General features: G+C 45.6%; 1 long non-coding RNA gene across 1 annotated transcript; it reads left to right on the forward strand.

Annotated features, from left to right (window-relative positions):
- The first annotated feature begins 12,416 nt into the window (after nucleotides 1-12,416).
- Nucleotides 12,417-114,083, forward strand: LOC138481691 (uncharacterized). Its single transcript, XR_011274335.1, has 4 exons — nucleotides 12,417-12,476; nucleotides 46,347-46,516; nucleotides 106,765-106,825; nucleotides 113,821-114,083. It is a non-coding gene; the product is annotated as an uncharacterized lncRNA (long non-coding RNA).
- Nucleotides 114,084-144,179: the final 30,096 nt, after the last annotated feature.

The following is a 144,179-nucleotide window of genomic DNA, read 5'->3' on the forward strand; positions in this document are numbered from 1 at the left end:
GCCACAAGCAACGGTTATCACTCATCAAGACAGAAGGGTACGGTCTCCAGCAAGGTTACCAATGCAGGCAAAAGAAAGATCTGCTCAGACCAAGGCAAAACAAAAGACACTGCACCATCGCTTCATAATTAAATGTCGTGATACACCATATAAGTCTTATGATCTAAATCGGTCCAGTATTCTTAACATATGTGCAGAGATTCCAGCTTTATCAGCCATTTCATCATTGGACATTGAGCAAATTGAGTTTATAAACCATACGGATTTGTCTGTTGCACGCTTGTACATTCGATCATCATTGGTAGCTGAGACTCTGTGGCAAGCCAGAATGGTGTTATTCGATTTAGGTTTCAGTCTCACTCAAGAATTATTGCCTGGTCCGGCCACATTACAGGGTCATAGCTCACGTATATTCACCTCAGCTTGTAATATTACCTTACATCAAGACCCACTGGACCAGACAAGGTCTGCATAGCTATGCTCTGGTGTCCTGAATTTGATTTCCTTGAACACACGAGGGCACAACCACCTCAATTCTACAACAGTTGGGGGATTGGTTGATATGGATGTAGTTGCCCTCCAGGAAACCTGGCTCGTACTACCACCAATGTGGGACTCACACACCATTCTGTTTACACCAGCAGAAAAAGGCGTCCTTGGCAGACCCAAAGGTGGGCTCATCATAGCAGTTAAAAAGAATTGTGGCCTGAATTCGACCATTCGTAAGTCTCCCTCTCTATCATTTCAAGTGGTGATACTATTTAATTTTTATCAAAAAATAGCAATTGTTAATGTCTACTGGTGCATTAACACACTGAATTCAGACGTTTTTTTAAGCAATTTGTGGAAATATTGGATGCTTTGGCCCTAGAGAGCGATTTATCGTGTATTTTGATATTGGGCGATCTCAATTTGCACCTCATCTCAGAGGGGAATTCTGCCCCAACAGGAGATGAATTGAAATGGTCTTCCATTATGGCTGAGTGCAATTTTCTGATGTTAAATGGGAATGTGACGGGCGATTGCCCTGCCCAGACCACTTGGCAAAGAGGAGATCAGCATGCCATAATTGATTACATCTATATTAATGCGAAAGCCTTTAATACTGTTCAAAAGTTGGAGGTTATTCATACAAGTGTAAGTGATCACCATAAATTAAAATTGTCACTGCAAATTGGTTATATCCAACTGACACAATGGTTGAACCCAAATGTAACTGATGTTGTTGTGAATAATGGGAGAAACAGATTGTCTTGGAATATAGAGAAATTGAGAATCTTAGATTCTAATCTAAAGACTATGTACCAGAGAGAAGATCTTCTGGTCTATGATTATACAACTGCCATGCAGATGTTTACTCGAGTAGTTACTGGTAGTGGGCTAATTGGGCAACGGCATACCCATGCCTATGATTCGGAAATAGTCCATCGTAAATCTGATTTAAGACAAGAAATTCGGCAATTGCGGAAATCAGAGAAAATTGACATGGCCGAAAAAATTAGATCAGCTAAGCAAAACTATAAAAAATGGCTCAGATTAAGAAGAGCCAAGCTTTACGAACTGAAAGGGAAATCTATGCTTAAACAACTTATCTTGAAATCTACAGCTGGCATATGGGTGTCATGATGCCTACCCCCGGAGCACCAGGCCAGGCCAAGCACCCCCGGGAGCAGGCATCTCGCCCCCGGGTAAAAGCCCAGCAGCCCTTTATAGGGGCTCTTTGGACTCTGTCCTGGCGCCGTTGGCTCCAGGCTCATGTTGGACATCAGTCCTGGCGCCATAGGCGCCAGGCTCATAAGGGGAAGTGTTTGGTGCACTTACCTGAAGCAGACCATGCTGCATACTCACCTGATGCAGACCATGCTGCATGAAGAACCAAGCCAAATGAGGCTTAGGAGGGACTATTTTTCTGAAGGAGCTATTTTGTTACTTGGTTGGGGCTGTGGAAGAATACTCACCTGGAACTTCTTCCAAGGCTATTTAAGCCACACCCGGACAGCCACACGTGCTTCGCGTTGTTCTGCATCCCAGCAGCTGAACGCTCACCGTGTCAGCTCCTGCACCTGGACTCCAGCCACGCCTGCCTCGAACCTGGAACACCTGTAAGGAAAGAAGAGAAGAGAAAGGTGAAAACCAAGAACTTATTCAACCTTCTTACCTGCATCCGGAATCTTCACGCCAGCATTCCTGAAGGAAGACTTCCATTTAAAAGCACCGCGTTGCTCGCTGCAGCGCCGCGCTTCACTCACCTGTTCCCGAGACGCCGCCCGGCTCCATCGCGGCTCTCAGCACAGGTCGCCACATCCCTGCACCTAGGGGAGAGAAGAAGAGACAAAAGGTGAGCAAGGAAACACAAGAGGAAAGCCGAATTTTCAGCCATATTACTTACCGGCTTTTCTTGGTGAACCAATCCACATCTCGGGGCGGCGCCGCATCTTTGGCAGGTACCGCACCCCGGCCCCTATGGGGAAAGGACAAAAGACATTACTGGGGAATTATAAAGACTTTTAGAGGGGTCACCCTCAGCACTAACTCACCACCGGCAATTTAACCCCTTAACGCATCGCCTTCGTTCTGCACCTGAAATAAAGGACAGATCACAGGTTAGGAAAAAACAACATAAAAGGAGGCTCACACTTGAACTTTTGCTTCTTCATACTTACGGCGTATCGCTCAGAAAAGTCAAGTGGATTTGCCAGCGCCATTCTGAAAACCAGTGAAGTAACTGGACGAATGCACGCCCCTGCACCAGAAGCAGGATGGAGAGTTCATCCTTCCAAACCATAAGGTGAGCTTAAACCGGGGGTTTTGGAGGAAGTCAGAGAAGAACAAAGGGGAAAAGGGGGGAGCAAACACACTATTCAGCAGACAGTTAATCCCCTTTCTCATCTGTAGAAGGATATTCCTACGGGCCAGACAAGCAAGATTTGGGGGTCCTGTTCAATCGGTGGTCCGAATTCTGCGCATCACGCTTGAAGAGGCCACAGCAACCCAGACCAGACCAGCGCCTCCGTGGGAGCCAGGTGAGCATTACAATGGGCCCTTCTCAATCAAACATCTGAGACTCCTCAATTTGTAGCCCAGGTAAACTCGATTTCCTCTGAGGCATGGCAGATGTATTTTCATAAACTCTATCTTTCTCCCTTCCCTGACATACGATTAAACCTCCATTCGTTCGCAGCATCCGGAGCATTTACATTTGATATTGACGACATCAAACTTTGTATTAAAAAACTGAGCTCTTCTCGGGCAACAGGTCCAGATGGGTTGCACAATATGATGTTAAAAATGCACGTTGATGAATGGGCGAGTATTCTTTACCGTATCTTTAATCAGGTGCTGAAGGGTGGCATTATCCCCGAGACCTGGAAAAAATCCATCATTCTCCCGATATTTAAAAAAGGCAATCGTGAGAATCCCAGGTCCTACAGGCCAATAGCGCTCTTGGACTGTCCGGGTAAATTATTTGCCCGGCTGCTCTTAAAAAAATGTAATACCTGGTTACAGGATAGTAAATTGAGAGATCCATTTCAAACAGGCTTTTTGCAAGGGGTAGGTACTGGTATAAATATTATTACTTTATCAAGCCTCATTCAGAAAGCCTATCAACAGAAACATCCCTTGTATCTCGCCTTTATTGATTTTCAAATGGCATTTGATGCCGTTCCGAGAGAACAGCTTTATAAGAAATTGGCTGATGCTAACTGTCCATGGCATATTTTGAAATGGATAATCCAATTACACACTAATACTTCAATCCAGGTTAGACTTACCAACAGCGGTTTATTAACCTCCCCAATATCAACCGCCAGAGGCCTAAAACAAGGCTGTTTATTAGCCTCAGCCTTGTTCAACTTCTTTCTTTCTGATATCTATCGAAGTTTTACAACACTGATCTCTGACTCTCCAAAAATCATGGGAGTACAGATACAATGGTTATTGTATGCCGATGACATGGTACTATTGTCACATACCCCAAAAGGGTTGCGACTCTTATTAGTTGCCCTGGATGGTTATACAAAAGTAAATGGCATAACAATCAACATTGCGAAGACAAAGGTCATTCAATTTGGTACCAGGAAACAAAGTCGTGCCCATTTACATTGGCCTCTTCAAAATTGTAAGACTACCAGCACTAATATCTATGTGTACCTGGGTATAATTGTTTCCAACTTGTGTGCCTCTGATCAATATAATCAACAAGGACTCCATAAACTTCAAACGTGCATCTCACAAGCCCGGATCATCAAGGCAAGATACTGTAAATTTTCTCTATTACCAATTCTTACATATTTCAAATTGAAAGTAGTGCCTGTCATTCTCTACGGTGCAGAGACCCGGTTTATCATGTCATACTCTTACTGGGCCATTAGGGAAGGTTGGTTCTGGAGGCAAGTTTTGAACTTGCCAACCTCACAACCACTTCCACTTTTAAGATATGAGCTGGGCTTAATTTCTCTTTACGCAGCTTACAAATGGCACTTGTGTGCCTTGTACCGCAAGTGTCTTATGAACAAAGCCACAACAGGGATAATTAATATCATTTCCATATATCTATTGAGCTCTATGGACGTCTTTCCAAAAACATGGCGCCAAAAAATCCACTCAATTCTAGCAAAAGCCCAGATTGATCCAATCTTGCTAATGGAAAATCCAAACAAAGCAAGATCAAAAATCTGGGAAGGTGACTGAATTTATACACGTCTTGCATGTACCAACTATAAACATTTCAAGGCTTTTCCATTTGAATTAAAGCGTTATAACACAGTGGCTGAATATATGGTGAGGTCCCCTAGTTCCAACCACAGAAATGGCTTTATCAGATTTAGATTAAATCTGTGGCTGACTAATGATGTGATGAATATACGGGGTAATGCTGCTATCCCTCTGCTTTGCCGGTTTTGTAAACAACAAGCAGAAACCCTTATGCACTTGTGTGCAGAATGTGATAAACTGGCATCAGTATGGGGTGTTCATTTCAAGCCTTTATTTAGGGACCAACAGGTTTTGACCCCAAAAGAGCTATGGGTCTTAATATTCCATACTAATAGAAAGGCTGTAAGATATGCAGTTGTCAATTTTTTGCATCAGTTGAAAATACCAATGTATGCAGTGCAAAGAAAATGCTGATCTTTTCAGATGCGTTATAATTTGTGTTGCCAATCACTGCTGAACTTTTTTTTAAATGAGAGATATTTTTTTTCTAGTATTACTATTGTATACAATGTTTTACTTATTTTCAATTGTTCTGTAAATGTGAATTTCTGTAATTTTGTATAAGTTGAAAGGTTGTGAATTTTCTTTCACGACCAAAACAACTATAAATAATTTTTAAAACTCTAATCCATCATCACCTCAATGTTTCAGTGTCAATTAGTATTTTGAAGTTGGCCTTGAGTCTGTACTGTTCTCTGTACTGGGATTTTTTAAGGAGTATGGGTATTGTCTGGCTTTCGTGCATAGGTGTGCTCTTCTCCTGCATCCAACTTCCTTCCATCACGTGACTGGAAACCGCGATTTGAGCCTTTTAATGTATTTGATTTTATTCTCCAATAGACCTCTGACGTCTTTTGTTTTCACTTGACCTTCTTGAACAGGAGCTTTTGTTCTTTCACGTTAATTGTATCCAATGTCAGCCAATTCTAGTAATGATAAGACCTTGGCTTTCTTGGCTCATCCAACTTCGTAGCTGAAATATATTCTGTTTAATTCAATTGCTTTTGTAACTGTGACACTGAATTGAGCCCTTGATCGTTGCTCAACACTGCTATATACGTAGTGGAACATTCATTCTTTATTCAATCCATATGTATCTATGAGATATGTATGTATATGTTGCCACTTGCCGCAATCTATTCACTATAAGCATTTGGCTATCTTCATGATTGCTTTGTTGCTTGCATTTCATTGCATCTGTACACGTTTAAACTAAGTTTCTTCATTATGCTTATGGTCACTTATCCTTGGTACTTCTTTGTTGTTCATAAATCGTTTGCCTCTTTGGTCTGGTTATCTTCTATCTGGAGTCTATTCAGCGTTGAATAACGTCACCATTCATCCTGGTCATTCAGTTTCTTTGTTTTGTCAGGAATCGTATTTAAATGGCCATCATATTGTCTTGGATGTAGGTATGGTTTCCTTAATGGGTACTTCACTTCCAATATTTTCTTATGTAATAGGTATTCTTATGGGTACAGCACAAAGTCATTGCTCTTCTTCCTGCTTTCTTATTGGTGCAGTATATGTCACATAATTTGGTCCATACTTCTCAGGTAATGTAGGCGGGGCAGGTGGAGTTGGGTACTTGGATCCTCCTCTGCAATGATTACTGTATCTGAAAGTTATAATAACCTGTCAAAAATGCAGTTAGTAGAGGTCCAAAGGGAAGCACCTCAACAGGAAAAGAATTTGTGGACACAAAGAGGGTGTTCTTTAAACCCCTCTGAAGCATTGTGGCGTCAAGACAGCACTGGTAAACCGGTGATACCTGTAGCCTTATTAAGGGTGGCGCTGGAACAGGTACACCACCCCGCACACACAGCGAGGGAGAATCTCTCTGCAACTATTGCTAAGGATTGATTTGTACCAAATCTATTAGAGCATGTTGCATTTTATGTAGTGAATTGTCTTGTGTGCCAAAGATTCACATCTGGGCATACACTGCACACAGTTAGGGGAGTTATTCCGAGACCTAATGGCCCTTTTTAGCATTTGCATATCGACTATGTCGACATGATACAAGTATGTTATGGATATAGATACCTGATCGTAGTAGGGTATCCCTTCTCAAGGTGGTTTGAAGCAGGTCCCTGTACACACCCAGATTCCACCTGTGCAGCAAAATTCTTAGTGCAGGAAATATTTCCTGGATGGGGAGTATGTGAAGTAATGAGGTCAGACAATGGCCCACATTTTGTGAATCAAACATATGAACAGATCAGCTTGTTTCTTGGTATAAAGCACAAGTTTTCTTCGGCTTATCATCCACAAGAAAATGGGATCTGTCAGAGACTCAACGGTTCACTTAAAGAAAGAATAGCCAAATTAAAGCTTACCTTGAAGAAAGGGTGGTGTCATTGCCTACCACTGGCATTATATGCTTTAAGGAACCAACCAGGTTCTGACCACCATCTCTCGCCCCACGAGATAGTGATGGGGAGATGAATGAGAACACCCCTAATGCCTCCATCCAGAGTTAGAAGTGATGCTCAGCCAACTGCAGATTTGCTAGGAATGGAAATGCGTAACTATTTGAACTATATGACTTCAAGTATCTCTGTCATTTCAGGACAGCTGCAGCGACAAGGATGTAGGGCAGTACAGAACACAGAAAGAGATGCTTCAACAAGTGAATCTCAAGAATTACTTGTTCCCCAACTTTTCCCCCAGAGATGCAGTCCTAATCCTCAATCATACAAGGAAGAAGTGGGACGAACCCCGCTTTAACGGTCTGTTCATCGTGGAAAACGTCACGCAGTCGGCTGTCAAAGTGCAGGGCAGGCGTGCTTGGACTTTCTTACGTGATATAAAGATCTTTTCTGGAGAAACCCCTCTGCCCACACCCCTCCAGGAAGCAAGTACAAGAATCGGGGTAGAACCACGGCACCTGCAGACAAGATCTATGATGAGGAAGAAGGACGCAGAAGCTGTCAACTAAAGAAAAAGATTTAATTGGACTGTGGCTTGGTTCATAACACTGTTTTAGCCATCTCTCCAAGTGTGAAGGGAAGCTAATGCAAACACTCTGTGCTGTCATTTCAGGGTGAAAGCAGTGGCGCCCCCAGACATGTTTTATAGGGGTGGGCTGTTGAGGCCACTGGAAATCTTGGGTTGGCACACCAAAACAAGCACATAAATGAATTTCAGGAAATCTATTATGCCGATGTAATATATATTACAGTTGAAAACTATGCATATATGAGAGTTAAGGAATTGCATATTGATATAGTTCCATTTATTATTTAACAGTTAACTAATTAATTTATCTGATGCACATAGACTAATACCAGTACGGTTAACAGTTTTAGTTTCACAATCCTGTTTGTGCTATACAAGGAATATGTGATGTGTATATGCATGTTAGGCAATTCATTGTTCTTCAAACAGAATAGTTGTTCGACTTTGACTTGAAAAGACAAATATCAAGCTTTAATTTAAAGGAGCACATTGATTGTAAGGAACAATAGTACATTCGCTAGTTTTCTTTTAAATAGCTTTTTTTGTCGGACTACCACACAAATACCATTTTGACATGATTTTAATCACACCCTGCCATGCCAGAGCCTAACCTCCTAGCCAGAGGCAGTTCAAAAGGCCTGCATTGGGCTGTGGCAGGTTTTGTGTCCACGAGTAGTTCAAACCTTCTCCTCTCCCTCTACTCTTGAGCACCCAGCAGACTTACTATTAGGGGTTGTGGTGGTAGCTCCAGCAACGTATTACTCTTGTGTGAATGACCAACATTAAAAGTAATCAAATGTCCAACAATACACTTTTATTACTAAAACAGCAACCATTTACGCTTACAGTGTTGTGCTTCTAGTGCTCATTAAACACAAGAACACAGAGGATTTCTTCTCACACAAATATAATGCACGAGCATTGAAAACAGTAGTCAAACAATAAGCAGTTCCCGGTAGAAGCCAAAATATACTCCATATGGTTCCTATACTTTTAGTTTAAAAAGAAATAGTTGTAGAATGGTTTTGTTTTAAAATAAAAGTGTAGGAAGAAGGTGAATCTTGCACTTCAGTGCACCTCTCTGAACATTCCCTTAAACAGTAGGCACGTTTGTTTGGGGGTTTGGATTGCGCATGGGGGGGGAGCATGGCAATGGGGTTTGCTGAGAAGTCGGAGCAGGCCAGCAGGGAACATAGTAGTTCCACTACTTCTTTTGGTACACTTCGACCACTGACCGCTAGCATCTGTACTCTATTACGCATCTAAGATAGTTGCAAAAAAGGCCTAGACTGTTGTTAACAACTTTCTTTTTAGATTCGCTGGCCTTTTTTTGGTCACAGTTTCACCATGCGTCACATACTAAGAATTGCAAATCTGTTAGAAAAGAGTAACAGGTTTGATGCTTTCTACCACATCAGGTCTCTCAAGTAAGGGTCCTTAATATTTTTTTAAAAATAACTCCTACAGCCTAGCTGCACAAAATATGGAAAATGCCCTAGTCGTTTACACAGCAGCTACATTTTACATGCACATTCAAGAGGCACCTGACAGCTATAAAATTCAAAGATTACCAACTAACTAAAGTTACAATTCAAATGTGGGAAAAGAAGGCTCTGGCAGTCTGGCTCAGTTGCACATATATCATCATCCAATCAAAGCAACACAAGGTCAGGGTACCACAAAGCGCCCCCCCCCCCCGGGATCTCACAGTATTTCTAGCATTGTGCCTGCATATATATTGTGTGGTATTGATTGTGGATACTGTTAATAAGAAAGTTGTTTGTTGCTTCCCAACTAATCTCTGTGGCATAACAAGTTAATGAATGTGGCTGCTGTCTGAAAGGTTGGGGTTTGAACTCATCCTGCCATGGCAAAATTGTGAGACTATTGTAATGCTTGTCTATGTAATTGTTGCAGTCACACTCCCATTCCCGAAAAACCAGGTCTGCCACCTTTCTTTTCCTAAAAAAACAGAACAGGTTTTTTTATTACAAAAAACTCTCAGGCCAGGCAACAGAGGGCCCTATCCCTGGACAGTCTGGGCAAAACCGGGACATCTGGTCGCCCTAACTTATCATACGTTGGTCCATGCCCACTTTTTAATCTACTATGTTCCCCTCTCATGTTCCCTTTTGACACTTTGATGAAGCCTAAGAGAAGGGAGACAACTGTACAAGCAACCAATTTAACAATGAGTATAATATTGCCAGCGGTGTTAACCACAATCTAGATAAGGGAGGACAATCATGCTATGTTATACGAACTAGGCTGGTTAAATACGTTTGCCATACGTTTGCCAAGAAGAAAGAAATGTACTATAAGAACTTTCAGCATTTAATATGACAATGGGGCTAATTCACAATGAATCGCGTAACTCAAAAGTGCACAAAGCAGGATAAACTTTTAAAGTTTAAGTTGCGTGAGACAGAGGAATGTGCCAGTCACTCAACTAACAAAGGTGCCCTGCACATTACTTTGCCGGCTTGCACCCTCGCAAATGATGCATTGGAGGGCTCTCTTGTAAATATTAGTGTTGGGCTTGTACTAATGTGTGAAAGGATCCTAGAACTCACATAGGCACTGGAAGCACATTTCACTATGACAGGCTCTTAAATACTCTCATATGGTAAAATAATGAAATTAGAAAAAAACATTTCAATCGCTTTTTGTGGGACAGAATTGCAAGTGGCATATCTGGGGTTCATACTGCTGCTGCTGTTATGGTATGAAAAAATACAGATGGTCAAGGATGACCCTCCTAAACATTGCACATCTCCCAACGCCATTTCCAAACAGGTGACATAGTATGCTCTGCTTTTCATACATTTAGCAGCTTATCCTGCTTGCAATTCGGGATATAATTTCTAAGTATGTAAAAATGCCCCCTAATTTGCTCAATTTGGCATAGGCTGGGAAAAGTGTGCACCTTTGATGCTTACCTTGTGATGCCCTTTGTGGGAAATGGGAATCAACACAAAGTAAAGGGATGTGCTACAGCCTTCATACAGCCGCGTGAGTTAGTACAAGTCATGTCACTCTGCCTCTCTATGTCTGATGCTTGATGAATGGAATGCGGTGCCTTGCGGGAGATTAACTCGTTAGTAGCAGTGTGCTAACAATAACTCTCAGGAGCACACATTGTTGAAAGCACTGCAGAAGACATCACCCTTTGTAAGTACATGTGATGATCTCATGCTCGGTTTGACACGCAATACAATGTTGGCACTTACAACACAAACCCCAAAAAATACCGTTGTAAGTACCTTTAAAGGGCAACAGGAAGGGAACATGGCTTTCAGTTTAACTCCACTTCATTTGTTTTTTAGTGGACCCCTCTTGCCTCCCTAATCTGTTAATGTTTTGAGAAAAATGTTTTCCTCACTACCTCCAGGGCAAAACGGTCTAACAAAGCAGAAAAAGGGCACTGCCCCATGGCTTATAAAGTTATAATTGCTTGGGTTTGGGTTTAATTTTTCGAATCCCAGATGTACTGCATACAAAAATTTAAATACTTCTGTGGCATATCTTCATATTTTTATTAATGATACACAACATGCTTTCTAGTAGCGTACTGGTGAGCAAAGGCTATGATAAACCTTGGTGTTGTTGATAACAGTGTTTCCTCAAAACTGAAAAAAGCAAAGAACACAGCGTTTATATTGCAAATGGCAGTCTTCTTTTCGGGAGAAGAATACACATCTCATTAATGCTCCAGACCAGCAGCCTTCTGATTGAGCCTGAAAGCGTTTAGGGGGCGATACAGGGTTGCAGAAATAAATCTACTGAGACCCACGACACACAGACGCACTCTGCTTCTGCTTACCTCAGCCCTGAAATGGAATCTCTCAGCACCGCGACAGCCCCCAGGCCTCCTTTGCAGTGCCAATCCAAACATATTGGCAGCGTGTATAAACGTACTGCGCATGGCACAACCATGCTGCCTGAGCCTGAGGAAGGATGGAAACCCGGAAATAAACACAGCCTGTGAAGCCTGAGCCAATTGCCAAAGCAGAAATGCGCGTCAGGCTGTATTTTTTTCCGGGTCCATTGGTCCTGACTCTCCAGCCCATCACAGGCTTTTTCGCGAGCGGGTTGGCCGATGGGGGGGCAGCATTTTTATAAGGGTGCCAGTGGCCCCCCCCTGGCCACTTCTTGGCAGCGCCCCTGGGTGAGCTGAGCGTGGAGAGCGGTCGCCGGTGGCCTGAGGGGAACAGCAGGCCTGGGAAGCCCTGCCTGGGCCTCCGTGAGTGTTTATTCTTATTGTAAAAATAAGTTTGTTTCTTCGCGCTCCTAGCGCGGTGTTTGGCCTGCTCCTGCTCCCCCTCCCACTTCCTGGTGTTCCTCTCCCTCCCCACCTCCCTGCCCGCCCACCCCCCCCTCTGATTGGCTGTGTGCCTGCCTCCCCTCTGGCCTACTCGACGGCCGTTCCCCCCGCTCGCTTCTTTCTCCAGCTGAGCGTGGAGAGCGGTCGCCGGTGGCCTGAGGGGAACAGCAGGCCTGGGAAGCCCTGCCTGGGCCTCCGTGAGCGTTTATTCTTATTGTAAAAATAAGTTTGTTTCTTCGCGCTCCTAGCGCGGTGTTTGGCCTGCTCCTGCTCCCCCTCCCACTTCCTGGTCTTCCTCTCCCTCCCCGCCTCCCTGCCCGCCCACCCCCCCCTCTGATTGGCTGTGTGCCTGCCTCCCCTCTGGCCTACTCGACGGCCGTTCCCCCCGCTCGCTTCTTTCTCCAGCTGAGCGTGGAGAGCGGTCGCCGGTGGCCTGAGGGGAACAGCAGGCCTGGGAAGCCCTGCCTGGGCCTCCGTGAGTGTTTATTCTTATTGTAAAAATAAGTTTGTTTCTTCGCGCTCCTAGCGCAGTGTTTGGCCTGCTCCTGCTCCCCCTCCCACTTCCTGGTCTTCCTCTCCCTCCCCACCTCCCGGCCCGCCCAAACCACCCCCCCCCCCCTTCCTCTCCCTCTGCCTATAACCTCCCCCCTCCTGGGCAGCCCTCTGCCCGGCAGCCCCCGCGGCTAAGGGCCCCAGGCCAAGGGCGACTCCTACAGTGCGGCTCCCTGTGTGTCTGCAGGTGTCCGCAGGGGACGCCAGGCGCCAGTTCCACCTGTTCTCCGTTCCCCGGCCCACCCCTCCTACGCCTGGTTACATCCGCATGGGGCCTTGCCTCACTGTATTCACAGTTGAGGTAAACTAGGGTGTTTTTCTCCCCTCGCAGGATTCTCAAACTTAGGTGGCCCGGTTACCTAATACGCTTTACTGTTTGCTCTAGTTGTGGTAACTTGTGCTTGCCGCTCACTTCCTGTCTGCGTGCTCTCATTTCGTCTGTCTCCCCCACCCCCCCTCCCCTCCCTTCTACTCCATGGTGCTCTCTGTCTCGCCTATCTTCTCTAACTGCTTCTCCATTGACTATCCTGCTCTCCTCACTAAATCTGGTAGGAAAAAGTTTAAAAAGGACATCCTGGTCTCCAACCCAGGCCTCCCTATCGCTGACACCTACACTAATGCCTGCTCTAAGGAAACTCTCACTGACATCCCCTTTTTCGTGCCTTCGCCTGACCTATGGACCCTTCATATGGTCTCTGTGCTCTCTCCTTTCTCCTCCTCTCCCATTAATGGTTGCAGCCGTTGGGATGTCCTCTTGGCCCCCTTCCGCTCCTCTAAGGCCATCATTAATGTCTACGCTAATGGGACCGTCTTGGTCCAAGGCCCTCAGGCCAACCTTCACCTCTTCGATAGACGCTTCCCACACCTCATCAACTTCCTCTCCTCTCCTGCTGTCCCCCCTCCTCTACCTTGCCTCTACCCTCCCTCCCTGCCCCCTCTCGTGCTCCTTCTTCACCTCCTTCTTCAATACCTCCGCAGGGCGTACCTCTGATCTGTACCCCTCCCCGGAAGTTCTTCAAGGATGGCAGCCTTCTCCACATTGCCACTCTAAACACTCGCTCTGCCATCAAGCACTCCTCCGATATCTGTCACCTTCTTGAGGAACTGGACCTCGACGTCCTTTGTCTCACTGAGACATGGTTCACAGCCAGCTCTGCCACCAGCTTTGACACACTCCTACCTGACGGTTACAAGATCCTCTCCATGCCCAGGCCTAACCGTGCAGGGGGTGGTGTTGCCCTTATCTTCCCTGAGTGGATTCCTGCCACTGTCACTCCTACGCAGACCTACTCCTCTTTTGAATGTCTTGTCTGCTGACTCTCTCTCTCTCCTAGCCATTCCCTTACCGTGGCTACTATCTATCGGCCACCTGGTCAGATTTCCTCCTTCCTCTCTGAGTGGGCTGACCTCTCCTCCTCACTCCTGTCCTCAACCACTCAACTCCTCTTTCTTGGCGACTTCAACATCCACCTTGATGCCTCCAGTCCCCCCACTGGTCTCTTCCGTGACCTCTGCGACTCTCTCTCACTCTCTATTCTCCCGTCTGGGCCTACTCACTCTGCTGGGCACACTCTTGATGCTCTGATCTCTTCTGACCTTCCCCTCTCCGTCCCTCTCTCCACTCCTCTCTCCTGGAGTGATCACTTTCTCCTATCCTCCCACCTCACCCTCCCTACCCCACAGGCAAAGCCTCCCTCTTCACTGCCACCCACCTTCTCGGTCATCCGACCCATGAAGCGTGTGTCAGTTGAGGCTTTCGCTGCTACCTTCTCGCCCCCCCCTGCCCCTTCGGCTGACTCCCACCCTGACACAGCCCTCTCCATGCTCCACTCTGCTATATCTGTTACTCTTGATATCCTTGCCCCCGTCATGAGAATCCGCCTGAAGCCCAAAGCCAAATGTAACTCCTGGTATGACTCGGATCTCGTCACCCTAAAACGCAAGTGCAGGGTTGCCGAGAGGAAATGGCGTGCATCATGTTCATCCTCTGACAAACTGGCCTGCCCCCTGCTCCAAAGGCAGTACCGGCTCTCCGTTCTCACCAAGAAGAGAGCCCTTATCCAAGCCCGCATCTCTGCGGCATCAAACAACTCCGCCGAACTCTTTAAAATCTGCAAGGAGCTGGCCAACCCTGTTGCAGTCTCTACCTCTCCTGTCCCCTCCCAGGCCCTCTGCACTGAACTGGCCTCTCACTTCATCTCAAAAACTCAGGACATCCTGTCCTCGCTCTCCTCCTGTCACCTCCCTCCCTCCCTTCCCGGCTCTTCCTCTGGCCCTTCTGCAGTCACCCCTCCTCCCTCTTTCTCTGCCTTTCCACCTTTCTCTGCTGACGAGGTTTCCAGACAAGTCCGACTATCTCCATCACTCCCTTCCTGGGCAAGCTCCTGGAGAAACTGGCCATCTCCCAGCTTAACCTCCATGCTGAATCTGTTGGTAGTCTTCATGACCATCAATCTGGCTTCAGAGCTGCCAGAAGCACGGAAACTGCTCTCCTGAACATCCGTGAAGACCTGCTCTTGAACCTCGACTCCAACACTCCGTGTGTTCTCATTCTGCTCGATCTCTCCTCTGCCTTTGACACTGTCAACCATGCCATCCTGCTCAACCGTCTCCGGGAAAACCTGGGTATCACTGGTCAGGCTCTGGCGTGGCTGACCTCTTTCCTTTCAAATCGACCCTCCCAAGTCCAACTGGGGTCCTTCCTCTCCGACATCTTTTTCTCCACCTGTGGTGTCCCCCAGGGATCTAATCTCTCTCCCTGGCTGTTCAACCAGTATCTGGCACTCCTTGCCCACCGCATCGCCGCTCTCTGCCCTAATTTCCAGTGCTATGCGGACGATACCCAGCTCATTTTCAGGCTACCCTCAGCCTCCCCCTCTCCTTCCCTCATCTCTGACTGTCTGTCTGCTATCCAAGAATGGTGTGCCGCCAATGACCTCTGCCTTAATGCCAGTAAGACTGAGATTCTACTCATCGGTACTCCCACTCCCTCCTTCCCTGCAGCTCTCTGGCCTGCCTCCCTTGGCCCCCTCCCTGCTCCTACCTGCAAGGCAAAAAACCTTGGGGTCATCTTCGACTCCACACTCTCCTTCTCTCCTCATATTTCTGACGTCGCCAAGAGGTCACACTACCAGCTGCACCTCCTCAGAGGTATTGTTCCCTTCCTCTCCTTCCCCCAGAAGCTCACTGTCTCCCGAGCCCTGGTTCTCTCGAAGCTGGATTACTGTAACAGCCTCTATCTTAATCTGCCTGCCTCCACTCTCCGCCCTCTGCAACTCATCCAGAACAGAACTGCGAGACTTGTCCTTGGCCTCAAGCCCAGGGATCGTATCTCTCCAGGACTGAAATCTCTACACTGGCTCCCAGTGGCTGCGAGGATAAAGTTCAAAACCATCTGCATTGTCCACAAGGCCTTCTGGGGCCTGGGTCCTAAATACCTTCAACTCTCTCTTCCCAAATATCTTCCTTCCCGAGCCCTTCGCTCATCCGCCTCCAACTCCCTCAGGGTCAGCCGCTTCTCGAAGCAACGAGCTGGGGGTAGATCTCTCTCCGCGGCAGGGGCCTCCCTCTGGAACAGCCTTCCTGCCTCCCTGAAACTCGAGGAGAACCATCTCCGGTTCCGGAAGCACCTCAAAACTTTCCTCTTTGCTTCTGCTTTCTCTCTCCCTCTCCCCTGCTGAACAGCTCATATTCTTCACTGAAACTGCACTGATCCTGCAACTGGACCTCTCTAAACGGCCTCGCCCTGGGCCCAGCCACTCTCCACTTGCACTGATGCCCTGGAACCCCTCTGCACTGCGGGACTGTCTCTGTATCCCTACAGCCCCCCCTTCCCCAGCACTTGTTCTGCACTTACCTTGCACTTGCCACCAGCTGGCCCTATTTATTTATTACTTTACGCCACTTACCTTGTACTGCACTTCCCCCCCTCCCCTTCCCCTTGCACTTTTCCCCCTCCCCCACCCCTGCACTTGCGCGATCTGAATGACACCTGGCCTAGTAGGATCGTTGTCTGTCTCCCCTTGTTCCTCCCCTCCCTGCCTCGTCGCGCCTTGAAACACCTGTGTATAGGCGCGTTACAAATACCATATCATATCATATCATATCAAGATCTTTTGTTCTTAAAGCCACAGAGAAGCTTGCTAAAAAACTTTGGACTGAGGCATGCTTAAGCCTTGATAAGAAGTGAAGTATGCCAGATTCTGATCGTGGTTACAGCAATTGGAAGAGGATGCAGTACCCTGATTCATTTCACACTGAGTTCCTGTTTGGATTTGCTATGGTGTTACCAAGTGATGACCTTTCTCGACTGGTTCTTACTTATTTCGAGTTGTTGTGTTGTTATCCTTCGCTGGTGGGGAGAACTACTCGCATTCCAGCTTTTTTGCGAGATCCTAAGAATGGTCAAGTTATAAGAAGATTGCTTACAGTTATTGCTGAACAGACTTTGCAATTGCCTGAGTACAGTGAGGAGAGCACAAATGCTCCTATTGACTGATACAGCTCATAGACCAGTCAGTGTGGTGTTCTTTTTTCTGATTGAGGAATACCCACATCTTGTTGGAAGGCACACTGATGTACTCACCTTCCTAAGGGATCATAGAAACACTGCACACTTTAATGTAATCTTGGAAGGCATTATAATCCAAGTGAGCATATATTCTGAGTGAACTCACAGATCGGTGTGAAACGTTTGCTTCGAGGGACAGATTGAGAGGTTGCTGATAAAGAAAGATTCTTGGTTCATGCTGAAAGAAATTCATCATGTCATCTGGGTTGAAGCAGATTTGAAGCATTGACTGGGAGCCTATGTCATCGAGCTTATTTAGACTTACTGAGGTCCATTTTTCATACTAAGGAGGCATCTATATTTTGACTGGGAAAAGACTGGTTCCAGAAATACAGTAAAAGAATTTGTTCTTATCATCCAGTAAGCAGATAATTGATTGAGGACGAATTTCTGAGTCAAGACAGCAGCTTCCAGAGACAGTTCACAATGCTGATGCATTAAAGTTTGAGTTTTTCCTTCCTCGGGCAGTAAAGATGGGTAGCATGAATAGTAGCATCATCATGCCTAACACAGAGAGACGCTCATGTTGTCCAAGAAGTAGATGCGGTAAAGTGACTTACCTTTGTGTCATTTACACTTGCATTGTGTTTATAATCGTAATGCTTTCACTGACTATATGCACAGCTTTCTACATTGGTGCAAATGGAGCTAAGACTCCTGTGCATGCTCCTGAGCAGAAGGAAAATGTAAACCTGGCAACTACTAGGTGGCCCAGACCCTATATAGTCATTCCTGTCCGAAAGAAAGATGACAAATTGCCTAAACCTGAGATAAGTGCCATTACTAATCATTCACATACAAAAGATGTCTTAGAAACTCATTTTGGATGCCAGAGACAGGCTTGGCAAAACAGGCAAGACAAAGAGTTGTTAGAGAGTGGCCCTGCACCAGTAATACATGCAGAAACACCTGGTCCTGTATTAAATGACCCAAAGATAATTCCCAAAAGACAGTCACACATGAGATTTTGCGAGACATTTTCATGCCCAAATGGTATGTTGAGAGGATGAAACTTTCTGAACTTTCTCCTACTTAGACAACACATGTAGGTGTACCGCCACCACTGATAGATATGCCTATGATTTATCCAGAAAGATGTTATGCTGGTACACTTCATGACATGATTATTGAAGGCCACATGATAAGAATTAGGCCTAAAAGAAGCACCCAGGAAGATAAATATGAATTAAATGTTTACCTGGACAGCACGGCATACTTGGGAAACAACATCTGGTATCAGCATATGAAAGAAGTCAGAAGACGGACCTCAAAGGAGGAATGCTTTGTGTGTGCATTACTGCCTTACAGTATGGGGAAGTCAAAAATCTTCATTGCTATTGAAATAGATATCCAGACAGCTCACTGTCTTTCACACATAGCGCTTTGCAAAACCAGAGGGCAGTTCACGGGCCAAGATGCCTTTCTCAAGTGGGCAACTGAATGGACAGATCCAGACGAAGGTGACTAGATTCAAGATACATAGACAAGAAACAGAGCCCATACGAAGAATCATGTGATCAGATACGAAAAGCCTGGAGTAAAGGGAGCTGGAATCAGATGGGAAGTAAAGAAAAAACTGGAGAGTCCAAGAAAATATGCAGAGGACATTCGAAGATGGAAGAACAGGGGACAGATGCAGATCTGAGAATCAGTATTATCACCAGACGGATGGGAAGAAGGAGTGGTGATCTGCAGAACCTGGGTGGTCATTGGTTGTTACAAATCTGCCATTGACATTGAGCAGGATGGCTGAAAGCCATTATGGCCAGGAATAGGTAAGCTACTAACTTGGGTCGAAGACAGGGGAGGACCCTTGCAGATAGTGCCATTGGAAAGTTCAAAGCTGCGTTTCAGAAATAATGGCACAAGAAAAGTTGGAGAGAATCAGAATTGTGGTCGAATATTTGATGTGCCAGCAATGGTGCAAGGAACAGCAGTAATCATGGATCACTATTGGGCTTGTGGATCCAAGGCATACATGAAGTTACCTAAAGACTGGGGAGGAATATGCACACTGGTGAATGTCCATGTTCCAACATTGGTGATTCCAAAGAGTGATCTGAATCTTGACAGTTTTCCAAAAGCAGATGCTCATCTGAGGAAGAAGAGATCTGTGCAGCTGATAAAGAGGATGAAGAGAGAGAACTATTTCTCAGCCAAATCAATAGAAAATGTTGACTCTATCCCATATGAACATAGACTGTTTAGCCAGACTTCTCCAGTGTTCACATTGATCTTCATGCCAAGAATCCAGGTTGGAGCAAACACCAAGTGGTTACAGATAACCAGGTGGGAATTGCTACAGACAATTAACACTACAATAAAGGGATTCAATGCAATTCGAGAAGAAATGAGAGCCATCAGACTGATGATTCTCCAGAATAGATACGTCTTGGACATGATCACAGATATGGATGGAGGTGTTTGTGCAAAAATTGCAGAGTCATGTTGCACATTTATACCTTCTCATGATGACGAGAATGGAACCTTGACAGAGACCATAGACATGCTGAAGAAACTCCATGGACAGATGATAGACTAACTGGAAGACATTGCTGATGATAGCTGGTTTGGATCACTGTTCTCTTGGATTCTACAATGGATGGCAGACATGTTCAAGTTTCTTGGAGCCCTGATAGTGTTGGTGTTGCTTGGATTCTGTGTGATCAAGATAATAATCTCACAGTGCAATGCTAGAAGAAAGCAAAGAAAGCCATAGGGATGAAGATCATGATCGATGTTCAGCCAGGATGGAAAGCCAGAGACCTGAAAGATGAAGAAATCAGAGACTTTGTGAAGGCCAATATTAATGCACCTGAGGGAACGAAGCTCCTCTTTCCAAAGAACTATAGGAAGTATGTGGGAAATGCATGCTCATGACATGGAAAAAAGATGAGCATGTGAAGTCAGCAGAATGCCTGAAGGGAGTCATAAAGATATGGGACCCAAAGAAGCATTTCTTTACATAAGGATGTCTAGATGTGGAGGAGGATGAGAGAGTGGTCGATGAATTGCGCAGAGGTGGGAGTTTAGAGGGGGGAGTGTAGAGGAGGAGCCAAGTACCCCTACTCCAACCGCCCCACCCATATTACCTGTCTGTTGGAAACCAGAGTATGAGACATACTCGGAGCAATTGAACAGACAAAGAGCATGGTCTCTGTGCAGTGCCAGTAAGTGTACCAACACCTAACAAAATCTGGGAGGGAAGGTACCCATTGAGAAAACCATACCTATATACAAGAAAATATGATGGCCATTTGAATGAGATTCCTGAAGAAGCAGAGCAGATAAATGGCAAAAATTAATGGTGACATCACACAGAATCAAGCTGACGTCTGTAGAAGAGATGCAGAGACCAGAGAATGTAGATATTCTATAAGGCATCAAGAAAGCACCAAGGATAAGTGACTTCTTGGGATCAAGGTGAGGAAGCTTATGCCACAGAAACAGATGAAGATATTAAGCTAGTTTATACGTTCAACAGAAACGCAATCAGACAAAGTATTCTTGAGGCTAGCTTTATAGTAATTAGATTGCGGCACGCGTCAATATATATATATATATATATATATATATATATATATATATATATATATATATATATATATATATATATGCATGTGGATGAGTAAAGGATGTATGTTTCACTACGCATTGTAAGCAGTTCTGGAAATTAGCAAGAATGGCTCATTTCAGTGTGTCACAGTTAAAAAGCAAAGTGAATTACAAAATTAATCTCAGCAGAAGGAGTTAGATGAGCAAAGAAGCTAAGGTCTTATCCATCTGGAGTGAACTGCCATTGGATACAAATCGTGTGAAAGAACAGAAATGCCTTTTCAGAAGGCATGATCAAAACAAAAGATGTCAGAGGACTGTTAGAAAATAATATTTTAATACACTAAAAAACTTGATTCCATGGTCTCCAGTCACATCGAAGAATGAAGTTGGAAGATCGAGGTGGTCACACCTACGCATGAGGGCAGGCTGTGCCCACACTCCTTAAAATTTCTCAGAGCACAGTACAAACTCAAGACCGAGTTCAAAGCCCTAATTGACACTGGACCATTGAAGTGATGATGGATTGATTAGCTAATTGATGGGAAGCTAGTGTTAAGACGAGCTCACCAGCACCTGGATGTTCAGTGTGCAAGCTACTAGATGTAGGTGGAAAAGTACTGACAGGGTTTAGAAGACAACCAATTGTGTGGGACCGCGTAACTAAGGGTCCTATAGTTTGTGTAGCCAATGGGACATTGTGTATTTAGTGACGTTCATATTGGCCATTTTAAGGGGAGGGCTTAGTTGCCCCACTTGATGTTAAGTACCCTATCACTTTCCTTCACTGTTCTATACTGATATGGAACTTACACTTAGATATTCATTTAGAGCCTATCACTTCCTTCAATAGGTTTTTTTAGTTTGCCACGGAGGATGAAGTTGGTAATGACGCAGGTCAACACACCACTGATTTTGTTTTGCTTAATAAAATCTGCATCTCCATCCTTCTTAAGGGTAATTGCTACTCATCAAATGGGCTAGGATATCCAGTTCATCTATTTGTAATATATCTACACCTAACTGGGAGTGATTTGTAAATGTCCTTACTCTGTGTGCTCATTGAGGTCTTTCAGTCACCCTCACCACTCCTGAGACCTAGTCTTGACCACCGCCAATGCTACCTTGATTGTTCTGGCTTGTCCAGAAGGTTACCTTGGTCCAAGAAACTAGGCTGGCCTTCTGACCCCCTGCTCACCAGATCAGATTTCAGAAATCCATCTTAACAAATTGGTGTACAGCGGTGGGATAGGTATCCAGTGTTGCACGCTAGTGAAGGCATTTCAGATTACCCCTACCCAGGACACATAGTGACCTAGTAGTGATAACTGTAAAGGCTATAAACCTATATAGAATTATGGAAACAATTATCAATGTAACCTTAAAAGCTTCTAAATCGGAAACACCTAGAATGATGTGTGTTGAGAGAGGTTTACCTGCTCAAGGTACAAATTCGGAAATGATTCAAAGAATCATGGAATGGCAAGAGTTGCAACCTGATGCCATAACCTCAGATGAGAGTGTAGAAGGTTTTGGAGCTGCTTCCACTGGCAGAACTAGCAGTTCTGTCGCTGCCCTCATCCATGGTGCCCAAGAGGACAGTGAGGATGCAATGTCCAATGTTTCCTCTGCAAGCTCTGATGCTGAGGTCATTCTGGAATTCAGCTTGAATTTCACATGGCTAAGCTGAAGATAGAGCAGGCAGAAAAACAGAAGGACAGGGATCACCAGTTGGAACTGGCCAAGCTTCAAGTTTCCAACGGATCCAAGGGATCTGGACATGGGAATCGGTCCTCCTCTCATCCACAATTTCACAAAGATCTGCTCATTGTGTATGATGAAAAAAAATACATTGTGGACTAACTGAATGAATTTGAGTATTAATGTGAAGTTCGAGAGGTTGTGAATGTTGATGAGATTGCATGATTGCTCAGAAGACTACCCCATTCTGGCTGCAGTGCTATTATGGAGATGTCAAAAGCTGAAAGAGTAGATTTTACAATGTTGAAGCAAACTTTCATCTTAAAGTTTGGGAAGACTCCTGCCCAATACAAGAAGAGGTTTAGAGAGTACACAAAGAAAGAAGATAGTACTTGGGTGTCATATGTGACTGATTCTTTAAAGAACTTGACTGGCTGAGTTGAAGGCTATAAGGACTCCACCTCTGAGGGTATGATATGTCTTGTCATGCTTGAACATATTTTTACATATTGTACCCCTGAGCTTAAGCAGCATTTGGCAGATTCAAGGGAGTTCGATCCTAGGAAGCTGGCCATAGCAGCAGATCTGTGGGTGTCACATAGATTGTCCCATAAGGACAAGACTTATCCTGGTTAGCAGAAGGAGGGGAAAAAGTCCAAAGATAAGGAGGGTGGGGGATCTGATAAAACATCCTCCCAAAAGAGCCACAAAATGAAATGTAAGGGTAAGTCACAAGAGAACACACAGGCTAGTGGAGGTCATCATCATAAACAGAACACTGGTTACAATAAGCCTCCATATGTCCCAAGACACAGTGGATCTTGTGTGCCTTGTGGATCAAGTGTCCATGTGAAGGGGGACCCCAGATATAAGGTCAAAACCTTGGGGGTCCACTCTGTGAATCTGGTCTTCTCCTCCTATGAGGAAGAAGGGATCACATGGGCATCCTTCTCTTCAGACTCCTTCCCCATTGGGATAGAATCTGAAGTAGTTTTAGTTTACCTGGGTTTCTGGGAGCCTAACGTCTCAGAGGCTTATGCTAGGATTCCTGATAATACCAAGCACTATTTTAAAGACATTGTGCTAGTCAATGGAGTTGACACTCCTGCCCTTAGGGCTAGTGGGTGCAGCAGAACTGTAGTGGATTCTACCTTGGTAGGCGCAGAGGAAGATGTCAGAGATCACCTGTTGCCCACTAATTTGGCTGATGGCCCACCTCTCAAGTTCCCAGTTATGCCTGCACATCTTACTAAAAATGGTACAGTAGTTAGGATTCCAGTGAGCATTCAGAGAGATGTCCCAGGAAATGTCCTTCTGGTGAATGCTCTCAGAGCTTTAAGGCTTGTGGGTGACACAGCAGAGCGACCCTGCACAATGTCACAAACCAGGGCTGCATTGGCCAAGTCCAATGTCATGCCTAAGCCAAAGGGGAAACCCAAGGCTAAAAGAGTCAGAAAATGTAAAAGAGGGAAAGAAAATATTGCCCCTAACTCACCTACCACTGAGGTGGAGGCAGTTGGTGAAACACCTGCACCTGATGAGGAAGAGGTGTTGCCTGAAATCCTTGATCCCAATGACCATCCTGAACTACAGAGTTTGTTAGTGGAAGGTGGCCCTCACAGGGTTCAGTTCAGTAAGTGCCAATGTGAGTACCCATCTTTGGAAGGCCTAATGAGACAGGCCTGCTCCCAGCTGGAGGGTGAACCTCCTGGGAAGCATAGGATTTATTGGGAAGGTGGGCTCCTTTACAGTGAGCCTACAGAGTCTACAGAAGGAGACCAAAGGAGGTCGGTGGTACCTCTTGCTGGAAGATCCTTCCTCTTGCAGTTGGCGCATGAAGTCCCCCTTGTTGGTCACATTGGTAACAAGAGAACCAAGCAAAGGTTATCCGTGCACTTCTACTGGCCCAAGATGGGGGTGCAAGTAGAAAGTCACTGCAGGAGTTGTGCCACATGCTAGTTATCTGGGAAAAGTGGTACAACAATCCAAGCCCCATTGGTACCACTCCCAGTTGTGGGGGTACCATTTGAGAGGGTAGGGATTGGCATTGTTGGTCCCCTCCACCCCCAAAAATTGTCAGGCAATAGGTTCATCCTGGTGCTGGTTGACCATGCCACCAGGTATCCTGAGGCCATCGCATTGAAGACTGTGGGCCTCAATCCGAGCTGGGCGGTAAGGTGTTAACGGCACCGGTAATCGTGCCGGTGCCATTAACCTCTTACCGCCCTATTACGAGTATTCTCGCGGGACCCGCAAAGGGCGCTACCAGAGCAGGGAGCTAGCAAAGGGCCCGTTATTAACGGGCCTGTGGTTAGCTCCCTCTCCATTCCCATTAAGCTATATGGGGGCTTGAATGAGAATGGGGATGGGTTCCCTGAATAGGGAAATACAGGGTCCTCCAAGGTTGGAATGGCCCAGTATTTTCCCATTCGGGGAACCGGACCCAGTATGCGGTATGGGGGTAGCCATGGTGCTAATAGTACCATGGCTACATCCAACCTCGGAATGACCCCCTGTGACTGCCAAGTCAGTTGCAAAAGCTTTACTTGACATATTTAGTAGGGTTGTCTTCACTAAATAAATTGTGTCTGATAGGGGCAGCAACTTTCTGTCAAAATATATGCAGGCCATGTGGAAGGAATGTGGTGTCACCTATAAGTTTTCATCCGCAAACCACCCACAAACCAGTAGTCTCATTGAACAGTTTAACAAAACCCTTAAAAGCATGATTGGGGCTCTAGAAGAGCACCAAAGAAGGGAATGGGATCTTCTTTTACCATGCTTACTGTTTGCCTACAGGGAAGTACCTCAGGAGGGTGTTGGCTTCAGCCCCTTCGAGCTTCTGTTTGGTCACCCTATGAGGGGACCCTTTGTAGTAGTCAAAGAGGGATGGGAGATGCCCACTCCCCCTATCACTACCAATGTAGTAGACTATGTGCTAGGGCTCAGAAAGAGCATGGTACTCCTGATAGGTCTGGCTAGTGAGGAACTGAAGGCAGGGCAAGCACTGGTGAAACACTGGTATGACCAGAAAGCTGTCCTCATCAATTTCTCACCAGATCAGCAAATCCTGATCATGAATCCTACAAGGCCTACAGCTTTACAGGACAAATGGTCAGGCCCTCACACAGTGGCGGAGTCACTTGTTGAGGTCAACTATTTAGTGGACCTTGGAAGACTTGGACAAGCTCCAAAAGTGTTCCATGTAAATAGACTGAAGGTTTTCAGCCCAAGTGTTGAAATCGCTGAACTGCTGCTGGCTTCAGATGTTGAGGAGGAGGAGTCAGAACCTCTCCCTGACCTGTTCGAGGGCAGTCCTTCAGATAACTCCATTGAGGGTATCAAAGTGGCCCCTCACCTGACTTCTGATCAACAAGTAAAGGTGTAAAGTTTGCTGAGGCAGTGCCCCCCCCCCCTTGTTGTCACAAGCTCCTAGTTTGACACCTTGGTGAAAACATGACATCCACACTGGAGACAGTGTGTCTACCAAAAGTAGGTGAAACAGGATGTGACACAACGTAAGGTCTTACATTAAGACAGAGGTCAACAAAATGTTGGATCTTGGGGTGATTGAACCCTCTAGTAGTCCTTGGTCCAGCGCAGTGGTTTTGGTTCCAAAGGCAGGCACCTCTGAGTTGAGGTTCTGTGTGGATTACAGGGCTCTGAATGCTGTCACCAAGACAGATGCACACCCCTTGCCTAGAACAGATGAGCTGGTGGATACTTTGGGTGCCTCCAAATACCTCAGCACATTTGACCTCACTACAGGCTATTGGCAAATAGCCCTTGCAGAACATGCCAAGAAGACAGCTTTATCAACACCAGAGGGTCTTTACCAATTTGGGGTAATGCCTTTTGGGTTGAAGAATGCAGCTGTCACTTTACAGAGGATTGTGAATCATGTCCTGAATGGGTTGGATGAATTATGTCTAGCATATCTAGATGATGTAGCAGTCTTCAGTGCCACCTGGCAGGATCATGTGAAGCATCTTAGGATTGTGTTGCAGGCTCTTCTCAAGGCCAACCTGACCATAACAGCCAGTAAGAGCCAGATTGGACAAGGTTCAGTGGTCTACCTTGGGCATGAAGTATGTGGAGGGAGGATACAGCCTCTACCCAGTACAGTACAAGCAGTACAAGACTGGCCTACCCCTACTACACAAACCCCAGTGAGAGCCTTTTTAGGATTCAGTGGGTACTACAGATATTTCATGGCAGACTATGGTACCATAGCTCCCCCTCTGACTGCTCTCACAACAAGAGGTAACTTGGTCTGAAGAGTGTGGGAAGGCCTTCAATGGCTTAAAAGACTCCTTGTACCAGGCCCCTGTTCTCAGGGCCCCTGATTACCAAAGACCTTTTATTGTGCAGACAGATGCCTCTGACACTGGGACATGAGCTATACTATCACAAGTAAATGAGAAGGGTAAGCAACACCCTATTGGCTTCATTAGTCGCCAGCTTAAGGACAGACAGCTCAGATGGTCCACAGTAGAGAAAGAATATTTCTCTGTTGTGTGGACCCTATGGAAGCGGAGGCCCTACATCTATGGGACCCACTTCACTGTGAAAACTGACCATAAACCCTAAAGTGGCTAATGAACATGAAGGGCGAGAATCCAAAGTTGCTCAGGTGGTCCATAAGAATTCAATGCTTTAACTTCACTATTGAGCATATGACAGATGTCCAAAATAGCAATGCTGATGGGTTGTCAAGAATGTTTAACCAACCTGAACATGAGACTCATCCAGGGGTGGATTAATTCCCCCTGCCCTTGGTCTGGGAGGGACGAGTGTTAGGAAAGATTCCCATTTATGTGAAGTATTCCCTCCAGTTGCGTACCCCCAACATTTTGCTGCTGTTTTACACCACGGTCTGACTTTGCCAGTGGAGTATAGCTTTCTGTTGCACTCTGCTGGGCTTTTCACTAACTTTGTTATGGGAACACTGACATGCCCTTAAAGACAGGCAGTACTGGGAGACTTTGTTTCTCTTAGTCCTTATCAATGTTGCAACTTTTACAGTACAGTGTACTTGGGTCTTCCTGTCATTTCTAAAGGCCTTAGACACCCTCAAATGATTTTTTAGGAGAGTTGAAGATGTGCCTTGGACAGGGCTAGTGGCAGCTTATCTTTTCATATATTTTTAACCCTTTCCTGCCAGGTAAACCGCATTTACTGTGTTTGTCACAAATAGGTGGCCTGGCTCCAAAATGGCCATGCCACAAGGTTCTTTGTCCTGTCCTTTGGCCATCTTGCCCCTTCAACTTCCCCAGGTCGATCTGACCCGGGTCAGTCCTTGTTTGGGCATGCATTCTCTTGTAAAACACCAAGCTTTCACAGCCTTCTGCATGCCTTGTGTATGTGCTTCCAGGATGTGGATTGGACTGTCTGGTTCAAATACACATCCTGGGTGGCAGAGAATCTGGTGTGCTGTGAATGCCTGGGACCATCGTGATCCGTGATTGGTCCATGTATGGTGTGCCTGTATGTGAGCAGATCTCCCATTGGGTCCTCTTCGTTTTGGCGCGAAGGCAATTCTGGATAAGAGAAGGTTCCAAACACCCATACCATGTAGATCTTTGGAGTTCTCACTGAACGAAGGATAGGAGCCAAATATCCTGTAACTAAGAAGCTGAGTCAAGGGGCCGCTGGTGACCCACTGGAAGGTTTTGCACCCTGAGCCCCCGTCGTCCCGCTGGACCCCTCTGCATCTGATCGAACTACAAGGTCTGCGAAGACGCTTTGGCCTATCGGATTAGTGGGACCAACTATTCTCGGCACCTTCCTCAAATCCTGCAAATAAGCCTTCTCGGAAGTGTCCCTCGGCCAACCAGTGGGCTGACCGGCTTTGCTCTGATACCGCCGTCGTTTCGAGGAGGCCTTTGAAACTTGGTACATTGCAAGCTCTTTGTTCATGGCACTCTCACACCAAATTTTGTATACTTGGCATTCCCAGGTCTGGAGCAAAGAGGGAGCGCACGAACCTTGCCGCCCAGCCGTGGTGATGAACTTTGCAGGTGCCTTGCACCTGTGCCCCTCTGTGCCCTGAAGCCTGCTACAGTGAAACTGGCCTGATCCATCCAACAGGAGCGGAGAAATCGCCACTGTCTCGTTTGGGAATCAATGCTGTAACTTTGTGGCGGAAAGCTGCAGAGCCGCAGAAGTGCTGCATTTGAACCTGCAACCGAAGTGGACTCGACTGCCGAAGTTTGGTCCAGAGTGCACCAGGGGTAGGTGAGTACTTGCAACCCTTATCTGTGACCTCTAGCGCATCCACCTGTTTTTACGCATGAGAGGCCTCAGAGGGCTCTCTCTTTCCCATAGATAGCCTGAGCTATCGAACCATGCCCAACTCTTAGAACCTGCTCTGCCCCTTTGGGTAGACCCTCTACAAATAGTGGGAACCTATTCTGCATCACCTCACCCACCTTCCTGAGCTGCTACAGACCCTACAAGAGACGCCGGTTTGCCCATCTGCACTACGGCATGCACCAGCATTGGAAGTACATTTGAGCAATAGGCTCCCCTCTTCTTAGGGACTGGACTGCCTTTCAGTTAGGATTGTGAATACTGCAGAACTGCAAGACTATTTGCACTACCTGCTTCCTTCCCTTGTCTAGGTTATGGACCCATTTCGTGAATCAACCCATTAGGCCACTTGGTCTTGTATATGGGCCTCATTACGATCGTGGCGGTCCGGAAATAACGGTGGCGGTAAACCCGCCGCCACCGTTGTTTCCGGACCGCCTGATCCCGACCCCTGCAGGCGGGAGGTGATGTTCCCGCCAGGTCTGACCTGGCGGGTTTAACACCGCCCGCCTGCAGGCGGACGAGGAAACACCGGCAGCATTACAAGATGCTGCCGGTGTTTCCATGATCCCGATTCCCATTGAGTCCCATAGGACTCAATGGGAATGGGGATTTACACCATTCCGCCTCCGTGATTCCCGGAAAACCGGGGTTGTGATGCCCCGGTAATTCCGGGAGTCACGGAGGCGGAATGGTAATACGAGTCCGGCGTTAACCAGGCGGTTTTACCGCCTCGGTTAACGCCGGACTCGTAATGAGGCCCTATATGTATTTTAGTAGGATTGTGTTGGTTTAAAAGTGTTACTGTTAATAACTAATGTGTTGAAACTCAAAGGACTTGAATACATGTATTTGTATTTTTAATATATCTACACCTGACTGGGAGTGATTTGTAAGTGTCCTTTACTCTGTGTGCTCATTGATGTCTTTCAGTCACCTTCACCCCTCCTGTTACCTAATCTTGTCCGCCGCCAATGCTACCTTGATTGGTGAAGGCAAGCGTCCCCAGATAGCACGATCTTCCCCACAATGAGAGACAATAATGGACTCTCCCAGGATGGGAATAAGGCCAAGACAAAGTGCGGGTGAGCTTAAATGGGGGTTTATCAATCAGAATAGGGCATGCAAAGAACTCTGCAAACTCTGAGAGCGCTCTGCCTGACAATAGCAAAGACAGGCGTATATATTTACAAAAAACGTCATAAGAACCTACATGCTATAGGGGGCACAAGTTTGTGGGGATTGGGTGGCGACGACTAGCTATAGGTGCTGCTGCGATGTGGTTTGCTGTGGCTGGAGGACGTCACTGGTTACCCTTGTGGGTTGGGCTGGGCCTGGCAGGTCAGCTGGGCTCATCCGGATGGTGTTGCTGTGCCAACCGTGACCAGCGTCAGAGATGAATGTCTTTCCTGACTTTCTGCCCTAGGGCCACGCACACCGCAGTCATTCAACATTGCAATATTATCTTCCCTGGTAAATCTTCCAATAGGTTATTCTACAGGTTAATGCAACACAGGAGGAATGCACCTAGAGTGGGGTGTGCTGGTGATTCATCAATACATGGTTACCATTGTCCTGTTGACCGGGTATCATAGGTCGCGGGGTTGGGTCTCGGGGCATGGGGCAGGCGGTCCACGTTATTCCGTCTTGTTAGAAGTGATTATGGATGTGTTCCTGTAGTGTTGCCATAATATTGGGTGTTCTAATTTTACAGGGGCCATTAACCTAAAGTGAGCCGGTGGGTCGTGGAGCCTATGAAAGGGCGCCTTTGGATATGTGTTTTAAGGCCGGGGTTTACTGCTGGGTTGTAAATAATTCAGGTGGCAGGTTGTGGCCTTGGGTACCGCGGGGGGAGAATGTGAATGCTTGAAGCGGCTCCAGCCGAGTTGGGGGAGGTGGAGCAGCGCGGCACAGGCCTCTGCGTTTTCGTCTGGCAGGCTTCACTGGGAGGAAGGGAGAATGGCCTTGCATGTGCTCACAAAGGTATTTTCCTCGTGTGTTGCAGATTTTAGGTGGACGAGACATAAACATTCATACAATATACAATACTTATTGAGTCTTTCTAAAGCTCACGTTTTGACATTGCTAGTGCCATTCATATGGCCAATTTGAGCACATTACTTTTACACTAAGTTTTTAACAACTACAGCATTTTGTTATATGCTTATACATGCGTGGTAAGTGAGGTAGTAGTAAGGTTGGTGGAGCACGCAGGAACAACCCGCCAATGAAACTGACGGCAGTGGCACATAGTGGGCTTAGACACACATATGGTGCATTTTCGTACACCCCTTACATGAGCCCTCAATATGGTTACATTTGTCTTCCTTTGCACTCTAGAAGCATTAGTTCAGTTTTGGCGCGGGACCGTGGGGTGCAGTCTTCTCGATAACAAACATAACATGAAAAACCCCCCGGGACGCTTTTGCCATTTGCGCATAGCTACAGGGATGTGGGTGCTTCATCCCTAATGTCATATGAGCACCCATTCTGCCATTTTTATACATTTTACAGGTTTTTTAGTCAGAGAGGTTGTGGAGAGAACGCTTCCATCACAGGTGGTTTGCTCATTAGTATTTGGGGACTCTGCTTTTGTCAGGGGACCTTTGTACAGTTCATTTCCACCCAGGCCCTGCTGGCCGGGTCATGCTGGAAAACAGCGATACACTGCGGAAGGTGAAATGTTACAGTGTTGGTGTCTAACACTAGCTCATGTCCGTCTGTTCGTGGGAACGGGTTCTCAGCGGATCTGCCAGAGAGCTGTGGCCACAGGGATAATTGAAACTCTCCAAGGGTGGGGGCCGCGCTGCGGTGCACAGGGCTCAAACCATCTATATTAGACAAAATGGTTTCCAAGGCCTAGCTAAATTCAGCAGGTTTGGTCAATGTCGACAGCCAGTGGCCCATCCACCACCTGGGCCCTGGTGGCAGGAGGGGCCCCTGACAAGCCATGGACCTCACCGTGGGAGAGGATGCAGGGGAGGGGGGTCTCTTGGACCAATCCTCCCCTACATTTCCCCCCGTTCGTTACTTAAGTAACAAATTCTTTAAATCCTCCAATCTCCTGCACTCTTCCGCGTCAATTATTGCGTCATCCCATGCAGGTGTGCCTTTTATGGGCATCCATGCTCTGCACACCCCTCGCAGGCTCTCACCTCTCCTAGCATATTCATCTGGGGTGCAGGTCAGGTATATACATCCGCTCTCCCCTTCCAAGTCCACCCACACCTCCTCGTACCATTCCAGTATACGGGGCTCTTTAATGGTAGTATGCCACAATTTATCTACTATGTCTTTGTCGTGGTACCTGGGCACTATCTGGTATCTTGGCGTGTCATCTGTTCCTGTTTGTACCTGTACTTCCTGCATAGTTTGTATTGTACCACGGGCGTTGCCCATTGTCACCATCATCATTGCACCATTCGGCACTGCGTTAGCACAACATCGAAGACCCACCTGGCACAGGCAAAAAATAAAAAGGAGGAACACTACAGCCGGCATCGAAAATTTCACAGTCATTCCCAGCCACGATGGAACCCAGGAGAAGATATTGTCGAACCACGTGCTTTCTTCTGCTCCACCTTCCATTCTCATTCTTTCTCCTAGGTTATGTACTGCTTCGATCACATGGGACAGGGAGCCGTTGTCTGCATCTTCGGAAGGTACGAAAGTGCAGCAGGCACTTCCAATTTTTCGGCAAACAACTCCGTCCATCGCTGTCAACAGGTCCAAGACATACCTGTTTTGCATGGACATTAGCCGTAGTGCTCGCAGTTCCACTTTAATTACGTTAAACCCTTCTTCAGTATCATTTGCCAGCTGGATCAGCTCCCAACATGTGATTTGGAGCCACTTTGCATTTGCTCGCGCCTGGATGCTTGGGATGAATGAGACGAAGAACGTTTCTGCAGAGCTGAATAATCGATATCTATCCGGGATCTGTGCCAGCAGTTCCGATGATGCTTTTGATATGTAGTTCGATGATCATTTGTTTTGGGACAGCACCCCTTCCTTGTTCCCGGAAGACAGGACATATACTTGTGACTCTGCAGTTGGCTGGGCCGCACTCTGTTGGGTGTTTCCTCGCGTCTTCTTGCTCCCATCAATGTGGCTTTCCGGGATTACCATTAGTGTGGAGTGCAGGGTGGCCAATGAACAGCTGCCACCCCAGGATTGTGGGAGGTGTAGGTATGCCTGGTTGCCACATATCCAATAGGTGTCCATTAGGGCCGCTGTCCCTTTTCATATATCCGGGATGGTGAGGGTCTTGTTACAGTTCTTGTTTGCCCCCATGGTGGTTCTCCCGTCTCCCTTGAAACACAGTTCATAATTTATTTCCTTCTGCAGCTTGAAGGGTTTTTCAATGGCCGTTACCCAAGTCCATTTTGAGATGTGTTCCTTCCATACTGGTGTGCATGATTCTTCTATCCATTGCAGTTTCTCTGGTGCCACACCCCTCAGTGCTTCAGCCTTTCACATTATGTCTTCGTCCTTCCACTTGCTGTCTGAAAAAAGTGTCCCTTGTATTATAAAAAATGGCTCCTCCAGACATACCACTCCTACTGCCTTTGGATAACAGGTTTTCTCGTTCTGCAGCATTCTAAAAGTTACCTCATGTGCCTGGAAGGTGTTCTTAATTCTGCACAACGTGAGATGAAGGAGACACTGGGCATCGACAATAGGCAACTCTTTGGGTAACAATACTTTGGGTGTACCTGAAGCATGGGGAATGAGGGAGCAGACATAACAGCTCTCATTTGTTGTTTGCTTAGCTGTTGCACTCATGTCCGCATACCATTTATTTGTCTGGTGGGGGTGTCGTGGGTCTTCCATTTTGTCTAATCCTAACCCATAATACTCATCATACTTCCTTCTCCCCGCCTCCCTTTTCCGTCTGTTATTTCTTTTTCTAAGGTATTTCCCAGCTTCATGGGCGATGGATAGTGTGGGCCCCCCGCTTTCTCCCTCTCACCCCCTTTGCCCAATCATCATATAATATTTCATATCTCGCTGTCATTTCTTCATTTTCTTTCTTCATGCTATCTAACAGTGTGTTTTTTGTTACGGGAGCGGGCCGGCTGGTGGGGGTGTTATATAACCAGGATATAGCAGAGGGGTTACGATCATTTAGACTGCGGGCATTGTAATTAGATACTTTTGGCGGGGAAGTTGTGCTGTTTTGCATTTTTCCCTGCAGACCTTCTTTTTGCGAGATAGCAACATTGGATGGTGTCGTGTAATATCCCCATATCAGTTTAGTTCCATCCCATACCAAAAAATTACCTTCTTTAGTATTTACAATTGCTGTTTCATTTGTCACATTAGTCCCGTTAATCCCTCCCCCCTCGTTCATCTCTATAGAGATGAACGCTATGAACCAATATGTAACCAGGCCAAACATAATTGTAAAGAATAATGTAATGCAATCAGACAACCTACACTCATACGAATATCTACATCTCTCAGCTAAAAATTCTCTATATCTAATAAATCTATCCGTTGCAGGCTGCCCGTTAGTTGCCATGGTAGTTCCTGTTTGAGATATAAAAGTGCATTAAGTGCATGCATGTAAACATTTTTGTTGGCACCACCAGTGCCAAGATATCATGGAAGGGGAATAGGATTGGGTAGGGGAGGGGGGTTGGGATGTACAGAGAAGGGAGCATACAACATACGTATTCTTCACATTATTATTTACACATAAATCCATCATTTCTTTTTTCAATCCTTCAACTTTATCGATAACCTGTAATGTAATGTTTCTCGTTAACAATTTTCTCTGTCAGGTACACTTCTTCCACTCACATGTTCACATTCACTCGCCATTTTCATTAGTGTTGTTTGCTGTTGTCTTTGCCTCCTCATCCACCTCTTCCTGCACACTATTATATGCCTTTCGCACATCCGTCAAATGTATCCAATACTTGAGCCCCTTAACTTTTACAGCCGTAGGGGTGCAAAATACCACTTCATATGGTCCGTGGAACCGTGGCGCATTCCACCGGCGCACAAAGCTCCAGACATAAATGAACTCTCCCGGCATCAGTTGTACCGGTGTTTCAGGCTCCGTAAGGGACTCCGTTGTGTTCCCTTCTTCCCTTGTGAATGGTGGTGAGAGCTGTTTTGATATTGCTCGTGCTGCCCTAGTTAGCTTTTTCAGGTATTCTGTGAACTCATCTCCCAATATTGCGGCGCTTCTGTGTGCGTCTGAGTGTTGGCACACTGGGGAGTGCGCTGTGTGCATTCGTCTCCCTGTCACGATTTCGTGCGGGGACAAATGGTGGTCCTTGCTTGGCTTATTCCTCAGCTCAAACAGCGCAAGGGGCAAACAGTAAATCCAGTTTTTCTTTAATGAGAAGCACAATTTGGACAATCTCCCTTTTAACAGTCCGTTCATCTTTTCTACCATGCCATTACTTTGAGGATGATAAATCGAGCACAATTTATCTTTTATTCCCAATAATGTTGTCACTTCTTTGAAGAGCTTGTTCACGAAGTGAGTGCCGTTGTCTGAGCGAATTACGTCGCAAATTCCCCAGCGCGGGAATACTTCCCTTACTAGGAACTTTGCAGCGCTTTTAGCATCAGGTCATGCACATGGGCCTGCTTCCACCCATCTCGAGAATGGGCATACAACCACAATCATGTAGCGTGCCCCATTACACCTTTCCCCCATATCCGCGTAGTCTATGTGCAATTCCTTGAAGGGTCCTACTGGTTTTGGAATTGTTCCCCTGAGTGTATGTAACGTCATTCCAGAGTTGTATATCTGGCACGTTGTGCACTCCATTGTCAATCTTGATACGTGCTCTTGGAGACAGGGCACGAACCAGTCTTCTTGTATCTCTGCTGCAATGTGCTGTTTGGTGTTGTGTGCTGGAAAGTGTAATTGTTGAAACGCTATTTCTAATAGCGTTACTGGCATTACCACTTTTCCTGAGTTATTTTGCCGCCATAGCAAGTCTGTTGCTGATTGGCTGCACCCTCGTTTTACCCACATCATTTTTTCATCACCACTTGCTCCTTCCTGCAGCTCTAGTATTTGTGATATGGGAATCGCATTGTATCCTCCTGGGAGCTCTTCGTTTGTCTTGTGCTGTAGCATGTACTCACCTGTTTCATGTTTCTCGAATTATGAGGCTTCCTTGGCAGCAGCGTCCGCTGCCGCGTTCCCCAAAGACACAACGTCTGTGTTGGATGTATGTGCTTGGCACTTCACTATTGCTACCACTGTTGGACATTTTAGGGCCTCAATCAATTCCTTCAGTAACTCTGCATGTTGCACTGGGGTCCCATCTGCTCTCCGAAACCCCCTCCGCCCCCATCTTGCCAGACCTCCATGTACTGTTGTCGTCATGTAAGCTGAATCTGTGTATATTGTTACTGCACAACCTTTAGCTGCATGTAATGCTTCTATTAGGGCAATGAGTTCCGCTTCCTGTGCTGAGAAATGTGATGGAAGGCGATATTGCACTAGTGTCTCATACTCACCTTCTTCTAATCTCACCACTGCCAATCCTACATGTTTCTCTCCCGTGTCCATGTCAATCGATGCTGACCCATCCACAAAGTACACCTCCCCCTCGCTCAGGGCATTCTCGCACACCTCTGTGTCCTCCCCTCTTTCCCCTGTGTAAGTCGCACAATCGTGTTCCTGCATGTCCTCCAGTGTGCATGCTTCTGTAATGAATGTTGCTCGATTCACTGTCCTGCATCGTACCACATGGATATTAGCGCTGGACAATATTATTTCATAGGCAATTGCTCGCTGTGTGGTCAGTGTACTCTTTGATCTCTCAAGTATTGCAAATAATGAGTGTTCCACAAACAATGTGACAGGGCATCCCATTACTATTGTGGCGCTTTTCTCAATTGCGAACGCGGCGGCAGCGAGTGATTGCTCGCACGCGAAATGTCCTTGCATCACCGCATCCAAGGTGCCACTATAGTAAGCCAATGGTTTGTGTCCTAGGGAAGCCTTTTGTGTCAGTACAGCTGTCATGAGTGTCCCCTTGCAATGTGAGAACAGGTAAAATTCGCGTTCATAATCAGGATTGGCGAGTACTGGAGCACTCGAAATCAACTCTTTTAGTGACTTGAATGAGTCACTCATCTCGTCTGACCATTCTATTTTCCTGTTTTCTTGTTGTGCCTCCTTGAGTGCTTGCAGTAATGGTCTGGTGTAGGCTGCATAATCTAATATCCATGCTTTACAATAGTTACATATTCCCAAGAATTTCTGCATCTCCTTCACTGTTGTGGGTTCTCTTACTGATCTTATTGCTTCTACCCTATCAGGGATTATTCTTTTTCCGTCTTTTGATATCAGCTGTCCCAAGTACAGGACCTCTTTCTGACAGTATTGTAGCTTTTCCTTGTCCACTTTGTACCCCTTATTTGCCAGCAGTGACAGGAGTGTTATTGAGTCTTTTCTGCATGTTTCTTCATTTTGTGCGCAGACGAGCAAATCGTCTACGTACTGAATGATAGTGCTTTCAACTGATAAATTACCCAGGTCTTCGTGTAGTATGCGGTTGAATATGCTTGGGCTCTCACAGTATCCCTGTGGTAATCTGCAATGTTCATGTCTCTTTCCCCCCAATGTAAATGCTGTCAGGTATCTGCTTTCTTCTGCCAAGGGGATGGAGAAGAATGCGTTTTTCAAATCGACCACTGTGAAATGTGATGCCATTTTTGGGATACTGCATAATATTGAAGCAGGGTTCGGGACCAAAGGGAACTCTTTCTGTATGACGTCATTTATGGGGCGTAAATCCTGGATCATCCTCCAAGCCCCTCCCTTTGCTTTTTTGATCAGGTAGATACATGTGTTACATGGGGAGTTTGAAGGCACTATTATCCCCTGTGCTAGCAATGCAGTTATTGTCTCTTTTATCCTTTCCTCAGCTTCACGGGACAATGGATATTGTTTCACTCTGGGTAGAATTGCCCCTTGTTTGAGCTTTATTACCACTGGCGTCACTCCAAGCAACAACCCCACATCGTAGGGGCCTGCTGTCCACAAATTGTCTGGCACCAGTCGCATGTCATCATCAAAAAATGACGGTGGTGTTCCCACCACTGCCATCAACTGGACGGGAATTTGTCTAGCTCAATCAAAATGTCACAGGGCATTGCTATTTCCATTATTATTTCGCCATCACTTTCTGAATCGGAAAAGAGATCCTCATCAGATAAATCTCGCAGGGCAATGTTGGCATTGATGCACAGGACTGTGCGCCATTCACACCCGTCTATGTCCATCCCAATCACAGCGATCCTTTTCGCTGATACCTGTACAGCATGCAAGTCTAATGATACCACTGATCCTGATGCTATGTCTGGGTGCACTATTGGGCGGAAGATGAATTCCGCGGGTATTCTCCACTCCAGCTTTTTTAGCTCAGGCACTACTCGGGCCAGTGTTTTTAAACCTTCAATGAACATTCTTTCGTCCACTGGCAGGCCACGTATTTCCGAAGTAGTTGTTTGAGCCTGTACTACCAGCATTACACGTAATGGGCATATTCCTGGTGTTGAACACACTATTCCTCTTTCTGTGAATGATATTGTCATGTTAAGCTTGCTAAGAAGGTCCCTCCCTAGTAAGTTTATTGGCGATTGGTCGTAATACAGTAAGGGTGTTTTTACAGTTTTACCCCCCACTGCCAAATCCAAAGCTTCTGTATAAGGAACTTCAATTACAGCCCCAGAGAACCCCTGCGTCTTTAACTTCCGGTTAGATAACGGAAACCGGCCCTCCCTAATGCATGATTTCTCCACTCCCGAATCCACCATGAATATGAACTGCTTGTCTCCTATCTGCGCCCCTACCAATAGTTCCTCTGCTGCATCGTAGGTGGTAGATAGGACAGGACACGCAAGTGTTCTCTGTGGGTTGTCCTATGCGGGGTGTCTCATTGCCCCTCCTTGATTGAACACACTCCCTGAGACTACTGATACACCACTATAGGGGGCTGGTGCTGGCACTCCATTTGCTGTTGTCGCGAAAGGGTTGCCTGGGGTGTATTGCATAGTGTCATTGTTCTGTGGGTGATTCTGTGTTCTGTATTGGTGTCCCCGCCATTGCTCGGGGTACCCCTGCCCTGGGTCCCTTTGTTGTTGTCCCATTGGGAGACCATGTGGGCTCCCCGGATGAGGATGGCCATAGTGTTCTACCTCTGGAAACCCGTTGTTTGGTCTACTCCTGCACTCTCTGGAAAAGTGCCCCCACCTCCCGCAGTTCCAACAACTTCCTTGCGCACCTCTGGGACCCTGCCATCCGTTTCCTCCCATTCACTTATACCCTTGTCCACCCCCTCTTCGACCCCTGTACCCACCTCGTCCCCCTCGAGGGGCCCACTCTTGCCACTGCGGACCTCCACTCTGCTCCTGCTCGTTCCACTGTCGCTGCCCTGCTCCTGCCCAATTCGTTGCCATCCTCCCTTGTATTGCTACCAGCCCCTCCTCCTCCTCATCTCCCTCCCTGCTGTGTGGGAGCGCGGCTACTGCTGCGGCGACCTTCACCAGCTTTGTTTGTACTAGTTTCGCTTTGTCTGCCAATCTTCTCTGTGCCACCTCCTTTTCCCTCTCTTTTATTCGTTTGCAGTGGTGAACTATTATGCTCTGAATTTCGGGCCATCCTTTTGCTTCAATACCTGCTATTTTGTCAAGTGCTTTTTGCACCTCTTTTGGGAGCCCCCTCTTTATCATGAAATAGAATAATGATGTTGATTGATAGCAGGGCGTGCCCGTTTCTGCTCTCCACATCTCTTGGACCCGAAAAATGTAATCCATAGCATCTTCCCCGTCATTCATTGTACATTGCATTACTGACTGCAAATCTGGGGTATCTGGAAACGTTTCCCGCAAGGCATCCCACACCCTGGCACGTACTGTGTTAAAAGAGGCACCATCATGGCCGCAATCTAACGTTACTCCCGGGAAGCCAGCTTTTACCCATACTCTGTCAGCCTGATCCCCAACTGCTGATACTAGCAAACTCTTCACGTCGCCTATTGCTAGAGGTACCCCGGCTGTGTGTTTCTCAAAGGCATATATCCACTTGCTTGCCCCTCCTGATAGCGGGGGCAATAACTTTAACAAATTGGCCTTATCCATCTGAGCCCCGGGTATGTAAAATCGGCCTCCATCCTCCCCGGTGTATTAGTGGGAGTTGTAACTTCCCTTTTGTCGTTGTATCTGTACTCACCTTCATTCCTGATTTTCCTAATGATGCCATTTTTCCCAACCTGTTCCTTAATCGCCCTGTCCACTCATCATCCATCGTTCTCATTGAGAATGCACCATCCAACCCCTCGCTTCCCCCTCCCATTGCCATACTTAGCCTTTCACCTTCTTCTAAATCATCCCCTATATCACACAGTAGCTCCTCTCTGCCTCCTGTGGTCCTTACCTCATCATCAGTACACCCCTCTCTTCCCTCTAGTTCAATTATTCGTGTCGGTTCTTCCTGTATCCTAAACAGTATCTCTCCTTTTTTCCACCCTTCTTCAAATGTTCTTTTCTCACTCTGCGCTCTTGATGCAGGCTCTGATCTAGTGGTATTGATTGCAGTCCGCTCACATATGCTTTTTATTCTCGAGAGCTCGTCTTTGGCTATAGAGAGCCTGGATTCTAGGTCTCCTGTTAACTTCTCTATGTCCACCCTTGGTGTACTTACCTGCTCTCGCTCCCTATGACTCTCATATGGTGGGGGTGCTGTTGGCCCTTGAGTGGTAGTTATCGTTGGGGGTACATAAATTGGGTCACTATACCCCTCTGCGGGCACTGGCTTATTTAGTATTGGGTACAACCTAGTTACCTCTACCTTGTCATCCTTTGGTATCATTAGTGGATTGTCAGTGGTAGATGGTAAATCAGTATCTAATTCCCTTGTCTTAGGCGGGGGTATTTCTTCAAACAGTCTCCATAGGTCTAATATTTCTCTTCTATTGTGTAGCTGCTTCCCCTTGTATTTCAAACAAATGCACGTAGCTACCATATCTAGGACACTCTTGTCAAACGATCCCCATTCGGGCCATATCTGAGGTAATCCTTCCCCCTTCAACTCTGTGATCCACTGGTCATGATATTTCTTAATCCGTTCTGCGTACCCAGGTAGACTCTTACAAATATGTGATAAGGGTGTTTCTGCTCCCATACTTCGTACTTGCCCGATACTGATGTATCTCTATATGTATATATCTGTATCTCGATATAAATGTATCACCATAGGAGTTCACGTATTTATATCTTACTGAACGTGGGGACCTGCGTGTTTTCCCGCCACCTGCACAGTATGATAATGGCTGCCCACAGCCTCTATTCCATACACTTTAGGGGGCACGTACAAGAGCAAACCATCAATAATTTCGACAATTTTACCCAACAAATCAAAGAAATAAACACTCACTTCACCACATTACTCTCTTCTTTGTGATAATTCTTCTGGTCACACTTACCATGACCATATCATAATTATGCATTTCTGACCACCTTTACACACTCATTATAACAAATATGTTCTGACACATACGATGCTTACACACCCATAAGCAGCACTCTTATTCACAGCCCAGTTTGTCCTCCGTTTCCTCCCTCGCCAGCTGTCCCTTTCCGTCTTATTTTGATATATATTTATATATATATTTGTTTCCTAGTTTTGGAGCAGAATTATCTCTCTGCTTAGATTATATTTTTGCTTGTGCTAACCCACTTTATTTTCCCGTGAACCCAAAGAGAAGAATAGAAAGAATAGCCGTCACTAATGTATTCTCCGTGTCTTCCTTTACCAGACACCTTTACCTCTTTTTCCACTTCTTCACATATTCCCAGTACTAGTCAAGATAGCACTATGCGGCGCCGCCTTCCACCCCCTCGCGGAGCTAGGTTCCCGTCTCTTTATCTCTGTTCACCTCTTAATCCTAATGGCCATATGCGAAGAAAAAGTAAAGGAAGTTTAGAGTGGTCCTTAGTAGACCCAAGTGCCCCCTTTCAACCAGCCTCGATCCCTGTCCTATATTTCCTCCCCTACTCCCTTTATGGTCGCTCGCACTTAATACTCACGTGCCCGTCTTGAACCGAGAGTCTCCGAAACTGGGTCCGTCCAGGCAGTGTTGCCGTACGCTCAACGGTCAGCCCCGGCTCCGGCGAGCGGTACTCAAAGGGGATTTTTCAACCGGGATCCCGTACCCTCTCTCTGTTGAGTGCGCACTTCTGAGCGTACCGGTCGCCGTTGGCGGGCAGACTTCCGGAGCCGGCGCACCGTGCGTATCCCTTTTCGACCAGAGATTTTCGTGCCAAAGGGGACGGTAGGGATATATTTACGTTAGGAAAAAATAAAAATCACGCTTTCGGGGTCACCACTGAAGGCAAGCGTCCCCAGATAGCACGATCTTCCCCACAATGAGAGACAATAATGGACTCTCCCAGGATGGGAATAAGGCCAGGACAAAGTGCGGGTGAGCTTAAATGGGAGTTTATCAATCAGAATAGGGCATGCAAAGAACTCTGCAAACTCCGAGAGCGCTCTGCCTGACAATAGCAAAGACAGGTGTATATATTTACAAAAAACGTCATAAGAACCTACATGCTATAGGGGGCACAAGTTTGTGGGGATTGGGTGGCGACGACTAGCTATAGGTGCTGCTGCGATGTGGTTTGCTGTGGCTGGAGGACGTCACTGGTTACCCTCGTGGGTTGGGCTGGGCCTGGCAGGTCAGCTGGGCTCATCCGGATGGTGTTGTTGTGCCAACCGTGACCAGCGTCAGAGATGAATGTCTTTCCTGACTTTCTGCCCTAGGGCCACGCACACCGCAGTCATTCAACATTGCAATATTATCTTCCCTGGTAAATCTTCCAATAGGTTATTCTACAGGTTAATGCAACACAGGAGGAATGCACCTAGAGTGGGGTGTGCTGGTGATTCATCAATACATGGTTACCATTGTCCTGTTGACCGGGAATCATAGGTTGTGGGGTTGGGTCTCGGGCCATGGGACAGGCGGTCCACTTTATCCCGTCTTGTTAGAAGTGATTATGGATGTGTTCCTGTAGTGTTGCCATAATATTGGGTATTCTAATTTTACAGGGGCCATTAACCTAAAGTGAGCCGGTGGGTCGTGGAGCCTATGAAAGGGCGCATTTGGATCTGTGTTTTAAGGCCAGGGTTTACTGCTGGGTTGTAAATAATTCAGGTGGCAGGTTGTGGCCTTGGGTACTGCGGGGGGAGAATGTGAATGCTTGAAGTGGCTCCTGCCGAGTTGGGGGAGGTGGAGCAGCGTGGCACAGGCCTCTGCCTTTTCGTCTGGCAGGCTTCACTGGGAGGAAGGGAGAATGGCCTTGTATGTGCTCACAAAGGTATTTTCCTCGTGTGTTGCAGATTTTAGGTGGACGAGACATAAACATTCATATAACATACAATACTTATTGAGTCTTTCCAAAGCTCACGTTTTGACATTGCTAGTGCCATCCATATGGCCAATTTGAGCACATTACTTGTACACTACGTTTTTAACAACTACAGCATTTTGTTATATGCTTATACATGCGTGGTAAGTGAGGTAGTAGTAAGGTTGGTGGAGCACGCAGGAACAACCCGCCAATGAGACTGACGGCAGTGGCACATAGTGGGCTTAGACACACATATGGTGCATTTTCGTGCACCCTTTACATGAGCCCTCAATATGGTTACATTTGTCTTCCTTTGCACTCTAGCAGCATTAGTTCAGTTTTGGCGCGGGACCGTGGGGTGCAGTCTTCTCGATAACACACATAACATGAAAACCCCCCCCGGGACGCTTTTGCCATTTGCGCATAGCTACAGGGATGTGGGTGCTTCATCCCTAATGTCATATGAGCACCCATTCTGCCATTTTTATACATTTTACAGGTTTTTTAGTCAGAGTGGTTGTGGAGAGAACGCTTCCATCACAGGTGGTTTGCTCATTAGTATTTGGGGACTCTGCTTTTGTCAGGTGACCTTTGTACAGTTAATTTCCACCCAGGCCCTGCTGGCCGGGTCATGCTGGAAAACAACGATACACTGTGTAAGCTGAAATGTTACAGTGTTGGTGTCTAACACTATCTCATGTCCGTCTGTTCGTGGGAACGGGTTCTCAGCGGATCTGCCAGAGAGCTGTGGCCACAGGGATAATTGAAACTCTCCAAGGGTGGGGGCCGCGCTGCGGTGCACAGGGCTCAAACCATCTATATTAGACAAAATGGTTTCCAAGGCCTAGCTAAATTCAGCAGGTTTGGTCAATGTCGACAGCCAGTGGCCCATCCACCACCTGGGCCCTGGTGGCAGCAGGGGACCCTGACGAGCCATGGACCTCACCGGGGAAGAGGATGCAGGGGAGGGGGGTCTCTTGGACCAATCCTCCCCTACATTTGTCTGGCTTGTCCAGAAGGTTAGCCTGTTCCAGGAAACTAGGCTGGCCTTCTGAACCTCTGCCCACCAGGTCAGAGTTTAGAAATCCATCTTAACACTTATTAACATTCACGCCGTAATCATTCTCTAGCCTACGTAGTTCCCGTTTGGTCTGTGCTAGTTCCAATTTAATGGCCCTGAGCATTTCAGACTTGGTTGAGATAAGAATACCCTGCAGCCAGGCCTTAAAGGTTTCCCATACTAGAGTATAACTGTAGCTTGTGTTCTCATTAATCTCAAAAACCCTACTATTTTTTTGTGTAGGCTCTCAACTAATGTGTTGTCTAAAAGGATGTTTTGTGACATGGAACAGAGCGGGAGGGGTGGATCAGTAAGTTCCAAGGATATCACCACCGGGGAGTGGTCTGATAGTGTACGAGGTAGGATTTTGCTCCCGCACCCGTGTGACGCCGACGTTGACGAGATTAGCCAATAATCCATATGTAATGCAGCATCATGGGATGTTGAATAGTATGTGTATTTGCTCGGGTGTTCTTCCCTCCAAATATCTATCAGACCTAGTTGCTTCATCACTTGTTTAATCATTTTGGCCGCAGCTGTAGGGGCACATTGTGGTGGTTGTCCGTTTTTTAGGTAAATCTAGGATTGTGTTGAAGTCCACTCCCCATATGATGGGGACTTCTGCCATCTTTGTTATATTCTGGCCATAAAATCCCAGGTCATCTGTGTTTGGTCAATATGTGTTTACTAACATGACCTTTTTGCCTGCCATTTCCCCCCTTATTATGATGTGGCACCCCTCTGGGTCTGTTATTATCGCTTCCCATTGAAAACCTAAAGAGTGGTGTATTAAGATGGGTACCCCTCTAGCCTGTGAGGAGTATATTGTGTAGAACCACTGTCAGACGCATTTAGGCACAAATCCCTCGTGTATTGGTCCACGCTTGTGCGTTTCTTGTAGCATTACTATTCTAGGAGAATGACGGTCTAGATAAACCGTAATATTTCGGGATTTAATCTGGTTGTTTAAGCCCCAGTTATTCCATGGGAACAGATATATCTTTTCACCTGGCATACATTTGTGGGTCTCTACAATTTGTATGCATCAGTATTAAATAAACATTTTGCATATGATACATTCCACATTCAACAATCCTCCCGACACTGTCTGCTTTTAACTTCCCATTCAGCTCCCACTAATTTAAGTTCACTCTGAAATTCCCCAACCATAACCCTCCCTCACAATCCCACCATGAGCCCCTCCCCATCCCTCACCATCTTCCCCAACTCGATGATGTGATCCTTGAGCACCCTTGGAACTTTCCCGGGGATCGCCGTGAGCAGTCAAATATTGTTCAAATAAAATCTCATGGGGGATTCTTATTCAGTTGCCCACCTTGTTGTGATCAGCTTCAGCATCTGGGCCTTGGTTTTGGTTGTACCCCTTTGCAGGGTGCGGCAGGGGGATCATTGCTTCAATGTAGCCACAGCTGTTAAAGGGTTTACAAAGAAGTGTGCCCTGCCTCCATGTTGTATGCACAGCTTCGCAGGGAACATGAGGGCATATGCGACATGTCTGGCCCTCAGCAGCTTCTTCACTGGGTTGTTAGATCACCTAAGGATTTGTATTCCAACTGCAAAGTCTGGGTAGGTATAGATATTGCTTAATTCGAATCTTAGTGTCCCTCTTTCTCTGGATAATTTCAGGATGATATCCCTGTCTCTGTAACTGTTTAATCATGCTATGACCGTGCGCAGAGGTGCTCCTTGTCTTGGCAATGGGGCGAGAGTGTGGTGAGTATGTTCAACCAAGAAGTGTCTTGAGAATTTGGCTGTTCCAAACATTAGTATTCCCAAGGTATGGATGTTGTTTTGTCTCGAGCGCGACTCGAGGTCATCGCACTCGCCGAGTATTTTTGCAATCTCGGTCCCAGCTAAGCTATGTCTCGGTCGCGCCGTCTCACCGCGTCCTCCGTCTCGCCTATTCTGGTTTCAGCTTCATTAATACGGGCCGTCTCCTTTTCTAGTTTGGACTTGAGTGACCCAATCGTTGCCACAATGTCATATAGCTTAACATTAATGGACATGAAGCCGCTTTGCTTGGCCTCCATCAATTGGTCTTTGTGTGCCGCCCCAGAGATGTTGTTCAAGCTCTCTCTTTGCATCTGGGCTACAGGTTGCGAAGTCGCTGGCTGGGTATTGGTGAATGAATCCATTAAGCCTTTCTTCTTCCCCTCACCTTTGGGCATTATGTCTTACAGGTTCTGGGTCCCCTCGGCTGCTTCGTGGATCATGAGGTGTTGGCTAGCAGAGCTGATGGAACTATTACATATCTGACCCCTGTGTTATCGTCTCGTGTCTCTGACTCCGATGGATACAAGCTGGATTTGCCTGCAGTGATGCCTGGATATGTCCAACTCAGTCTATTTGGGTGAGTATGGGTTGTGATCCTTTAATGCCTCCTGAGATTATTGAATAAAGGATCTATGTTTCTGAATATCACTGTGTTGATAACATTTCTGGTGATCCGAAGGGTGTTATAGTCATCCCAGGGTACGTGATTACCTCAGTACCTGAGCAAGAGGCTTCAGACTCCACGTTTATTCCCTTGGTGAAATTGTGCTACAGGAGCCAGACATCTATTTTCTAGCACGTAGGGGAGATTTGCGAGCAGCTGACCATGGATAACAATGGCGGTGTTGTGGTCCGTGAGGCTACACATGCCGCATGGTCCGGGCGTGCTCATATTTTGTATCCCCAACGGGCAGCTCTCAGATAGCAGGCTGAGGGGTCGTAACAGGGCTCATGCTCTTCAAGCGGCCGTATTGTAAGGAGGCTCGCCAAGTTGTTGGGTCTAGTGAGACCCCCCGCTGTGTCCTTTGTACGTGGATCTAGTGGTCATAAGCTAGGTTTAGGGTGGCGGTGCCCAAGGGTATCATTCTTAGTTCATCCAGATGGTTCCGGTCTTGTGATCCTTCATTTCCCACTGGGCTTGCGGCACACAGGATCCATGCATATATATATGTCTATTTTATCAATGTCAATGCTGTTGAGCTGCAGGGCATTTGATTAGCAGCCGAGTGAGAGGTTCCCACGATAAATGTCAGCAGTCTCAGAATCTGCTTATATTACTCTGGAGCGGCATCATTCGAGCACGATATGCCTCCTCCACTGAGCAGGATAGTGATGCACTCCAGCAGCAGTGCAGTCTGTGGTGCTGCACCCCTGTGTAGTGTATAATTGCTCTCAGTGTTGCAGAAGGAGGTAAGCAGTCAGCAGGGAGGGGAGTCACAGCCACGGGCGAGCACCTTCGGTGACCTCAGCTGCAGGGAGGGAAGAAGCCACGAAGGTGAGAATTCCTCCCACCGTGCTTCGCCTGTGAGCTATCCCCTGTGAGCTATCCCCCTCACCTACCCCCACCGGGGCGATTGTGTGTCCCTCAGGATACCACGGGATGGCTGCGGTGTGGCTGTTCATGCAGCGCCTGTAGGGGCTTCTTGGATTTAGTCTGCGGAACTGTGAGCGATGAGGTGCTTGTGCCACGGATCCTCCCCCAGCAGGCCCACAGTGCCGCGGCACAGGGTTCCTTCCTCACTCGTCTTCATGGTAGTGTGCATCAGCATCAGTCCATCCGCAGTGCCGCAGTATCTGTAGGCAGCTGGTTCCCTCCTTCCACCTCCGGAGGCTGAAATGAATTCATAACTCAGACTTTGAGGGGGGTGTCTGTACTCCTGCTCTCTATATGATAGAGGAGAGGCACAGATGACCCCAGCCAAGAATCTCTATTTGGTAAAACGTGGGCGAGCAATCAAGGCCTAGCTCTCAGGAGGTGATGCGGGCTGGTTCTTAAGTACAGTGTAGTCCCCAAGCACCCACAAATGAATGTCCACACACTGGCCCTCATTACGACCCTGGCGGAAATCGAAAAACGATGGCGGAAATGCAATACCGCCATCGAATAGCGCTCGGTGCGATTATGACCCGTCACCGTAAAGTACGATGCCATTAGCGACACTGTAGTGAACGCCAACGCTAACTGCACCAAGTACGCGCACGCGCGCCATGCCAAACCGTAATTACCACCATGGCGCAACGGTACGCGAATTCTGACCCTAGCGGACATGTACCTAACGCCATCAAGCATGGCGCAAAGTACCATTCCGCCATGGTGAGAAGTACGGCATCGCGAATCAAACGTAAACGGCCCTACTGAGTGCCTGTACACCACTCCCTGGCCACATTGCACAACTCCTCGTAGGTGCAATGAAGTCACACAATGCAACCAGTGCAATGTACAAGTCACCCATGCATGGCAACGAACAAATGAATCCAGGGGCTCCAAGTGCCTTGTGAGTGGGCATCCATATTTGCCATGGCACCATTGCCGCACTGATGCAGCACAGGCATGTGAAGGTTCAAGTACAGCAACATGAGCAGAAAAATGAGACAAACAAAAACAGGCCCCCCCATCGACTGACACCAGTGTAAGGCAACATTCAAAGCAGTATCCTGAGTGAGACTGCACCAGCCCTGTACTCCTGCCAGTAAACAAACCAACCATCAGCATAAGCATGTACCACACAAGTTGGCAGAGTGACAGAGCAGCCAGGCTCATCTCAAGAGGGGCCAATGGGAGCTGCAGGGCACAGATGGCACGAATACAGAAGCTATTCCAATGGACATGACCTCAGTCTCCCTCCAAGAAACGCACGCAAACACAGGCACCTGTGACCAGCCATAGTCTGATAATCACATCATTCCACCAATCCACCTGGCTGACCGGCATCTGTTACACAAAAGCTAATCCCCCGCCCCTGAGCATGACATCATTAAAACAGTCATAATGGCAGGCCCCATCCCTGACCTTACTGGGCTTCGTAGGCAAACGCGGCCAGTACAGTACCACGCAACTATACTCAGAAGCCGGAACCCAATGCAGATCTCCTCACAATACACCGCTCCACAAATAGGAATATGCTACATTACTTGCAAAGAATAACGCTACACGGTTAATATCAGAATAGAAATTTAATGCACCACAAAATCACCAAGCCCATACAGCCATTAGGTCATGAACTCCAAAATACATTTCAGTATTGTGGGCTGCATCCGCAATAAATGACCAGCTTCTGCTTGTGTGACGCCCTGTTCCTCCATGGTACACAGGGGCTACATTCACGTTCAAAAAGGCAACATGGAAGCGCCTAGAACCGCAGGGCCGTCCCATTAGGTAGGCACTAGTCCAGCTGAAAGGTCGAAATGTTGCTCCTAGCCACTAGTACTGCGTAAGGGCATGTGGCCCATTGGCGATCGTCCCATAAGATCGTAATGGTGCTCCACTGATTAACTCGAAGCAGCAGGTGTCGGGAGTAAAAGCCATCTGCAGGAGTGGCATACAGATGGCAGCGGCAAAAGGGGAGGAGATACCTGTCACCCAAATGAAATGAAAAAGAATAGTATGGCCATCAGAACTTGATTTGTATTACTCACTTCAATGATCACACTAAATCTACAGCCATATGCATGCTAGCCCACTCAAAAGGATTATTCCCACCCAAAAATCACTTGCGAATCACAACTACAAAAATCGAGGTGAAAACACTATTACAAACGAGTGTTTGTGTGCATGCGTCTGTTAAGACAGAATCCATTAGATGGGATTAGTAACGTGCATAGACACAAGTGTTTGAAGGCGCGTCGAGACAGGGAGGGTTCAACAAGGGCAGAAAGACGATGGTCCCACTATGGCAGCTCTGCATCACATAGCGCAGGGGAGGTGGATAGATTCCAAAAAGCCCTGTACATGGCAAACTCTCCATCAAATCATCTGTCCATGCATCCATACATCATTCCCTCATCCCGGTATGAAAACGCCTGATTATTTACTCACATAACATGTGAAATTTCCATTGAGTCTGTGCGTAATGCAGTCTGCAAAATCCACTGTGCTCCAGCCCGGAATTCCAGTGTTGTGAAGTAACATGTATTTGGGAACGTCCGGCCTTATCGTCCACTACGCTATTGCGCATCCCATACTATTCATATCAATCATAGCATTCTCGCCATGGCCCCTGTCCGAAGGACATTAAACAATAGAACCTCATATCTGCAGTCAGACCTGTGGGCGTCTCCTCGCCGCTAGCTGAAAACCGAAAGCGCTGTCCTTCGAATTCCTCATTTGCAACATCACGTCGAAAAGGCATCTGTGACCGCTTGAAATCACAAATTCATCCATGTAGTGCGGCAGTGTGTGAAAATGGCAACTGGCTTCACTCACAAATGGGACGCCCCGCCCGTCGGTGAACCTCGGTACAGTGCTGCATGAGGGTCCACCGTTAATCGAGTACTACATTCCACTGACCCTTCACAAGTTTGTTCGCGACTGCAAAGATAGTATGTGAAGCAATGGGACCATAGCAGAATGAACATATGAACCAATATCTCACTGCCATCGGGATGAAATACATGATTGTAATGGCAAGATGCCATGCGTCGAATTGCAGCGTTGTGTGCGGGACGTGCTCGCCCAAAGGGGATTGCAGCTTGCACAGGTGGAATGAATCACCACAGGTGGAGGCAATACAGCTTGAAAACACATAAATTGCACACCCAACCCCCTCCCACAACCACACCCACTCCAAAATGCTACCGGCAGGACTAGCGATGTTGGCCCTGGGGGACCTGATAGCACTGCAAGTACTCCAACTTCAAGAAGAAGACGAACACCAACTACTACAACAACCGGCCGCACAGAGGAGACGCAGGAGGAGGAGGAGGGCAAGGTAGGGCCAGCAAGGCCCGCCAGCACAGCCACTACCACCACGCAGGCAGCCCGCAATCCCACGCCTCCGAGCACATCCGTTCAACCTCACGGATGAGCAGATCCACACCCTCTACCGTTTGGACCGGGACACCATAACCGCCATTGTGGACATGACACAGGCTGACCTTGTCTGCATGATAGATAGCCCAACCGCCATCCCACCCCTACTGAAGGTGGTGTCTGTACTCCACTTCCTGGCCACAGGCACCTACCAGCACACAGTCGGACAGTTGCATGGCATTTCACAGCCAGTGTTCTCACGGACACTATTGCAAGTGCTCGATGCCCTCCTGAAGCACGCAGACGACTACATCTCTCTACCACGCTCGGAGCAGGAAATTACGAACACAAAAGTGGGATTCCATGCACTTGGCGGCATACCGGGTTGCATTGGTGCCATCGACTGCACCCATGTGGAACTGGTCGTCCCACATGCCATGGAGGCCCAGTACCGCAACCGAAAACAATTTCATTCTCTTAATGTACAAATGGTGTGTGACTCCAACAGGATCATTACACATTGTTGTGCCCGATTTCCTGGATCAACCCGTTATTCTATGGTCTTGAGGAACTCTACAATACCACGCTACATGGAGCGACACGCAGGGAACAGATCCTGGCTACTCGGTGAGTCTCATTTCATGCATGATAATGTGGGGTATGTGATGCGGCAATGACCTGGCAGGAAGGGGGGGGGTGCGTACGTAGCAATGTCATTCCACAAACATCCTTTATTGTCCACATACAGGTGATGCCGGGTATCCACTGAAGAGATGGCTCCTTACACCACTCCGGAACCCACAGAACCAGCATGAGGAGGACTACAACCATGCCCACTCACGTACCCGTGTAGTCATAGAACAGGCATTCGGCCTACTGAAGACTCGTTTCCGCTGCCTCAGCAGGTCTGGCGGGGCACTCCTGTACCGCCATGAGAAGGTAGCAAAGATGGTCATGGCATGTGTCATGCTACACAACATGTGCGTACGTAGAAATGTGCCCATGCCCCCTGACGCAGAACTGCAAGCACCTGAAGATCATGATGAGGGTGGGGATGTGGCAGCACCTCAAGGAGTCTGCGAGGCACAGGAGGGCCGTGACATTCGTCAGATTCTCATTGATTCATGCTTCTAGCACTCACGCCTGGTGGCTGATACATGGACACGGGACTTGTGGCACTGTGTGTGTCTGGAACATGCACAATATGGACTGTACGCCTATAAAGGCCTCGTACACAAAGATCAATGTCCACACATCTCATTGGATGATCGTGCATTGTTTATAGCATATGTGAAATTATGTTACACACCCCATCGACCCGCCACCCAAGTGAGCCCAACACACCCCCTCCACCCTCCTACCTCCCCCCCGAACACCAGTGTCCGAAGATGCTCATTGTCAGTGGGCAGACGCTATTGCAAGCCCCCTCTCCGGGTATCAGGGGCACCCCTGCCTGTGGAGCGCAGGTTCCTCCCAGATCGACGTTGGGGGCTGCCCTGGACGGAACTTGCAACGGATGATGTCTCTGCCTGCTCACGTCCATGCATGTCCCTAAGGGTTTGTGAGAGCTCAGTGAGCACACGGCGCACAGCGGCAAGTTCAGCACATACGTCTTTGGACGTCGCATGCAGTTCCCCCCTCAGGCTCTCGGTGCTTCTCTCCATTTGTACTCTCAGGCTCTCGGTGCTTCTCTCCATTTGTACTCTCAGGCTCTCGGTGCTTCTCTCCATTTCTGCCCTAAGTGTCTCAGTTGATGTTTCTATGGCTGCCTTAGTACCCCCACATTCATCAGCATGGTCCTTGAGGAGCGTGGCCAGTTGCTGCTGTTGCACGATCACCTGGTCGAGGGACTGTTGCCTCTGCTGTGCCATGGCCATTTGCGGTGGTGTCACAGAGGGGCTGGTCACCTCATGTTGCCTTGCCACAGGGCTTGTGGGGGATGGCCAGTCGTCGTCTTGTGGGTGCCCCTGCGTGGTATCCTCATGGTGTACGGGATGGAACAAACAGGGGGATTGAGACAGGTCATGGATGGATCTTACTTCGACATCCCCGTTTTCTGTGTCGGAGCATGCTGCCATTAATGCAGTGTCACCTATGGTGCTGCTGCCACCAGAAGCAGTGCCTTCTGTGGCATCCATTGGGGGGACCTGTGGTGGTGCTGTTGTGGGCATGCTGGCTGCTGGGGTGCCTGTTGAAGTTCCCTCCTGTGTGCTGCCACTTGATTTGTGCTGCTGCCGTGTCTTGATGCGTGCAGCTGAGGTGGAGGGTCTTTGGCCGTTGGTCTTGGCCCTCTTTGCAGGTGTGCTGGTAGGGGTGTCCTGGAGCTCGTCGTTTGAATCGGACCCTGTGGTGGAGTAAAGGAGGGCGAGCGTTATTAATGGGTCTGTTGAAATTGGAATGGCAATGTATCACATGCATTGGGGTGGTACCTGAGGGTGATTTGGGTCGGGGCCTTGGAGGTGGTTTCATTTTTGTGTGGATTGAGGATGCAGTTGTTTTGCAGCCTGCAGTTAGGGTGTGCCTGCTGCACGTGTGAGGGTGTTTTTAGGATTTTTAATTATTTATGTATTTAATGTGAGTTTTAAAGTGCGCTATCAGGCCAATGTATGTGGACGTTCTCCTGGACATGTGTTACTGTTGCACTATGTGGACACATGGTACTTCACATGATTGGACATTGTGGATTTAGCATTGTTTTATTTGGCCCACCTACCGGATTCTTCGGATGTCTGCACTCCTTTCTCCATCCCTCCGACTCCCTCTATACTCTCCATTCCAATGGTGGAGGCACAGATTTCTTCCCAGGGGGTCAACTTGATGGGTGATTCCGATCCTCCCCCGGTAGCTGTGGCAATGTTACGGTTGGCGGATAGTATGCTCCGTACGCGTATCCGCAGGTCGTCCCATCGCTTTCTGCATTGCTGTGGGTTGCGGGGTGCGGTCCCCACCGCACTTACCCACTGTGCCACCAGGGCCCATATGGCCTTCTTGTTCGCAAGTGCCGTCCTGGTCATTTGCGTCGAGAAGACGACGGCAGCATTCTCCTGGAGGGTCTCTGTGAGCACGGTGAGTTCCTCACGGGAGAAGTGGACCTGCCGCTTGCGGTCGCACGCTTTTTTCGCTACTTTTCCCATTTTTATTGCTTTCACTAGGGTGGATGACGGGTTGGGATGTGTCTCAGGGTAGTATTTTTAATGGTTGTGTGGGAATTCTGATTTTATAGGTGTACGGCGTGCTGTTTCCCGTTCCGGGACCATGTTTTTACTTCCGTTTCCGTATATTTACGGTCACCGTACTTTCCGATTGCCGCTCATTACGGTGACCGCTTAGATGGGTGGCGGAATTGCACCTAGGGCGCCGTACGACGGCGGTGAGGGGCGTTTTGGGGACATTTCCGCCATCGCGGACTTTGCACTTCCGCCATGGCGTAGTGCTCGTGCCCGATGGGTCGGAATTAGCCGCACTTTGCTCCATCGTGCAATGGCGGAAACGCTATTTACGCTATGGCGGTCAGGTCAATCACTTTCCGCCAGGGTCGTAATGAGGGCCACTGTGTTAGTGAAAACACAGTGTTTATATAAATAAGGTTCAAGGTTATATACACAATATAGCTCACTTTGTGCTCAGTTAATCTACAATGGCAAATATATACACGTTTTACGTGATACCACAGTTACTATGAAATTTCATTAAAGTGCGTCAACTGTACTTAGTTTAAATGTCACACAAATCAAGTAATAAAGTGAACCAACAATAGACATAGGAGGAAAGCAGTTGGTTAGAACAATTGGCAGAATACTGAGGGGGTAATTCATAGAATTTGGCACACAAGTGGCGTACGAGGCTGGCGCACAGAGTGCGCGTGCTGCAGTCTGTGCCAGCCGCGTGCTCCAAAACCCATTTAGGCGCACAGCGTATTCATGGAATCACACATCCATAACCAGCCATGGCGCAGAGTGGCGCAGTGACCCTGCAGCAGCACCAGTTATGCCCCCAACCCCGCCCCATGCGCCAAAGAAATTGCACAAATCCAGTACCAGGCGCAAAGGCCAGTGGACCAGCATACAGCCCCCCAACCATGAAAACGCATGCAAAATTCCCAGCGCACGCCCCAGAATACACGTACACCGCTCGCGCTAGGCCAATAGCGTGTAAAACTCCCTGCGCACGTCCCAGAATACACGTAACCCACTCGCGCTAAGCCAATAGCGTGTAAAACTCCACGCGCACCCCTCGGAATACACATCCCTTGCTCTCGCAAGGCCAATAGCGTGTAAAACTACACACGCTCCCCTCAGAATACACGTACCATGCTTGCGGAAAAAGCCACCCCTGTGGTGTGGGCTGCCTGTGGGGCCTGGGGAGGGTGGATGGGCTGCCTGTGGGGCATGGGGAGGGTGGATGGGCTGCTTTTGGGGCATGGGGAGGGTGGATGGGCTGCCTGTGGGGCATGGGGAGGGTTGATGGGCAGACTGGGCAAATTTCGGGGGTGCGCGGGAAGTGTCACACGCGATAGGCCCTGTGTGAGCAGGGTACATGTATTTGGGGGGTACGCGGGGCGTTTCACACGCGATAGGCCTTGCGCGAGCAGGGTACGTGTATTTGTGGGATACGTGGGGTGTTTCACACGCGATAGGACTAGCGCGAGCAGGGTACGTGTATTTGGGGGGTACGCTGGGAGTTTCACACACGATAGGCCTAGCGCAAGCAGAGTATGTGTATTTGGAGGGTACGCAGGGAGTTTCAAACGCAATAGCCCTTGTGCGAGCAGTGTATGTGTATTTGGGGGGTACGCTGGGAGTTTCACACGCAATAGGCCTTGTGCGAGCAGGGTACATGTATTTGTGGTGTACGCGGGGAGTTTCACACGCGATAGGCCTAGCGCGAGCAGGGTACGTGTATTTGTGGTGTACGCATGGAGTTTCACAAGCGATAGGCCTAGCGCGAGCAGGGTACGTGTATTAAGGGTGTACGCGGGGAGGTTCACACACGATAGGCCTAGCGAGAGCAGGGTACGTGTATTCCTGGGGTGCCCCAACACAAATTGGCAGTGTGTGTCCTCCCAGGTGAGCCCTCTCCCCCCTCCCCAGGGCCTGCAGGCAGCCCACAACAAAGGGAACTACCCTGCACCCCTGGCCATGCCCCGCAGGCAGCCCATCCACCCTGGCCATGCCCCCCAGCCAGCCCACATGTCACCATGCACAAGTGAGCATGGACACATGTCCCCCTGCACCCCCACCCACCCAGCAGTGACGGACACCTGCCAGCAGGCCCCGAATCATGTCCCCCCCACCCACTCACCCATCCAGCAGTGACGGGCACCTGTCAGCAGGCCCCCGACTCATGTCCCCCCAACCCACTCACGCACCCAGCAGTGACGGGCACCTGCCAGCAGGCCCGGACTCATGTCCCCCCACCCACTCACCCACCTAGCAGTGACAGGCACCTGCCAGCAGGCCCCGACTCATGTCCCCCCCACCCACTCACCCACCCAGCAGTGACAGGCACCTGCAAGCAGGCCCCGACTCATGTCCCCCCACATGGGCGTTGGACATGGGGGGGAAAGGGGGACAAATCCCCCCCACAATTTTAAGTGGGGGGGATGTAATTCCCCCCCAGAATATGTGTTTGGTGTGTCATGCAGGGATCTGTTTTTGAAGTGGGGGGAGGGGATGCTTATTATGTAAGCTGCCCTCTCCCCCCTGCCCCCCAAAGCATGGGTGCAATACCCCAGGGAAGGGGGGCAAACAAAAAAAAAAGATTTTTTGGGTGGGTGCAGGTGAGAGCACTAGCCACCCGAGATTTTTGCAAGGGGGGTAGCCCTCTCCCCCCAGCCTAACAGCCTAAGAGGATGGGGGCACCTTATGTAGCCCTCCCTGGCAGAAGATTTCTGCCCCTTGGAAGGGGTACATGAGATGCCGTCCATCCATTTGGGGTGGGGAGCCACTGCAAATATTGGCAGACCCACACCTCCCAAGCCTGGGGCAGTACGTTTTGACCCCCCGGGGGCAGATGGCCACCCACATGTGCTCATCTGCCCCTAGGGAAGGGCAAAACAAAAAGTTATATATTATAACTTGTTTTGGGTAGGGGCGGGGGGCCCACTAGACCACCAGGATTTTTTGTATTTGAAAGGTGGGGTGGACCTCCCCCACATTCTCAGTGGATGGGGGCACCTTATGTAGCCTTCCCTGGGGGCAGATTTCTGCCTCTAGGAAGGGATACATGAGTTGCCCCCATCCATTTGGGGTGGGGGGAGGCCTCTGCAAATATTGGCAGAGCCACCGCCCAAGCTTGGGGCAGTACCTTTTGCCCCCCAGGGGGCAGATGGCTACACACATATGCCCATCTGCCCCTAGGAAAGGGGCAAAAATAAAACAAATTATAACTTGTTTTGGGTGGGTGTAGGGGGCCACTGAACCACCATGGTTGTTTTTAGTGAAAAGGGAGGTGGCCCTCTCCCCCTCACCCCAAATGGATGGGGGGCATCTCATGTAGCCCTCCCTAGGGGCAGATTGCTAGCACAATCTGCCCCTAGGAAAGAGGCAAAACAACAACAACAAAAAAAATGATAACTTGTTTTGGGTGGGTGTGAGGGTCACTAACCCACCATGGATGTTTTTAGTGGAAAGAGGGGTGCCCACGGGTGTCTTCTTTTTGGAAATGCATGGGGTTCTCTGTTTTCCTTGGTGGCTTCGACACCCTAGACCCAAATCTGTAGGTTGTCCACATGAGCAAAATCTGCTTTGCCGAAAGGCTTGGGGTTATCAGTGGGTTAGCCATTCTCTTTGCGCCGAGGTAGGTGCATCCACACATGTGAGGTACCGTTTTCGTTGGGACACCTGTGGGAACGCAGGAAGGTAGGACATCTGTTGTTGGTGGCGTGTTTCGGTGGGTGGGCAGAGGGAAATGTCTCTGAAATTTGGTGGCAAAAAACACAATTTCACTCTGGCCACCCTCTGAAACACGCTGACAACAACACATGTCCTACAATCCTGTGTCCCGATGAAAACGGTAACTCAGATGTGTGGGTAAACCTACGTGGGTGCAAAGGGAAAAGGCTAAACCACTGGTAACCCCAAGCCTTTCGGCAGAGCAGATTTTGCTCATGTGGACAACATACAGATTTGGGCCTAGGGTGTCGAAGCCACAAAGGAAAATAGGGAACCCCATGCATTTCCAAAATGAGGATACCCGTGGGAATCCACGGAGGTCTGACTTGCGCAAATCGCCCCAGAATGTATTACCCACAATCCCCGGTAAAGTCTGAAATTTGGTGACAAAAACACACAATTTTCAGACATTTCCCTCTGGTCACCCACCGAAACATGTCCTCCTTCCCGCGTTCCCACAGATGTCCCGACGTAAACGGTACCCCACATGTGTGGTCGCACCTACCTGGGCACAAAGGGAAAAGGCTAAACCACTTGTAACCCCCAAAGGGTTTGGGTGGACAACCTACAGATTTGGGCCTAGGGTGTCGAAGCCACAAAGTAAAACAGGGTACCCCATGCATTTCCATAAAGAAGACACCAGTGGGAATCCACAGAGGTCTGATGTGCGCGAATCGCACAAGTCTGACCTCTGTGGATTTCCACGGGTGTCTTCTTTTTAGAAATGCATGGGGTTTCATCCCTGCTAATGACGCAGACAATGGAACACTTACTGAATCAGTATCACAACTCGCCCTGATGCACTCCAAAATGGTGGAAGAAAGTAAAGGAGTGGAGAAGGATCGCAGCTGGTTTTCATTCCTATGGATATGGATGCCTTCTTGGTTGTCAGACGGGCTGAAGCTAATAGTAGGATGCATACTACTGGTGACAGCTGTGTTGATCGTAATAAAGTTCTGGAAAACTAGAAAAGCTCGTACAACGAACAAAATGATGGAGATGGTCGGCATGCACGTCCGACTGCCAGCTGAAGATGACAAGCACACAGACATAATAATAAAGGAACGTGAGAGAATGCACAAGCAAATATTGGACACTCACATAGTCCCACCATCTGTGAAGGTGGAGAACCCAAGGAACCCGAGGAGCTATGTTGGAAGATGGGTCTATTGCAAACCAGGCGGCGGCTGTGTTTATGTGTATTGGTTATTTGAAGATCATGTCAACCACTATGGACACCTGGCTGGAATAACGAAAGTATGGAGAGTGAAAGGAGATAAAGGAAGGGATGATTTTGTGGTCGACAAGTCGACCAGAGGGAAGACTGAAGTAGGAGAATGGGATAGCACCCTCCCCCCAATCTCATCCAGACCATGGCCTAGGGGATCACGACCCAGACATCCCCCACGAGAGGAGTTCATTTACCTACCAGATGACAAAATACCCTGGTTCAGAAACCTAAACATAAGAGGAGTGTGTCCACCAGTGCGACAGGCTCAAGCCGATGCCTGCAACATGGACCAACTCGACTAGAACAACAGCCATAAGTATTCACATCATTAGAGATGCCACGACAACATAGCCAACAGACAAGAACACACGTACCACCATGCACACTGGTCACTAATACACCAACCTACGTGAAGAACATACTCAGTGCTATGACGTAGGGGACTGACACACCCACTGACGTGCATTGTTGTTATTTTTACATAGGCCTTCTACAGCTCCGCAGAAACGCAAGACTCATGAAGAGCTCGTGTACATGCTTGCTGACGCTTTTCCACGCCACCCAACTCCAGGATGACACCACCATGTACATCTAGTGCTGCCTGTGACACTCTGTCGCCCCGTGACCTCCATACTATGGATTATGTACCGCCACCCTTGAACTAGGCCGAGAGCAAGAGTCCCAGACAGGGGCCTCGCCAGGAAAATCCTCTCAGCGGCAAAAGTACAAGTGCTGACCATGCAGAACGAGCCTCCAACGAGAGCTCACAGCCAAGGCCACAATGTTGCAGCTTGCATAACGCGAGCCCAGCGCCAAGGTTACACCTGCAAGTGCCAAGCCCTCAGAGACGAAATACAAAAACTAATGCTCATAATTCTGCTCCAGCTACGGTCTCTCCACACGTGACCAGGCCGAACTGACAAGGTGCCAAGCCCACGAGACAGACAGTCACCAGTTCCCACATTTGGGACACAGGTTGCAACAACGAAGCGGCAGGATGGACACCTACAGCGATGGGAAAGACCCGCTCACAAGCCCATGAGCAGACCTGTCCATTGTCCGCACAAACACATAGTTGCACATTGTTGCTAAGGACAGGTACACCGCGATCTGGGAACAACGATGGTCCCAGGCTTGGGGGCTCGTGGGAGAACCAATCAGAATACAGGGGGCTTATTACTGATGCCAGTACTCTTAGCCAATCACCAAGGGTCCACCTGTAACAATTCTAAAGTAACAACTGTTACGGACAGACCAAGTGTACCACTTGACCTGTCCTTCTCCACTAACATTTCCTCCCATAGGGGACATATACTAACCCTACCACTCGGGGACCCAATCTAGAGTGCCGATAGGTTTTACAACGACTTTTCCCAGGTGACACGAATAGCGTGTCATACTGCTGTAAAAAGGGTCTGCGAGCCCCACTTACAGTGAGAGTCTCATCGGATGCATACAAGCTGAGACCCATCCCTGCCGTTATAATAAACAGCAGTACCCACCTTGCTTCTTGTGTGTGTCTCATACTCCTTTTGGGGACATAGGAGGAGTTGGGGCCTCCCCAGCCCGGAGGCCGCGGATGGCTCTGCCGGCCCCGGGAGAACTACCCCGACAGTCTGCCCACCCTCAAAGGGTACGTACAACCAAAAGTAATAGGCCCCTCCCCCCATCATGGCTGTAGGGGCCAGGCTCCATACCAGGGCAAGAATGCCCAACAATCATCCATGCCCACGAGTAGGGTACCCCTCGTGCTCCAGGAACCCTGTTGAGCAAACTATGTGCTTTCCAGGTGATACTAACGTTATTTAAAGCCAGAAGTCTAAAAGGTAATCGCTTAGTTGCAGCTGGAAATTATCTCCTGGCGTGATCAAAATGTCTTAACCAAGTGTGACATCATCCCCTTCATTTATAAGCAATATTTTATTTTTATTTTTATTTATTTTTATTTTATTTATTTTATTTGTTACACGCCCAGACGCTCGGGTGTCACGGCGTGGTTATAAGACAGCTTAGCAATTAGTAAAATTCAACATTACAATAGTTACATTACATGGTACAGAATACAAAATATTCACAGCAATATACAATGGACAGGGTCCTATCTTTAGGTGCTAATATTGGTTGAATAACCAGGTTTTTAACTGTTTCTTAAAGACCGTGAAGGAGGATGCTTTTTTGATAGTAATGGGTAGGGTGTTCCAGTGTTTGGGGCCTAAAGTGGTGAAGCTGCTACCCCCTGCTTTTGTGGTTTTGAATCAAGGGGGGTGCAGGAGGAATTTGTCATTGGATTCAAGTAATCTCTTGTCAGTTTTGGGATGCAGAGTATTATTGAGGTGGATAGGTCCTTTTTTGGTAAGGGATTTGTGGGTGATGCATAATGTTTTGAAGATAATTCTGGCTTTGATGGGGAGCCAGTGTGTGTGTTCTCTCGTTTTTTCATCCACTGAATTACTGTTAGAAACAAAGGCAAGAGTTGTGTCTCTTGTGTAGCATTAGGAAGGCAGTTGCCAGCCTCTGGCATAATATGTCATGTTCTTCCAATGTTGGCTAGCTGTTGCCCTCTTATGGCCAGGTAAAACCATCATGGCAGTGACTGGCAAATGCCTTTCCCCTGCAGACAGAAAAGCGGAAATAAGAGGCCAATTCAAGACACGGAACAAATAGAAGTTAAGACAGACTGCAGCTGCCATTGCTGTGTTAGGGAGAATATGTTGAGTGTTCAAGCAAGGCAGTATGTATTAAGCAAGCAAGCAGTGAGACAGGGAGAGACAAAGAAAGGCCGGAGGGGCTCTTTGAATAATGTAACAGGGCAGAGGACCCATGCACTGCCATCCTAGTAACATATGGGAGAATCAAATAGATCAGGCTTTGCAGCAAATGTTAAACGAGAAAGGAACAGAGTCCAGCTCTGCATTCAGAATAACAAAGGCAAAGAAAGGCTAGGCTCTGAAGCCAGCATGAGATGGAATAAGAGGGACCAGACTCATTGTGACAGGCTGGCCGGGCCCTCACAGCCACCCCCTTGGGTCCACATACACCCCACATACTAGGCATCCCCCGGGTCCAACACATCCGATGGCAGACCTGGGGAGTGCTTAAAAGGGGGTGGGCTTGCGATCGCTCATCCTCCTTGTCTGCTGTACCCCCCCGGAGGACAGTCAAAGCAGCAACATCACACACCTGGTCCCTCTACTCCCAAAACAGGGCTTAATCAGAGGAACAAACAAGATTTCCTCTTTCTTTGAAACTCCCATCTATTCATTCCAAGAGACACAAACGTCTCCTTGCCCCACACAAAAAAAGTAGCAACTTGCAGTTGGAAGAAAAGGCTTAAACTCCTTTATTTGGCAGGAGTCCACTTACTGGAGATCTGCCTCTTAATGAGCTGGCGTCCTAGCTGTGGTCCACTGGAAGTAATTATAATTTCCTCTCTCTTACCATGAGCTCATAGTCAGATGAAAAATCCAGAAATGCAACATACAAAGACATGTTCTTTGCTGCTGCATCCTTTCATTTTCTTCTGTTTTCTTTTCTTCTTTTCTCTTGTTTTATACAGTGTTATTTGTAATTTAATACGTACTGCTATTTTAATTCTAATTTTGTGAAAAGTCGAGTTCTTTGACTAAAACACAATAAATAAATAAAGCAAAGACCCAAAGATGTCCCCTGTCTCCCCCAGATTTTATGTGTCTCGCCCCTGCCCCCCACCCACTCACCCACCCAGCAGTGACGGGCACCTGCCAGCAGGCCCCGACTCATGTCCCCCCCACCCACTCTCCCACCCAGCAGTGACAGGCACCGGCCAGCAGGCCCGACTCATGTCTCCCCACCCACTCACCCACCCAGCAGTGATGGGCACATGCCAGCAGGCCCTGACTCATGTCCCCCCACCCACTCACCTACCCAGCAGTGACGGGCACCTGCCAGCAGGCCCCGGCTCATGTCCCCCCCAGCCACTCAGCCACCCAGCAGTGACGGGCACCTGCCAGCAGGCCCCGACTCATGTCCCCCCACCCAGCAATGACGGGCACCTGCCAGCACGCCCCTGACTCATGTCCCCCCACAACACGTCATCATGATCCTCAATCATGGCCCTCATGACCAGCCAAATCCCACCGCACACCACCCCTGCCCAAAGAACCAACCAAGTATTACATACACCCCGCATTGAAATGGCCATTACATGAAACAACCCAAATGGCATGTATGTACATCAACACATGTCCGTCTCACACACACACAATGGGTGCCAATGAATTTGAAAACCAACATCATGACATGCATGAAACCAATGAGAGAATACCACACATTGAAGTATGAAACAAAAATGTATTCAACACAAAATGTCGTGAATCAAATGAAAACACACAATAATGGAAATAAGAAATAAAATGCTGCATGTTCCAAAATGAGAAAAAATATGAAATCAAAATCCAAAAAAATCCAAATGAAAATGTGTCCAAAGTCTTGGTCCAACAAAGCAAATCTAAAGGGAAAGAAATAAGTAAAATCCATTGCTCCATGGTGAAAAATAATAAAATAATGATGATAAATCCACTGTTCAACTATATACAAATTACAAATCCAGGGTCCATGAGCCCAACGATATAAATGAAACCTACCAAAAAACCTACGAATAAATAACTATATACAAAAATGTGGGGCATAGTGCATGCGCCCCAAATTATAGAAAAAAGAAAGGAAACTTAACACTAATGATCTATATACAATGGCGGTGGGCAAGTCCAACGGCTCACTTGTTGATGTTCCGGGCCAGGGCATCATCGAACTCCTGTTCAATGTCCTGGAGGCGGGCCTGTTCACTGGCCCCGAGGTCTTGCAGGGATAACGCCATGTTCACCTCCAAATCCCTGCAAATTCCCTCGAGGCACTCAGCCCGCCTCTGCGCCCTGCGAATGGAGTTCTCCGCCCTGGCCATAGTGAGCCGTGCCTCTTCCACCCGCCGCCGCTCCGCATCTATGGCCTGACCCAACCGCTGCCACACGGAAGACACTACCAATCCAGGGTCCTCCTGCCCTCTGGCCGATGCCTGCCCCTTTGATGTTGATGTCCCCGAGCCATCATTGCTCCCACCTTGAGCCTGCTGCTGCCGTGCATGTCCCCTGCTTTGTGATGCCTGCATGTCCTCCTCCTGCTGGGGTCCAGTTGTTGTGGTGGCCACCCCTGCTGGACCTCCGACTCCTGACTGTGGCAGGGATGTCTCCTCCACCAGCCTGGCCGCTGGGTCAGGGCCAGCTCCACAGGGTGCCGGGTGACACTTGGGCAGGAAGATGGCACGGAGGATGACTGGCGCATAGGGGGTTCAGTTGAGGAGGGGGTTGGTAGAAGCTCCAGCACCCGGAGGAACCCATCATCGGTGATCCCTCCTAGCCGGTCGACGCGGTCTTCAAGGCATTCCAAATGACGTACATTGTCCTCACGAGAACCCTGCACCCCGAATGTCACGAACACGCAACGTTACCCCAGCCAGGACAGGCTGAACACGGACCCGGATTGCCACATCTGCAGGGAGAGGAAGGCCAGTTGTTGTGCGGCTATCCCCTCCCTGAAAATGGGTCTGGACGAAGGCATCCCTGCTGGCGCTGGATGATGCAGTCACAGGATCGGGGACAGGATTACACACAGGCACCTCCGCGGTGGCCTGTGCTGCCTCCTGTCCCTGCCCCTGGACTGCACCACTGGCACCAGTGAAATCCTTCCCTCCAGGCCCCGTGCGTGTGACTTCCACGGCCTCTTCCTCAACCAAACCCCCCACCAACCTGGATGACTCATGCCATCTTCCTGCGTAGGCCCCGGTGGGTTCTCAGCTGACCCTTCTGCTGCCGAGGAGTCCACCTCTGACCTCCGCCTCTTGGACCTACCCCCAGCAGCTGCGGCCATGGACGCGGCACCAGACTCCTCACTCCCCGAAGAGATGTCAACCTGGGAGGGGAGCTGGGCCTTGCATCTCCGGCTGGCGGTGGGATCCCTGCCGCTGTGCTCCACAGCACCGTCTCCGTCCTCTTCATCTGTTGACGCTGCAGACAGGGAGAGACAAAACACAGGCATCAGGGCAATGTACAATGGTCTGATACACACATGACAGTTGCAGATGAGTGGCAGTCGCAAACTTCAGACATGGCATCACACACCCTACCACACATGTCATTTCAACTCACACACATGAGCAAAACAACAGGAATGTTGCACCAGGCAGCTCCATCCATACACAAACAATAGCATGAGTAGCCGAAGGTGAGCCTGACGTCACATGCAACACGGGGAGTGCAGAACACATGCACACACACCACCAGACATACAGTCACCTGTACATCTCCACCACCTGTCGCAGTGATAACATCGCCATCCATTTCACATCTGGCAATCAGCCACCTACATGTCAGTGTCACATGCATCCATGGTGTATCACAGTTGCACGCTTGGCATATACACACATGCACATGTACGTAGTGCAGATACATGCAGGTGGAACCAGCATCCATGTGTGACACCACAACCATGCCACAGTACATACACAGAAATTCAAAAATGTGTGCACCCAGACCTGCATTTGGCCAGCATGCTTACCAACACATAGACCATCGATGTGTCTCACACATGAGAGGACTGACATGTGGCAGGCTCACGTCCCTGTACATACACATCCATACATGGCCCTACAAAGACATATGTGCAACCTGCACACTCCTGCCACACCTCAACATGCACAGCGTCCAATCACTATGCATGTACACTTACCGCTCAACTCCAGACGGGTCTGCCTCTCAAGGATCTGGACATGGAGGGCTGGATGTATACGTTCCAGGATGCTCATCTGGTTGTTGGTTAGGCGGACCCGGCACCCCTCAGCATCCGTTGCCTTCAAGAGGTGCCAGGCCTTGTTGAGGGCCCTGGACCTGCAGTCCTCCCAGCGCTTCCGGACATGTTTGATGTCGCGGACTGCCACCTCCTCCACATTGATGGCAGCCACGATGTCCATCCAGATCCTCTTCCGTCCTTCATAGTCGGTGCACAAACTTCCAAAGAGGGCATCATACTGCCCCAGGACTTGCTCCACCAGGATACCAACTTCATTGACACTGAAGCTGGTAGCTCTATGCCTCCCTGCTGGGGGGTTGCCACTGGTGCCAGATGGTGTTGTGTCCGACATGGCAACCCTCGAGGCAGGTGTGGGTGGGCAACTGGGTCCTGGGGCTGGGCTGTGGAGCAATGGTATCCCAGTTGGGAGTCTTCTGTTCCAGCAGGGGTGGTCACAGCAACTCGACCCCTGCAGATGGCTGACGTGCAGGCACCAAAGAGCAGGGCAGGTGTTTTGCAGGCAGGCAGGCAGCAGCAGACGGCAGGTGGGAGCATGCTGGGGGCTCTGGGGGGCAGGAAAATGGCCTTCTGGGCAGGATCGTGGTCTTCCGTGTGTTGTCGCGTGGCCAGCTTGATACAGAGTGATTAAGCACGTGAAAAAAGTGCATGTCAGCATGTTATTCGAGGAAAGGCCCGTAGCGCGTAAGCGCATCTGTGACGTTACGTGTGTGGGCGTTTCCCTCGTGATGGGTGCATAGTGATTCAGCACGTGACAAAACAGCACATCCACGTGATAATGCGTGTAATCCGAGGAAAGGGCCTAAGTGTGTAAGTGACGTGACGCGCGTGTGTGTTTCCCTCAGCACGGGTTAAAGGTGAGCGGGTCCAGCAGTTCGGTGTACGTGCCTTTCATGGAGACCGACGTGTGTGTTGCTACTTTGTGTCGTTTCGCGCACCATCACTACTTCACAGCGGATCAAGGGCGTATCTCTTCTTTTGGTGGGGGTATTGGCTATGCATGTTTTTCATTATTACACTAGTCTGACGGTGAGTCATGCACACTATTTTTCCCACTGCAGGTGCCCCTGTGTATCGCGTACCCGTTTTCAAGGTCATAGTAGCCTGCATGTCCCACGCATACCTGTTTTTCATGTCCCTGGGTGCCACCACATACTGCGGGAGGTTAATTCCACACACGTGGGCTACCGGGGTGCGTACATGGTTTTACTGCAGTTTTGGGGTGCCTGAGCGTTGCCTGACCCGTCACTTCATCCCCGGGGGTCACATACAGCCTTGCAGGTGCAGGGGTGCTTATAACATCTTGTATCCCACCCCCTTCACCCCAATTGCCCAGGACAATTGCCCATTGGCACTTCTCCATCTGTGCCGGCACTACTCCATCTGTGCTATGGTTGGGAGGCCACCAAAGGTGAGGGGCGCCTCAGCTGGGCATACTCCTCATGGCGGGCGTGGCCAGGGACGTGGCTGGAGTGACCAGGGAGTAGGGGGACTCCAGGGTGTCCAGGGTGGCTGCAGAGGGGGAAGAGGCAGGGGTGCGCCAGCTCGGGACGATGTTGTTCGTCATGTTTGTGCAGTCCTGCCACTACCCCCTGCGGCTCCGGGAGATACAGTTCTTGCATCTGGCACTGGCACCCGTGTGACCTGGCAGTCCGTTTCATCGACTGCCACGGGCTCAAGGGTAGTGGTAGCTGTAGGTGCAGCTGTGGACACCACCATCCAGGCTCAGGGTCTGCCAGCACAAGCTGCGTTGGCACTTGAAGAGTCCATGGAGGATTTCCAGCAGGTCAGGAGGAACACCGTAGGCGCACGCAGGACTGTCCTGACCGAGACACGTGTCCCTGGGGCAGTGATATCATCTGCTGCCCCGACCAGCCAGGTGTTGGCAAGTGCAGGGGCAGATGTAGCCAACAACACCCCAGTTGTGAGTCTACCAACCAGGACAGTCACCGTCAATGACCCTGGCACAGTGGATGTTGCTGCGGTCCATTCCAAGGCACCCAGCAGCCACTGACGCAAGTCAGGCCTTCGGTCGTAATTCCACCTGCCACTCCCTTGATTCAATCCACCGATGCCACTGGCCATACTGATCAGGGCTGCAATCGCCAGCCAGGGTACGCACCACTATCCAAGAGGAGGAAGGTTGCATCTGCAGCACAGGCTGGTACCCCAGACACAGCCACAGCCTCCTGCATGTCAAGGAAGAAGCCTTTCTGTGCGCAGGAACCGGACTCCCTTGTGGAATATGTGCAGGGCCATTGACGTGACATGCTAGTGGGGCCGAATCGTCAAACTACGGCTGTCCATAGGAATATCCACTGGAAGCATGACGCGGATAATGTGAGTGCATTCGGCCATGAGGTGCGCACAGGTGCCGAGTGCAAGAAGTGTTGGGATGACCTCAAACGCAGCGCTAAGGCCAAGCCTGCCTCAAATTACAGCATGACTCTGGTGACTGGCGGTGGGCCACCACCAGAGGAGGATGACCTCACTCTGCACGAGTCACTCATTGCGGAGCTCATACCAGCAGAATCAGTCGAAGGAGTGGGAGAGATGCAGGACTTTGATGCCCCGTCCAGTGAGTGTTGTTGCGTGTATGTCCAGCCCATGTGTGGTTTAGCTGTGTGATGTGTTGTGCTTGACTGCCACTACATGCTATGTGTACATGGTTCACATGTGCTAGTCATGCAATGCTTCACTGATGTGTGCTTGCTGTGCAGGATGGTGGACATGTGGAGCAGAAGGGGACTGTCCTCATCACCACACTTGGACCCTACTCACATGCTAGTCACCCAGATGCCCCTCCGGTCCATGTTCCAGCTCACTGGCCCTTCTGCATGTAGCCAGGGGTGTCTTTCCTCTCAGCACTGGGACTATGTCATTGCATGACTGACGTGCATGTGTCCTCTACCTGCATGCGGGTACTCCACGTAGGCATGCCCTCTTGCCCCTCCTCTTCCCAACCTCCAATTACACCATTGCACTGGTGTGCATCATTTTGTCGTACTGCATTGGCCTGTTCAAGCCTCCTGTGTACATGCTAACTTCCACCAGCCAACCTGCCAGACACATGCATTGGGGTACATCCTCTGCCCTTCATGCAGGGTGTCTCACTTGGACTGTGCTGATGGCAGATGCTCCGCAGGGATATGAGTGCCCATTCATGATCCATGTGCATTCCATGCATGCCCCTATGTGTCCTTGACTGGATGATGATTGTAGTACATGTCCAGGATGATCAACATTTCATGGCATTTCTTCAGCCATCCCATGCCCACTCTGGCCCGGTCCTGCATCACACACATGTTTAGGGTGTCACAGTCTGTGTGGGGAACAGTCCTCCCCCAGTTTCATGCCCACTGACTCTGTCCAACTGGTTTAGTGGCTTTTGCACACATGGGTGTACTACTGAGGGTTCGTCATGTGTCCTGCTTACTGTCCCATCATCATCTGCTGTGTTGTCAGTTGACTCAGATGATGCCATTGATGCTAGTCAACACTGTCTGCCAATATACAGGCCTCTGGTCACCATTTTGCTACCATGCAAGGCATCCCTGCATTTTCACTAAGGGGTGGGTGGGGTTTTGCTTGTAGCCATGCAACCCATTGCATGCACATTGCACGTGGTGCCTGAACCTGCCCATGCACTGCCTTCACGTGTTTTGATACACATCATGAAGTACTTGTTCATGTAGATAGTGAGTAACGTACACATGTTCTGCACTGCATCAACCCACTTCTGAGCCGTGTACCACCGTTCTACATGCCTACTCACTGATGCAATGTCAAATGACCAGGCATGCATGGCAGGTTCTCTTTTGTGTGTGACATGTCTGCTTCATGTGTTGGCTGTCTGTGTGATGTCCATGTGTGTGTGTGTTATGTGCTTCTAACATGTGTACTAATGTTTTTTTCTCTCCACTTTCCAGATGATGACGCAATGGAGCCAGAGAATGGTGTTGTCATGCCAGGCACAGGGTTATTATCACAACTGCAACCCGGCAAAAGTGGGGGTCGTGGGGTGGTAGACCATGAGAACCCACATGTGCTACAGACCATCTTGTCTTTGGCTGGCAATGAGTCCAGCCCAGATGACCACTCTGACGGCCATGTCGAGTTGGATGTGCATCAGGTCCATACGTCAGGGGTGAGTGATTCTGATGTGGACACTCCTCTTTCTGCGACACCTGCACTGAGGGGCCAGACAGTGGTGGGACCTCTGCCTGTGGTGGATCGGGATGCAGGGTCACACTCCACACCAGTCGCTGATGTGCCTGGCGCATCACGTAGACGGGGGCATGTAGTCATGCAGCCGCGGGCAGTGCCAATCCAACGAGGACGCCCGGTCCTTGGGTCCCGCAGGTGTCAAGCCCAGCAACGTCGTGGCCGCGCGCCACCGAGGTATACTGAGTGGGAGCAAGACATGACTGCCAATTCATAACAGCAGGGGGCAGCACTTGATAACATTGCTGTGAGCATGGAACGTGTGGCCCAATCTGTGTTCCCCCCTGCTAGGCAGGTGCTTCTCCAGCGGCAGGCGGCGCAGTCCACGGCCCACTCCCTCAGGCTGGGCATGGCGGCCTCAGACAGGGCACGCCAGGCTGAAATGTTGTCTCTGCATCAAGCAATTGCTGCTCATGCAGAGGCACACATGGAGGCCCTGAGGGCGGAGTATGAGTCCCTCAGATCCACTCTGGGTGCCCTCTTGATGTCCCAGACGGTGCGGTCAGAGGAGAGGTTTGCGCAGCTTGAGCGTACCATCTCGGTTGAGCTTTGTGTTTGCCGGGAGGTGCATCAGTTGTCCAGCTAGACGCAGGAAGAACTCTGCGTTACCCGTGTTACCTTGCAAGAGGAAGCATGTGTATCATGGGAGGTTCTGCATGCAGACCTGTGTGTCATTGCCGTACAGAACCAGGCTTACCCATCCGGCAGACTTGCTGCCGATGAGGGGGAAGCTGCGCCTAGATGTGGTCAGGCTCCTGGCCCATGTCCTCCTTTTCAGGATGAGGCAGACTCGGACAACGAGATATCTCCCACACAGGTCGGGCTGTGCAGGCGTTGAGCCCATGGAGGTTTTTTTTTTTGTCTCAACATCATCGCATGTGGGTGTTGAGGTGCACCCTGTACCTCCCCCTTCCTGGGTGCCTCCTCCCTCGGGTCGTATGTGGCCATTTTGATTTTTGCTTTTAGTTTAGTTAGTTAATATTAACTATTTGATAGTTATTTTAATTAGGTTATGTAGGTTTTTCATAGTTAGTTTCATTAGTTAATAATGTAATATTGTTTGTCTATTGTGCATTCATGTGATGGTGTGGTGCTGTGAGGCTTTTCAAAGTTCCACTGTCTGTTCCAGCTGGGCCCTTCAAGCTTGTCTTGTGTATGTGTTTGCAGCTTGGGGTCCTGACTCACATAGGCCACTCCTGCTTCCCTTATCCATGGGCTCGCTAGGATGGTTTGGTGTTACAAAATTGTACACAAGCGCTTTGGACTTTCTTAATAACTGTGGTCTGTCTGCTGCTGTACTACTTGTGTTAACACCCCTAGTGGGGATTGGTTGCGTTTTATCCAACCCATGTCTGTAATCAATTTGGGTGAGTATGTGATTGATGTCTCCATTAATTGATGTGGATTGTGATGTATGTTATTTTCTTGCCTGTATATGTGCTTGATGCACTTCATGCTGTAGACAGTAGCCTGCACCCTTGGCTTGTCAAAGTGACACTGATGGTGGGAGGAGTTTGGATGTAGGTCTGCAACCTGGCCCAGTGACAACCAGCATGTAGACACACACACAGGGAACTCTCCAGCCTTATTAATTTATTTAATGCCCTTTCTGCAGGAAGATGAGCCTCCAGACTACCTTTGCCAGCAGACACAGGGACGACTAATCCAGAAAATTGGCCACGTTCGGTGGTGCAGACTTGTGGATGTGTGCGCAAGCAGAAGCACAGGGCTTGTGCTCAGACGTCCGACAGAAGCAGACGTGTTTCCAGGAGCTCCAGGCAAGGTGAGCAACACAAGGGCCCACACCGCAGACAACCTTCCACCAGGCAACTTGCACATGGATGCTAAGTAGCACGAGTGCTGGGGAGCTTTGCCAGGCATTGTTGGAGAAGCACACAGTACAGCTGACATGCTCTGAGGGCCAAATGCCAAGTGGCTTTACAATTGTCAGGGGCACACTCAGGGGCCATCAAACAAATCCTCGAGTACCCCCTGCTCCATTGAAGCAGTGTTATTAGGGTAGTAGCGTTCCTAGGCAGAAACTGAATCAGCGCACAGGGACACCCAGTGAGGCTCAGACTCGTGGTCAGTGCATGTCATTTGAATGTGCAAATTGCCATGTGCAATACCTATTAAAAACCGTGGCTGCCAGAACACAACTTGGACTGAAGTTGCACCTTGCTATACGCGTCAAGCAGCTCACCCAGGGACGATTGTATCATGTATGATTCTTGATGCATTGGTCTTCAATTTCCTGTGCGGCCACATGCGCCTGCCTTACTGCATTGACAGTGTATGAACCATCAGTGGGCCAAGCTAACGTATGGGTTCAAAGCAGCAGACAGGGGTGTTTGTTTGTGGAGAAGTCACTTACTTTGGGGGATGGATGGTGTTGTGTGTGTGTGTTGTAAACACACATTCAGATTAGTAACTCACGCTCTCTTTGCAGCATTGAAGTGCTCCTGTTACCGGACCTGAGAGTGTGCAGGCAGGAGGCCAGCACTCACCCCAGAGATAAGTCTCTCTGGTTTTCATTTGACTCAGTTGGTACAATGTGCATGATGAACATGTTTTCTCTAATTGAGTATGTGTTTTTGTGAATAGTTGTATTTTGCCAACTTTCCCTTGCAAATCCACATCCCCTCTCCTGCCCCACTTTCCGGTTATCCTGAATACCAATGCCCGTCCATGCAACATATCCCTGACCCTCCTTCCCCGCCGGGGTCTCAGAGGCCTGTGTAAGTTTGATCTTGCAGGCGCCCAGACCACAGAGGGGGTGGTTGGTTCGTGCCACTCCTGAGCCTGGACACCAGAGCTGTGACACTACCCATCAGTTGTTGCATCCTCATTGTGTTTACCGTAAATGCTACCCATCCTGTTGGACCATTGTTCAACTGTGCTACCTTGGTTGTTCTATCATTGTGCTTGTACATGTGTATTGACATTTCCTGCTACTTCAAGTCATCTACTGGAGACTCTTCCAGGGTTTTTTGGTGCCTACAGCCTTTTTCCCTGGTTTGTGGGTTTGCCTACTTGGAGTTCTCTGTGATTTGGTATTTTTACCAGTCAAGGGGGCCTCTAAGGGGGCTGGACCCTATTTACACACAAGGTGGAACATGGAGACCAAGGGTATGGGTGATCCTGTAGCCAGGTAGACTTGAAGGAAGAAGGATACATACACCAGAGACAGTTGTTCAGAAGGTCACAGTGATGTGTAAGAGAGGGCCTTTTATTGGTCGACAGTTGGCTTGGGCTACAGTGTTTTGGGCACTCTGACATTGTAATTGTGGGGTACTATGTACATGATGTGTTGTGCTGGTCAATGCATGTTCCTGTGTTGTGTTTACGTTACAGGTGTCAGGGGATTGGTGTGGTTTGACATGCTGGGGTGTTCACATGGCCAATGTTCACATGTGATGTGTACAGGACACTGAGGGTCACTTGATTTCACATGCATTTATTGAGTGCATGTCCCTAATGACACACACAGTTGCACAATGATCCACTACACCTACAACCACCCTTCCATGGCTACAGGTGCACACAGATTGCATTCTCAGGCCCGCTGTGTGCATACAGCACATGATCTATTACCATGTGGGTATCCTGTACATGCATCATTTGGTTATGGATTTGAGTAGTCATTTTCATGTGATGCTCAAGGTGTATCTGCAACACAATGGCTGCTCAAAGTGCTGTGTGCTGAGCAGTGTGTTGCAGGAGACACACACAGCACACAGGTTTGGGAGTCAGGATTTTGCCATGCCCAATGTGCATGTGAGCGGGCATTCAGTGTTGTGTTCATGCTACGACTGGTGGAAAGCATTTGTGTCTGACTTTGTATGTTTGGGAGGTTGTTGGTCAGTCATTTCATCTGATTCCATGTCAGGCATCATTGTCTCATGCCATTTTTCATTTATGACATGTCACTGCGTATCTTATTGTTTATATGTTGGCCTTTTGCTATTGCATGCCATGTCATGGTGTGGCAGACAAGGGTGATGTGGTTTGGGAGGGTTTGAGTGACATACCAGGGATTGTGATGGCCTGTTTTGCAGTGGGGTGTGATACACACCTTGCATGTGTTCCTTTTGGTCACACAGGATTGGTTATGTTTAAGTAGCTAGGGATGCGCACAATGTAGCACTTATGTGGCAACATTCTCAGGGTGGTAAGGTTGTGACAGTTGACTGTCTCTTTGTCATCATCGATTGTCACCTGGTATGTGCCAGGACTGTGGGCACTCCGCAGGGGTGGGAGTTTAGGTGAAGAATGAAGCCACAAGCTGGGTCCGGGCTGCCTCGCCACGTGCCCTGTCCCCTCCCATGGGCAGCGCATGTGCCTGTGTTTGGGGATGTGGGGGCAGCACCATATCCACAGTACCTCCCGCCGTGTTGCAACATTGTGCAGGACACATGCTGCCACAATGATCCTGCACACTACTGGGGGTGCATATAGTAGCTGCCCACCAGAGCGGTCAAGGGAGCGGAAGCGTGACTTGAGCACTCCGAATGTGCGCTCCACTATCCGCCTTGTTGCAATATGTGCATCATTGTATCTTACCTTGGGTGGTGTGGTGGGGTTTTGGATTGGCATCATCATGTGGTTGCTCAGAGGGTAGGCACTGTCCCCTGGGGAGGTGATAATAGTTGTGATTATTAGGGTTTGGGTATTTGTCTGTGTGTGACATGCATGCATGTGCACAGGCATTTGTACTCACCTAGGAGCCATGTGTCACCATGCTACCCAGTTTCCAGGGCCCGGCTCAGGGCAGACATTCTGTATATGAAACTGTCATGGGTGGAGCCAGCGTAGTTTGCATAGACAGAGGTGATGATTCCTTTAGCATTGCATACAACCTGCACGTTGATGGAATGCCAGTGCTTGCGGTTTCGATAGATGTGCTCAGTGGCTCTAGGTGGACGTAGGGCCACATGGGTGCAATCTACGGCACCGAGCACTTTGGGGAAGTGTGCCACCCTGTAAAAGTCCTGGACCACGGCCTGCCTTTCTGTGGGTGTTCTGGGCATGTATATGTGCCTGCGGACTGAGGGGCGTGCAGTGATGATTGCCAACACCTGGTGTAGGCAGCGTGACTGTGTGGCCTGTCAGAACCCCCCCACTATGGCAGTTGTCCGCTGAAATGACCCAGTGGCCAAAAAATGCAGGACATTGAGCACCTTCTCCAAAGGGCTCAATGCTTGGAAGCACAGGGTGGGGGATGTAAGGTCATCTTCCCACTCCCTGACGAGGTCTAGGATGATATGAGGTGGAAACCTATACCTGCCATAGATGTGGTCGTCAGGCATCCCAAAAAGGCTAGTCCGGGGAAAGAAAATGCAGGCTCTGGCTATTCTCCTCCTCCTGCAGTGTCCCACCATCAGTGCAGCGACAAATGGGGCATTCATCGTAGCTGTATATACGTGTTTGTTGTTTGCGCGCACTTTTATACTGTGCACGGGGACGCTTCCGCCTGCCTTCGTGTGGTGGACGTGTTGACGCCTATGCGCGTCTTTTGCCGTGCGCAGGTTTCCCGCATTCGAATCCATTGTGCGTGTGGGCGCTCCGTGCATTTCCCTGCAGTACTTCCCCAGTTACGCCTTCTTTTTCATGCGTTTTTCCCCATTTCGCGTGTTACGCCCAGTGTCCCGCCCCCTTTTTGGTGTGTGCGCGGACGTTGTGCGCTTTCCCTGTGCGCGTCACGCACAGCATTCGGGATGAAGCAATGACGTGTGCGCCCGTGTGCGCCACGCACGGGTTTGGTGAACATGCCGAGGAAAACACGGGCAGGGACTTCCATGAATCACACGCGTTAGCGTGCACCTGTTTTTTCACACTTGCGCCAGCTTGTGCAAAGATTTTCGGCGCACGTTCGTTCCATGAATCGGCCCCTGAGTTCCTACAACCAGGCACAGTTCTGAATGAGGATCCCCCACCTGGGCAACCTGTAAATAAAGATATATTCTACAAGCCCAGTCCATATATAGTACAGAAGAGTCTTATTTCCTTCTAAATAGTTCTACAACCCCAAAGTGCCTGGAATAGCATAGTTCGACGACGGGCCACGGACGGATCCTTTTTGAGCGGCCCCCTTTTGGGCAGGAGCCACGGATCATCGAGATCCCATGAGGAAGAAGGCTGAACACTGTTGTTGCGGCAGCAGCTTCGGTTCTTGCGATGCTAGTTGATGATCGGTCGAAAACGTCCTGCATGCCGAGGCTCGTGTTCGTTGCCGCAAGGAGTCAATGAAGAACTTTGACCCAGCAAGGGCATCGAGTCGTCAGAGTCACTGCGGTCTTCGGTTGGAAAAACCCACTGGTAGATGCTCCTCGGTCATCGGTGGCATTGACTTTCTCCAGCAGGACGAAAGCAGTTGACGAGGATGAGCAAGGGAGTCCTTGTTTCAATGTTCTTAGGCAAAGGAGTACTGCGGCTCCAGTCAGCCAAGGCGGTTGTTGATGGTGACGGACTTCAATGTCCAGGCGCTTCCCTTCGTGATTCCGCGGTGGTCCCAGTCTCCGGTCGGCAGCCTTTCGAAGATCTGACATCCAGGAAGCTTTGGCAAAGATCAGCTGGTGCACGATGGTCCCTCGTAGCTCAGGAAGAGGTCTCCTAGCCAGGTCCTCTCTTGGATTAATTCCTTGAAGGCACAACAGCTTTCAGATTAGCAAAAGACAGCAGCAGCGGTTCTTCTTCTTCCAGTGGGCTTCAAAGTTAAGCATCTGTTTCAACTTCAGCTTCTGAACGATTTCTAGCAGTGAGAGACCCCCAGAAATAATGTTCTGTCTCTCATTCATTTTGCTGAGTAACACTTCGGCAACCAATCACTCAGAAGGGCATTCAGTAGTCAGGCAGCCAATCAGGCTTACAGTGCATTCAGGCCATCCTCCTCCCTCTAAGACACTCACAACAAGGAATGAGTATTGGGACAAGTACTCAGCCATTCAGCACTACACACTGCATTCATACTAGTTTCAGGCAGGACTGTCTCAGTCTTTGTGTCACCAACCAGAAACTAGACACCCATAACAAGAAGTGCATATTGGTCATACACTCCATTCACCCAGGTTCCACCCCAATGGTGTACCCACAACATACAGTCAGTGGGGAGGCTCCAGCCAGTCTGGCATGGACTTCCCCACCGTACCATATATGGAACTTCCACCCAAACCCAGTCAGGGGGAAGGGACAGAGGCAGGGCTTCCCAGGACTTTGGGAAAACCAAGGCAACTGGCAATAGAAATCAAGAGTCCACAGAGGCCATCTTGCATCCTATCAGGAATCAACTGATTCCAATCGCAGGGCCTGGGTATCCCCAAAATGGAGGATACTCAGAGCACCTGTCCAATTCAGCATGGAGCTGCCACCAGCCCATACCCTGCTCTCTGGGCCACACACAGGTGCTCAGAAACATACACTAGGGGCACAGGGTTTTACCCCCACCCATGGGTGCCATAAGGATATCCCAAGGGTCTGTACACCAAACGAAAAAGAGGAAGGGCTGCACTGCCAGGAGTCCAACATGGACTCCTGGGCAGAAAACAATACAGAACACATATGAAAAATGACTACAGGACAAGGACAGGGAGGCCCTGTCCGTCCAATGCATTTCCAGCATCACAGAATTTAAAAGGATTTTGTGGTTTTAAGGATTCTGCCGGGGCCGGATCTCTCCTCTAGAACTCCATTCTCTATGGCTGCTGAACAAAGCCCCCACTCACACTACTTCTGTCACAGGCCCTCCCTATGCCCCCCACTACCTGCACAAGTTAAAACACTAAAAAAACAAACTAAAACAATAATCTAAAATACCAACCACTATTTCACGTTATTCCCCCACCAGAACTATATTGGGCACAGGAATTTGAGCCCTCTATTCATATGGAGCCCCTACTTCTGTATTCTCTGTATTCTCTTATCTTATTTCAAAATATGGGGCCATCGCCTTCCTCACCTTTGGAAAGGATCCCACTTCTCTGTTTCTCCTCTCATATCTTTATAATAATAATACAAAATATATTTCTGCAACGTGGCCCTTACAAACTACTCAACTCAGTAGCACACCATTCTACCATACACTCTTGTCCCCTCTTCTGCACTGCAGGCAAACCCACACACCCTTGTTCCCCATTCCCCCACTTCCCTTTCAGCGTCGACCAAGAGGTGAAAGTACATCTCTGTGTTCACCTGAGCTCCTCCGTCACAGTGTCCCATTAATGGCTTGCACTGTCCTGGGAGCCATGCCCTGCTCCAGAGAGCTGGTCGTGCGACCCTATACACATGTAACCTGCTCCACATGGGTTGCCAGCATCTTCTGTCTATCTTCTTCTACGTGGGGACCTTCTTCTGTCGTCATCCACTACTAAGACTGTAATTGGCAATTTGGTTACACAATTTATAATTTTATAGCTCTACAGTGCACCTGGTACCAAGGACATAAGCAAAGTGGATACTTTTGAGGTCGCAATAACTTCTCAGAACTATGTGAACCCCCTCTACATCCCGAGATGTGTCGGCGCCTCCACAACTTTCCCACCCGCAGCATTAATTTGTTACCTTCCCCCCAGGCACCTCGCAGCACAAGTCAAATGAACAAATGGTGTGGGCAGCTCGCCACTGCTCTCTGATGTTCCTGAACGATTGGTCATTTTACAGTTTTATGGGAGGGATCTTGGGCTGATCAGTGTACTCAAATATTTGCGTGTGGGATTTGGGGGTCTCGGGCTGCTGTAACTTATAGATCTGGATAGTGAAGGCCTAAAGCCCTGAACCCCCTTTCTCATGGGATAACTCTTCAAAGATCCATTTCCGACGCTCTCTTGGCCTTGCAGGGTACATTCTTTCTGTGTTGCATGCACTACTGATAAGTCACAATAAAAAACTGTGTGTGTGCTCAAGAAATGAACCTCCTGCAAAGCTACTAGGTCTGAGAGCAAAGAACGCATGCACGCCCTTCTAACCCTCTGGACTGGATGAAAGCATGCTGGCATAGCTATAGCACTAGACCTCAATTTTAAGATGGCGTCTAATTTCTAAAACTGCGTTTCCTTACACACTGGATACTACTGCCAAAATCCACTACATTTACCCTACAATCCATTTTTTATGGGGGACCCCCTCCGTTGTCCTAGCTCACCAACGACATCCCCTTCTACAATTGTCCTGTCCTAATTTGCTGAGGGACCTGGGCCCTCCATCCATGCTTGAAAAAGAGAAAATTGGATGGATATGGCACACCCTATTAATGTGGGTAATAGTGCATTGGATTATTGTCTAAGTAGGACATTTAAGGAAAATAGAAAATAGGTATAAGGTGCAGAGGAGAGATAGGCAACCTTGACACCTAGGTTGCACAAGGTAATAAGAAACAAGATAAGTTCCCAATTAAGGAACTCACATCCCATGCACACTTTCCAATGTCTGGAAAACCAGACCAACAATTAATTTGTATTCTAAACAGTGTTTCCAATAATATCTTTTGAAACCTTTGCATTAAACCAAGCTCAAAAAGGTCACTTATTAAAGAAATCAACATTCAGGCAAAGTAGGTCACAAGAACCAACATTAATATTTATTCTTGATGTTGAAACTGTGGATGGCCCAACACGTTTAGAGTGGTACAACACTCTTCATCAGGGGCAAATCAAAAATTCTAAGGAAAGATATGTACACAATGTACATTAGGGTGATATTTTCCATTAATAACAATTTTGCAAAACAAGTCGTTTCAACAAACTTCAACTTGTATATAGGCTAATTGAATGAGCATAATTAACACTAGAAAGTTCTGGGTACATTGACGCAAAAAATAACATGTTTTAACTGGACAGCTACCATAATATTTCTATTAGAATAAAAGCAGTAGGTTGGTGTCATGGGATTACTTTATAAACTGTGCTGTGCACAAGATGGACTATATGATCATGGAATAGATATAACAAGCGTGGACTAAAGAGTAACAGCAGACAGAAGTAGCTCTAACCTTGTGAATTTAGTAAAATATCTTCAAGCAAAGAGGTAGTAGGTCCGGTAAGTGGATCCCAGGTAATCGATGAGACAGTACAAGATGAGTATTGTCAACAGACTCATATCTGTAAAAGAGGAGTGAGTATCAGAAGCTAGTAAGAGGGTGCAGGAAGAGACAACTAAGGCTAAAACAATAAAAAATAAACTTACGACTGATGGTGATCTATCTGGACACTGAATAATCGTTTTAGCCATGGTCTAGTTCCCAAGGTTCTTAGTGGTGCAAGGAGGTGGCTTGAAAAACCCAGATTGTAGCCAATAACTTTTTCAAATGTTCAGCAGGTATCCACTGTCACTAAAAGAAATAACAATGGGAGGAGTAGAAAAAAGGTACAAGACTTAGCGGGAAAAAATGGGAAGAGTGTAACTAAGGAGGTGAAGGACTTAGTGGGAAGGACATACTGCACAGAGAGGGCTCCTGTGCATATCAAGAATTCCCTTGGGTAGGGAAGATCTTCCCTCTTTAACAATAGCGCTGCCAAATGGAGACCGGAGCCCAGAAGGAAAGCCGACGCCATTGAAAAACTGTGCGTGTTTATATTGTGTTCTAAGGCGTGACGTCATCACGCGGATGCGTGTGACGCGGCATACTCAAATTAGGGTATAATTAGAAGATATGCCATAAGCATTATCTGGGGAGGACATCACAATAGTGGAACTATTGTCACTGTCACAAAGTAAGTAATTGTTGCGGAAAAGTGTGAGGCAGAGTAACGGGTAGCCCGGGATGTTGATAACATGACGTCATCACGTTAGCGCGTGCATGATGTAATGTGTAAACAAACCCGAGCTGGCGAACCTGCGATCCCTAAAAGGCACTTGGGACCACATAGATTTGAGTATAAAGGCCCGTGAAAAAGGTGCAGGTAAGCAAAATACTTCTGGTTAGGCTGAACAACCGGCCAATCTTGCTAATGGTGTGAACGGCGCCAAAGCATGGCATCCGTGTCACGGAGAGTTAATATAATCAGAGGAACATAAAAACACTATGTGAGCAGCCTAGAAAAGGTCACCAAAGAAACAAACTAGTAATAATTTCCGGGAGAGGGAGATCAAAATCGAGGTATGGTAAAAACAGCTTGCTGTAATGTTAACCAGCTAAAATGGCCCCCATAGGGGGAAGAAGGTGGTAATCGTTGCTAAGAATGAATGTACCAGAGGATATCCAGTGCACAGAACACAAGAGTGTTCTGTTAGGATAGTGAGGACTTTGTAGTGTAGGACCGCTGTAATTGGTCAATGAAGCGACCATTATGTAATTTTTAGAGTAGTGTATAGTGATTAGCACCCCATGCATGAATGATGTGACTGGAATTTATTAGAGTCCATATTGGATCTGGTGGCACATAAAAGGGGGTGAAGGATCAAGGATATTAATCTCAAAAAAAGGCTCATATATCAAGCGTCACAAGGTCAATTATTTATACCCCTTCAGGATATAGTCATTTCTATAATTATGATGTCTAGGCCAGACAACTTCACTGCCCATAAATCGTTCACAATTTGGTTGAAAATCAAGTGTCATAGAACATATGATCATTGACATATAAATAACACTTAGCTGGTCATGCAGACAGACTATAATTCGTGTATAACCAAATTAAGAAGCGCTCATCTGCCCATCGGCATGGTGCACAATCTAAAGGTGGATACCTACTGAACAATTGAAAAAGTTATTGGCTACAATCTGGGTTTTTCAAGCCACCTCCTTGGACCACTAAGAACTTTGGGAACTATACCATGGCTAAAACGATTATTCAGTGTCCAGATAGAGTGCCATCAGTCGTAGGTTTATTTTTTATTGTTTTAGCATTAGTTGTCTCTTCCTGCACCCTCTTACTAGCTTCTGATACTCACTCCTCTTTTACAGATATGAGTCTGTTGACAATACTCATCTTGTACTGTCTCATTGATTACCTGGGATCCTCTTCCCGGACCTACCACCTCTTCGCTTGAAGATATTTTACTAAATTCACAAGGTTAGAGCTACTTCTATCTGCTGTTACTCTTTAGTCCACACTTGTTATATCTATTCCATGATCATATAGTCCATCTTGTGCACAGCACAGTTTATAAAGTAATCCCATGACACCAACCTACTGCTTTTATTCTAATAGAAATATTATGGTAGCTGTCCAGTTAAAACATGTTATTTTTTGCATCAATGTACCCAGAACTTTGGATATCTAGTGTTAATCATGCTCATTCAATTAGCCTATATACCAGTTGAAGTTTGTTGAAACGACTTGTTTTGCAAAATTGTTATTAATGGAAAATATCACCCTAATGTACATTTTGTATATATCTTTCCTTAGAATTTTTTATTTGCCCCTGATGAAGAGTGTTGTACCACTCGAAACGCGTTGGGCCATCCACAGTTCCAACATCAAGAATAAATATGAATTTTGGTTCTTGTGACCTACTTTGCTTGAATGTTCATTTCTTTAATAATTGACCTTTTTGAGCTTGGTTTAATGCAAAGGTTGCAAAAGATATTATTAGAAACACTGTTTAGAATACAAATTAATTGTTGGTCTGGTTTTCCAGATATTGGAAAGTGTGCAGGGGACGTGAGTTCCTTAATTGGGAACTTATCTTGTGTCTTATTCCCTCCATCCATGCTTCCCAACAATATGTATCAAATGTCAATGGTTATCACACTAACAACAGTATTAAATCAACAATACAGACCATGACCAAAGGCACTTTCTATGTCCCTGGGGTGTAGCAAATGGTGCTAGAGACAGGTATGACACCTTTATGACTGCCTTAACACATTTTCTATGCTGAGGAGCCAAGGCTTTTGCCGGCATGTGGGAGGAACGGAATGGGAATAACTGTCTGCCTCGTTTGCGCTTCCACCTGCAAAAGCCACTTGGTTTTACACTAGAATGGCATTTTAGAAATGGTGTCAAATGAATGGACGTCAATAAAATTTGCCCTCTTTTTACACCTGTTATCCATAGAAAAACATTGTAACGACTTGTGCCATGCTTAAATGGCAGGCAGCATTTACTATTTGCACTTTGAAGTGCAGAAAGAAGGAATAAAGGCGATTTTGCCCGTTTTCATTTCCTTTTTTTTGCACTTTGTGATGCAAATGATGAACATTGCTTGAATCGGACCTTGTTGCACACAAGTGCAAACTTAATGGGTACGCACTATGCCGTCTGTGCATTTTTTTAAATGACTTCCAGCGTGGTGTCAGACATTGGACTGAGAATGTGAGTAGTACATTTGTGTCGGGAATGCAAAGTCACTTTTCAGCAGTGCAAATTCACTTTGAACCAGGCAAATATTCCATGAATCGGGCCCTAAGTGTGTGCTTCCTGCTGGGCTGCCACCAACTTTCAACTTCCAATTGACACCTTTCCCATCTGCACATAACCCTGCCTATTTTAGCATGCTTTTCATGAGCTTTGTGAGGTGCTACATGTTTCAATTCCATAACCTATCCTTCCTTGCTTACAGTTAGTTGAACGGATAGTCGCACTTGGGCAGAGTTGTTTGTCTCAAATTTGAATGGCTGGATCCTAGCCACGTTTCCAAGTACTTACGAATACCTTTAGAAGCCACGTGTAGACCCCAGGCACTAGAAGGAATAGTTGAACTGAGCCCAATGTCAAAACGAAAATATTTAAATATACTTCATGCATCATGTGTTAGCTTCCACACCATGATAAGGTGCTGCCCGGACGATTACCCAAATAGTTCTCCCTCGTTCCACGCGCAGAAAACCTATAGAGAAAACGCTTGGCAATCTTTTTTCATACTTAGAACCCATGCCTTGCACGCGTTCTACTATAGCCCAGAACTTGCGAAGATGTGTTATGTTGTTTCGTTTTAACTTAATGCCCTCATGTATGGTTACAGGAGCATGGCCTCAACCCCTCCCCCTCCCTTAACGGATAAGAAGTGTCGAATATGTGAGTGTTCATAAGAGACCTCTAGACACTTACTTACCGCAATGTTTCAGTCTGTTAACACTTTGGGCCTCATTACAACCCTGGCGGTACGGGGTAAATGGCGCCGTAAAAGGTGCCGGCGCCATTTACCCCGTACCGCCTCATTACGAGGTCCCCTCGCGGGACCCAGGAAGCAACGCCTGGTCAAACCAGGCGTGCTTACCGGGTCCCGCGAGGGGAAAAGGGAGCAAACAACGGGCCTACTCGTAATGGCCCGTTGTTTGCTCCCTGTCCCATTCCCATTCAGCCCTATGAGTACAGATTCCAATGTGATGTCAAATGCAGTACTCATGGTCTGGAATTGTGCCTGTACAATAGCAGATGCTGAGGCATCAGTAGGATACTGGTCATATAAGGGACTGCAGGCAATGGTTTTCTTTTGACAAACATTCATAGCTCGTTTGTAATTAATTCAGGCTTGTCAGTATTGAGACATTATGTCATCTATGGTTTTATTGCATTAACTATTGAATTATGTGTCAAGGATTTATGTTCTTTCAAATACTGCAATATTTTACAGGAATGCTTATTTTTACGTGGGCATGCCTTTAGTCAAAGGAATAACCGTGTTATCTTGCAGTTTCCTCACTGCCCTTCTAACAGCTTCATCCTTGTTACGAAAATATGAGCCATAGCAGATGTTGGTATCTTCCTGTCTTATAGCAAGTCTATCCAGGACATCATACCTGCGGACCTGGACAAAGATTATGACACCCATAATTAAGCCTGGGAGAAATAATTTGGCCAAACCCTGAATCACAAGATTGTTACTGTAATCAATGACCATTCGTGTTCGGGCAAAGGTTTAATAGATTCATTTGACAGATTCAAGTTGAGCTCATGTTGATTAAATGTTTCTGTAACCATTGGGTTGAAGAGGTTAGACACTGCCAGCATTTGTTCAAAGCAGAAAGAATAAAGTTAAATGCACATGTCATAAGTTCAAAACATTTCTTGCTAGGGAAAATCAAAGAACATAAAGTGTCCAAATGGCTAATGACTTTGCACGGTGTCCAGTCAATTGGTCGAAAAAAAACTGGTCGACTGCAATTTGGTCGACGCAATTTGGTCGAAAACCAAATGGTTGAATTTTTTTTTTTATTTATATATTTCTTTTTCGGGTTTTCGTTTAGTAAAAAAAGGGGTTTTTAGAGAAAAAAGGGGGTTGGGGGGGGACCCCCCCAAAAAAATAAAAAAAAAGGGTTAAAATAAAAAAATAAAAATTTCAACCATTTGGTTTTCGACCAAATTGGTTCGACCATTTGTCTGGTCGACCAATTTTTTTCGACCAAATGTCTGGCAACCACTTTGCACCTGCAGCAGTCTTTACTATAGAAACCAAATTGAACTATTGTATTGCCGCTGAGATTTTGTTTGTTTGTTATGCACACCACATAGTGCCTAATTCACAAAAAGCTGTGCAAATAAAAATGCATTTGTTTAATTTACATTACTTGACAAAGTGTGCAGGTCACCTTATTCACAAGTTAGCCTGCGCATTGCCAGGTGGCCGTGCTGCAGCATACATAATTTGCTGGATAGCCCTCTTGCATGCATTGGTGTCTGGATTGCTTATGGTGTGCTACACCCACATGGAGGCTGGGAGTGCATTTCTGGTTATTGTGAGAACAATAAACATCTCTATGCTTGTTTAAGGCAGTTCCCAGCAGTTCACACCACTGCTGTTCCACACACAGAAAAAGGCATTAATGGGTCAGAAAGGACCCTCCCATGCATTTCACTTCCCCTGCATCTGTTCCATACAGTTATACGGGCATGTGAGTGCTTTCCTCTTATGTTAACGTGCATCCCATTTCTGAATTCAGAATGTGTATTAAAATGTGCAGACACATCCCTTATCTTACAAATGTAACTATGCAAATATGTACAATTATGTAAACTAAAATTGGGGTTGGCATGTTTCAAATTTCCCCGAAAATGTGAAAACATGTACAAATCTTCAACAATTATCAGAATGTAACCATTCAACATCTCTAAATGGTCACCCCGACTTGCAGAATCTAAAAATAAAAGTTGAATTAAGGTAGCACAGAAGAGTCAGAAATGAGAGTATAAAAGCAAAGCTAGTATCGCTTAAAAAGAAAGCAGCACCTGTCCCACCTTTTTAGTAGAAAGGTAAATCAACCCCAATCCCCAAATTTTCCAATGTTGATCATGGCAAAATCTAGGCAGATGAAAAGACTAGGAATGAAGGGGGGAGCCTTTCAGAACAGGGCCACAGATTATAATTGTTCTTTTATTATAACACGCGTAATACCAACAAGTGATTTCTAAGCGTGGGATCGGGATTCAAACCTGTGTTATTATTATATACATTATTATTGATGCTACATAAATTTGCATTGTTAAAGAGCCAGCCTCTGTACCTTGCGTTCATAGACCTGCAAATGGCCTTTCACCTTGTCCCATGAGATAAACTATGGCAGCTACTTGAGCAGATGCTAATCCCTAGCAGGTTGATTGTTTTGGATAGGCTCTAATATTTTCATAATTATGCATCCCTCAAAGGAGGCCAATGGACAGGTTTTATGCCATAATCTGATATCTGGGTTGGTGTAAAACAAGGGTGTGTATTGGCCCGGTACACTTTTTTCATTGCATCTCAATGGTTTGATAGATACCAGAGGACGATGAACCGTTTAGGGGAGATCACAAGATAGCAATCCTCCTTTTTGCCGATGACGCAATCTTGGTCTCAAAAATACCTATGGGACTGCAATCGTTAATGAATGCTGCTAAGGATATAGGCTTGGAAACATTAAGAAAACAAAGAGAATGATATGCTACACACTGAGGTGGAAGAGGCCCTCACAGCCTGTATTAAAAGTTTAGGGGAAACATGTAAAGTGATACACACATATGATTACCTACGCATTAAAATAAACAGCCTATTAAGCTGATTCTCACAACTGCATGAGAGAACTAATACATGAGTGTGTAGAGGAGAGTTTCTTAAGGTTCTCAAAACAACATGGTAAGAGGAATATTTCTAGTGCTGTGGAGTTACATAGGGTCCAAGCAGCGTCCACCTAGTTTAAGGTGGGGAATTATCTAGGCAACGTAAATTAAATGCATTGGTAGTTACAGATAACAAGATTTTAAAGAGGCTTTTGGGTCTCGCTTATATTTCTCCCTCAATATCAACAAAGATAGAATTGGGGATCATAGATATTAACTACATTAGCAAACGTAAACCTGATGCCTACTGGATGTGAATCTGTAATAGTGAGAACCTCTCATCATATCATCTAATCCTTAAGGACTTTTTAGAACCTCCCAGTGCTAAAGTATTATTGTCGGTATGATACATGTGATGATTCACTACATCTTGTCAGTTCTCCCCGAGGGCGAGCACTTTTCCATGAGGTCAGGAAGGGGAGGCTGCTACCTGATAGTCCCCCTGAGGGATGTATAATGCAGAAGGATCTTGTGGGGAGGGACTCCCCCATGGGGAGAAAGACGACAATCTGGGATATAGCCCTTATAAGAACATCACACACCCACATACCCTACTCTCTCCTTCTGCTTCAATCTACTTTGTAGACAGTCAACCTATGTACTGTCAAAATACTGAGACAAAGAAGAACATCAGAAACATAGGTAATCCAAGCACTGGGATGTGGTGGGACACATGAACAATGAAGAGCAATACCAAGAAGGAACTGCAGCAGTATAAACTTCCACAGAGGGGTGGTACCTTTTATACCATAAAAAGGAAAGAAGGACTGCCTGTCGGGGAGACACAGCAAACCAGGATGAGAGACTGTGAACCCCAGGAAGCACGAAGGAGACACAGAGAAGGCCCGGACAGAACTGAGAGCGGTCCACTCCCAGAGTCACGAGGACACCAGTACTCCTTTTCCCAATGGCTTCCAGACGGTAAAGGGAGGCTGGCAGACGGTGACGTAAATACAACAGGCACTGTCAATACAGTTGCTCCAAGGGCCGGGCAGGACATCCATGAGGCGGAGGCATTGAGACACAGAGATGCCCGCGCAGCATACAGGGTAAGAGAGAGACCCCAGGAAGAACCGGTCGTCCACCTCGGGAACAGGCAAGGTAATAGGAGAGGCATAGGGACCGGTAGGGGCTGAAAGGCATGGAAGGCATAACCCTGGTACCGAGGTAATGAGCAGGACTATCCCCTCATGCCAGTGCATGTCCAGCGAGGCATCCAAGTGGTCCCCAAGAGAAGGGGGGCAAAACAAGGGGCAGGACCCAAACCAAGAGAGTGATAGAAGTCATCTTCCTCATGGCAGCACTTGGCAGGGAAGTGAACCAAGTGGACCAAACCAAAGAAGAGAAACAAGGGTCAGGGACCCAAAGCGAGGGAGTGATACAAGTCATCTTTCTTATGGCATTCCTTGGTAGGGAAGTGAACCAAGTGCACCACACCAAAAAGAAGAGAAAAAGAGCCAGGGACCCAAACCAAGGGAGCGATATAAGTCATCTTCCTCATGGCAGTACTTGGCAGAGAAGTGAACCAAGTGGGCCAAACCAAAGAAGAAGAGAGAATCCAGGGCCGATAACTCTAATAAAACTCAGAGTTGGGTGTTGCAAGTGTGAAACCTAAATGAGGAGAAGACCAGGGGAAGGGAGTCATTCCCCTGGCTTTAAGAGATTGTTTTACAATTACCAGGAGAAGGGAGTCATTATCCTGGTAACTTGGACCAAGAAGAAGGTCCAACAGATCTGGTGAAAGGAGTCATTCCCCTAGGTATTTTTGAGATGGAGACCAAATGCTAGGAGAAGGGAAGAAGCTTTGTGACCTTGGGAAGGGAGTCATTCCCCCAGGCTGTTTGAAAGTAAACACCAGGAAAAGGAATGTATTCTCCGGGCCCACCAAGGAAACATTGTATGGAACATTGACCATAGCTGAGGAGAAGGGAGGCCTTCTCCTAGAACCGGAACAGTACTGCTTTATTGCTTAGTATATAGTGTAAGGGCCAAAGGTAGGGTTTTCTCAACACAGGATGGTGGACATTTTACTTTAACAGACATCCAGACAGTGGCCTTAAATCTTTTGCTGAGGCTGGGAAACCCCTCCTAGGATTAGGGAAATATAGGGTTTCTCTTGCTTAGTTAATTCATTAAAGACTATAGCCACATTTCTATCCGAGTCCTTCTTCTGCACTCATACATATATTCAAATCATACTAACCTATTTCGACTTCCGGAATTTTGGGACAATTCTTATTGTAATGGTATATGTGCCAAGGATAAAGTAAAAGAGGCAATTTAAGGATTGAGCATGCCACACGATACTAGCACAAGGTGTGGGCACTTGCATTGTAGGTGGTTATTTAGCACTTAAAAGTAATCCAGGTTTTGAAAATTATCTTGATTTATCAGAGTTCAATTAGAGGAATCTTTTATTGAGATACGGATTTGTAACATTGCCTTGTAAAACCTATATTTAAATTGGGGGAGGACATTCTGCGAAATGCCATTTCTGCACAGAGGAAGATGAGACTGAGGTTAACTTTTTGCTATTCTGTCCGTTGTACAGAATGGCAAAAGCAAGAAGGCTGCAACCAATTTTCTAGGGAAAGGGAATAAGATCTATTAAAGATACTTTACACCTATGTAAAGTGACACAAATAATTCCCATGCAAAAATAATTGCCTCTTTTATTATTTTATTTACTGTCAGTGTGGGGGAAAAAGACATCTACATGTGTGTATTTTATTGATAAACTATACTATAGCTTTGAATTTTAATGGTTTTGATATATTATTTTATTGCATATTGCATTCTGCAATTTTATCTAACAACCGAAATCGTTCTTTTTAGTATTAATCACAATCAATTCTCATTTTATGAATGGCTTATAGCACCACTGAAAACCACCAATTCTAATAGCAGTTACAGGGGTAACATTTGGTAAGGAAGCGCCACTACTTTGAGTTATCAATAACTCTGTCTATGGGCTTTCCTCTTGTATGGCACATGCTTGTTTGTTTGTTTGCACTTTATACATAATATTTTATCATTATTCCCTGAAGAAATCATTAGTATCCTCACAATTAACTGGCTATAGGACGTGATTCTTGCTTTGTACTATGCACTTCATTCCAAAATAGTATGTGGAGAAATTATAAATTGGAATGTGCTATATAGCTTCAGCCTCTATTCTGTGTCTGGTATTTTAATTGAATTCTTTTACTATGCATTTTAATTTCTCTCTTCAGTTGTCTGTTTGACATATTCTGTATTGCTGAGGAGTTGTTTTGTTGAATTAATTATGTATTGATGAAACAATGTGTCATGGCTATAATGGAAACATTCAGAATACAGCCATGTTGAATTGTAATATTTCAAATACAAAGTGAGATTTGGTTTATTTAAGGGCCAGTCCACTTTACAGTGAAAACCGAAATCCAAATGTAAAATCAGTTTGGCTGCCACTTGAAAGTGGGATTCCCTTCGTTATGTTAAGTATTATTTGCAAATATAGTTGGTGGTTGAAACAGTCCTTTAGATCATAGGAAATTATGACCGACTATCTTTAAAGAGGCATCATGCAGTTAATGCCGCTGGTGGAGACCACCGTACAGGCTGGTTGTTTGTGCACCCAAATTCATGCTTAAAACACTGTTTCTGTGGATTAAAATATGTGCAAAGTGCAATACTCAACACACCAAAGTGTTATAATACATATGCAGAGTCAGGTGTAATGTAGGAGGGAAACATGTTTTCAAATATGTATCTTTTTCTGGAGAATAGTACATCTCCAGCCCTGCAATTTAAATCAATTGAAAGCATTATATGTAGGGCCCTTGAAACTGTGTATGCATCCGTATTGAAAGGAATACATTCAAGTTCAAGGAAAGACGCACACACATACACACTGATAGATGAAAGCACTAATCCATGTTTAATGTAAGCCTCATGCACATGCATATTGAGAGCTGCACCTGCACATTCAGAAAACGTACGATACATGTGTGTTCAGAACTGAACCTCTAGATTCCAGAGAACATTACCTGTGAATTCAAACTTACATGAGCCAATGGAAAGAAGTCCTCATTTGCATGTAGATGGCTCAACACAAGGGTCTGCAACCTTTGGCTCTCGGGATGTTTCGGACTATAATTCCCATGAGATTTGGCTATTGATTACACTGCTTAGGGATGATGGGAGTTGTCGTCTAAACCATCTGGAGATCCAAAGGTTGCAGACCCTGCCTTAACAGATAGTGCTAAACTAGCTGGTCATTGTCTATTTTTCCAAGTGGCCTCTACACAGCCAATACATTCATCAAATCATGCCTGCATATGGAGGTTGGTGGAGTGCAAAAGGTCTTCGATTGCTATTGTTCATTTAACTTTTTGTGGTACCATACTTGTCTTGATTCTGGAGAAAGTCAATAGTTTCATCACGGCAAATGTGTCCTAGTGCTAATACAGATTGATATTAGCACTAGGACAAAGTTTGCCCTGGTGCAAACATGCAATGAAAGCATATGTTTTTTGTAACTACAGCAAACTTTACCCTAGTGGTAATACCATGAACAATTGCCCTTTCACTGGTGCAAAATGTCTGTAATCTTGCTCCAGATCTCTAACCTATAATTCTTGCAAAACTCCCTTGGAATCACAATACTTACATTACACCAGCACACACTCGTTGTTGTCTTATCTCGATTCCATATACAGTGAACCAGCATACACTAACACGAAGCCTTTCCCCCTGCCTGACTCCCTCCTGGAGTCTACGAGCTCCTTCGTGCCAAACTATGGTGGTTATTCAGCACAGTGTAAAAGCATAAAATAACATGACATAAATGACATTTGTGCTTTTCACATATATTACACACACCGTTCAAGCATTGATGCTAAGAGATAAATGTCTTTAAAACGTCCTTAAACATGCCAACAATTGTTTGCTAGCCAAGTAGGTCATGGTGTGATTTGCATGAAATTCCCATGTAGAAGTGGCAACTTGGTCATATACTCACCTATTGTTGTGGGAATTGACAACGTTAGCCTTGAGGAAAGCAAAGCCTCACGATAAATCACGGCCTGTGTTGTCGAGTGTTTCAGTGCGCAGAATGACAAGGCCCAAGGCCACACACAAAGAGCATCTCTTACTTTGGGTTCCGAAAAGAGAACCCCACAACCTATCAGGTTCAGAGGGCCGCCCCTAGCGCGCAGCAGCCGTCTTCTCGCATAAAGCCATGCTCTCCGAGCCTCAGGGGCCTTCATGTTTCCACAGAGGAAACTCTAACTAAGCTCATAACGTGAACAGGACGGGATATCCTTGAAAGCACAAAATTACACGGAGAAAAAAACAACCACAGCGAAAAGAAAATCCATGTCCGTGGAGATTTGTCAGATATATATCACATGTCATGTCTGCGCGGCGCCACTGAAAAGGGTTTCCTCACAGGCTTTACGCCATGAGCAAAGCAGCCAGAAACTCGATAATGCCCGCAGGTCCAACATATTACACGGCATGTTTACACGGAAGAACAATCATGTTCACCGGAATTCCCTCAAAGTATTCTCTCTGATTGGTGATTGTAATGAAAAGGACAGCATGCATTTTCTCTTAGCTTGAGCATATTTGCGACGAATTTTTCTGCAAATAAATTAAAGGGCATCTCCCATACCAGGTTGCACGCAAGTACTAAAACGGCGCCACTGAACAGAATTCTCGACGGGCAAAGTGCGGAAGGATACAATTAGCTTAGAAACTACACACGAAATATGCGATGTCACTCCTGTGGGTATATTATGGTCATGCTATAATGTTTTCGGTGGAAGCCCTAGTACATTTTGGGCCCGATTCATGGAATTATCTGGGGAAAATAGCATACTTGTGCAACAACTGCGTGTAAATCCACCTTCGTCGATTCATGGAATCGAACGCGCTGTACTTTTCCTGCACTTACGTGGAGTTCGCGCTGGTATGGCACATCTGTGCGAGCCCGCCGAGGGCCTTGCGTTAGACTCCAAGCAGAGGGTCAGGGTGACTTGCGCAGAGAGGGCTGGGAAGGGGGTGGAACACCAAAAATGGGGAAGAACTTGCAAAAGTGGGCTTTCTGAGGTGTGGCCTTCAGGCAGTCTCTCGCACGCGCACAATTGCACGGCACAAGACGTATTCATGGATTCGATGGTGCAACATCTTGGCTGGGAAATGGCCACGCAAGTCCTTCATGCGATCCGTCACCCGAAGTCAGGCGTAAGTAGACTTGCACGTAGGAGTTGCAGCACACACACTCAATCGGGGTTCCAATGTAACTAAGGGTTGCGCGTAAGCAGTGTAGCAGGCTGCAGGAACGTTTTATGAGGGTTCGCACGCAGATTTCCTGAGTTATTGCCAAGTTACGATTTTTTATCCGCATGTTGTTGGGGTGCCGGATACAGTTTTAGGGGACCGCATGCAAGGACCCTGAGTTGCAGGCCTGCTTACAGAGAACCCCCCACACTGTTTGGAGGGGGAGCATGAAAAGGTAGCTGTTTTGGTTGTTTATGCTTTGCGTGTGGGTGTGTCAGGGCCGTTTTGGGCGCGACTTGTGAACACAGTTACTTTGCGCTGTAAATTCCATGAATATGCAGGGCACACATTTTTCTTTTTGCGCGCAGGCTCACGCAGTGATGTTCTCGGCACTTAGCCATTGCAGGAATTCTGTGCACTTTTCCATGAATTGGGCCCTTGGTGGCCATTTTAGAACTCCCTGTGCAATTTTTGATTGCATAAGCTGGTCTAACCTGTTTGCACAGCCCTTTCTGTTGCATCTAATGTCTCGGTGATAACTTTGCACTTGCAGATTAGGAGTCAGGTGTCACATCTTCACATGGGGATGTGCACCATGCAAATGATTTAAAGCCATTAGTGTGTAGAAGGGTACTTCTTCTCGCCCTTATGGTCATAGCGTAACGTTCTGCACCCGCCATTGTTATGACCTTGATGCCCACCTGTGGGTTAGGAGAACACTTGAACACCCTCATGAAATGATGGGTGACTGTCTGACACTCCACTGAGCATTTGCCAAATGCAGCCGGTTATGCCAAAACCGGCTGCATAGCACACTATGCACTCTGACATTTACAGACCACATAACGTTCTTCCATTTCCAGAGGTGCAAACTGGCAGCATATGCTCACTTTGCCTATTAACTATGGTGTTATGAAGTGCTGTTCACATCATGATAAAGTGCAATACAAAAAAGCTGTTTTCATAGGACTTCCAAAAGTAAAATCACCCAAAATGGACCTCTCCCAAAAAGGTAGATGCCTTCTCCCTAAAAGGATAGTCTGTATGTTATTAGTAATCGCTTCAAGGCAAACATGGTTTATCCTAAACATCTCAATCCTGGGTCCTCTTTATAATGTTGTCATTTGAACACAAGTGGACTCTCTTTTGGTCCATGCTTGTGTATATACAATGTGTATAGCAGTGTAACTCTTGGCATCCAAGCGCCAGAGTCCAAGCTAATGGTGGAGGAGCAACAGTGTATAAAGAGATTTCACCTTTATTTTCAAGATTTGCACAGGTTTCTCTCCTCACAAAGTTCAATCAGGTTTTACTTTCCAGCATTTTCCATTATTTTTCCCCAGTGATCTTGGGAAATACCAGTGAATTATGGTGTCCGAGACCTTATTTTGTAATGCTTTCCTGTTTTGTCATACAGCACCTATGCATTTTGGGGCGCCCTATAAGCAATGCTGTGTATTACAGCAGCTTTGGGAAGTCACATGTGGCTAAAATTGGTAGCCAGTGTGTTTTATTTCATTATGATTGTGGCGTGAACTTGCCAGCCATCTGGGAGTTGTCTCCGGGTTCTAAATGTTTTGGAGCATTTTGATGAGCTTGTCTGGTGCACTTCTCTATAGTCACTTGCAATATTCAAAGTTTCAGCCACAATTAGCATAAGCTTTTGTGTGGTTTTGATTTATTTCAATCACTTTTGGAATAACAGATTGGATGACACACATTCAATTACCCAATCTTCTAGACAGATGGTTTTATGAAAGTTGAACACTCCGTGTTCTATGCGTGCAGTGTATTTTGATTTCTCCAGGGTCCCGTACACAATTCCCATACTCAGGTGAGACTTGTCTCTATTTTGTGTTTGGAATCATTAACATAAACTTTGCATTTCTATTATTTAAACTCGAAGACAGGAACCCTGGATGTCTGTGGAAATGCAATACCGAACTATACTGCACTCGTCGTGGGGTCCCACATCCTTAAAAAGGCTATTCCTTTGCCACGCTATGTGAGTAAATGCCATTCATGTGCTTCGATCTGCTGATTTAGAACTAGGGATTTTCAAAAATGGGCAAATTCTCTTTCACTAGTTTCTTGGAATTCTGCTCTAAATGTTGCCAATTAAAAAAAAAAAGGTGCAATCTTGTGAAATTAAAAAACAAACTTTTTTGATATATTTGCTGTAAATGAAGTCTGCAAAACATGTTTTTTGTGGTTTTCAGAACCCCCATAATTGATACAAGAAAACACAGCAAAAAGCACTGTTGCTGTATATTTCCTCGACAGAGGGGAATCTATTCCTGGGGGACTTTAGTCAGACATTAGTCGATCGATTTTTTCAAAACAGAATCAATGTATATTATTCAGTAACCTTAGATTCATGACTGCAGAGAGCCAACTATGCCTTAAAGTGCCATTTATTGTGTATTTTCTGAGCACTGTAAGTGAAAAGGTATCAATTTGTTTACTTCAAAAATCCTCAGCAAAAGAGTATCTGCAGTTTTGTTTTTATTTTGGCAAAATGAAACCTTGAGTGAAACATTTGATGCCGTTTTTTTTAGCAAGTTAAGTGAATATACTTTACTAGAGCTTCTCACTGCATTTTTGGACAAAATGCTGTCAAACGCAGAGAAAACTATTCACTACGTTTTCCTCTTACTTTGCTGATAAAAAAGTGTGCAGAATATGTTTTGAGTTCTTTTTCTCACAAACTTGCAAGAGCAAACATTTGAATTCCATCAATTTCCATTGGTTTCATTTAAATTGCACACAGACCCTAAATGTTATCTAACTACTACAGCATTTTCTAAAAAGTTTGATATCGAAAGTACACAGATAACAATGCTTTATAACTACAGAGGCTTCAGCAAGAAATTGAGATCATTCATACAATGCATTTTTATTCACCTGCACACAATCATTTAGAATAGCAGCAAAACACACAAACATAATTTTTTAACAGAGACTTGTACAACCTGTCTGCATCTAGTAGTATAAAATATTCTGGAAATAAATATACAATTCTGAAATTAGCGGAACATAAATTTAAACGAACATACGTGATTCAAGAACAAGAATGCTTCTTGTGTTCTGGCTAAGTACTGATTCATAGCCTGCTTTCTGGAGGAAGCGCATTGTGTGGAGTGTTGAACATATTCATGTTCCACTTATGCACAAGCTATATTATTTCAGTTACGAAAGTATGGCATGACTGTCCCACTAACAGGCCCTTTATAGTCTTTAAGCATGAAGAAAGCATTGCACCTCTGTAAAGCCATTTGCAAAGGCAGTGACATTTGGTTGTCATTTGTCAAATGCAGTTTCAAACACTCAATAATGTCAGGATATCCATATGTTCACCATATGTAAGAATATCAACCTACATGTAGCGGCTACAAGTATGTGACAAAGCCGCAATAAGTCTGATATTTTCACCATATGTAAAATATATCCTTACATGTGAAGATGCTGCTTGCATATGAAACGCAGACTCAACTACTCCAATCAATCTAGCAGGCGCATAATAAGTCAAGCATGAAAATGTATATATTTTTGTTCATAACGCGCATCATGCCAGACTCATGATTCTAAGCATGGGATCAAACCCATGCTGCTCAGTGCTCTCTTGTTGCCAAGATGGGTGTGTTGCCCTTCTGCTATCCCCCCCCCCGGAGTCTATATGTATTCTGGAGCACCACATGTGCTTCTATCCATGTCATAGATATTTCAAATAGCCCAATGGAGCCTTCACATCCCTGAGTTTTCTGAAATTCTGAGCTATAGCCTTGGAGGAGTTTTCATCACATGTCAAGTGCAGCCACATATTCTCCAGTAAAGCAATCTTCAGCACTCCTGGAGCATCTTGCAGACGGGGAAGCCTCCCATGGTTCTGTCAGCATGCTGTGGGGTACATTTGCCAGCCCCAACAAATATTCCCCTACAACAAAAACCACATTTCCCCATTTCACCGAAAAGTGGCTTTGCTTTCTTTTCCTGGCGCATGAGTGGCACACTTTCAACACTGCCACTATAAAGAATGGCTGCATTTGCTTCTTTCATCTAAATCCAGCAGAAAATGACCTCTGTTCAGAACGGCATCACCTTTTTCTGTTCTGTCATGTTGAATACTAAAACTGCGCACATGACTACCAAGACGGCTTTGAAATGTGCTCTTGATTCATTTTCCACAAAGATTGTGCCCTTCAAGGAAACCCTTCCTGGCATGTTTCATTTCTGCTGAGTAGCAAGAGATTAGGCAAAAGTATTCCCAGAGCAGCTGATGTTCTGGGAAACCACTTGAAAGACCAAGAATTCGGATTTCTACTGAAACACGGCTTGAATTTACTTTTGGAAACAAGTTAACTCACGTGCAGTACTTCAAAAGAAGCTCTCTCTCTCTCACTTGATATGTGTCAGTTTAAAATATCCCATTTGCCAAGCATATCCCTGTGTATAGAAACTGATTAGAGCTATGAAAAGCTTTCAGAAAGTTAATGCCAAAGAAAATGTGTGCTACAGAAACCGCATTGGGAATTTCAAAATGAACTGAAATACACACACGTGTGAAATCTGCTTTTGCAAAAGCAAGAAAACTGCTCTTTCGAAAGCTAAATGTGAAATCATCCCAATATTCGCACAGAAATAGTATTATATGTGTGGGCTGGGGTGGTTCAAATGTATATTATATTTATTTACAAAAGGACTTGGGTTCTGGGGAAGAAAGAGAGAAAAATAAAAATAAATGTTTGAAGACTCCAGAACTAGTTTGGCAAGACAGGCACTTCAAAGATATCCAGCCTCACGGGAAAGGAAGCCCCTTTACAAATGTGAAAGGGCCAAGGTGTGGAAATTCACGACCTCGTCAGACTGACTGACATTTCCCCAGCAAGGGACAATGGACCAAGGGGAACTAGAACTTCACACAGAAGTGTGAGTTCTCTCCCATTCAAAGTGGAGGACTTCAAAGTGGGAGTCATGGCAACACCTGTGCAAGCTGACCAGAGGAAGACATCTGGCTGAGGGTTGGAAAGACCGCCCACATTTGGGGAAAAATCCAGCCCATTTGATTCAAAAGACTTTTTACATTAAGACATTTATTTCAGTAATCTAAAGAAGCAATAATGTGAAATTATGAGAGTTTTAATGTGATTTTTGCACAGGTAAAATAAGACCATGTGGGTCTTCTTGACATGTGGGGACGGGCGTGAACGGCAGTAAAAAGGCATGTCTGGGGAAAGCGTAAATGGCACAGATATGAACCTTGATGAAAATATGCCTGACACTGTTAGGCTTATGTGTAGCTATTTGTAGAACCTTTGATGAAATGTTTACCATGAGAAATTGTGAAAGAGTGCAAAAAGGGAGAAGCAGTATTGCACAGACTGGGCGTTTGAACCAGCATTTTCCTTGTGAAATATGGGATTTGCCTATCTGATTTTTATAATGGTGACATTCGTAAATATAAGGGATTTGTTCCATAACTTATTTTGCCAAAAGTAACTGTGGTGAAACAAAGCCAGTCATAAAACACCCACACTTAAACTGATGTCACTTCCTTGGAACCAATCCACCCTCAGGGACGAGGGGACACCCATGGCCTTACCTATCCCCTCCAAGGGGTATGTTCAGATTACTTCCACCCATATTGTAAAACTCCTCTGATGTCATCCTTCCTATATAAGAAGGAGGCATAGGGAGATTCAGGACAATCAAGAATCCAGCACATTCAAAATTCCACTGCAAGGCTCCAAGACTCAAGAACCAGATCCAGAGGTAGCTGATCCAGATCCAGGCAGAACCACTGATCCAGAACCACCTATCCTGATCTAGATCTTGCAGAACCACCCATCTAGGTCCAGGCAGAACCGTTAATCCAGGGAGAAAAGAGGGGAGGCCGCTGATCCCCTTTGGGAGAATCCAGAGACCAGACCCATTTGACCAGCTGTTCCCATAAAGGAAAGCCCAGCCGCTGCCCAGTGACCAGACCCTGGCTTCACTGTCTAGAGACCAAGCTAAGCTGTCCCAATAACCCAACTCCAGTGCATTTTGTAAGTATCACCCTCCCAAGCACCAAAAAGCTGCATACACCGCTGTGTTATCTTGCATTCTGTCCAAATCCTATAACAATCCTTTAGGAAACCCTAGTAAATTCTCCAAATTGTCAGCATCCTCTGTTTTAGCCTGTCCTTAGAAGAATCTGTGTTAGTCTCCATATGTTAGTGTAAATCTTTTCAAATCATTTCAGAAATCTGTGTAATTCCTTAGTACCATTTTTAGATAAAGTAATTAATTCCCATATAAAGAGGAACGCAGCACAAATTGGTTAAAATTGAAAATTAACCTCCTTGCGTGCAGCATCTTTCTTTAATGATCTAGCCACTAAAATACAGCCTCAGTAGAACAAATCATTTCTGTTAACAAAACTGAGTTTGCCCGTGAAATTGTTTTCATTATAAAATACAATATACCTTTCCTACAAAGAATCCCATAGTGTCATCCCATAAAAAGTCGTCCTTTCACTTTAGTATCTTACCTGTTATGTGCGTTGGTACCCATCAGAAAAAACGATTTTCGATTTGACTGATTAGGTCATTTTCTTAGCTTTTGCGTGTTTAAATCTGTGAAAAAAAGAAGAAATTGCAGTTCTGCCAGGTGTGATTTTTGCTGCATTGCTTTCCTTCCCAAGGTCGATGTTCTTACCTGCATTCATGTTGTTGTAGTTCCCTGCCTAGTAGTTTGTAAGCTTTCTTGCCTTTTAGTACAGCCACACAAATTCTTGTCCTATCCATTTTACCGCACATGTAAACTAACCTCTAATTATCTAGTGATTTCCGAGTGCCATTTTGCTCATTTTTCAAGGGTTTTTCATGTTGTTTTGGCCTCCCATTCTGGGGTGGTAGGTCGAATTTACAATCCGATTTTTCCATCTTATTTGTGACTCCTTGCCACTCCTTTCCACCCACACAAAACATAGCCCGCAGGGGTTTTGGGGAGTGTTTAAGGGGGAGTGCCTAACAGTTGTGCCATCTATACGTATGTCCAAAAAGTGACTTTGCTTCCATATCCATTTAAACTTAAGTGTCAAGTATCAGAAAGTTAAATTAAGTGTATCTTAACATTTCGCTTTATATTATCACACCACTGGTAATTGCTGCCCTAAATTTGATTTGTTTGATTTTGCATTTGGATTTAAAAATAAATAAATATTTTATTATTACACACTGGCCTGGTTCATGGTCCATTGCGACATGGGGTGTTTGTCAAGGGGGCTGTGAGACGGGGTTGTGTGCCTTCTCAAAGCAGAATCCAAAATCAATCAACATCCCTCACCAGTGGAAAGAGTCCTGGTCTGGAGTGTGCCGTGTCTGTAAATCTGTGATAATGCTCTTCATGTTTTAAAATGTTCTGCCCAAACCCTTTAAACATAGCCGTACATTTTATATATTGCAAGCACGAGCAAAGCCTTTAAAAAAAGACATGGATCGGGGGAGTTGGTGGGTCACTCCACTCTAGGAGATTCCAAACCATATTAGGAGTGACATTTATTCTCATTAATATGTATTCTAAATTTCACCTGTGCACAGTGAAATAGAAAATATATATTTTTTTCTAGGTGGGAAATCTGAATTTAAAAATATTGTACTATGCACATTTTCACATATTTGGCTACCTTATGTAGGGGCAGAAAGCCTACTGAAAGGTTGTTGACATTTTCCAGTCTTTTAAAGGACCTCCTGGGACAGTTAGACATAGAAAACAAGCAATGGCAAAGCGATCCGTTTTTGCTTTTGTGTAGGGATGGGATAGGCATTTGCAGGCACTGCAATAATGGTATTAACTGACCATGAAATGGCAACATCTGGAAAATTGTATGATTACCTGAATGTTAGGACAGTTTTTCTGAAGTCCAACTAAGGGCTTAGTAAAACCATTCAACTAAGACAGCACAAGACTCCACTCTCAGCATAAGGCTGTACTACCTGAGTATTTGGTAGCATAGACAGAGCAGCCAGGCTTTTCTTAGGAGGGAGAGAGGGCTGTAGGAAAGTACATTGAACCTGTAGCATACCAAGGATTCGATAGAAACACTTTCAAACAGAAATATTATAAAACATAAAGGTTTATTATACATACAAGTAGGCCAAGTTAAGTCTTGGGGTGAGTACCTTGTCACAGTCATAAACACATAATAAAAACACAACACAATCCTTGAAGGTACACAGACTAAAGCATAAACCTTCTTCAGAATACCTAACAGTAATTCTCGGGAAGTCAGAACTTATCATACCTATTCATGGGGAGTAAAACCATTAGTTACTTTTTGATTACTTTACAGTAAGACAAGGGTAGTTGACCCTCTCAGTTATACAGTGACAATCAGCAAAGGAGTCACATAATCAACCAACCCTGTTACCAGGATACTTTTCTGAATAGTGGAATACAGATTCAAGGAAAAGTATATACCTATAACTACTTTTAGGATAACTCAGTTATACTAGCTGAGTAAAACCTTTTGGTGTACTATACAATTGCAATTGCTTTTCAGCTCAGTGGAACACAGAGTAAGGTAAGCAAGAACTCTTAACACAAACTTTAGGATGGCACACGGCTAACTCAAGACAAGTAAAACCAATGGTGTGATATACGATTACAGTTGCTTTTCAGGTCAGTGGAACACAGACTGAGGTAAGCAATAACTCTTTAACTAATTTTAGGATGGCACACTGCTAACTCAAGGTAAGTAAAATCCATATTCTTTTTAAAGGAGCTATCAGCAACTTCAGGTAAATATAACCTAAGGCAGACTTATTCTTGACAGGCTAACAGCAAGTCAGGGGAAGCAAGGCCCAATTGGGGCACTCATACATGTATATCCTAACAGGATAGTAAAGTGAAACCAACAGCATTACTTTTGGGGAAGAGCCACAACCAATTCATAGGTGAGTAAAATAACCTAATGTACATTCCTGTGTCCTTTCTTGGTTATTATATGTTGTCTATCCCAGACAGTGGAGAGAGGTTTACCCTGGAGTGGGTGAAACATTTGGGGTATATGTGTACCTGTATTATAATGATGAGTAAAGTAACCTTACATACACTTTTCAGAATGGCACAACACACACTCAAGGTAAGTAAGAACTTGTGTAACTGTGCACTCTCGGAGTTACAGTTACCAACCAACACTTTCATAAGTAAGTACCTTTAAACACTTGTTATACTTTTCTAGACATAATCCTTTACTTATCCAGTCCTTCCCTATATGATTGGATGAGGTCACTCAGGGGCAGACGAGGGACCCTAGTGGCCTAGGAGCCAGCTGTACGCAGGGTGGGACAGCGTTCTGTTGCAGGCAAAAGTCAGAGTTCCTGTGGAAGACTGTTAAAACAAGTAAGTAGTACCCTTTAAAGTTAGTTATGGTCCATGGATGTATGAGAAGACACCCTAGGAAGATTCCAGCAGTGGGCCTGGGTGAACGGGACGAGAGGACTCCCAATCACAAGAACACCCCAAAGATTTTAGAGAAATTACACAGGCTTAAGATAAGTAAATACCTCCCCAAAATGCGGGTTTTCTTGAATCTAGTGGATCTCACAAGGCTCTGGGTTGGGGCCCTCCTATTCGGGATTCCCAGGTCGATTGGAAGAAAGGGTTACAGCTGGTTCCACTTATACAGCAGGTCACTATAAATCTCTATGGCCATCATTTCTTCATCTTCCTCTTCGGTTTCAGCTGCAGAGGTTGGCTACCTCTTGAGCTTCCAGGATCAGACTTTTATGCAGGAACGCATCCAATGAAACAAACTTGCAACATTCAATCTAGCCTCTCAGTTTGAACTGTATTCTCCCAGTCAGGCTGGAAGACAAAGGGCGGCCGAGTTTTGGGCTCTTTGAATTTGAAATTCTTTTTGGAATTTGAAAGATTTCTTATGCGCACCAGGCAGAAAACTGCATTCGGGCGCATATGTTCACTAAGTGTTATACCAAACAACTCCCACAAGCTGTACATCCCTCCTCACATGTCATCTCCCACACTCCAAGGCCATATTTCAGCTTAGGTGGTGCTTGAGTGCCATCTAATAGCCAAACCTAAAAGGCTTTTGTTTAAAAGCCTGGGTGGTCCTTAGAAACATGTTTGCAAAATGTAGACACTACTACAGGAGGCTTGAAAATAATTTCTGGAGTGCTGATTAACATTTATTATTGATTTGTTTAATATTCACAGAAACATACAAAATGTGCAAGCTAAATTTCAATTAGGTGTTTCTCAGAATTTCAAAAATAATTTGCCAGCCCCTACCGCAGTGGGCAGATGCACATAGAACTGTCAGATGTCATTCTTTTTTTTTTTAAAAAAAACGATATCTAGGTCCTATTAAACCTAGAATAAAGTGTACAGAAAAAGAGACAGAAATTATTTAATTTCCAAAGAAATTAAAACCAATAGCTCTGACTTACTCTTGGAAAGAAAAGTGTAAAACGATGTAAGTCAGAGTTACTACTGGTAACGTCTTTGCAAATCAAGTAGACTCTGGCCAGAAGGAACCCATAATCACTGCTGATAACTTCTTTGTGAATCAGTCCGTATATCTAATGAGATTGGGAGGACACTTAGAAAAAAATGAAACAAATATTGGCAGCCAATTGGCAGGATTCCTTACCATGAAGGAGGCTACAAATAATTTTAGGAGCTCTAGTGCTAATTTTCAAATTTCAAATGCATGCTAATGAACACCTGTTAAAATGGATCTCTAAAGTCATCCCTGGGAGGATTACATTAGGAGGTCACCTTAGTTATGGTGAACAGGGAAGAACTGTGAGGTTAGCCGAAACCCGATCAAGGTAGTGTGAAAGAACATTCAAGGCTTAGTCTAAGGAAAGGTTTGAGACTTATATTGTGCTTCAGAGAGTCCACACAGGGAAACACTCATAAGGCACAAAGAATCCTTAGGGGTTTAAGACTACAACTACAACTGACTTTATGCAAGGATTGACACACCCTAGTGAAATGCTGGAGACCCATCTTAAATAAATGCCCAATAAATCTTATTATAATAACAATTGAAGAATTAACCAATTCTTTACATCAGGTGGATGTTGAAATCACTGTCCTAAAAAATAAACTGCTGACTTGTTTGAGTAAGCAGGAATTAGATACTACTTTAGAAAAAAATAATCAAACATTAGAGAACTATGAAGAAGAATTGGAAACTAAATAAATAAGAATAGTTAGACGAGACAAAAATGATTTTAAATTGGGCATTGTATATTCCTGGCAGGAGTACTATCAAAATAACAGAAGATGGAACCAGACACAATTGAGGCAGGAATGGCTACCGACAAAATAATCACCTAGTTCATCATCTGATGTTTCTAGTTGTGAATTTGATTTGAGGAAATACAAAGAGAGGAGGAACAAGACATTTAAATTAGGAGGGAAACACATTCAGAGGTAGCATTCAAGAACACCTAGTAGTACTCAACAAGATACGTTTTTAGATTAAACAAAAAACTAGGGAAGGCACGTGAAGAAATCATATAAGAAAACCCCAGCAGGATCCAAGGAAAATCTAGTCATTAATCTCTCAGATTTACAACTTGCAAAAAAACAAAAAAGGTTTACTTAAAAAAGGGTTAACAAACATACCAATGTATAACAGTAATCTATTTAAAGAAGAGATAGCTTTTTATAAACTGTTTCGCAAAATTTAATTGAAAGTGTTTTTCACCACGGTACATCAGGAACATATATTTCGATGGAAGAGCTTCAGTATAAAGAATTAACCCCAAAAGGTAATTTTAATCCAGACTACATAAATGTGGTTTCAAAGAGGCACGTTTAAGGACGTGAGAGGTATACGTTTTCCAAAAAGAGCTGGATTTTTCAGTTCTCCCGGTTCTAAAACTGTATAAAAAGCAAATGATCCCGAAATTGATATACAGAGCTCAAACTAGAAGTAGACAATTAGAGAGTTTGATCTGGTGAGAGCTACTTCATCTACCCCAGTCAGTTCCGTAAGTGGGTATCCTTTATGTACTAGGACAACTGCCAATTCAAACTATGATTGATTGGGGAAGCTACAGCTTTTCTCAAGTATGTTGTTCCCACCGGCTGCTTCAATTTACGAGGGACTGAATCGAGTATGGAGCGAAGGCGGCTGTAAGGTATTGGTAAATTGGGCCTCTGGTTGTACAAAAATAGTGGATGAAATAGGCATATCCCTAGATGCATTGAGATCCACACCAAAATTGGCTAAGACAAAATTGTTTAGACATGTGTGGTGCAAATTAAGTCCAACACAAATGTTTTGGCAATCATTTCGACTAGACAATTAAAAATTTCAACACGTCTGTCCCATACTTGAAAAAGCATCCCTCACAGCACTTTAGGTCCCAAATGCTGAGATTTAGGTTGAATTTAGTGTTAACACAAGAACTTCTGGGCTGGCGAAATAACATTCCATGGGACCAGAGACTGTATCGTCCTGTGGTCCCTGCATTATGAAACGTTATCTCTGAATTTTATGCCTAGAGAAGAAGATCTTTGGAGAAGGATTTTAAACTGTAATGAGTTGAGCTTGTCCATGTATATTTTATAAAGGCTTGGGCGGTGGATTTCTAGAGTGATTTTAGCAAGATAGATTGAACGATGTTTTGATGCGCTTTTATTCTCTTTTAAAATGATGATTCTAATGATGATGAAATACTGTATTATGTTAATATTGTGTGTTAAAAGTATATTTTTGTACTGTAAACCACAATAAATAAATAAAATAGAAAAGAGCTAGACAATATTTGAATATATCAGAACAGAAGGGAATTGATTCCTTAATGACGAATCATGATATTGTGATCGAACCAGCAGATAAAGGGGGAGCTCTTGTAATCATAAACATGAGAGATTACTTACTTAAAGTAAACCTGGAGCCATTTGAATGGTGAGGCAAACTATCTATGAAGATTGACTTTGATTCCACTGAAAAAGTCAGGCAAATGATCAAAGAAACTTTAGCTATTGCATTAGAGAGATAATAGATATCACAAAAAACAAAAACATCTTTGACAAAAGAGTATTCAATATTTCTTGTATTTTACAAATTTCCAAAGTTTCATGCACATTTGAATAAACCACCAGTCCGTCTGATAATTGGAGCTGTGGACAGTTTTTTGGAACCATTGTCCAAATATGTGGATGCTAATGTACAATCCTTGATAAAAAAGAAGTGTTACATTTGTCAAAGACTCAGGAAATGTTTTATAATTGTTGAACAATGTACAATATTAAAGTGTTCTAAATGGATGTTTATTTACTTCTATCCCACACTTCGATGAGATTTAAGCTATGGAGTGTTTACTATTGCAATCAGATAACATTTAAGCAAACAACATCTTTGCAATCACATGATTAAAACATAATTATGAATAACAATTTCTTTCATTTCAGTGATTAATTATTCCTCCAGATACCAGGAACCTCGAAGGTTGTGAACATGGCACCCCTTATGGTAATACATTGATTTAGTGTTGAGAAATGAAAAATGTTTTTTAGAAAAACCCAGGAAAAAAAAATATCAAGCTCTATGAATGTTTCATCAATGATATTTTCAGAATCTAAACAATTCTTTGATTACAACAATAAAACCCATCAGAACTGATGTTTTACCTTTGAATTAAGATCTGACAGGATTCATTTCTTAGATGCTGAGATTTACTTGAGTGACTCAGAAATACATTTAAAAATATCAATTAAACCAAATGATAGAAATAATACTCTACTAGCTTTTACCTTTCATCCATCAACATTAATCAGAGAATCCTCTATAGTCAGTTTACGAGATACAAACATATAATTTCTGACACAGATGAATTCAAGAAGAAAAATAATGAGCTTAAACAAAAATTTCGGGAAAGAGAATATAAAGATGATATATTGAGTGCAGCATTACAAAAAGTAGACTCTATGTCACTGGGTGAATTACTTAATGGATGAATTACTTAGAGAAAAATAAAGGATACACCCCTAAATTGGTATATGTTACCATATTTTGTAGACAGAGCAACAAAATTAAAAAAATGTATCCTTAAGAATAGGACATTTTTTGGACATGACCCAATTTTGGGAAATATCTTTAACGAATTGGGAAACAAATCGGTGAAGGCATTACGTTCAGAAGAGTCCTTAATATTGAGTATTAAGGCACTTTACTATGTAATAAATTGCAAACATGGCAATATTGTTATTAAAGCCAATTACTTCTTGCATCCAGAGGTACTGTACCTTTTCTCAGCTCCCCCCAGCGGCTCACTGTCTCCAGAGCCCTGGTTCTCTCTTGGCTGGAATACAGGAACAGCCTCTTCCTCAACCTCCCTGCTTCTGCCTTGCACCCTCTGCAACTCATGCCTACCTGTAACCTGTCCGATCTGTGCCCTCTGCTCATCTACCTCCAACCTTCTGTGAGTTAGGCAGTTCTCCAAGCAGAGATTTGGAGAGAGATACTTATCTTCAGCAGGTGCCTCTCTCTGGAATTGCCTCCCTGCCGCCCTCTGTCTTGAGCCTGATCTTCTTACATTCTGGAACCTCCTCAAGACCTGCCTCTTCTCCTCTTCCTTTTCTCTCCCCCTACCCTGCTAAACTACCTTTCTGCTATTTCCCTCTCTCCCTCCTTTTCCTCACAGCTGGCTGACTGGCCACCTGGTGTCCCTCAGAGTCTCACAGGTCCCGGGCACTCTCTTGGTCTCAGGTCTCTCTCACTTGCCTGAGGGCACTGCTCTCGCACCATCCTCACTGCACTTGAGAAACGACAAAAGAGAGTTGCTCTCTCTGCACTTACCCCAAACTCCACTGACTGGGTGCACTTTGGACCTCCCCCTTCCTGTACCCATCTGTGCACTTGTACGATCCGAATACACAGTGCCCGAAGATCATCTGTTTGCTCTCCCTTGTCTTCACCCCTTAATTGCACTTGGTTAAACTGCAGAGTCGCCGCCATTCCTATTTGCTGTGTCTCAACTGTAATTGTATCATATGCACTTACTCTGCCTGTGCAGACTATTATCGTCTCATAATTTCAAGGGCTCTGATTCGACTGTTGTCTTTCCCTATGTTCCCACCCTCCTTGAGCGATCTGAAACACTTGTCTTGTGTAAAGGCGCTATATAAATAAACATTACCATTACATTACCATTTTCGGCGCAAATACTGTGCGCTAATACAGCTGACAATAATTGCACTGAAAACAGGGTGCTAAATGAGATTTTCACCTCGAGCAAAAAGCTGGAGGTAAAACAGCCCATTTAGCACCCAACTCATGATCGGCCAGACCTTAAATGCGGTGGTAATGTAATTACCACCGCATTTAAGGGCTACCGCCCAACTCGTGATGAGGCCCACAGATTGACTTTATGGATATGCTCTAAGACCATCACTATAACATTACAACTATTTTCTTTTACACATTTTGGGAAAACATTTGGAGTCATTCGGCTTTAACATTGATTATTATCTGTAACTAAAAGGAACAAAACATCAAAATTAATGTTATCAAGGATCACTTGGCAGAACAACACATAGACAGTGGGATTGGTAATAATGGGAATGCAGCCCATATCCTTGCATACATTGTTAGAAGGTAATACTAACACAGAGCAACCATTTGATAATCAGTTTCATATGTATCTTGAGCAAATATAATTGCTGCTTTGTTTAAAAACTAGATCTCTTTCTCTTTCGGGGGGCTGAATCTAGGCGTTCTCACAGTGCGTTGTAACACCCCCACCCCTGTCCTCTGTCCTCGCTGGTCCTGCCTTCCCCTGTGATGTGTTACCTGTTTGTGCCTCCAGTGTGCCCCCTTCTGTGTGAACTCTCCCCCTCAGGTGCTTCCTGTAGTGCATAGTTTTGGGCTGTGCTTCTTCTCCTCCCTCACTCTCCCCTCTTTCCTCCTCACACCCTCTATGGTGCTCTCAATCCCTACATCATTTAAAACTGGTACTCTATTTCCTATTCTATCCCTTTCACTAAGTCTGGAAGAAAAAAGTTTAAGATGTCCTGGTCTCCAAACAAGACAAACTCTCACCGACATCCTCTTTGTCGTTCCCTTTCCAGACCTGTGGAGCCCTCATATTGTCTCTGTTCTCTCTCCTTTCTCCTCCTCCCCCATTAATGGTGGCACCTGGTGGGAGGTGCTGTTGACCTAATTCCAATCTTCTAATACCATCATCTATGTCACCTAAATGGTACCGTCATGGTCCAGAGCCCAATCTCCTCCTTCTTGATAGGCGACTCTCACGTCTTATCAACTTCCTCCCTTCTCCTGTTACTCCTTCTACCACCCCTCTGGCACCTCTGCCACATCCATCCTCCTCTTATTCCGTTCTGGCACCTCCCTCTATGGCCCCTATGCCAACTCCCTCTACTGCCTCTTCCCACTCTCTGGCCCCTCTGCCACTTCTATGGCCCCTATGCCAACTCCCTCTACTGCCTCTGCCCACTCTCTGGCCCCTCTGCCACTTCTGTTGGGTGTACCTCACTCCAGTACCCCATCCCAGAAGTCTTTCAAAAGTGACAACTTGCTCCATGTCGCTACTCTCAACACTCGCTGTGCTATCAAACACTCCTCTGACATCTACCACCTCCTCAAAGACCTTGACCTGGATGTCCTCGCACTCACCAAGACTTGGTTCTAGGCCAGCTCTGTCACGTGTTTTGACACTCCTCCCTGAGGGCTACAAGATCATCTCCGCGCCCGAACCAATCGACCTGGAGGTTTAGTGGTCCTGATCTTTCCTGAGTGGGTTCCTGCTCCCGTCATTCCTATGCAGGCCTATTGCTCCTTTGAATTCCTGGTCTGCAGGCTCTCCATCTCTCCTGGCCCCTCTCTGACTGTAGCCACCATCTACAGGCCACCTGGCACAGATCAACCTCTTCCTCTCAGAATGGGCTGACATCTCCTCTTCTGTCCTTACCTCTACCTCTCAACTTCTCCTCCTCAGAGACCTCAACATCCACCTGGATGCTTCTAATTCCTACCCCCGGCTCTTCCGGAACCTTTGCAATTCTCTCTCCCACTCCATTCTACCCTCTGGTCCAACACATTCTGCCGGTCACAACTTGGATGTTCTGCTCTCCTCAGACATACCACTCTCTAACCCTCTTACTACTCCTCTCTCTTGGACTGACCACTTTCTGCTCTCCTCCCACCTGAAACTTTTCGTCCCCCAGGCAAGGCCCTCCCCAGCACTGCCATTGTCCTTCTCTGTCATTTGGCCCATGAAGCAAGTGTCAGTGGCTGCCTTTGTCTCAACTTTCTCTGCTCCTCCTGCTCCTGTGGCTTACTCCCACCCTGACACAGCCCTCTCTAACCTGCATCTTTCTATCTCCAACACCTTGGATATCCTTGCTCCTGTCATGAGAATCCGCCTGAAGCCGACCTCCAAGTGCAACTCTTGATATGGCTCTGACCTCGCCACCCTGAAACGCAAGTGCAGAGTGTCTGAGTGGTAGTGGAGGGCTTCGGGTGCATCCTCTGATAAACTAGCCTGCCAGCTGCTCCAAAGGCAATACAGACTCTGTCTTCTCCAATAAGAGGGTCCATATCCAAGCCCACATCTCTGTGGCCTTAAACAACACAGCTGTAATCTTTAAAATCTGCAAGGAGCTGGCCAAACCTACTGCAGTCTCCCCCTCACCTTTTCAGTCCCAGTCCCTCTGTACGGCCTTGGTGTCTCACTTCACCACTAAAACTATGGACATCATATCCTCACTTTAATCCTCCTCTCTCCCTCCCCCTGCGTCTCCCAGGCCCCTTTTGGCCGCCTCTCCCTCTCCTCTTCCTTTCTCCTTCTTCTCTCTGACAACACCTGACAATGTTTCCAGAGATTTGCGATCTATGAAAGTGTCGTTGAAACAGGTGCTCCCCTGCTCCTCCAGAACTATTAATGACCATGTTTCCACACTCGCACCAGCCTTTGCCAATTTCTGAAATCATTATTTCACCACTGGATCTTTCCCCTCTCCCCTCAAGAACGTCCTTGTGCACCCCCTCCTAAAAAAGCCTTCTGCAGATCCTACCTGTCCGGAAAACTATTGCCCGATTTCTACCACTCTGTTCCTGGGAAAACTCCTGGAAAAACTGGCCATATCCCAGCTTTCTCTACACACTGAATCCGTTGGTAGTCTACATGACAATCAGTCTACCTTGAGCATAGCCAGAGGCAGAGAAACTGCTCTTGTGAACACCCTTGAAGATCTGCTCTCTAATCTTGATTCCAGCTCTCCCTCTGTTCTCATCCTCTTTGACCTTTCCTCTGCTTTTGAAAAGGTCAATCACGCCACCCTGATCGATCGACTCTGTGAGAACCTGCGCATCATGTATCAGGCCCTGGTGTGGCTGACCTCCTTCATCCTGGACTGACCCTCGAGGCCCAACTTGTGTCCTTTCTCCCCACCACCTCTCTCTCCACATGTGGTGTCACCCAGGCTCTTCAATGTCTATCTGGCCCCTTTGGCCCACCTAATCTCCACCTTCTTTTCTATTTTTCAGTGTTATGCAGATGACACTCCACTCTCTTTTAGGCTTCCCTCAGCATCCACTCCTTCCTCGCTAATTTGTGATTGTCTATACGCGATTCAGGATTGGTGTGCCTCCAACGATCTGTGCCTTAATGCCAGTAAAACTGAGATACATCTCATTGGGACCCCTGCTCCCGCTTTCCCTCTCTCACTCTGGCCACCCTCCATGGGTCCTCTACCCTTGCCGTCCGGTGAGACAAAAAACCGTGGTGTCATCTTTTACTCCACTCTCTCCTTCACTCCTCACATCACAGACCTTGCCAAAAAGGCCCACTTCCAGCTGTACCTCCTCAGAGGTATTTTACCTTTTCTCACCTTTCCGCAGAAGCTCACTGTCTCCAGGCTGGACTACTGCAACAGCCTTTCACAATTTTCCTAACTATACTCTTTGCATCCTGCAGCTAATCCAGAACAGGACTGCGAGACGTATCCTTGGCCTGAAGCCCAAGGACTGCATCTCTCCTACACTGAAATCTCTCCAGTGGCTCCCTGTGGTGGCAAGGATCAAGTTCAAAACCCTCTGCATCATCCACAAGGCTTTCTGGGGCCGAGGCCCTCACTATATCCAACTTTCTTTGCCTAATTACCTTCCTTCTAGAGCCTTTTGCTCAGCTACCTCTACTCTCTGTGGGTCAGATGCTTCTCCAAACAGTGAATGGGGGGTATATCTCTCTCCTCTGCAGGTGCCTCCATCTGGAATGGCCTCACTGCCCCTCTCAAACATGAGCCGGACTACCTGAAGTTCCGGAAGTGGCCCAAGACCTTCCTTTTCATCTCTGCCTTCTCTCTCTTGCTTCCTTGCTAACCTACATGTCTGCAGAGCCAGCTGGTTGCTTTGTACCCTCAGAGTCTCACTCGATACAAGACTCTTCCATGACCAGTCTTCCTTGCCCTGCCTCCTGGCCTACCACACACTTAGGGGCTGTAACTGTAACCTCTACAGCCCCCCTGCCTCCTTGCACTTTCCCAGAGCAGGGCTGCCCCGGCAGCACTTACTTAGATTCATGCTGCCCTGATCGCACTTCCCCCGTCCTTTCCCCTGCACTTCCCCCTTTCCATTCCCCCTGCACTTCTCGTTGTCACACTTGCACAATCCCAATTTCACAGGGCCTAGTAGGATCGTTTGTCTTGTCTCCCCCTACTTGTCTCCCCTCCCTTTGTCTTGTGGCGCCTAGAAACACTTGTGTATAGGCGCGTTATAAATACCTTACCTTATCATATCATAATCTTGAAGCATTGGAGATATTAGAATATGGATAGTCAATTACACAAAGTATCATCACACCCACTCAAGTGATGCCCTAGGTGGTATACAAGCTGTTCAATGTCATTTCCAGTAGATATTGGAAGTTTGCAGGCTTAGTCTACAAATATAAGAGAGACAAGCACCGAGAGCAGGTTTCCTGCACTTTGACACAAAATGAGACAAGTCACTGCTCCGTCTTGAAGCCACCAAGATGAGTCAATATAACAGGAAATAAATTCATTACAGTCAACATTACCATGAGGCATAAATAAAAGAAAATCTAATAATGATGTTTACTGGATCGCTAAACTTAAAAAGAGTGAGTTTGTATTCAAGATTGGATATATACAGTGAAAAGAAAACACTGAAGATATCCAAGACTAGGGTAGGCTTATAAATATTTTTCACTACATTTTGTTTTCCAACTATGGATGTAATTAGGTAGTTCTTCTAAAAATGTGTTACATTTATTCAGTATTTGTAAGGAGAAAGAGCATGATTTCAACTCAACATATTCATACTCGAAAGTGAGGATGGAATAAACTATGATACTCGAAAAACAATACAAATTCCACAACACAGAAGATTAGTTTATGGTCTAATTCGAGTTTGTTCATAAATGATCACGTATTTTCAAATAAAGTGGGATTGAAACATTGTTTTAAACAAAATATTGTTTTTTACAGGCAAGTGGATAGGATTGACCCTTGACAAAGGAAAACTCCATCAGAAATGCATCAGAACTCGTTTTCATTCATCTAATCCTATGCGTGCCTTACAAGTTAACCACAATGGAACTTGATATTTTTTCCAAAAAACACATTTAGAAGATTATGAAGATTACTATTGAATGATGTCATACCAATAACACAAATTGTTTTGATGGTGTGAATTTGTTATAAAATATTGAAATCATGTTGAAAATATTGTTAACATTGTATTGATTAAAATATTGTATACTTCACATAAATAATTGACATGTTGTTTCTTGCTTAGAGAGTTGGGAATCACAGTCATTTTTTCGCTGTCATATTTATGTTGTAACATCTTTGGTTGCTAGTCTCCTTTAGTAGTCATTTGAGTAAACGCGCAAGTGCATGAGTAAAATCCGACATAAATGGTAAACATATCACTGCTGCTACCAAAATGTTAAAAAGTAATAAGGAAACAAAATCTCCTAATTGCACTTCACTGTAAGGTGATTTGCGCAATTATAAACATACAAAAATTCCAAAAAAGAGAAGCAAAGTCTCTTAGTGCTGACAGTCCTTGTGACTATCTAGTTTCCCCATAACAATGAGCAAAAGGCAAGGGAAGTAAAGTTAAGGGTTTGGTGTCATTCCGGCTAGCGACCGCTGTTATCAGAGGAACCTGGAGCGAGAATCACATAGATGCTACAGTTTATGGGAGCCTCATTTTGGCCACATAAAGTATGACTTAACTTAAATATTCTTGTCTGTGAGATGCAGATCAGGCACTGGGTTTATTGAGGGAAGGGAGGGATAAATTGGACCACCCTTTCCAATCACTTTCAGCTAAATTAGTTATGCTCATGTGCCTGATTTCCTTCAGATCTGTGGACTTATAAGGCAGGATTTTCACCTCTGAGGAAGTCTCTTTTCTGTATTGTGCATAGAAGTAGCAATGAATCCTTGATCATTCAATTTCCGAAATGTAGCAGACTTTCCTAAATTGTGTATGTTAAGAGGTCAAAAGCAGTACAAGACTTTGATTAGGGAACTGTGGATGTCTATCTGGTTCTGATTCTTGCACCATCCCGTCCTTACTAGCTCATTGGGTCATGTGAGCTATGGTCCAGGTGGGAGTTGATGTGACTCTATTTGGGCTCAGTTGGCCAATGCGTTTATGGCATCCAAGGTCAGGGGCTAGCCTTAATGACATCCACAGGACTGCCGACTGGTGGTCTAATGCTTCTGTCTTTTATAATGTTTATTGCAAACCTATCAGTGACAGACGAATCTGAATTTCCCATTATAAATTGCTACAAACATTTTTAAATCGAATTTAACATTTAAAGGATCACGCCAACACTATTTATAAAAATACAGATCAGACTAGTTACATGTTCCTCGCTTACATAGCGTTGATGTGTGTAAGATTTCATATTTACATAACTTTGCTGTCTTTTGCTAGGTTTCAACCTTAAATCCCAGATTAATTATTCATTAAAAAAACTATTTCATTTCAAATAATGAACTGTTCTCTTTCACATTTATTGAACAGATTAAAATACTAATGGTAATTACTTAAATGTAGTTGCCCGACAATTGTGTGTGGCATTTGCTCCAACACCAGTGTAAACAATACACATGTTCTGACTGGTGAGTGCAAGACCTGATTTTGAATAAAACTATTGGCGGGTTAAAAGGGGCCTGGTGATTTCATCAGTGTTGGAGGAGGTACTGCTTTTCCTATCATCTGTTTTGGTAACCTTTGATCCATTTAAGATGAAATCCATTATTATTAATGAAAACAGTAGATTATGCGGCCGATGATGGTCTACATGGCAAATGCAACTGGTGCCTGAACATGCCTTATTTGTTGCAGATGCAGAATCAAAGAACTGCAAATTAACTTTTCATTGATTTAATTGATGCACCATAAATCACTGTCCGATAGAATTTATCGGGATATAAAGTTTCTAAGGCTCCGTCACATTTCTGAAAAATTAGGGGGAGAATCTGAACCCAACTTACAATTGAATTTTTCTAAAAGCACATTTCCTGAACGCAGCATCTGTTGATCAGCATCAGTTTGAGCCTAGACTAACCAGCTCTGAGTTTGTCATTGCTCATAGGGCGAGTAACTCCACATAGCTGATTAAAATCTTTGTACATCTTCAGCTCTGCCCTAACCACATAATATAAAGCTCTATCAAATATTGACAACCTTTACGCTTGATTCACAAATTATCAGACATACTAAAAAAGTGCAGAGGGTCCTTATGTTTTACATTCCCAATTATTAGAAATATTCAGGACACTGAATTCAAATAGATGGACTTCATATAGCCCGGTGCCGGTGTGCAACCTCAAATGATGGACTGCCTGACCCCCTTAATATTAGTGATTGCCTCTTAAACCAGGCTCTAATGTAAAATGGGGCCAGCACAAAAATGGGCACCAAAAGTGCCACTCAGAAGAAAATGTCCTTCAAGACCCTATCATACTTAAATAAATAAAAAATGCCTAGCCCAGTCAAAAGAGTTCAAAATGCATGTGACAAAACAGTGGTTTGTACTACTGCGTGCCTTAGGGTGAACAATGTTAAACGGAAATCATATTATGCCTCCTTTTGATTTATATTGGCCTAAGCCTAGGCACTCTGTGAAGAAAGCTGTGTTGCAAAGTTCTGATTTTGGATCGACTTTGCTGCCATTTTAGAATCATCTGCCATTTTGATTTCTGTTCGTATATTTTCTGTTCTAAAATGGTGGACTGTGTTTTCAACTTGCAACCAAGCCTCCTGACCTTTGAGTTCTGTTAATATTTAGGCTGTCCAAGAGCTGACTGTTTAGACTGGGTAAAGAGACCTTGCGCTCCATATGAACTATCATCTAAGTATTGTCTGCGCACACAAGCCTCATCCTTGTATAAACATTGGGAAAATATAAAGCAAACTTCGAGCGGGGACACAGGCCGAATGCAATTGTGAGGAGACAACAAACAGTGCTTGCTGCAGGATTTGAGAACATCGACATTGTGTCTTCATGGAAATACAAACCTATGTAATCCTTTGCATATTATTAGTGTATGTGAACTAGGCACAAACTCTAGACCACAAATTATTAACATGTAGAGGGGCTGGACAATATTGCTCAGAATTGTATAAAAGCACAAATGTTTCTAATGTCCAGCACGCTCTCTCCTCTCTTTGATGGGCTGGTACTCATTGCGGGGTGTTGAGAGCCAGATAGCTATCTGTGTTTCTTCGTAACTGTACAGAATAAAGATCTGTGTATTTCCTTTTGTGGTACTCACCCTCGATATTTCCTTTTTTTTTACAGATGGTGCTCGAATAGGGACCCTAAAGATTGATGCCATCTCGTTGAAGTGTTGACGCAGCTATCGGACTGGGATCGGACGTTGAGAAAGGGGGCCCCTTCTTGGATGAGACGCAACACCTCAACAGTACTGCACGACCTGATCCTTGGACGGTGAGCACGCGGTCCGAGACAGCATCTTGACGAGGGTCCAGATATCGAGACGGGCAGTTTTGCCAAAATCACCAACCACAAGGGTCCTTTGTTGTCCTTAGTAATCCAATCGGACCTCCTTAGTCCTTTAATCAGGTGAGTCGTGCCCCCATTCCTAAGTATCCTGATACTTGATTTGGCGCATTGTCCTCGCGAGTACAATTACTGCCAGGTAACACCAGAAATCTGATATGCCTGAGAAATGATCTGCCTGTTTCAGGGCATTATTCCGCAGAGACAGACAATCTTTGTAATTTGTCCATCCAGCACCACAGGAGGGGTCACTGGCATGTACTATGTACTGTAAGTACGGCATTGGTAGTATAGTGTTTAACGATATTTGGCACAGACAAACTAGACATGCTTCCGAACTTCAGTGACCAATCAATGGTAGCTTTGAGATTTCTCGCATAGAATATTTAGAATCTATATTGTTAAAGAAAAAAGCTAGACCTGCAGCATTTGATGTATTACAAAATGGGAAAGAACAAGCTATGCAGCAGCTTAAAAGTAGAGAGAAACATGCGCGCTGACATATGTCGAACGCTGAGAAAGCGTTATTGTATGATCAACAAAAACAGTCAGAAACATGGATAGGTCTTTTCAACTTGGCATCCAGAAAATATACCCGTCTAAAGATTTTCATGCATCAGATGAACTGATTGATAAGCTTTTAAATGAACGAAGGCCTGGCGCCACTGCACCACCTCCTTATGTACCTATTCCTGTTGCTTTACCTCTTCCTGCTGTCGTTCCTCCTCCCGTAGCAATTCCTGCTCCTTGTATCGTTCATCCTATTGCTCCTCCACCGCCAGTTATTGCTCCGCTTCTTATTGTTGCTCCTCCACCTGTACCTCCACCTTTGCCTGCTGCCATGGGTCCGGTAGATTTATCTTTGACACCAGTGATAGCACCTTCGTTGCCTATTGTACAAGATTTGTCTACTCTTTCTCTTCCAAGTAGTTCTGCTCTGCTTATAGTTGATAAGGGAGCAGAATTGAACATGGTAACTCGTAATACAGTGTCTAAAGAAAGAAAGCAAGATCTGAATGCATGGGCTAGACAGTGCATGGAGAAAGGTGAGCAATCTGATGTTTTTGCTACTCTCTCTAATCTAGAAGGTTTTCCTGAGAAAACTTTTATTATTTAAGTACTGGGAATTAATTTATCTGCAATGTGGAACAAACAGAATGATGAAGATATCCCACAAGGGTTGAGGGGTCTGAATGTTTTAGCATATTGAAGAGATACTGCAGAGAAAGTATATGAGCATGTCATGAGGGTTTTTGAGAATAGAAGGGAGTTGTAAAGGTTGCGGAATGATGAAATAGATGGTGATAGTTTGGGCGCTATGTTTGTACAGAAACGGTTCCTTCCTCTTTGTAAGTCGAGGAGTGAAGAAACGCGAATTTTCACAAGGGATGCACTTAGATGGATTTCAGACATGTCGAAATCTCCCGTAGAAGTATATGACACGTATAGTCAGTATACGCCAGAAATACAGAGGAAAGTGATACAGGTTATGGTAGAATACTGCATGATGAATGTATAAAAAGAAAGATTTGTTGTCCTGCAGAATTATTGAATATCTACAAAAGAGCTTTTTCGTCTGACACTCCTTCAGCTGCTTTAGCGCTCGATTTAGCTCTGTTGCTCAGTGAGCGTTCGGAGTTGCCTATTTCTCAGTTGCCTATGAGAGAGGTTCCTCCGACATTTGTCCCTAAAGTTGAGGTCCCGGCTAATGCCGCAACGGGTGTAGCCGCCTAGAACATTGATGCACATTATGTATCACAGTTTGTTCACGTCCCCGTTCCATTATACCATTAGACAATCTATCCTAGATATTAGGAAGAATCCGACGGGGTTTTATAAAGAAATGGAATCTGTCTTACAGTCGTCAGTATTCACTTTGGGTGATATAGATTTATTATTTCCTGTGCTCCTACCTGCTGATTTGTGGAAACAGATTAGGACAGTAGACGATGTACCAGGGTTAGGGGACACATGGGATAATTTGGCTGGGCGAGATAGAGAAAGGAAAGCTGGTGAGAGACCACCACAGGTGATACTAACTTTGCCTGATAGAATAGTGACAAAACTGAAAGACTTAATTCCTGAGAGAAGGATTGTTTGGGACAAACTTACTGCTTGCATCCAAGGAAAATCTGAGCGTGCTACCAAATTCTTTAATCGGTTTGAACAAGTATTTTCAGATTTTAGTGGACAAGGTTTAAGCACAGAGTCTGGAAAACGATTATTTGTAGACAAATTTGTGCGTGGATTGTTACCTGACATCAAGTCGAAAATTATGACTTCTGAGAGCGCTTGGCAAGCTAAGTCTCAGACTGAAGTGTTGCATATGGCTCAGTATTATGAAAACCGAGTCAATAATGAGAAGGAAAGGATTGAAAAGAAAAAGGGAGACTTGAAAACTAAGGTGTTGTTGCAACAGATTGTTAGAGGTCCTAGAGGTGGTAGTACACAGTTTAGGGAACAGTATGTTCCACAAGGTAATACGCCGTTGGGTCTTGTACATGTGAACCAATGTGATTATTGCAGAAAAGAGGGTCATTGGCGAGCACAATGCCCGATCCTCCATCAGAGATCGAATAACACATTTGGTATCATGGGTAGACGATCCAGAGGCCACCCTGGGAGAGGGGGTCCTGGTAGAAGCCAGTTTTCTCAGAATTCTCAGTCCTTTTCACAAGACAATCAGCCACCGAGTATGGATAATAGAAATATTTTTGATGATCATACTACTGCTTATCTCTCTGAAGACCTTCCCTTCGATGATATATTGTTTCACTAGAATTGCCCGAAGCAGGGTTTGGAACCAACGCCTATTCCCATTAATCAGAAAGGTCCCTACATTGAAATGATAGTGGGAAATAGGAAATATCTATTTTTGATAGATACAGGAGCACAGAAGTGTTCCATTGACCATTCACGGGTTCCAGACATTCCACTGTCAGGGCAAACTAATGTTTCTGTAGGGTTTTCTGGTACACCAGTAGTTAGTCCGATTTCTCTGTCGGTACCGATTTCACTGGATCCATTCATGGATCACTGTCCATTTCTTTTGACATCAAACTGTGGTGAGAATTTGTTGGGGTTGAATCTGTTGAAGGAATTAAATGCGGTAATTCATTTTTCTTCGGATGGAGTGCGTTTGACGATTTCACCACAGCAATTTTCTGCCTCACAGTTTCTGACTAAATCTTTGCTGCTGGAATTTAGTGATGTTCCGGAGTGTTTATGGGCGATTGATGACAATGATGTTGGTGTTTTACAGATTGAGCCTGTTAAAATCACGTTGAAACCAGGAGTAAAGTTGCCACGTATTCCACAGTATAAGATTTTGGTTGATGGTGAGCAAGCTTTGAAGTGTATAGTTTCCAATTTTGTACACCGTGGGGTAATTGAAGAAATTGCAGGTAGTTTGTGCAATAGTCCGATTTTACCGTTGTATAAGGTAGGAGATAATGCAATCCCTTTTTGTTTTATTATTGATTTACGTGCTATCAACAAGATTGTTGCTCCACAATTTCCTATTGTACCTGATGTAACGATGATCTTAACGATGATCCCAGCTTCTGCTACTAATTTTAGTGTTGTAGATCTTAAGAATGCCTTCTTTAGCATTCCTGTACACAAGGATAGCAGATACTTGTTCGCGTTCACCCTAGGGGATGCTCGTTTACATTCACCCATGCACCACAGGGGTACACGGAAAGTCCGAGCATCTACAGTAGGGCTTTGAAAGAACAGCGTGATACACTTGAGTTGCCTGCTACTTGTACATTGCTTCAATATGTCGACAACCTTCTTTTAGCTGCAGATTCAGAAAGTGCTTGCAAGGAGGGCACTGTGTTATTTCTTACTAATCTAGTAAAGCATGGACATAAAGCTTCACGGAAAAAGTTTCAATATTGTCGACAGGAGGTCGCCTATTTAGGCTATCTCCTGTCAAAGGAGGGAAGAAGATTGACACCTGAACGAATTAGAATAATTTCTAGCATGTCTGTCCCAAATAAACAGAAGGAAGTCAGAGCCTTGATAGGAATGGCTTCTTACTGTAGGCAGTGGATCCCCAACTTTTCACTAGTGATCAAACCAATGTTGGCGTTGACAAAGAAGGGCATTTCTTTACCATGGCCGTAGAACTTGGAACACCAGAAAGCTTTTGATTTGCTCAAGACCACATTGTGTTCAGCACTGGTTTTGGGTACACCAAATTACGAAAAGGCCTTTGAGTTGTATGTGCATGAATGTGATGGATGTGCATTGGCTGTGTTAACGCAGGAACATGGGGGGAAGAATAGGCTGTGCAGTTACTTTTCCTCCACCCTTGATCCTGTTGCATGCGCTTTGCCGAGATGTCTGAGAGCTGTCGCTGATGCTGCTGCGTCTGTAAAACAGAGCAAGGATATGGTCCTAGGCATGCTTTAACCTTGTTGGTACCCCACTCTGTTTACGTTCTATTAAATAGAACGCAAACACAACATCTCACTTCCGCACGATTAACGAGATACAAATTGATCTTGTTTGAATCACATATCAAAATTAAGAGATGTTTTGTACTGAATCCGGCTGAATTATTAACTCTTCTGCAAAATATTGCTCGCAGTGACGAAATGTCACATGACTGCCTTTATACCACAGAGCAAGAAACTAAAGGCAGGATTGATCTGAAAAATACACCTTTGAATGATCCACAAGGGCAGCTGTTTTGCGATGGCTCCTGTTTCAACCTTCCGGATGGTACATCCACTGCTGCTTGTGCCATCACTACACTAAGCACGATTGTGGAAACCAAAAGAATTTCGCATAACTCCGCGCAGGCCGCAGAGATTATTGCATTGACTCGAGCTTGTGAACTTTCTGAAGGGCTTAGAGTAAACATATATGCTGATAGTCAGTATGCTTTTGGAGTAGTTCACAGCTTCAGTAGACTTTGGGCAGAATGAGGTTTCTTGACCTCAGATGGAATGAAGATCAAATATGGCACCTTGATAGTTCAGTGCTTGCACTTCCCACTCAGCTAGCAATTATGAAGTGTGTGGCACATCAGAAAATCACAGATGATGTAGGAAAAGGGAACGCTTTCGCTGACCAGATAGCCAAAGAAACTGCTACTGATCTCTATTCAGATATGTACACTACAAGGGAAGCCACAAATGTCTGTACTATAGATGAATGTATTGATTCTATAAAGAATATCCAAGCAGATGCCACTCTAGAGGAAACCAAGCAATGGGCTGATTGCTTGGTGAGGTTGGATGATGATGGGTGTTGGGTGAATAACTTGGAGGGAAAATGGATGCTGGCAGACGCGTACATCACTATGATGGTTTCAATGGCTCATGGTCCCACTCACCTATGCGCTAGGAAAAATTGTAAAATGTTAGAAACTGTCTGGGTAAATGTTAACATCCCGAAAACTGCTGAGCGTTTTGTCCAGAGTTGTATGGTCTGTCTACAGGATAATGTGGGGAAGGGTACATCATCAACAATGGGTAGTTTTGTTCCACCTTCTGTCCCTTTTGAGGTGATACATTTTGATTTAATTGAGATGGAGCGCTGCAATAACCTTAAGAATGTTTTGGTTGTCATTTGTGCTTTTAGTAAATGGGTTGAAGCCTTTCCTGTAAAAGATGCCACAGCAATTACAACGGCGAAAACCATGCTTAAGGAATATTTTCCTAGGTTTGGTTTGCTAAGAGTCATCTGGTCGGACAATGGTCCACATTTTATCGCTTCTGTTATTTTGCAAATATGTGCAGGATTACAGATCGATAAATGGTTCCATTCGGGCAGACATGCTCAGAGTGCTGGATTGGTAGAGCGACACAATGGAATCTTGAAGAACAAATATGCTAAGACGTGTGCCGGCTCTGATTTGAAATGGCTCGACGCCTTACCGATAGTGTTACTCTCCATGCGAACAACCCCACAGACTGGGACTGGGCTCTCTCTGAACGAGGTGGTAATGGGCAGACCAGCTAACATTTGGAATCTTCCTAAACCTAGGACTTTGAGGGATATAGAACACATACCTCTTTCTGAATATTGTGAACGGTTAACTCAAAATCTGTATTTGATTCATCAACAGGTGCGAGAAGCCCTCACAGCCAAATATGAGGGGCCAGGTCACAGCATCCGACCTGGTGATTGGGTGCTGACTAAATCATTTGAGAGAGCATCCTGTTTCGCACCGCGGTGGAGAGGGCCCCATCAGGTTCTATTGGCCACACAGACTGCTGTACGAGTAGCGGGATAGCGCCATTGGATCCACGCTTTGCATGTCAAGAGGATACATTTCTCTTTGCCACACGACGAAGAAGATAAGGAGAAACTTACTTGCTCTGTTCCCAGCGATCACTCAGCATTGAGCATAATTGAGAGTGCTTCGGAGACACTCGCTGAGCCCGTGGGGCCTGGGGAAACTGCTGCTTCATCTCCACACTCTTCTGCAGATCTTTTTGCATCTTTGTCTGGTTCTGCTGCGAATTCATCGCTTCCATCAGGAAGCAACGACACACTGTTCGCAGATCATACGGTACCAGGAGTCACAAGGTACAATCTGCGTCTGCGGCACTAGTCACACTGCATGGATACGACTGTGCCCACAGGAAAATATTTGCAGAGCTTGTCCTTCACCACTTTCTGCACTGAAGGAAAGTAGGTGACTGGAGATTGGAAAAGACTAAGAAAACACGCGATCAGGAGATCACCAGCAAACGGACTACAGAGATTTTCGCAGGAACTTATCGGTGAAGAGCTTCCAGGAACAATGCCTGTTATCGACCCTATTCGTGCGGTACAGACAATCACGTGTGTGGCCAACAATGACAATGGACGATCAAATACATGGGCCTCATTACGAGTCACCCGGTATGGAAATAACGGTGGCGGTAAACCTGCCGCCACTTTGTTTCCATACCGGGTTATCTCGAGTCCTGCAGGCGGAGGTGTCATTCCCACCAGGTCTGACCTGGCGGGTTTAACGCCACCCGCCTGCAGGCGGACATGGAAACACTGGCACCATCATGAGAAGGTGCCAGTGTTTTCACTTCCCCATTCCCATTGAGTCCTATGGGACTCAATGGGAATGGGGATTTACCAAATTCCGCCTCCGGAATTCCCGGGTCACCGGGGTCGTAATGCCCCGGTAATTCCGCGAATCACGGAGACAGAATGGTAATACGAGTCCAGCGGTAACCTCCGAATTTCAGGCACGGTTACCGCCGGACTCGTAATGAGGCCCATGGTTTTTCAAGACATATTGTCTTCTTGTAATTGTGTTAACCAGTTTCATAGTATTAGTTGCCTTAGGATTTTGGTATATGGAAGAAGTACGCCCACTTGAAACATTCTTGCCTACTGAGAATGTTCCTACTGTATCTACACCTTTTATGCACCTGCACATTCTGTCTCCTAGAGTCTCTCAACATAGACAAAGCTATCATAATAATACACTACTGCTTATAATGAATGCAACTCATGCCATTTTGAACAGGACCAGCTGCTGGATTTGCTCCCATTTACCGGAACATGGGGAAAAAGGGTTGGGCTGGTATATTCATCCTTTGCCTTTAACTACTGCATGTTATGCTTCTCTCCGGGCACTGTTCTTTGTCCGATGGAATGACAGCATCTCAGGGAACTTTGATGGGACGAATTTGAACGAGTTTGAAAGGCGAGTACTAACGCCTCTGGGATGTTCACTCTTCGCAAATAGGAGCAAGCTTAATGTTGCTTCTATTAGGTCTTCTTATGTACAGAATAAAGATCTGTGAATCTTTTAGCCCGTGATTGGTGTATTTCCTTTCATGGTACTCAGCCTCGATATTTCCTTGTTTTTACAACAAAGCATATAATTATCAAAAACGAACCTTCTTTGCACTGTGCATTCTCCTCTGCCTGTATCAAACAAGCATGGGTGATGTGTGAAAATGCACACACCAGGGGTGGACTGGCCTATAGGGAACTCTGGAGATTTCCTGGTAGGCCTCTGCATCCTGGGACTCTTGTGTGGTAACCTACTTTATTTCCAAATGTTCTAATAGGAAAAAGGTTGGGCTAGCTGAAAATGTGTAATATGGGAACACTTTGAACATTATTTCCAGGGCCTCTTTTGGTTTCCAGTCCACACCTTGCCCACACCTCCACTCATACGTGTGCTATCAGACAAACACACACACACACAAACACACACAAATTCCCAAAAGTGATTCATACACGCACTTCACTTTTCTGAATCAGATGCATTTCTTTTTTTCAAGAAAGTGATGCTGATAAGCTAACGTATCCCTTTACTTAAGTGGAAAAAGGTTTTGTTAATCGTGCCCAATGTCACGTGAACCAACTCTTCCTCAGCCAGAGTTCCATAATGGAAGTTGCTACTGAAGCTTAAGTTGCTACTGAAGCTCAAAGCGAAAAAGAGTCATTATATCAAAATATACATTTGTTGAAATCAGCACACTGTGTGTGTGTCAGCCGATCCGGAAGTGTGTGCTTGGTGCTACTAATCCAAGCATGCATTTGAAGTAACATGAGGGTTGCAGGCACTCACCCCCTTTTCTCTGCCTGTGCCTCCGGCCACCCCACCACAATAGTGATCCTCCTGTCCCACATGTCCCCCGCTCCCAAACGCTCACTTAACTTTCTGTCCTGCTGCTGCTCAGGCCTCTACTCAGGCCCCTGCAGCTCCTGTGGCCCTCCACCTCCTCTCCCTCACTATATATGCCCAGAAATGTCCTGTAAATGGAAGAGGAGTTTTTCTTTGATTCTCTGCTTCCATTTCCTCAGCGTTCTAGTTCCGAGTAGCCCTCATGTCCCGTCCGCTGGTTTGCACTGTTATCACCCCAGGCGATGGCCCCGGGGATCAAAGAGCATAATACCTGAGTTGGAGGTCTTGATCGAATGGTAAGGGCTCCGCCGGTCTGGCATCAAGGCCATCATGAACTTTGGTTTTTAAAGGTGATATAATATTCTTATTCTTAATATCTACCAGAAATTAGATTGCAGTAGACAAGGGCTTTTTGCTGAGAGTTACCTCGGTTTTATCTGTCACTTTTTGTTAAATTCCAAGGTCCGCACTTACGATCGATTTTAAAGTGGAGCCAATAACAGCAAGCCTGGTCACCCACCAATGGGCTGTGATTTCACTACTCATTGAAGGGACGGGCTGCAAATGGCTTGGACCATGCCCCAACGTTTACACTGCATACATGCGAATACGCACTGACCGACCAATGCACACATGACATTTTAACTGACCGACCGGAGCAGAAAACCACTGCACTAGCTGTTTCATACAAATAACAATGAAAAATTGCCCGACACTGGTGTATGATTGTCTGACACTGATGCAAGTTATGCGATCTTGCCCCTAGTCTACCTCATGTAAACCAGTCAAATCCATGGAGGCCATCTTGGGTCATATGATCTCTAATGAACACAACAGTTCAAGTCCACAGGGAGGGTTAGAGGTGACCGGAAGATGCAACAAAGAACGGGTACAGTGCGTTCACATCCAGACTAGTTTAGTATATAAAGAACAAACATCAAGCTCTCTGAGAGCAGAAAAACGTTCCACATGCCTGCCCACTGTTCAGTGTCGCAAACTACCTCAACTGTGCAGTGGACAAGTATATGATGACCCTCAGAATGAAAATCAGGCTAGATTTGAAGAAGCCCTCAAATAGACCGGCATTTGCGGTATTGTCACAGAGGACACCACCTTTGGTGACCCACTGGGAGAGCCAGCCATCCCATTTCTTGGCATCTAAGATTCTTTTCATGTCAATGATTTAGGAGTTGCTATTTTTAAATTGCCTATGTGACCTCTGCACGAGATATGTAATCTCATTTAGTTGGCACATTTAGAAAAATATTGAGGATCCCACCTCCTTTTGACGCATTCTTACGTTTGATATAATATTTCCATGTCAAAAATGGAAGATGAGAGAGAGAGAGGAGCTTCTCCGTTTGATCTCCTTCTGGGAACAGGATCCGTCTACGCCTTGATGAAGGCCCTTGGGTATGAAATGCCTTGCCAGGCTGTGCGCTTTCCTCTGATCTTCCAACTTTGCCATGAAAAACATTGTTCCTCAATAAATAATGTGTAAGAACACATCACAAGGAGTTGTGCAGAAGAACCATAGAACCATTGAGGAATCATGTGATGTTTTCATGAACTGAGGTTTGCTCATCTGGAACACACTCGTCCCGATAGGTGATCCTTCACCCCCTTGCTGAACGTCAAGCACCGTTAGAATGTAACCCCGGAAGCCTAGTCTTCCATACTCTTGCGACCCCTCTTGCTCTGCAATCACCTCTGCCCCTTCGTGCAACCAGACTGTTGTGCTTATATTTGGCGTGCCTGATCACTCCTCCTACCTGAGGAGATTTAGAACAAGGGAGATAGAGTTATACACCCACCTGTGCAATCTTTCTCTTATTATTTTTTTTACCACAAACGCAGGTCATTGATTTTGCTCATTTTGTTCAATGTTTAGTTTGGGCTATTAGTTGGTGCTGAAAGCTCTACCTTTAAGCCAAAACTATTGTCATTAAAATAAGAGCTTTAACCTAAGAGCTTGAAATAGGGGCTTTGAATGAGTCTCTCTAATGCTTTTCAATGCAGATGACATATGCCTATGGATTTGTGTTGTTCGGCAATGTGTCCGACCCATTTAACATCCATCTCTAAGTTAAATCTATATGATTGTCCTCCCATTCAACCCATCTTCCCTCAAACCAAACCCCTTTTTGCGCTGTTTACCATGCTGAATTTGTCAGCCATTTTTGTTCCTACAGAGCCGCCATCTTGAAATGTAGTTGTTTACAGTTTTACGTTGGTATATCACATCCAAACTTCGAATGCTACGTTTTGATAAAAGTAGCATATAACACTGCACCGTTTTTTAGTATCATTTATATTTCGTTGTAAAAAAGGATACATTACAAACATTTCAATAAAAAGAATATATTTATCAAAATACATTTTAGAATCATTAAAAACTTTCCAAACAATAGTTATTTCTCCATAAGTCTGCCTATAAGGCAGGAAAGCCTTACGATGTTTGCTTGATTTATCGTCGTCTCCATCTAAGGATGACACTGCTGCTTCCTACTGGGAACTCAGAGTTAGCATGTAGGAATTATGGTCTATAGAACGTTTCACGTAAATCACGTGATGAGGGCGCTGTTGGTGGGCGTCTCGTGAAGAGGAGATTCGGGTTCTCCTTTCTCAGAAGCATGAAGTGCTGTTGATGTGCTTTAGTATAATAGAAACCATTACGGTTTTTGCTTGATTCCTGTGAGTTTCAAATCATTGCCTTCATGAATTTACCCTACTTAATGTCATGACATGTGCTGTCCAGCTGTTAAACGCTTGGTCTGCCCCCCGTCATTCACTTTTCTGGCGTCCCGTTTAAATGCATTGTAGGACGCTGTTTTCTGCCTTCTGTAAAATTGCAGAAAACAATGCAGACCTGTCAACACTCTGAGCTTGTGTACCCTTGGGAATTATAGCCTCTTGAAAGCTTAGGGTTTTGAGATAGCTAATTATTTTAATTGTTTCTACACTGCACAGCCCCTAACATCAGACCAATGCACCTTTGTCAGCCTGTCCTCACATAATTTGTTGAAAGCCTTCAGACCTCCTATTTACTTAATCCACAAAGTGAGGCAGGAGCTGGGTGAAAAGGTAACACGTGTCCATCAGAAAGAGCACCGATTCAGTTACACATCTTGACATGTGAGTACTTTAAAGCTCGGCCTCATCATTTGGAGATTAAAATTCCATGCCCCCTGGGTTCTGAAACAAAGACCACTCATGTAGCACACCCACGTATGCAGCTCATAACTTGGCAGCTGAAGTCTCTAGGTCTGTTTCTTTCGGTTTTGGGAACCACTTGGTGAATAGCGCCTCCGGCTGCATGACTCATGTTTTGTTACTCAGATGGCGGTGTTTTAGAGAGATCAGATCTTGCCTTTACTCCTTCATCGCATTATGTGAACCAAGACAAATTACTTCATCCTGTTGTGCTCCACCTGACAGAATTGTGATGGTGTGTGAGCAGTCGGGCACTTGAAAAAGTGTGGACTTTCTGGCTCTTTTCTCTCTTGTCTTGGGAGGATAGCTCAGGGGCAACGTGCTCGCCTTGGAAGCAAGACCACATGGAGCAACACAGGTTCGATCCCCCAATCCAGGCTTAGAAACTTCTGGGTATCAGGCATTTTATAAATAACCTATCATATCATTGGAGTCCTAGGAGCACACGTGTGTAAGGAAAAATGCACAATTCACATACATTTCAGAAAATCTGGACCAAGAAACCGTATGCTATATTTCAGTCTGTGCTCTTCAGTCCATTTATCAACAAATACCCCTTCCACCAATAGGTGAACATTAGGGGCTCTCAGAGGCAGTTCAAGGTGCGCTCCTTTTCTGGTTTGGGCTATGAGACCCACTAACAGATAAACCCAAACTATTGCGTTAGAGTACAGATAGGGAGAAATGGCTTATGAGGGTCACAAAGCTTGTAAGTATTATTTAGTTATTTGCCCACCCATTGACAGCCCCTGGCCATGCTAATCCTTATGTCCATTCCCAATCAGTTCTTGTCCCTCACCTCCAAACCACCTCCTCCTGGGAACTCTTTGAACTCGCTTTATTCAAGCCTTACAATCAAACTTTGTACTAGGAGTGCCACCCGTGTTTTCTTAAAGCAGTCTTCTGAGAGTTACTTATTGGATTTGTAAACTCACTAATGGTGTAATAAAAATGTCGTAACCAGATCTGCCTTCAGCCACTCAGTTTATAAGCACTATGTGTGTCCTTCACTGATGTCCTGTTAAAAACAAGCATTGTCGAAGCCAACAGTTTTGTCTTGCGTATAATTATTAGGCATTTGCCAGGCACTGCTATTAGATGTCCAGCTACTCCACCATTTTGCACCTGCTACCATCAATAGCCAGTTAATACCGCTAGGGCAGTGCATGGCAAGTACATTTCCCACACCTTCACAAAAGCCCAAACGGTTAGCATTGCCAATGCTTGTTACTCTTGAGAATAGGAAGGAGTTCTATAGCACTATTTTGCTATAGGGTATTTTGAGTCTAAACACAGATCTCAGAGGCAAGGCAGGCTACATGTTAGAAACACTGCTCCAGGAAACAGGCAGGAACTAGTAGAGAAGTGACCATGTTTAAATGTCATGGTGTTAATTGCTTTTTGCTGTTTTTTATGATCGCTTGTTGTTAGTTGCTCTGTTATATTTCTTTTGTTTTTGTTTTTTGTATTGTTTGGTAGCGTAACTCCTGTTCCTTTTTATTTTGTGTTTCCCTTTGTTGCATTTTGTTTTGTTTTTTCAGCGCCCTAGGCGTCTGTGTGTGCAGTGCTCTATACAATTAGCAAAGGAATGTAATGAATGAATGTTCCCTTTGCTTTTTCCTTTTTCTGTTGTGTTTTTCATTATATGCTTTGTTGTATGTGTAGATGTATTTGTTTGCTTATGTTTTGTGCTAGAACCCTTATGCCTATGGGCCTGTGGTCTGGTGCTCTACAAAAGACAAATAAATGAAATAAATACAAAATTAGTACAAAAAGGCACAGAAATGTGTCAGTTTACAAGCACTTGAGAATTTCGATTCATTTATGCAAATGGCAAGCTGAAACATACATCCTCCCATGCACTGTTGAAGGGTTAGGACAGGGATCTGCAACCTGCTGCTCTCCAGATTTTCCTAACTATACCACCCTTGGCCCCTCACCATTGACTAGGAGGTAAAGGTTAGTAGATGAAAGACATTGAAATGGTACCTAGTGGCACCCAACCTGAATTAAAGTGTGTGTCCAAAGACGGAGTCAAAGGGCCTCATTACACAGTAGGCGCTAAGGGATTACCGGTACCGGTAAGGTCACCGGTGCCGGTAATCCCTTAGCGCCCTACTACGAGGTCCCTCAGCGGGTCCCGTCCTTAACGCCTGGTCTGACCAGGTGTTAAGGACGGGACCCGCTAAGGGACTTCAGACCTAAGAACGGCACCGCAAATTGCAGTACCGTTATAAGCTCCTTCCCCATTCCCATTGAGCCCTATGGGGGCTCGAATGGAAATGGGGAATGGTATTTGGCATGGGGATTTACCGGGTCCTCCAGGGTCGGAATGACCTGGTAAGTCCCCATACTGCCTACCCAGACCCGGTAAGGGAGTAGCCATGCCGTTAAAAGCGGCATGGTTACCTCCTACCGTGTAATGAGGCCCAAAGTGTCTCCACCTAGCCGTTGCCAACTCCAGAGCCACTAAAGAAATGTCAGGTGGTTGTATCTATGCTGAGAGCGGTAGACACTGGTGACCACTTTGATCTGTGCATTCTGCGTGAATTGCCCCTGGCTGGGTGCATACTGGGGGAGACTCAGATGAACAGATCTTCAGTAGTCCAAGAAGAAAGAAATTAATATAGCCATAATAGTCCCCGGGGTTGGACTGGGAACCAAAAGTGTCCCAGGAAAGGTTTTTCAAAGAGGTCCCATATTACAACTTGTGAGTGAATTTTGCAAGCACGACACGCCTCTAGAAGTAGAGTTTGGGGGTTCTCCACCTAAAGAAATGTTGACTGGTGGGTCCAAATAGTGTATTTCTAAATAAGAAATAGAAAATAGAAAAAGTTGATAAACCTAACAAACTAAGATGATCCAATTGTTAATAGTGAGGAATAACATACTAGAAGCTTTATGCCAAATTCTTTGCTTCAGTGGGTGGTGGGGAAGTGGGGAAGATATGAACGGAAAGAGGTTGTGTGACTGGAAAAGGGTGTCAGAGGAGCAGAAAACCAGGGTACCCACACAAAACAAGCTCATGGCGTACTGATCCACCGGGAAATCTCCAGAATTCCATGTATGCCAGTCCACCGCTGGCATTCATTTTACGCACTTAGGTAAGGACATTAAGAATAAGTTGTCAGGCAATAGTCATTTGAAAGAAGCAAACACAAGTCACTGAGTTTATTTTTAAGCAATACGCCCCGAGTGGCAGGGGCATTACCGAATCAGGTAATGCCCTGGGGCCCATAGTTATAGACTCAGAGAAGTGAGGGCCTTAACGAAGGCCCTGAGGCATTACCTGACTCAGGAATGCCCTCGCCGCTCGGGACATATTGCTATTAATACCCCAGCCTGCAAGCGTGACCAGGGCACTAAAAGCATTTGTTTCTATCCCGAAACGCTGCAGCGTTTCAGGACAGCAAAAAAAAAAACGACCAAGAAAATGGCCAATGGGAAAGGGAAAAAGCAGTCCGTTTTCCCTTTCCATGGCGGCCATCAGGAGCAGACGCACTCCCCAATGCGTTCGCTCCCGAAAGACGATAGAGAAGAAGGTAAGTGGGGTTGGGGAGGAAAAAAAATGTAAAAAAAAGACACACCAGAATCCCCGGCGGGGGACGATGGTAGCCTCCAGCTGCATGGAGACGCGGAGAGAGGTCTGCCTGCCATAGGCAAAGGAGGCAGAAGGTAAGTGGGGTGGGGAGGGCAGGGAGGTGGGAGGAAAGGGGATGAAAAAAGAAAAAAAAACTTTACCTGAGTCCCCGGCAGGGGAGCGAACGCAGCTTCTCAGCCATGCCGAGGTTCAGAGCGGGGATGGCCCTGCTTAAAGCCTCCTCATTGGCTGAGGGGCTACCACGCCCCCTGCCGTGGACAAGGCAGCTGGAATTCCGACGGAGAATGGAGGGATTCTCGGCCGGGTAATGACCCGGCGAGAGCCAATCTGAATGTGTGTTGCATTCTGCTTGACCCTCGCCGGGTATTAATACGTATTAGAGAAAGGGTTATATTGCTCTGTACTTTGACTCACCAGCAAAATCACAGTTTTACCTAAGTTGAGCTAAGGCCAGTGATTGGGCAGACACTCCCTAATAATTAGAATGCATCAAGAGAGAAGTGTGTTTGTACACCATCTAATCAAATCAGAAGCATTAGATAAAGGGCTAGAGGGAAGATATGGTGAGCAAAAGAAGACAAATAAGTGGCTTCGTGACTAGATGAGATATGGTGAAAGGAACATGAACATGAAATTCAAAACACATTTAAAAGTGGAAGAGATAAAGGAGTGGTATTGAGAGAATGATGGAAGACAAGGTGTGGGAAATAAAGAAGAGATGGGAGAGAAACAGTTGAGCAAATGAGTGAGAAGACTGGTGGTATGATCAGAACAATGGAAGAGACAAGTGAGGGATGGAGATAAGGTTTTAATGGTAGTAACATGAGAGGAAGGATAGGGTGAAGGGAAGGATAGACAAGTGGAGAGATGATGTGAGAGAATATGGTGAAAGGAGCATGCAGTGAAGGGGAACAAGGGAAATAAAGGGTAGTGAGAGCAGAGACAAGTGCATATGAGGCAAAGGGGGAAACAGTAGAGATACATCAGTGAAGTGTATGTAGGAAGGGAGATATGGTGAAAGGAAGCAAGAGACAAGAAGTGAGAGGAATCTGCATTACAAGGAGAGAGGTAACAAAGACATACTGTCAAAGAAATGAGTGAGACATTGTGAGCTGCAACGGGGAGCAATGTGAAAGAAGGAGAGTTATCATTAAAGGAACACAAGAGAAAAGCAGAGAGCAGCTCTGTGGCAAGAGTACAAGAAGAGAAGAGCGGACGAGGATAAGATGTATTGCCATGGAAATGGGAGAGATGGGGATTAGTGAAGTTAGTGAGAAAAAGAACGAAGTCATTGAAGAGGGAGAACAGATATGGTCAAGGGAATGAGTGAGGCTAGAATAGAGAAGCATAGGGAAAAAGGACTGCTGGAGTGCGGAAAAGAAAAATGTTTGAGGAAAACAAGTCCTTAGAAAACACAGAGGAAACGTAGACATGGTGAAGCAACTATGTAGAACAATTAAGAAGATAATATAAACAAGAATGCTCTGTTGTTAGATTGAGTCACTCAACGGTAACATAAATAAACAAGCATTGGAAATTCCAACAGTATGGGCTTTTATGTAGGCATAGGAAAGGCACTTGGCAGGCATGGCTGTACTGGTATTAACTGTCCATTGTTGGTAGGAGGTGCAACATGGTACGAGTCCTTGGGCATCTAATAGCAGTGCCTGGCAAAAGCTTAAAACTTATGCACAAGTCAAACATTTTGGCTCTCCCAATGCTTGTTTTAAACAGGACTTCAATGGGTTTGCCAATGCTTGTTTTTAACAGGCCTTCAATGAATGACATGCAGAGTGCTTATAAATCGAGTGGAGGAAGAAAGACTTAGTTGACATTTTTATTACATCCGTAGCATGTTTACAACTCCAATTAAGTCATTAAATCTCAGAAGTTTGTTTTGAACAAACACTGGCAGGCACTTTGAATGCAAAATGGCAAGGCTTGATTTATGCGAGCTCAAAGAGTTCCCATGAGGAGGAGTTTTAGCCGGGCAGAGGCTGGAATGAGTGGCATAGGGATTAGCATGGCCATTGGCAGGCAATGGGTGGGCACGTAACCAAACCACACTTAGAGACTGTGTGTCCCTCCTCATATGCATTCCTCACTATCTGTACTCCAATGCAATATTTCCAGCTGTTAGCTGTTGGAAGCAACACCTAATAGCCCAAACTAAAACTGGAGACGAGGGGAAGGAAAGACACACTGCATGGAACATAGTGAAATCAAAGATATATTCGAGAGGAAACAGAGTTTGATGGAACAGAGTGAAAAGGATGCAAAGAAAGGGGATAAAGAATAAAATGAGTGCATGTAAATGAAAAGTCTGTCTAGGAGAGACGAGGGAGGGGTACTTTCTACTGACAGGAACAGACAGATATGGAAAGAAAAAAGAAGATATAAGATGTGGGAAGGGAGTGCAGAGAAGGAGCATCATACAAGGAAATGGAGAGAATGGCAAGAGAGGGTCATTAGAAACATGGCATGTGAAATGGGAGTGTATGTGGAAAGATTGAAGAGAGGTACATTCACAGAGCAAAGGAAGAGACTGGAGTAAAGAGAGTGATCAGCGACATGAAAAAAGGAAAGCGAAAGAAGGGTCAGCGAGAATAAAGAGAGAGCCGAAAGGATGTCATTATCAAAACAATTCTCAAAAGCGACATGGTAATAAGAAACACAGAAACTACAGGAGAGAGATAGGAGAAATGTTAGGAGGTTTCCTCTTTGGGGCTATTACCTAATTTGGCGGTATTTTAGTATTGTGGATTACTGGAGGTAAATTGGCACTATCTTGCTATGGTGGTAAACTGGTGGTGAGCAAATTCATAACACTGCCCCGTATGATAAGACAAACCTTCCCCCTTTTATAACTATGATATACTTCAGGCTGACTGTAAGCATGTACCCAGGCTTAGCACATTTAGAAGAGAACACAGTTTGTCAAGAATCACATGTATATTATGTCAATGACTTATCTACATCAGTGGCCTATGCCCTTGAAGGGCCCCATTCAGCCCCGGCATGCATGGCTCACTACATTCATACAACACGCCAACTTTCTAGCTTGCATATATATTTTCCCCTTTTTCTCTGATTTTACCTCCGCAGTAAATAAAGTGGTAAATGTTTTACCACTGTGGTGTAGGCACCAGAGCGCCTCCTATTTATCTCCCCTCAGTTAGATAATAAGCATTGGAGACATAAAAAAATAATCCATTCACCAATTCAGCTTTCACCTACTTTATGAATCTGTTAAACATCATGTCATTTATAATAAAAGCATAATTCAATTGACAATTCAATTGACAACAACGCATTCCCCAAATATTACCCACATCAACACTGCTGTGGTTCCCTAAGAGAAGAAATATAAAAAGGCTGTTACGCTCACCTGGTCTCTGCGGGGACGTTGGGGCACGGTTGAAGCCCTCCCTCGACTTGGCTCCTCTGGATCCCTCCCTCTCCTGGTTGTTGCAGAGCCTGCTGTTCTGGATACTGGTATTACCCCTGAGAGAAGATGAGAGCTAATGAGAATGGTGTGTGGTGTCGTGACTTCCCTCAACCCTCTTGTGCCAAAATGAAGTATGCAAGCATTTTCCCATGCAATCTCACCTGTTGTGTTGTAACGTTGAGCTATCCATCCTGCTTATCGTAGCAGGGACGCATAGAGCAGACCTAGTTGCTTCACTGCTCCGTGGAAGTGTTGATCCAGACTGGCTTCGACCAATCCACTTAGAAGGTAAATCTTTTGGTTGTGATTATAGTTCATTTATTATAATGTCTTTGTCTTGTTCAATAATAATTCTTGCAATGTCTATTCTCATCCCTATAGGTATGAAGAAGCAGATTGGAGTCATGGAGCCAATCCGGGGAGTTCCTTGAGCCTGATGGAACTAGTAAGTTGGCCTTTCTTAATGACTTCTAGGCACTGGTATGGCGGCCAAGCGTTCGTTAGTGTTATGAATTCTAACCTGTTCTTCTCTCTTTTCTCTTGCAGGAGAAGGCCAACAGTGAAGAACGAAGTCTGGATGCTCGATGCAGCTCCGCAGTTGCAGGATGAAGGCGACGCAAAGAAAAGGGATGAAGTGGAGCTCCGGTTAGATGGACGCCCGGATCAGGTGGGAAGAAGGCCCTGACTCCGGTAGAGATGGGATGCAGGTAAGAGGCGCACACAGCGATGGAGTAGCTGGATTCAGGTAAGAGGCGCTCACAGTGATGTAGTAGCTGGATTCAGGTAAGAGTCGCACACAGCAATGGAGCGGCTAAAAGCAGGTAAGAAGCGCCGTCAGCGGTGGAGATGCTGGTAAGATGTCGTCAGAGACAAAGCAGCTGGGATCAAGTGGATGCACAGGTAAGAACAGCTGTAAGCGTTACACTGCAAAAGCAGAACAACGCGAAGCAGAGGCATGTGGATGGGTAGGCCTTATATAGGCTGGCCGTTGCCCCTCCCTTTAGCTCCACCTAGTGGCTCCACCTTGCCCCACCCAGGGACTCCTGCATGTGCCTTCCAGTGTTGTACTATGGCCACGCCCGGCCCTGCTGCATGTGCCTTTGGCACAGAGTGTGCTAGGCACACCTTTACAAGAGCCTGGCGTCAGAGGCACCAGGACTGGGTCCATTTGGACCCTGCGGATGAGGGAGGATTGGCCCTTAGTTCTGTGGCCATGACACAGGCATTGCCGAACATGGAAAACATTTATAAATGTGGCATTCTGTCCCTTTGTCATCTATCGCATGTAAACGAAAACATCAAACATTTTGTTTTAAAAATAACCTCCTGTGCTAAATGATAAGAACCACATTCAACCGTCCATGCTCCTCATGTTTTAACTTCACTTACAATGAGTTATGCAACTGTCATTTGTCTGGAACAATGTCTTTCTGCCATGGTTTATCTGTGCTGAAGGGTTACAACCCCTGCACTGCCTGTTTGTGCCCCCGTAGTCAGCCTTGGGATCCCAGCAAGCTTCAATGCTAGGGCAGCCACCTCTCTCCGAACTCCCTTCTGCAGACTGCAGCGCCAGAAAGGAAAAAAAGCCCCCTCCTTTTCTCAGCACCCCTATTTATTAAATGTACCTGTCAATCACCACAAAATTGCCTCCCTTTCTGACATATCTGAACACCTCCTATGCTCCTGATCCAACTGACCAATCACTCACAAGAGCATGTATCAACTTATTTCCTGCACACACAAAGAGGGTTCAGAATGCACAAAAGACAGTTCTTTTTTCTTTTTTTTTACTGTGCATCTCTTTCCATGGAGCGAAAGAGAGAGGAAAATAAGACTGAATTTCCATCTGTGTTCACTGACATTGCATTGCATTGTTAATCAGGGGAACTAATTAGTTAGTTATATGGGTTACTCCTTTCAATGCAATTTACACAAATGGGAATTCTCATCAATTTGTATACTGCACTTTGAGTCCACTGTCTTTTATCTGCATTCTGCTTTGTCATGTAAGGCCTAATTCACTGTTATAATGAATCAATGTGGAATTTTACCTACTTCATATGATTTCCTGTCTCTTTTAGACTAATCCCACTAAGAATGCTGACCTGTATCTCTAATCTGCTGCTCCACTTGCACCCATTTACTTTTAAAATGACTGTCATCTGTAATTGCACCCATTTTGTTGGCTGCTTCTATTTAAAACACTGTCATCTGCATTTGCACCCATTTTGTTGGCTGCTTATACAATTATAATGAATCAATGCCATATATCCCTACATATTTTCCCTCCTTTTCAGACAATTATGACTGCTTGCAATGTCATAGTTGGAGGAATTACACACCAATGTCTCTGGGATAGCCCATTATCAATCATCAGCTAAATAACGGTTGAACATAATATCACAGTAATGAAAAGGAACATATAGGTATCTCACAGTGAAAAATTGCTTGAATGTAAAGCACAATAAAAAGACCAAATATAGTGTGTATATCAGTCTTCACATGCATGTTCATATGTAATAGAATAACATAAGTGCACACTCCCGACTGAAGTGTACACATCCAATAGTTCAGATGTCCATGGAGGTTTATAGCCCATAATATCACCATAGGTTCTGAATTATAGTCTCTTTTTGTGTATTTTTTTATCAGCATGTTTGCACAAAAATAAAACAATTAAATAAAATAAAATAAACAACTTCCATCGTCCCCAGTTCAAGTCCAAACTGGCAGAACACAGCACAGTAATATGCTCTATCAGCACTAAATGAAGAACAAAACGCACTGAAGATGAACCTGGCAAAATGAGGACCAATCATGTTCACTTTTTGATACCCAGAATCCTCATGACCACGCCTCCGGGTGTCCTATCCATTAGTCTTTGCACCAATTTTCTGCATAACAGCATCCTCAGCGAGATTTCTCCGGTTTCTCCGGTGTGACACTCCATGGAGTCCCCTTCATAGAAGACATCTCTTATGGTCATCTCTTTCGGCACCTCAGGCTCTTTATCTTCACCCCATTCTTCTGTCTGGGGGCTTCCCAGGAGCTCCTCCTGTGGTCTCTGATCCTGTGACCTCCGATCCTGTGGCCTCCGATTCCGTGGCCTGCAATGGTCCCTTATCTCAAGTAACCGACCCTGCTGGGGTAATGGGTTATTAGAATCTAAAGCAAAAAGAAAACTGACAGGTTACGTACATAGCATAGAATAATTGTCTATCCCTTTTCCACTACAAGGCTTGAAAAGAAATGTTGGCTAAAACCATATCTCCCTGGATTTGCCACTTCTGGACACCTGCAATTAAACACACATTGTAGAGAAACAAAAAAACATTTTATATTTTGCACCCCCATGCATCACAATAATTCCCAACTAAACACACACCCCTCTATAATATTTTACATTTCCATTCCTTTTCACCACGTTTCTCTGCTTATTTGAGACCCATGTAAAAAAATCTTACCGCACAATATTAGAATAGCTCAGTCTGATTTAGCGCCTCTTCATGGAAACATTGCACCATTTTTAAAGGCTAGATGTGTCATTTTTGTTTGCTTCTGCTTACTCACCAGACCATATTTCTGATTAGTCATGGAGTGAAACATATACAGCCTTGCACCTGCTCTCATGTTACTAGGTTACATGGATTATGAAACAGTCACTTTACTGTGCTTTTATAATTATTCCCTTAATTACACTGTCAGCTTTATTTTAATTGCAATCAGTACATTAAACTGGTCTCCACTCGCTCAAGTCTCTTGATCTCATGCTTTGGGTGGCAGGGCTTAATTTGGTTGACATGAACACATTTCTCTGTCACCATCTCACCCTCTGTCCTCATTATTTTATATACAACAGGGGATATCTTATCTACTATCTCAAACGGCCCTTGCCATGGCGCATGAAATTTTTGTGCCTGTGCTTCCCAAAATGGTATTTGTACACCTGATCACCTATTTTATAAACTTTTACAGATGTATTTTTTTTAAATCATAATAGGTCTTTGCACTTTCAGCAGCTCTTTCCAGATTCTGCTGTACAAATGCAAATGCATGTTGCAAGTGCTTCCTCAATTCTTCCACATATTCGTGAACAGTGGATGCACTCACAAGTGTTTGCTCATGTGTTCTGTACAATAAATGTTGTGACAGTACCATTTTCCTTCCTGTCAACACTTCATGAGTGCTGACGCCTGTTGCTTTAGCAGGAGTCGACGTAATGGTCATTAATACTTAAGGTAACCATAGATCCCAACTGGAACCTGCCTCTGCTACAAACTTCTTTAGTATCTCTACTATAGATCTGTTACTTCTCTCTACATTTCCAGAAGAAGCCAGTCTATAGGATATATGCAATTTCCTTTTTACCCCAAATATCTGGCACACCTTGCTCATCAAGGCACTCGTGAAATGACTTCCCCTGTCCAATTCTATCCTTTGGGGTAACCCGAACCTTGAAAATATGTGATTTACCAACAATGTGGCTGCTGTTTGTGCACCACAGTCTGGTGCAGAAATGCACTCCACCCACTTCGACATTAGAAATACCAACATTAATAAATATTTATATCTTCTAGCTGACCTTTTCACAGGCCCAACATAGTCGGTTTGCAAATCTGACCATGAAAGGGTTAAACCTCTTTTCATTAACGGAACTCTATGCATTGGTGGCACAGGTTTACATTTTGCACATACCAGGCACCCCCTGGTGTATAATTCTACATCCTGGGACATATGTGGCCAGTAAGCATAGTCGTTCAATATTTCTAAAGTTTTTTTGTGAACCCTTGTGTCCTGCAGTTATTGCGTCATGCGCGTGGTGTAACATTAGCCCTCTGAATGAACAAGGCACCACCCACTGTATCTGACCTGTCAGAGACTCCCTAATCATCAGACCATCCTGTAGTTTAATTCTCTTTTTGTTCTTCAATGACACTCTCAGCTCTTCCTTTCCATTGCAATCGTTTTCAGCTAGAGGATTTTGTTCGGGGTCTATCAAATGATTATAAAACAACAACTTACACTAGGTCCTCTTTTTGTGCCTTAATCAGATCCTGATCTGGCATATCATAACTCCATTGCACCACAGATTGTTCAACTTCTTTTAAAAGATTTGGAGCGTGTAACTGCATCCACCTGTATTTCACCAATTAGGTGTTCAATGGGCAATAAGTCTCCCATGACAGCCCCAAATGTGGCTAATTGATCTGCTTTGCCATTTCCCTCCTTATCCTCTCCTGGTGTCTTCAAACGCCCACAAATTTTCCTATGGTATATTATTAAACCATTCTCTGACACTAATTTATCTATAGTTTGGATAATTTTCCAATGTTTGAGGGTCTTTTTGTATATGTGAGCATACCCTTTGCTTTCCAGCCAGGTACATACACTACAAAACTGGTTTGTGCATAATCAGAATCAGTTGCTAGGACAATTTATTTGAATTTATTTTCAATTGTGGTAGCAACTGCCTTAAAAATGGCAGCTAACTCTGCTATTTGGCTACTCCAGGCTCCATTTCTCATCCCTATAATAGGAATGTCTTCACAGCTTATCCAGACATTTCCTATCCCTGCCACGAGTTGTTTTTTAGTATCATTTTCTATATGGTACACAGATCCATCTACATATTCTGTTGGTAGATCTTTACACACATTTTCATTAAAAACACTTATGTGGTGCCTTTTCAAATTCAATCAAACTAGGCTTTACCTCTATTTCATCAGAGTTATATACAGCTGCACAATCATGGTGGTCTGCTATCCCTTGAACCATTGGGCTATTTTTATTCTGTCCATATCTCACCTCTACAGGGAATCCCTGCAATACCAATGTCCAGGAAGTGATTCTGGACTGCGCTAGGATGCCTGATCTAATCCTTTTACTTTGTAAAAATTGCAACGCTTGGTAATTTGTTTCAATAATTACTTTCTCTCCTTGAATAATGGGATGAAAAGGCTGTAACGCCCAGACAGTTGTGAGGAGGGCCCTTTCACATTCACTGAATTTAGTTTCAACCTGAGATAACGCCTTGCTCGCATAGGTGATAGTTTTATGATTCAAATCATGCTTCTGGGATAACACAGCTAACATACACTGTTCCGTGAATCCTATTTCTACAAATAAATCTTGTTTCATTATGGGATAAGCATGGTGCCTTCATGAGACATTGTTTAAATTTCTCCACTGCCTCAGACTGCTCTTTTTCCCATTTCCATGGTATATTCTGCTTCAATTATTTAGTCAAGGGCTGAGTGATTTCGGCGTAATTCTCAATAAACATCCTGTTATATCCTGTTATCCCTTGTAGACTTTTTAGACCTTTCATATTAGTAGGATTTTCAATTTCTTTATTGCTTCCACCTTTTTCTTCTGTGGATTCAATCCATGCCCAGTCAGTTCATGGCCTAAAAAGTTTACTTTCTTTTAGCACCATTGGGCCTTCTGCAAGGATACTTTGGCTCCGGATTTCTGTAATTGACCAAGCACATGTCTAATCTCTTCAAAATGACTTTTCAGGCTTTCATTTTTAATCAGAACATCCTCCACATAGACTATGGTTCCATTTCCGCCGCACCTGAAAGTGCTTTTCTCAAAAATATGCCAAATTCACTCCCACTATTAACATACCCAAATGATGTTCTGGACCAAGCGTATTGCGTTTTATCCAATGAAAATGCGAACAAACTTTGAATGCCTTCAGCCAGTGGCACACACCAGATGTAAGGTCTAACGTGGTAAACACTTTTGATCCATGAACCTGGGCGGCAAGGCCTTGATCAATAAATGGGAGCAGCCATCTAGACACTGGTACCCTTTTATTTTATTCCCTCAAGTCTGCACACAGACGCTAATGACCATTTGGTTTTAATACACCCAAAATGGGAGTGCTTGAGGTACTATGAATGGTTCTGATAATTCCTCTGGATTCTAAATTTGTAATGATCTCTGCCAGTGACTCAAAGCATGCCATTGGCAACCGATATTGACGCACAAATACCAGATTTCTACCATATCCCTCTAGTAATGTGACAACATGCAAGTAAGTTAGGTCGCAATCATATGCATCCTTGGCAAAAACCTCCTTAAATTCCATAAATATTTTTCTCAATTCATTCCTGTCCTCTTCACTACCACATGCATCTGCTGACAGAATCTGCTCCTCTACCATTTTTGACCATTCTGGAAAATTCTCCAATGCAGGAACCTCTGTGCTTTCCTCTAGTTGTGTGGCTGTGTCTCTTTGCAGAGTTGCCACTTTTAAATATTTTGGAACATCAACCTCCATTTCAATAGGCTGATTTTCTGTTTTATTCTCACTTAAATCAAATAATATGCAATTCTCCTGATGACAGTACACTGTCTCCTGGGAAACATAAGGATGCGCAGACTGAATTTTAAACATCCCTTTGGGTTGAGAACCCAGAGACTCTGGCAATTTGCCCTGTGCCTTCACATACCTCTCAGGGATGTTCCCGTTCACTGTATTTTTGAAATCTGCAGTGTAATGTGATTTTTGTATTGCCATTCCTAATATGGAATTCTCCTCCAAATAAATGTCTTGACATGCTTTGTTATCTACCATGATTTTCATGGGCCCATCCCCAATCTCCACCAATGGTGTATATTAACATTCTAACCCTTGCTACTTCATGGATTCATTTAGGCACACAAATGCATCATAATCCTTCATCTGCTGTCCATTTCTGTGTTTTAGTGTTATAGCAACTTGTCTGGTGAATGCAGGAATAGTATCATCCATCTTCACCTGTAGCTCAATTGCATACAGCACCGACGGCGCACAATGATAAGCCTGTCTCTTGTCCTCAAATTCAGGTGCAGGTCCTCCTAGCCGGGACCACACTTTTTGGTTAAGAGAATCTAACACCATACACATTCTGTGCATGATGTCATTTCCCACATAAAAATCAT

Source organism: Ambystoma mexicanum, chromosome 5p, assembly GCF_040938575.1.
Source record: "Ambystoma mexicanum isolate Mex_15411 chromosome 5p, UKY_AmexF1_1, whole genome shotgun sequence".
NCBI lineage: Eukaryota > Metazoa > Chordata > Amphibia > Caudata > Ambystomatidae > Ambystoma > Ambystoma mexicanum.